Here is a 114,991-nt window from a genome sequence, read left to right as displayed (position 1 = left end):
TCCTGTCAAAACAGGAGTGTTTTGTAGAAATATACCAGGCTCTGACAACCACTTGCTCTGACACAGGCACAATTTCCCCATCTCTCTTCCAGGTCTGTTTCTAGGTGGCCTCCTGAGGATCTCACAGCATGAAGAAGCCGCATGAGGTGTGCAGAGGATCTGGGAGTTCTGACAGGGACAGCTGCATGGCAGGCAATGCAAAGCCTTCAATAACTGGTCAGGGCAACCCACTGTACTTCAGAGAGGTCCACACCACTGTGCCATCTCATCTCATGCTGTCCACTAAGCAAGGAGCCAAGTCTGAAGCAGCTCAACTGCTGTGGAGCTGGCTCTGCTCATCACATCTCTACCTGGCTATAAATACTACACTGCAGGTGGCAGTGCCACGGACACACAGCTTCTGCCAAGGGAACTGACAGATCACCCAAAGCAAGGCAGGCAGCAGGACAGCATCACCCAGCACAGCACGCTCCTGCCAGCTGCACTCAGACCCCTGTGACTGAGAAGCACTGGGGAGGATATAGGCAAGTGATTAAGGCAAATGCTGCAGAATGCTGTGCAAGCAGAGCTGGCAGAACAGAGCAGCACGGCTCGGGCCACTCCTACACAGCCAGGGCACTGCTCACTAATGAGGATATACACAGCTCTGCAGAGCCTGCCTGCAGCCAGCCGAGTGCCTCCAGCCATCTGTCACCGCCACGCTGCTGCCCAACAGAGCCTGTCCTGAAAAGCCTGCAGTGCTCTTTTCCAAGTGCTGTGGGTTGAGCAAAACCTCCAACACAACACACAAGCTGCCATCCTTTCCTTGGTACCTCTCAACCATGCAGCCAGTGGGAATGGACGGAAGGGATGTATGTTGCACAGTGGAATAATTCCGTGCACCTCAGTATCAGTGTGGGAAATCTGTAATAATCAAAAGAGAGGCAGAGAGCCCTAACCTAGGATCTGTCCTGAATGCAGTATTGCATGAAACAAGCCCTACTGCAGAAGGCAACAGCAATCAGAGATGCTGGTAGACAGATAAGATACTGCACACAGAGGGTACTGGAGAGCCTAAAGTAATACACTGGAGTCCAGTGAAGCAGCCAGCGCAGTCTATCTGAAGCAGCTGCAAACAGCAGCACTCCTACTGAGTCTGGCAGTACACACCTGAACAGCAGCTGTGCAGGAGGCAGCAGGGCTGCCTGCACGGCCAGCACCAGTCCATGCTGTTTGGTTTGGTGAGATCCCAGCCTGGGGATGCAGTTTTGGAGCTGAGCCTCCCATTACTGCAGCAAAGAGTCTTAAAGCTCAGACAACTTCAAGTAGGGCTGAGGAAACCAAAACAAAACACAGCCCTTACACTGTGAGCACGGACAGCCCAAGGAGTCTCAGATGGCCCCAATGCTCCCAGAGGATGGGTGAGGGATGAGGACCCCTCCCCAGAAGCCCCTCTCCCAGTCTCCCCAGTACATGCAGGACAGCCCTGCAGGACAGCGCTGCAGGAGCCCACACCACTGCCCAGTTTCCTCAAAGGAGTTTGGTTTGGAAATACCTGTGGTTCTGAAGCAGTGACTTCCAGTGCAAAAGGCACTAATTGCGAGCTACAAACTTTAAAGACATTGTGAAGCATAAGAGGCCGCTGCAGAAGCTCTTGGCTCTAACTCTCAGAGCCTGTCTAACTCTGCAGATGCCCCCAGGTGGAGGAGGCTCAGACTCGATGGATGTTTCACTCCAGCCTTACACAGATACAACACCAAACATTTGTGACTGAAACCACTGCAGACATCAGATTCAACTTCTCCCCGCCCAGCGCAGCAATAATTATACACGCTCTCACAAAAGTAATTTCCTCCGCTCCCCCATAGCATATGTTTGTGGTAAACTGAGAACATTCTCCAGATAAATACCAAAGAGAACTCGAAGCACAGAACTGAGCATCGGTGCTATTTGCAAAACAGAAGTGAGTGCTTACAAATTCTGCTGGCAGCTCTTTCCTAGGATTCCTTTCTAAAAGCAGAGTTTCCAAATGCCCTTGCGATAAAGCAGAAAACAGCAGCAGCAAAGTTCACTTAATTAAACAGAAAGAAGAATAGTTTTCCTCCTTAATATTTTTCTAGCTCTTGTTTCCTACTACAGAAGGTAACTCAGAAGGCAAAATGCTTTTCCTCTGCAAACATCGGAGCTGCAAAGTGACTCACCCCAAAGCTCCGTGCTGTGACCATCTGAAGTTTGCATTTATGCCCATGAATTAATATCCACTCCTGCAGCACTGAGCAATCCATCTTTCTTTGCAAAGCGACCACTTTAAACTCTGACTGTTCCCATCATAAACTCATCCTTCACAGCTGTTCACAACTGTGTTTCCCCTCACAGCATATGGCTGCTGACACCAAGGCAGCTGTGGAGACCGCACAAGGCCTGCTGCTTTAAAAACGCCTTCATTGCATTGCTTCACTTTCCCATTTTAACACCCACCAAATACCAGAACAAGTCACTCTACATGGACAAGGCACTGTGCAGCCGCAGGTGAGGTATGACCTTATTCCAGCTGCTGTGTTTTCAATTAGCAGTGGGGCAGTTTGACTCACTTGCTGTTAACATTCAACCAACCAAACAGGGGAAGCGCTGTTGGTTTGAGGCATTTCTTTACCTCCAAGAACAAGAAAACAGCAGCATTTTGGCAGCTGCTCAGCAGCACATCAGCGTCTGGGGCAACATTTGAAGACACTTCACTCAGAAATGCAACTACCGCCTTCACTTCCATAGTGTGAAGCAAAATATTCAATCCAGCTTAAAACAGAGATGGATGTAAACAGGGACCCTACACTCTCAAGACACACTCCCTTAATTTAGGCCTCTCTGTGCATCATCTGTGCATCGTTAACACTAATTGGATGTTGCGTTCTGTGCGGCTCCGCTCCCGTGGTGGGGTCGGTGTGGCTGCACGATGAGGCGCATCCCCGCACGGCGCACTGACGGCAGTTGGTGCTTCCTGCAGCGCTGCCGTGTTTGCTGACCATCAGAGCCAGACTGACGGCTGCCGCTCTGACTAACCTCGTTGTCAGGAGGTTTGCGACTATGGGCCCCTGTTTGCACCTCCTCTGCCACACAGCCAGCTGCGCTCCCCAGGTTTTGCATCATTTACACACTGGGAAGATGCCAACAGGTCTGACACTGCTAAGTTAAGAGCCCGGAGGTTCGCTAATGCAGAATTATTAATCGCACTTGTCAGTACATCTGAGTTTTAATAAAAAACAAAAGCTGACACAGCGCTCCCCTGCAGAGACAGCACTGCAAACAGCCCTGAGCAAGTCAGACCGTCACCATGAGAGCACAGCAAGGCAAACAGGAGAAAAATCCGATTTATATTCAATCATTTGTACGACCAATGTTGTTACCTGCAGCCCCAGGGGAGCAGCTCTCACCTCATCTCAGGGCTTCAGAGACGCAGCCAAACAAAACGCGGCCACTTCAGAGACAAATCCTCCCATTAATGGATACGGCACCTCCCTGCAGGTGGAAGGACTGAACAGAGGAACCGCTCCTCGGTGTGTGAAAGGCTGAATGTGAAGAGAATAAACAACCCTCTGAAAAAAAAGCAAACCCACACAGTTATACGCAATCGAAGAACACCCAGCTCCGAATAATACACATTTAAGGCTTCTTTTTAAAGCCAGGATTTAAGGATGGTAGCTGAGAGTTTGCAGTCTTTTCTGTTGACCCCACAAAGCCTCGAACCTCTCGGTGCTGCACTTAAGCGCAGGTTATCAAACAAAGAGGAACCCGACCCGATGTTGGGAACTTGAAGTATTTCCTCATCTTTTCCCTGCTGTCACCGGGGCCGCGTGGAGGTGTCGGAGCTTTCAGCAGCTCTCCCGATCTCTCGGGACAGCCGAGAAGGAGCCCCGGATCCCCGGCACCCACAGAGCAGCAGCAGCGCTGTGCAGCCCGAGCCGGCAGCGGAGCGCTCACCTGCAGGGGAAACGGCAGCGATCGGGAAAGGGAGCGCACACAGAGCTGCTCGATTCCGATACCTGCGGGTCAGCGCCGGCGTTCGGCGGGGCTTTATGCGAACACAATCGCATCGTTCTTCTCTCACACAGGCACATGTACCTACACCCCGGAACGGCTACAGGACCGTCGGGACGCACCTTGAAGGCGCAGCAGGACGCCCCGCTGTCCGCCCGCACGGCCCGGCCGGGACCCCCCGCCCCCCTCCCCGGGCGGACCGCGGCCGTCCGAGACACGCACGGGGCTCATCACGCTGGGAGCACAACTGCCCACCTACAGGACACAACAAAATAATGAAGGAAAACATCCTCTGCCCCGCAGTGACCCATTGCGGGCTGTCTCATCCCCGTGGGAGCTGCGGGCTCGTGTTCATAACCAAAGCAGCCTAAACCTTCCCACCTGTTTGCTGCAGGGCCACAACCCCCCAGCAGCACAGCGCTCACATATCACACATATTCCTCAGCTTGAATTCACCTCCACCTTAAAACATGGGCTGCTAATCAGGCTGTCATTGTTGAAGTCAAGAAACAGCTCCAACCATGGTGCTGTCGGTGCTCCTCGAGCCAAATCTGACTGCAGCACAGCCCCCCTCTGAGCCCTCTGTTCTGCATGCAGCGTCAGCACACCATCATAGGATCATCCACTTGATTTGCTGATGTCTGCTAGGATTTTATCTAAATAGGGATGAAAAGAAACAATAGATGACAATAGAGAGAGCCGAGCTTCAAAGAGGTGTGCACCTCCGCACAGCTATCGGTTCAGACTGATGGGCACCTGCGTTACTTAGTTTTACTTGGAGTTCAGATAAGCTGGAGAAAACTTTCTTCCCTTCCTTTTTTCTAAAGAGCCACTGAACGGCATCTGAAAAGCCATTGTTCTCTGCAACTTTATCCAGCACATAAGAAGAAACATTAAGTTCTAATGGTAAATCCTTGAGAAACACTGGACTGACCTGAACACAGAGAGAAAGGAGCAGATGGGAATGAAAAGAAGAAAAAAGTCACTAAGGATGTGAAGGGCTGAACTGGCCACACAGTACCAGAAATAAAGGGGCTGTGCTCAGCACTGACTGCACCTGTGCTGCATTGCTTGAGGTTTTCCTCCTGCTCCCTCCCCGTACTAACAGAACCTCCTCCCAGCTGACCTCTTTTGTTTATGGACATCATCACATCCATTGGCTGGTAAGAGGCTCCAGGAACAACCAGATATGCATGTAGTACAACCAGAACATTCACTGCTGGAATGCTCAGCTCTTAGAAAAACATAAAATAGGGAGAGAAGACAGGAAGAGGAACAATAGGAAAAGAATAACAACATCGTGGTGATTTCAAGAACAGTCTGATCCTGGTGCCCTCTTTGGTCACCCAGCCAGCACATCTCTCCCCTTGGAGGGGTACTTACAGCCCTCATTTCCCCTTTAACCACCCCCTTTTCAACAGTCAGATGTTGTTACTTGGGACTTCAGATCATAAGCAAAGCTGATGGTTTTCAAACTGGAACATCATGAGAAATTCAGGCAAATGAAAAGGTTTTCTGCCACAGCCAAACACCACGGATGGCTGCCTGCATTCTCTGCTGTGACATGGAACCCTGGGAGAACTTCTCTAAACATCTTCTCTCACCTGTGGTACGGCCTGTAATGGTCACAGCTCAAAACAAGCTGGATTGATGGACTGATTGTAGGAGTCTGAACAAGGCTGAGTGCCAGCTCCTGAGCTTCAGTTACAACAACCCTGTGCTCTGCCGCAGGCTTTGGTGACCTTAGAGGTCCTTTCCAACCTTAATTATTCTATGATCCCACAATGTGCCTGCATGGCACAACAGCTCCAAACACCTGGTTTGCTATTTAGAAACAGAACAGCCTACCTCAAACCAAAGCAGAGAGCCAAAATGCAATGGACGTACACCTGGGAAGAACTGCGTGATTCAATGCATAGCACACCTGACCCAGCTCTCTATTCAGGATAGTATTCCTCCTGAAAGCATCAGCACCATTGCTTAGATAAAAATGGGGTGAAGGCACAGGCAGAGCCCCACGTGTAAGCCAGGTGCTGCTCTGGAAGAGCAGTGCAGGAGCAGGCAGTGCCCAGAGAAACTTTTCCTAACTTACTTTAGATTCTTGCATTGCACCCTAAAATGTGATAACATGATAGAAAGTACAGCACTAATAGGAGCATGGCAAAATCTAAGGCCGCAGCAAACAAGAACAAGCCCAAACGCAACAGCTGAGAGCTTGAAAATAAAGGAAAAATATTTGGTTACCTTTGGAAGACCTCAAGCAGGGACTGACAGCAAGAGATGCTGGTCTGCACTGCCAGCCCTACAACGAGGTCTGGGAGGATCCCGGCTCCAGCCCTTCCTGTCACTCAGCTGCTCACACCTGAGCTGCCCCAGCTGCCCCTGCCTTCCACCAGGTGCTCCATCACTGCTTCAGGTCATGACTTTGGCTGGAAAAGCCCTTTGAGACCCCCAATCCCGCTGTGCCCACTGCCCACATCCTTCAGTGCCACATCCCCACAGCTCTGAGCACCTCCATGGTGGCACTGCCCACCCCTGGCCGCTCTCTGGAGCAGACATTGCTCTGATACCCAACCTGACCCTCCCCGGTGCAATGTGAGGCTGTGACCTCTCATCCCATCGCTGCTACCAGGGGCCTCTGCCGGCCCCACCTCGGCACAGCGTCCCGTCAGGGCGTTAATTCCAAGGGACGTTCTCAGGTGCGGCGCAACAGAGACCTCCGTGGTGCGGGAGATTCCACGTAACGGCCGCGCTTATGTGACCGCATGGGGCGGGTGTGGGGTCAGCTCAGCGCCGTGTCCCCATCTCACCTGCTGTTGCCGCTGTGTCCATCCGCCGGGGGCGCTGCGTGCCGCCCCTCCCGCTCCTCCCGCTCCGCTCCCCGCCCCGCCCCGCCCCGCCCGGCCGCTCGCTCCGTCCCCCCGCGCTGCGCTGCGGCACCGGCCGCGGCCGTCGGAGCGGGGCTGCCATGCGGGCGGGCGGGGCCGGGGCGCGGGGCGGCTGAGCGCTGCTCGGGGCCGATCGTCCCTGGAGCGGGAGCCGCCGGTCGGCGGGGAGCGGCGCGCGGGGAATGCCATCCGCCCGGCCCGATGTTCCACTGGGGCAAGTGGAAGAAGAGGATGGGAGCCAGCGCCTCCTCCTCCAAGAGACCCGTGTTCGACGAGCGGGAGGACGGTGAGCGCCCCGCCCGCACCTGTGGCGGCTCGTGGGGCCCGGCGGTACCGGGCGGATCCGCGGGGAGCGGCCGGGAAACTTGTGGTGCCGCGGGGCGGGTCGGGGCGGCTCCGGGGGAACGGAACCGCGGGGACGTGACGGGCGGAAAGTTGGAGCGCAGCGGGAGGGGGAGGCGGCGCGGGGTGCGGGACCGGCGGGTACCGGGGGGTGCGGGACCGGCGGGTGCGGGACGGACCGGGCAGAACCGGGCACGGGGAGCTGCCGCGGGGCGGTTGTTCGCTCTCGTTCGTCCGCTTTGCTGCTGAAGCGCGGAGCTGCGTGTCACAGTCCCGCGAGTGGCGGAGCGGTGCGGTCTGAGCCGAGTGTCAAACAACGGGCGTTGCAGGAAGCCCCGCAAAGCCCCGAGCCCCGTTAGTTCTCCGAGCCGTGCCTTAGGCCGGCCCTGCGGCTGCCCCGCACGCGGCTTCACGGGGCGCTGTGCTGCGTGCCGAGGTGCTCGGCCATGGATGTGGCAGGAGCTGTGAGCGATGCGAGTGGCGGCGTGAGGGCTGGGGGCTTTGCTCCTGAATTCAGGCAGCGCTGTGCTCTGAGCTGGGCCCACACGGAGCCGGCGTGGGGAAGCGGAGCGCTGCGGGCTGGCCACGATTCTGCTGGCACCGCTAACGGAGCTTGTGAGCAGCGCTGTGCGATGCGCCGTGACGCTGCTGCTCGGAGCTGCCCGCTTTGCTCCGTTGCTCCGTGGCGGTTTCGGCTTCACGCCGATTTGCTGCGCAGCATTGTTGCTATGGAGATCCCTTAAGACATTCCTATAAGTTCCCGAGGTAAAGGAGGCAGTTAATACTTGGGCTCCGGGTGACATCGTGCAGAACGGCTGCCAGCACTGACGATTTTAAGTAAAACAATAATAAATAGTATTAAAAATGGATAGGCTGGGACATTGCATCCCAGTGATACACATACAGCAACCCAACTGCCCTCATCCAGCAGCCAGTTCTTTTCAGTTGTGGAAGGGTTCATGCGAAGAGAAGGTGGACATTTATTTCCATTAGTAATAACACAAGGTCCAGACGTTGCCCTCAGCTAAACCTGCCGACCCAGGTTCGGGTACAGACACTCTTGGTGCTGCCTGTGGCAGGGCTGTGTGCCGGGTGCTGCACACAAGGCAGGGTGTGCTGCGTTCCATGGTCCTGCCCAGCTCGGGCCCCTTGCTGCTGCTCCGCGCTGTCCTGCTGTGTGACCGCAGCCTGCTGAGCCCAATTAATTGTGGTGCTGCAGGTCCGTGACTCGCAGGGAAAACCCCGTCTGTCGGAGTCTGTCATTTCCTTCTCCCGTCCGCTCCCTCCAGCTCTGTACACGGATTCCTGTTCTCTGCAGGACGTCTCGCTGTTTTCCGGGGGTCGAAGCAGTGCTGGGTGCAGCCCCGCTCAGCCTTCCTGCAGCTCGGCTGGGCACCGTGGCCGTGCAGCACCTGCACGGATCAGGCTGTTGCTGACAGCGCTGTTCTGTTGGTCGCTGCACGTTGTGCCCCGCGCTGCCCCGACCGCAGCTGCTGCTGTAAGCACTGCTCGGGCTGATCCGAGCCCCCGGGGAGCAGCTCCCGGCCTCCTGCTGACTCTCATGTTCCTGGTGCCGTGCAGAACTGCAGCACGTGTTTTGCTGTTTCATGTTTGCTGGTAAGATCTTTGAAGTATTTCCGAGGCTTTCAGAGCTGGGACACGAGCGGTTGGAAAGCTGACTGTGATAGGAGGGATAGGAGGGCAGCACCGTGCTTGGCGTTTGCTTCCTGAAGGCAGCAGTACGTGCACAGATGGGTTCTGACATCTTTGTATCGGCACCAGGTGCTCCCAGTGCACACACAGCGGCTGATAGAAACGTGTCTATTTTGGTGCTGCTGCTCAGGGATGTGAGGTTGTGGTGCCAGAAGTGCTGGGCAGGGCTGAGCAGAGAAAACTGGGTGTAAAAGAGGAGAAAAAAAAGGAAAAAATAAAAGGTCTAAAAAACCCAACAAACTTCACGTCGCTCGTTCCAAAGCCTCGCTGTGTTTGGGGGCTCCCAGCAGCTCAGCTCTGGATGCTCACAGCGCAGGGCTGGGCGATGCTGCTGTGTGTGTTCAGGTTTCCCCTGTTGAGGAGCAGAGCTCTGAGCTCAGGTCGCTGTGGGTCCTGTCCGGGCACTGGGGGACACTGGGCGCTGCGGGCGGTACATGGCGTTCATGTACAGGCGGTACATGGCGTTCATGTACAGGCGGTTCACCGCCGCCCCTGTCCGCCCCGTGGGTGCCCTCAGCCGTTCCGGGGCCGCCCCGTTCCGTGCCGTGGGTTCGCACATCCCCGGGATGCTGGAGGGCCGCGGCTGCTGCCGGCTCCGCTCCGTCCCCATGGAGACGGGCGGCGAGTTGCAGATCGTGGGGTAACGTGCTGGCGATGATGTCTCTGTTGTTGCCCAGCGTTGTGCTGGGGGGATGCGAGGCTCTGAGCCCACCCCGGCGCGAAGGGGCAGCGGGCGGCACCGCGGTGCTGGCGGGGTGCGGGGCCGATGGTGCCGGGGCTGCGCTGCTCCCGCTCCGGGGCCGCCCCCTCCGTGTGGCTGGAGCGTTTCGAAGGTGCGAGGTTGTGTCAGGTTGCCAAACCACGCTTTTATTTCTCCTTCTGCTTCCTGTTTTGGGATCTAATGTCCAGCTGAAAAGCAGTGGCACACATATCTACACCCTGTCTCTTGCTTGCCTGTGGGTTGGGAGCACAGATGCATTTGCTGCCTGTTATTTAAAAACAAGAAGAATAAAGGCTTTGTGTATCAAAGTGGTAACTAAGTAAGTGTCTGGGGGGGGAGGAGGAGGGAGTGAGAATTGCAAGGAGGTGTCAGAAGAGCTGTGTTTAGTATTGTCATTTGTTTCTTTGTGTTCTATTATTATAAAGGATCTTCTTGCAGATCCGTGGCTTTTTTTGGAGCGTAGTTTATCCAGAGACAGGTTCTTGTCACACATTCCTGCTGCCTGTCCTGCCCACTTTACCCGTTCTGGAACTTCTTGGCCGCTGGGCTTTCAAATGGTCAGGTGGGAACAGCCCTAAGGGCAGCTGAGGCTGCTTTTCTGAAGCCAAATAAGGAAAAATTAACAAATCTGACAGCAGTTTATGGGGTGCCGGCTTTATTGGGATGGAAAAGGCAGGTCAGAGAAAAGTAAAGAACGTAGTATCAGTTTGATCTGACATTCTTTGTCTGTTCTCTGAAGGTATCAGTCACTACAGTCTGTGACCTGAGAATAGCACTGAAGAATGTGTTTTTAGGAGCTTAAACATCTTATTTATCACATTAGAATAACAAATACAGAACCTTTCAGGCCGGAAGAGCCTCCTGAGACCCCCAGCCCACCCCTACTGTGCCCACTGCCCACATCCCAGGGGTCTGAATGGCTCCAGGGACGGGGCTCCCTGCCCTGTTATGTTACCTGTGTGATGACCTCAGTCTGTTAGTGCTTCCCCTGGTCCCTGCAGCTGAGTTTTCCAGGGGCTACAAGTGCAGTTAAGTGGAGCTGAACAGGAGCTGTTGTGCGTGGTGCCAGGTCATGCTGAGACCCCAGGCTGGCAGTTTTCAAATAGGAGAAAACACGTGGTGGGTACTTGGCATGTGGAGGTGCAGGTAGTGTCAGTCTGTGCTTGCAGTGCAGAATGTCAGCTTTGATAAGTCAAAAAACACAACCCTGGGAGTGAGAGGAGCTGATTTGTTTGTGATTTGATGCTTTGTGAGGCGATGAGCTCCTTACAACCACGTACGGCTGGTGTCGTTCTCGCATGGTGATGATCACATTCATCCAGAGGGCGAGTGCCTGCTGTGCTGCATGTGCAGCAGTGTGTAGGGACATGGAGAGGGGCTCCTTTTCAGCATCTCTTTCTTGTAGAATGGTTTTACTGCCTTGGCCCAGGTCCCCTGTAGCAGAGCACACGCTAAGTGTGGATAATAACTACCTGCTGTGTGATGTGCAGCTCATGGGGACGAAACTGGGCCTGGCAGTGCTGCCAGAAGAGTGAATCCTGAGTGATTCTGTGCCTGTGTGTGGGTACGTGTGCAGCAGTGAGCTGTAGCCAGCCTGTGCTTCAGCCCTCATCTCCCTATAGAGGGTGTGTGGCTTGTGAGCACCTTAGCGTCTCCTAACAGGAGAGGATAAATGTCAGCATCCTCTTCTCCTGTCCCACTTTAATTCCTCAGGAATTGTTTTAGGTGACAGTTATGGAAAACCAAACCTGCCTGTGATGTGTGGGATCAGACAGCTCTGAGCACTGCTAAGCAGTGAGATCTGAGTGCCGGAATGTTGATGTGCTGAGTCACCTCCCTGTGGTTCTTTGGGGGCTTTTCCCACGCCTGGACCAGTGGATGCTCAGTGGTGTTCTGACCTCAGCCTGCTGGTCCAACCGTGCTCTGAGTCCTTGTGGGCAATGGTTGGCCAGCCGCTGTAATTAAGTGGAACAGCGCTTGCTGGTGTATTCACAGCCCAAATAGCAGTTCTGGAAGCTGATCATTTGTGGTTCAAAAAACAGCCTGTTTGGCTCTGGGGGTACAGCAGAGAGTTTGTGTGCTCCAAGTAGCTCTGTGTTAACCTGCAGCTGGCTCTTCCAGTGTGAGCAGAGCACGTATTGCCCAGGGCTGGGTACAGAGTGGGGGGACTGGAGACGTGTACTGAGCACCTGGAAGCAAAGCATAGGGCTAAAGGTGTCAAAGCGTGATGCTGGTGCCTTGTACTGGGTGTCCCTGCTGCATGGATGTACAAGGGAAAAACACAGCTCTTTGCTCAGGAAAGGCTATTTCCATCTTCCTTCATATCAGGTTCAGTCCCTGCATGAGCCCCTTCTCCCCACCCCGAAGCAAATCCCACGACCAAGCAAAATACTGGCTTGTGATGTGTGTCCTGTGGGAGGATTGCATAGTGCTATCAGAAAGCATCGTGTGTATTTCAGACACTCAGAGTGGGGGGAAAGAGGGAAGAGAGGTTTAACAAAAGCAAGTGAAGAGTCTTGCACCTAGGGAGGAATAATTGCATGCACCAGTACAGGCTGGGGGATGAGCTGCTGGAGAGGAGCTGTGCAGAGAGGGACCTGGGCGTCCTGGTGGACGACAGGTTGGCCATGAGTCAGCAGTGTGCCCTTGTAGCCAAAAAGGCCAATGGCATCCTGGGGTGTATTAAAAAGAACATGTCCAGCAGGTCAAGGGAGGTGATCCTCCCTCTCTACTCTGCCCTGGTGAGGCCTCATCTGGAATATTGTGTCCAGTTTTGGGCTCCCCAGTACAAAAAAGACAGGGATCTCTTGGAAAGAGTCCAGCGGAGGGCCACAAAGATGGTGAAGGGCCTGGAGCATCTCCCCTATGAGGAGAGACTGAGGGAACTGGGTCTGTTTAGCCTTGAGAAAAAAAGGCTGAGAGGGGACTTAATCCAGGTCTATGAATGTCTGAGGTGTGGGGGGCAAAGTGGCGAGGCCAGACTCCTTTCAGCAGTGTGTGGAGACAGGACAAGGGGAAACAGCCAGAAACTGGAGCATAAGAAATTCTGCATGAATTCTGGAAGTAAAGAACTTCTTTACAGTGAGGGTGACGGAGCACTGGAACAGGCTGCCCAGGAAGGTGGAGGAGTCTCCTTCTCTGCAGATATTCAAGACCCACCTGGATTCTGAGCTGTGTGACCTGGTGCAGGGAACCTGCTTTGGCAGGGGGCTGGACTTGATGATCTCTGGAGGTCCCTTCCAACCCCTACGATTCTGTGAACAGCAGTAAATAGGAAAACATGGAATTGGTGAGAAATCATTGTGATATGTGGGAACTTGACATGAGATGTCCTAGCACTAAACTTTAACAGTACTGGTATAGATGGGTTATGCAGTATGAGAGCATGGGGGAAGTACTTACTTAGAACCACTTCAATGGTTATTTAAAGAATTGTGATGTGTTTCCGATTTTAGTACCTGAATATACTGACAAAAGTCAGAGTGAAAGGCTTGGGCTGCAGCTCTGGCTGCTGAGAGCAGGCTGTTCTCTATGGGGTAGGCCAGAACTCGGTGAGGTCAGAGCTTTGTATGTGCTGCCTGCTGAAGGAGAGGGGCTGGTTTTGTAAGCTGTGCGTGTCAGCTGGCTGCTCACTGTGCAGGAGGATGACAGGGTCAGCCGGGTTCCTTTGAAATCTCTTTCCTGCTGACTGCACAGGTAGTGCAGTGTGTGTGCACACCTCCGAGGTCTCCGGGTGTGTCATGAGCACATCTTTTCTTTGCAAATGGTTTTCACTGCTACTACTATTTTCTGTACTATTTTAATGTGGAAAAAGCACTTTCGAAGCATTGGATAGCAAGTGTGCTGCTGAGGTGTGACACTCCCTGGCAGTGCATATTGCAAACACCCACAAGCCACTGCCATGACAACTGAGCAGGAATTAAATGTGCCCAAGCATATTGATGGCTGTGCAGTTGGTCTTCGTGTGCTGCAAGTTGCTGTGGAAGCACAGTTACCTCTTGGATCGAGCTGTCAGTGGGCCCATCCTTCTGCCATGCTGTCAGCATCTCGTGTTATCCTGCACTGTCAGGAAGGTGTCCTATCTCATGTGAAAGGTCTTTTCTTTTGAACTGTGATACCAGGAGTGCTAAATGACCTTGTAAAACGTTTGTCACACGATCCATTAGAACGATAATGTGCTGCATGTTTTCCTGGAACCCCAGTTAATGGGAGCCCACAGGCAAGACTAGAAAGTAGGAAATGCAGAAAATAATATATATTAGGCTTGGGTTGTTTGCACTGTGGGAGAACGTGCTTTTTGCTCTACAGAAAGTAAGGCTAAAGCCTGGTCCCGAGTAATTTGCACTTTAAAGGCTCAGTACTGCATGTTGTAATGAAATGAATAATTCACAGGCGTTCAAACAGCCCCAGTAACTTCATGTTCCAGGCCTGGTTCTGGGTTTTCTCCAGGCTTCAGCCCCACGCCTGCCCTGCAGCACCAGCAGTCAGTAAGGTCCTGTCTGCCTTTGGCCTCGGCTGTGTTTGTGTACTGTCATACATCACTGCACCTTTAACCAGTAATGAGCACTTCCAGGGAAGACAGTGTTGGCTTGAGCTGTTGATATGAGCTGGGTTCACCAGCTGGGAAGTGGTGCCTGTTCAGAAATGAGGTCTGTGTTGTAGGAGGAGAGTAAAGCCTTTCACTACAAGAAAGACACCAAGGCTCTGGAGCATGCCCAGAGAACAGCAGAGCTGTGCAGGGTCTGGAGTACAGGGCATGTGGAGAGTGGCTGAGGGAGCTGGGGTTGTTGGGTGCGGAGAAGAGGAGGCACAGGGGACCTCACTGCTCCTTACAGCTCCTGCTGGGAGCCATGTCAGTGCTGTGCAGAGGTCTCGTAGTGACTCTGTGACAGCAGGGCAGGTCTGTGTGCATCTCAGACGCTGTGTGTGGCACAGCATACGCTCACACTGTGTGCCAGGACACTGGTGTTTGCTGTTTGTTTTGGTTTGATCAGCTTTTATCACATGTTAGATGCCAATGTGAGAGAAATTGTGAGCAGGTGTCAAGACAAGCACCGTGGTGGCAGGAGCAGAACTGAGGGATTGATTAATGCACATTGCACTGGGAACACGCATCTTTCGCCACAGCTTTCTCATACAGAGATCAGTGTGTGGAATTCTGTAACAAAAACCAGGCTTCTTCTAACTGGGACAAATTGCTTCTGTTTGTCAGAATGCCAAGTAATAGCAATGAACAATCGAATTGTTGTTTGCCCCTCCATAAAACTTAAGCAGTGATTTTAGCTTGGTGTTCCTTCTAGCCTTGGCGTAGTGTTTTTCTATGCTTGGTTCAGTGTCTCTGTTTTCCCCTTTCCCTTCAGGCTGGAGGGCAGTTCTTTCTCCTTCCAAACCACAGCAGGCCCTGATGCTGGTTGTCTTTTCCAGCTGTTTGTCAGGGCGCTGTGGGCCACATTTCATGTAGTGCTGAGGCACTGCTGATGGAGAGCACTCTGGTTCCTCCCTCTGAAGGTATTTTGGGAGCGCGTGTCTGCTGCTCATCACTGCCAGGACAAAGATAGGACTGTGTTCCTAAAATAGCACTGCGGGGCCGCGTGTGCTGCAGGCTGCACTGGTGCTTCTACTAAGGAGGAAAATCCAGAGTTTGTTTTCGAGTCACCATAATTGTGTTGACAGCACTGTCGCGTGGAATGTTATCTTAACTGGGGAATGTATAAATTAGCTGCAACTACAGTGTATATGCAGATACCACACACTGCTTGCATCACTGTGTAAATAACTAAAGAACTCATCAGCCTTTCAAAATGCACATACGTGTAATTGCCTGCCTGGTGAGGCAGCCAGGCCTGCAGTTGCTGAGTGCCCCATGTGGGGTTGAGCACTGAGCTGCCAAGGAGACCTGCGCTGGGGGTCCCATCATGTGCATGCACTGAGGACATCATTGCAGGCACTAAGTGCATCTCTGTGGAACTCGTCTGTTTTGCTGCCAAGAACTGAGCGTTAGGGAACAGCTCCAGCTCTTTTTCATGGATGTGTGTTTTCTTAGTTTTCTTATTGAAATATTCTTCATGGTGCTTGAGTGGAATGAAATGCTATAGCAGGAAGCTATATAGAAACCACTCTTAAATCTGTAGGTATGACATGTGCAGCATTATTTGAGCTACAGTGAATAAACATTAAAAAAACCAAGGAAGCTGCATTTTGGTGAGTGTGTGTCCCATGTTGGTGGTGGTGTGGGAGCCTGCAGTGCTGTCAGAAATGGCTCGGAACAGGGAGACCATTCCTGTGGGAAGGGAGATGCAGTGAAGCAGATGTGATGGAGTGCAGCAATGGGCGGTGTTTGGTGCAAGGGACTGGCAGGGGTGTGCAGCAGGAGCCCTTTGCAGCTCACAGCTCCCTGCTCCTGTGCTGCCAGTGCAGATGGGTTTGAGAGATGGAAAGAGCCAGAACGTGCTGTAAGAAATCCCCTCACACGATGCTATGGGTAGGGATTGGATCCCATGGCACAAACAGCCCCGGGGCTCTGTGTGATGATAGCACAGGGCCTTGATGATAGCACAGGGCCTTTCCCTGTGCGCATGAGATCAATCACACACCAGTCACTGCCGGCAGCCCGACCATTTGTTCACAATAGCTCTGCGTTATTTCTGCATAAAACATGAAGTTAACCAACAAGTGGGCAGCTCCGTTCTTTCTTTCTGAGAGCAGCCTTTGTTGCCTTCTGTGGGTACACACAAAAAGTATGCGAGGGCTTCAATTACCCGCAGTTACTGGATTTAATGCGGCTCACTTTTCTTGGAGAAGCAACTTTAATTATTAATATTGAAAACTTTTCTATTAATTAGTGTTCAAATTGTCCCGACGGTGGTGGTAGAGCCTTTCCAAGCGGTGCGGCAGTAGAAGTTAAGCTGTGTGTCCCGCGGGCGCTGTCCGTGGTGCTGCACCGCCGCTTCCCCCCGCGGCAGCTCTGTGCCCTGACTTCCCATTCGGTAGCAAGCGACCAAAACGTTGTTTTCTCATTTTTCTCAAGCAGATAACATCATTTCCTAACTTCCTGTGCATCCCAGCTCCACGAGAGGCCTTATAGCAGCTGTGGAGAGGTGCTGTGCAGCGTAGTGCAGCAGGGAGGAATATCTCTTCCCTCCAGTTTGTTTCTTGGAGGAATGGCGTGGTGGCTATTGCTCTCTTGGCCTGCCAACGTGTCAGTGGTAATACAACCCGACAGAGCTATAAGCACGGCTGGGGACTCTGCCTGTGTCTCAGGGCACCGATTTCCACAGGTTTAGTATTGCTATGTAAAGGAATAGTCTGTCGTTTCTAAATTTACTCTGTTAATGTCAGAGAGCGTGAAGAAAAAATAGCAAAAATAAGCTGACATTTACAGCAGGGAGTGATACAAGGAACGGGCCAGTTGCTGCTGCACTGTTCGCTCTGAGCAGTCTGTGAGTGTTTGTTCCTGTTTCTGGTTTAATTACTGAAGCACAGAATGTCATCTGCATAGCTGGCTTTTTCCACTTCAGGCTTCAGGCATGTGTGTTATGCTGACGGCTCTGATTTCAAGCAGGATCCTGACATTGTCAACACTTCTAAAGAAACAAAGAGAGGAAAGAAGGGGAGACCAAATTTGCCATCACTGTGGGGCTGGACCATTGGTGGTGCCTCTCGGTGGAGATCAGAGTTGGGCTGTGCCCTGCTGTGATGGAAGGATGGAGAGGGAGACAGGCAGGATAATCACTAAACTTAAAGTACTGCTTATGTAGACTTAATTATAGGAACAACTGGAAGTGTCTTTGTTGGGCTTGGTGCTGGAGAAGAACAGACCTGCTGTCTTGACAAGGGTTGGTCTTTAATTAAACTGTTCTTTAGTTGGAGGGTAGAGAAAACCATTAAGGAGGCACTCTGCTGAGGCTGATGGGGTGATGTTAATTATTGATGGTTAATTAAAAAGCAAGTAAGAGGAAAGTTCTTTCATGGACTTGAGTGAGGGCTTGGGGTTGCCGATCCTGTTGTTCTGTGTTTTCCCATAACAGCCACACACTGGCTCCATTCTGGGTCTTTTGTAGAAGATTCACTGCATGTGCTGTAAGGGCGGCTCCCTTAGCTCATACAGGCTGGTGCAGTGCTTATGCTGCAGAACCAGCTGTGTGTGCAGTGTGGCCGCCCTTTGCTCGTCAGCCAGCTCTGCAGCCCGCGGCCATATTTCTTTTTTTGCCACACCACTTTGCTTAAAATCCATCATCCAACACACTCTTTTTTGGTTTCCAATGCAATTTTGTGTTTGTAAATGAGCAAAATAAGCATTGCTTGTTTGTTTTGATAATTTCAGTACAATTTTCACTACAGTCCTTCCTCATATACTGCTGAATGTTATGTGGTGCGTTTGGTGTAAACAAAGATGTTCTGCTAGAGACAATGCAGTTACTGGAGTTATGCTATCAAGCAGAAGCCTGGTTGCTGAAACCCAAGTTAAAATATGGTGAACTTCCAGCTTCTTTGGTTTTGCATTCATTTTTGCAGCTTGAATGCAGGGAAACTACATAAATAATGCACAGAGCAGTCAATGAGAGCGACTCTGAACCTTTGGGAAGTGAGCTAAGAAAAAGGAAAATAAGGGAAAAAAGTAATGTTTGTCTTCATTTATTTTGAGTTAGAAACCTCAGGTATTGTAGTGCGTTAATGCTCAGTGAGCTCTCTGTTCAAAATAGCGGGTACCTTCAGTTGTTGCTCACCAGGATAACGGCCTGCTCTGCCTGATTTTCCCCTTAATCACTTTCTGCCTCTGAGGGATCTATTTTAAAGTCTGAGCCTATTGTGCCAACATGAAAGCAGCTGTAATATTGTCGTGCAGTGGTAAATTGACAATGACTTTGCATTTCATAGTTAACAAGGAATAGCTTAGAACGCACGTGTCTTTCAGTATATCGTTACAATGTGCCTCACATGTTTGACATGCTGTTAATTAATAGGGTTTTCCAAAGCTCTCAGTGACAGTTTCCATTTTGCCTCACCCAATTGCTTGATGGACCACTGACGTAGATGGGAACACATTAAGGCTGTGCGTTGACTTCTGTTTATTAATTATTTTCTGAAAAATGCTTTGGGACTCCGGGCTGATGAGGAGGCTGTTCATAGCGCAGTGAGCACAGTGGAAATGCCCCAGCTCTGTGGGGGTGCAGCCCCGTTCCCAGAGGGGCTGGTTGCTGCATGGAGCTTTGTGGCTGGGGCTGGACGTGGTTGGGGCCATCTCCATTCCCTCCGCTCATGGTGAAGGTCATGGCCTCAGTTATTCCTCCATGCAAGACATTTTGAGGAGGTGATTTGAGAGAGAAACTATTTCTAGAGATTCCTGTTGAGTCTTTAGTTAAACTGATGTCTGTTACCTAATGGCAGTTGGAGATGCCACTTCTGAAATAAGCTTCTGAACTGAAATTTACTTTGCGAACTAGTAAGATAGAGGTATCTTATTCTGCTCCAGTACAAAAGCCTGAAAGAAATAAACGCCTGTCTTTAGAGGCATTTGTTGTTGGAAGTGAAAAATATTCACCTGGGCCTTCTGCAGACATTCTGCTGTGAAGGAGCTCGCAGTCACAGTGCACACTGCAGTGTTTTGCTCTCAGTTTGATATAGAGCTAATTATCAATCTGCTTTTTGGACTAAATAATGCCATAATTTCCTGGCTTTCCTTACAATTCAGAGAATTTTCACTCTTTTCCTATCAATCTCAGCACTGGCTACTTAGAAAGGGTGCATTCCGCAGAACAGGGAGGTCGGGGGGGGGAGGGTAGGAGTGTGACCAGGTGTGTTAACAGTGACTGCTGCCCTATGGCAGCTTGGTGTGCAAAGCACATGCAGCCCTACTGCATGGCTCCTTATGGCCCATCCCTAATGCTGCAGGTTTAGGGTTCGATTAGGCAAAGAAGAAGAAAGTGGGCCCAGTTGTACTAGTTTAGAATCAAATTAGTGTTTTTGCAATTTTCCTTACGTCTTCAGGGTATTTTTATCATCTACCTCATTCTAACAGCCTTGTCTGAGTCATCTTTTCCCTAGTTTAGATTTATGTGCTCCTTTCTGTGCCTGTTCCCTGCAGGGCCTGATTCTACCGAGCACAGCCTGGTGCTGGTCTCACTGAGGCTGTCTGAGGTTGGAGTTATTAAATTACATGGTGCTGGCTCGGGCAGTTGTGAACACTGATGTGTTTTATTTAGCAGCCATCTGAATTAGTCAGGGTCCATAATGCAGCAATTCATAATTTATCATAGAGGTAACAGATTAGGTTTCAATTTAATTATTGCTTGCTTTTGTAGTTGTGAGGTTTATGTAGAGAAATACAGAGGGGAAAATCAGTCCTTCCCAAACTGCAGGCCCTTCTTTGAGCAATGAGATGGGGGAACTATTCAGGGCTGCTGCCAGGGGTGGATGGCTTTGCTCCAGAAGGGTTGGCAGGATCATGTTTGTGCTTTCTAATCAATAACAAAGCTATTAGGAGAGTCGCCCTGTCAACGTTTAAGATGTGCTGTCGTTTTCTGTGCTCCTGCTGCACTTGATTTCCTTACTTAATGAACAAAAAATTTCTGCGTGGGAACAATGGACAGCTGTACCGCTCATATTATTCCAAATGGTGAATATTATATTGATGATAGAGTGATCCAAATACGAGCCATCTGTTATTAAGATGTTCACTTCATAGAGAACATTTCCTTATCTCTCATGTAACATTCAAATGAAGAGCTGGGACTTCTTATGGCTGTTTTAATTTCTATGTAGAAAGGATGCTAACTCTGAGAAATTCCTCTGAATCGTAAATCATTCAGTACATTCAGAAAACATTCCAGTACTAATGAACTCTGGCTTAACCCCACACACATCTGAAATCTAGATGTAATCCAAAGATAAAGGCCCAGTCTTTCTCTTTGGGAGCATTAAGTATTTTGTGACTGACTGCATGGGAAGCAGCACTGGAGTCTGAAATGAAAGGGGGTTGTGGAAGATGCAGTAGGTCAAAGGTGGGATGTGTTAAAGGATCTGTGAGCTGCCAGCTGCCAGGAATAGAGTGTGCCAGAGAAAAGTGAAGTGTGAAGTGGTCTGAACTGATGCTTGGGTAGGGACCACATCTCCAGTGATGACAGTAGTAGCAGAACTTGGGGCGGGCAGGTTAATTTTTGGACGATATTCTGCAGTCCTGTGAAATTTTTTATGTTGAGAACACATGTGCTGCTTGGAACCTGTTCAAAATCTGGCTTTTCCATCTTTAGAGCTTGTCTGGGTCACCTGCAAAGAAAGTGGATTTTTTGGTGATGTAACTGATCTCCCAGTGCTGTATCCCTGCTGTGTTTCCTTTACTAGATAGCATTTTTCATCCCTTTGGTGTGGCTCCATTTGTCCCATCTGCCTGACACAGACCAGTTTGCCTTGCCCAGCCTGTCCCACTCTGTACCATGAGCTCCCAGGTGGGTGCTGGGTGCTTCCAGCTCAGGGCATTGCTCAGGGCCTGCAGCACTCCTGCTCCCTCCCTGTCTCTTGCTTTATTTGTGTTTTTCAAGGAGGCCACGTGTGTTGGGTGGTAATCACAGGCTTTCAGTGCTTTGAGAATGGAAGGGAGCCGAAGGTTTGCTTCCCAAAATAGAGGATGTCAGCAGATATTGTGTGTTTTGGGAGCACATCTTTTATGCAGGTGGAATCCGCAGGTTTGTGTCACAGCGAAGAGCTTCCTCCTCTGACCTGAGGACTGAAAAGGAGGCAACCAGAGGCAGGAGGAGCTGCTTCAGAAGTCATGGGAATGTCTTTGGTTTTTCCAAATGAAGGGAAAGAAGATCTGCAAGTGCATCTGCCAACTCAGTGTTGTTCCCTAAAATGATCATCCTTGTATTTTACAAACTAATTTATACTGGAAATAATTCCTTAAGAGGTTTTAATCACCTCAGCTTGGAGTAAATAAATAAACAAAAATTCAGCGTGCTTCAGAAATGTGTTGACACAAATATCACTTCAGCAAATTCTTCGCTCTGCTCCATGTGTGTTGCAGGGGATGCAGCAGATGGGGCTTCTGTGGGCAGCTTCTGTAGTTTATCCATTTTGGTAACGCACGCGTTACATTTTGATTCTCATCTCTGACATGGAGAGAATTGCCTCGTAACAAAAGCAGCGCTAATAATTGTGCTGTGAGCCATAGCCACGCTCCGGCCACGTTTTGTACAACTCTAACCTATTATTTAGAAAATTGCTTTTATCACTGATAATTGGGCTAAAAGGAAGGCTATTTAATACCGGCCAACACAAGTTTCTGGGACATTAAGTTCTAATGGACAGATACGGGCTGGTCTTATAAGACGAGTCTGGCATCATCTGGCTGCTTATTAACTATTAAACCTTGTTTCAGTAATTCTCTTGGCAACTATAATTGTGTTGCCATAGTTCCTTCGTTAATAGAGCAAGGCATTAATGCATTTTGAGTACTTCTCGCCCCAAAGACACACAAAAAATTACCTTACTCGTGTTTGAAAACATTAACTGGAACATACTATAAGAAAAGGAAGACTGTGTGTTCTGAGTACATCCGCTATCCCCACAGGGTCTGCTGTGCTTAACGTGCAAGACAAGGGTTTGCCCAGGTACAGAATTGATGACAGCACCCACGGTGGAGTCTGTGAGGTGAAACTTGTTGGAGTGGCCTTAGAACAGCACATGAGGAGCAGCTCCCAACCTGGTGTCAGTGAGTCGTGTGCTGGGAGTGCTCACTGTGAAGCATCTGCCCTGTTTTCATGGCAGTGAAGGGGTGCTCTTATTTCCCACTTACTTAATGAGTCTGTATCTTTCCACTGGAGAGAGAGAGCTGGGGATTAAAGATTCAAGGAGGATAGAAAGCGTGGATTTTTGGATTCAAAAGTATCAGGCGAGAAAGCTGAGCCATCCTGGACTGCAAACGACTGTGTGACAATTGGTAGGGATTTCCTACATCCATCACTGTCCATCTGAACTGACAGTGAGCTGCTCAGGGAGGTAAATCCATGGAAGACCTTTGTACAATTAACTTTTCTGGCAGCTACATTCCAGCATACGAAATGCCGTTGATAGAAATCTTCAGATTCAGCCCAGACTTATTTCCAGAGGGATCTGTGGGAGATTTATTTGGTCGTAAAAGGCTTTTGTGAGTAATTATAGGCTTAAAGAAGTTGTAGCGTTGGGTAGTGACAAGTGGTATTTATTCCATATTTCATTCAATATTGCAAATTACACACTTATTTAAAAATCAGAACTGTGCAGATAGAGCTGAGTAAAGCTGCCCAGCTGCAGTCCTGGTGAACTCAGCGAGCCCTGGGGTTGCTGGGTGCAGCTCTGCATTAAGTGCTCCTCTATGGAGGGCTCTGGTTGGCAGGGGTGAGCGCAGGGCTCTCCTGTGCTAAAAGTGGAGAAGTCACTCACAGGAATAATTTTCTTAGATGTTCAGAGAAATGCCAAGGCCGGAATCTAATGAAATTAGTGGTTTTGTTTCTTTTAGATTGTTCTTTTTTAATTACACAGGTGGATTATGAATGGTGAATGCAGGGAATGATGGAGAAGGGCGAGAGCATGCATCCTTCAGGCTGGCAGCTCACTGTGATCAGTGGTGCTGAGCTGGGAGGAGGGCTGCAAGCTTATATCTTAAAGCAGCTCAGGGGAAGGGGAAGCACTAAGAAGGGGTAAAAAGGCAAGAAAATAATGTCTCCCCCTCTCCTCCATGAGCCCCAGGTTGCTCTGGTGAGCCAAGCTGCGGTAAGAAGGGCTTTTAATGTGGGAGTGTTGGACACAGGCTGTGCTCTTGTGGCTTTGCTGCTCAGAATGTGTGTGGAGGAGCAGACGTGCTGTGTTTGTACCAGGAGCCAGGGGCTTGCCCACAGTTGCTAATTATGGTGTGAAAATACTGGCGTATTAATATAAATATCCCTTTATGTATTTAACGCTGATGGTGGCTCTTAGAATATACCTGGTGCCATTAAGCTAATTCAGGAGACATTCAGTCTTCCTGTTGCTATTTTTAGTCAAGTGGAAACAGATTTTGAGCCATTTTTTCTTTACCCCAGAAGGTAGAGGAGTCGTATTTGCCATTAGGGAATAAGGAGAGCATGTTCCCTTCATTAAGTCTAACTGGAAAGTGCTCGAGGTGTCAGCAAGGAAAGAGGAGGCTGAGAGAAGGAAAAGGCTGCAACTTCTTTTTTCTTGTTTTGGTTTGCTGTCACTTAGCAGAAACTTTTGAAACTGGGAGTTAAGAAAGATGTAAGTAATCTGTTCCTAACAGCACGTGTAGCACAGGGGCTGTGTGAGGTGCAAACAAACATGGTGCAGCCATGGGGGAATGTGCCAGAACACAGAGATGGGGGACAGGTCTGCAGGAGGTTACAGACAGGAGGGGAGGGCAGGCAGAACATCGCCTGTGTGTGGGAGAGGGCTTTAATTGCAGTAATCAGTGCTGTGCTCCCCTCTGTCTTAAGGCAGAATAATTGCAGAGATGAATCTCAGCCCTTTTATCCTAGGGAGATCTTGTTTCAGTGAACATGGGACTTATTGGGGCTCGAGTTGAGCATTTCAAGCTTACACTTAGTGCTCTGCACAGGGGATCACTCCTTCACACACACGCTGGGTGCTGCAGCATCACACACCCTGGTTTTCCTTGCTTCCCTGTGTGAGTCTCACCTTGCTGCCCCTCCCAGGGGCCAGCAGGGATCCCACATCCCACAGCAAGGGCTGACAGTGCTGGGAGTCGGTGGAAATCTGTGAGTTCACAGCATTTGTCGGTTCTAATCTCTGTAATTTGGTGGTAATGAGAGGCAGGCACTCCTTCCATGCAGCTGATGCAGCACTGAGTTCCCCAGCTGTGTGCTGACCTCTCCCGAGCTTGGCTTATTTTTTCCTTTCCTTTTTTTTCATTCTTGTGAATCGTTTTGAATGGAAACATTTGCAGCGTGTAGCTGCCTTGTAAGAGCAACATCCTTATTTAAGAAGGAATTGCTTTAAATCTGGTGCATCAGCTGATAGATAATCTGGAAGGTGAAATGCTGTGACATGTAAATGGAAAGTCCATCAAGTCCAGATGGCACAGTTTTCTCTTGTTTGTCACTGTTATGATGGCTTTTCCTTAACGTATCTCACCATTGCTTGCTGCTCCTGCACTAAGGCTCCCAGGGGAGAGCATTGAAGGGGCTGGGACTGAGGCCCCATGGTATGGCCATGTGACACCTTATCTACACATGTCCTGTACATGGCAGCACATCTGGGGGACCAGAGGTGTTCTGAACAGACAATTCAGGTTCCCACTGCTCTCTTCCATTCCAAGACAGACCCAAGACTGGGGCACTGTACATAATGGAGAGTCCAGGGGCACATAACATCAATGCACGTGGCTCAGACAATATTCACACCTTTTTTTTCCATACACAGTGTCATAGGAAGAAATAATAATTACAGAGGCACAGGTGGAACTTGTTGACACTCGTGTCTTACAGACTTCTTTGTGCTTCTAGTGGGAGGAGAGAAATGCAGACTTGGAAGAGATACACAGCAGGAGAAGGGGGGAGTGAGCAGTAAGAGGGAGGGAACGGAGGGGACAAGAGAGGGCTGATTAAGGCAGGGTCTGACTAAAGCCGTTTTTCATTCTGTATGTGGTGCTCAGGTCGTCCCATCCAGTGCTTTAGAAATACTCTGCTTACCCACATGCACACCATAGCATGTCAGTGTGCAGAACGGGAAGCTCTGTCTTCTTTGCAGACGTGTCTGCAGTTTTTGCTCTGAGTAGGACCTAGGGAGGCTGACCCAGTGATCTTTCAGTGATAGAGTGGCAGTAAGTGCAAGGGAGTTGCTTATTAGAAGGATTTGGCTTTGAAACTGTTCAGTGCTGGTGTTGAGGTGCTGGTTACAGCTCTGTGCTGGCAGAAGGCACTGGCTGTGGGCACTGGGCTTCTTGACCCAGCAAGCAGCCCCAGCCAGGGCCGTGCTGCTGGGCAGAGCAGGCACTGTGCACCCTGGGGGGCTGTGGTGCCGGGCCCATCATGGGTGCTCTGCCCCCGTGGGTTTGGGTCTTTCCTTGGGTTTGGGTTGCTGGGCCATTTGCCTTGCAGTGATGTGGAAGTGGGGACAAGGAGACATGGCTGGGAGCATGTACTGTACTGGCTTTTGAGAGCATGCATGTGTCCTGCTGGGAGCCCTGCTGGGTTCCTGCTGCTGTGGCCAAGGCATCCCACGTGCCATGGTGATGGCATCATCAGCTAGCAGAAGTTCTTGCTGTCCTTGTGTGCTCCTGGGACTGATTTCTATTTACTTGGCTGCTGTACCCTCTGCATATTCAATAGATTTTCATGGATGGAATAATTTATTTAGAATCATAGAATCACAAAATCACCAAGGTTAAAACAGATCCACAGGATCACCCAGACCAACCACTCACCACCCATAGTTCTCACCAATCCATGTCCCTCAATGCAACGTCCAAACATTCCTTGAACACCTCCAGCATTGGTGACTGCACCACCTCCCTGTGCAGCCCATTCCACTGCCTGACCACTCTTTCAGAGCAGCAATATTTCCTAATGTCCAGCCTGAACCTCCCCTGGCACAGCGTGAAACCATTCCCTCTGACCCTATCATCGATTACACGAGAGAAGAGGCCGACCCCCAGCTCACTACAACCTCCCTTCAGGTAGTTATAGAGAGCTATAAGGTCTCCCTTTAGCCTTCTCTTCTCCACGCTGAACATTCCCAGCTCCCTCAGCCGCTCCTCATTAGCCCTGTGCTCCAGACCCCTCACCAGCTTTGTAGCCCTTCTGTGAACACACTCCAGGGCCTTGATGTCTTTCTTGCAGTGAGGGGCCCAATATTTTGTTTATTGTGTTCTTAAAGTGAGGCTTTATGTTGTTTGTGTAGCTTTCAGCACAGTCCATTTCGAAGTGCATGTAAGTGAGGGTTTTTTGACCCGTTTCTGAGTTTGATCCTCTTGAAACCCGATCCAGTGGTGAATAGATTTGGAAGCCCAGGAAATGGAGCGTTTAGTTGTTATCTTGTGAAATATTTTCCTTTCTCCCAGCAAATGTTACTGGCTTGTTGTAGATTTGGAGAAGTAAGTTGTCTGCACAGGGTCTGTGCTGCACAGTGTGGCTTCCAGAACATTCTGTTCTTGCTTTAGACAACGCTGAAAATGCTCAGCTCTATGGGAGTCCTAATTATCTCCATTGGTGTTTGTGCAGCGCAGTCATTACACGTGCATTGCTGGGTGTAGCTAAGGAAGGAGGAATATCAAGTGCCACCTGGCTGCACGTCATTAACTTTAAGGCCAAGGAGCTGGTCCTGCTGTGTGCGAGGAGTTGTGCCACTTCAGCATGAGATCTCCTGACAAGAGTTAGTGTTAGATAGGTGTTACAAGTTAGTAGGAGTTAGTGTTCAGCTGCTTGCTGTCGAGCTGAACGGTTGGTTTGAATCAAATGCGACCTCGGCTTGTGTGCACTGCTGCTCTTAGCTCTGTTTTTACTGAGTAGGTACCCGTCAGCTCAGTGTGCTGCAGGCACAAAGTGATGCTGCACTTAGCACTGTGCACAGCAGCTCTGTGGTTGGCGTCCGTCACTGCAGCCAGGTGATGTCCCACAGACCTGCAGTGTGTCTGACGGGCCGCATCCTTGGACCTTGGAATTCCCAGGCTGTGTGTTGGCCTCTTCCCTCTGCTCCAGGCCTCGATCCCTGCAGGAGATGGAGCCAGGCCTGCAAGCAGCAAACCATCCAACCAGCATAGCTGTGCTCAGGCTTCATCCAGTGGCTGTGTAGAGTAAGACCCCACTGTGCCAGTTCCTGTGCACATGACACACAGTGAGTGGCATGCTTTGCACTGAGAGCATTCAGCCTGCAGCACAACAGGAGGGCCAGGGCAGCACGTGCTGGTAAGACGCATGGCCCCATGGTGCTGCATTGCTCTGCACCCACTGGGCTGCATTTCTTTGCTCTCCCAGTCATCTCAGTGCTGCAGGAGCTGTGCTGAGCCCGCCAGACTGTCGCTTCTGGGAGGGGTTTGTTGGAGATGTGAAGTCAGGGCATGTTGTGGAGTCTGCAGGCTTAGCGTGACGGAGCAGCATGAAAAATGCAGGGAGTTTAAAATTGTCCCGTCCTCATGTGGAGCAGAGCATAAAAATAGAAACGTTGGGGGGAGCACAAGGAATGTATGTTAATTCTTCTCTGCGATGAGGCTGACCTATTTCTGTGAGTAACTTTGGCTGCTAACTCTGGGTGACGAAAGCACACTGTGAGCGGTAAATAATTCAGTACCATTGAAGTGATTAACGCAGAAGGAGCTGCAGTGGGGATGGCAGTGCACGAAGCTGGGCAGCCGGTCCTGTGCATCCCTTCCATCCCACTCATTCACTGCAGGAAGGTTCCAACTGGAAATATTGCACAGCTTGTGGGGTGCTGCTCAGCTCCTGACGTGTGGGGTTGTGGGGTGCTGCAGCTCCATTTTGGATGAGGAGCCAAGCAGCAAAGGCTGGTGTCCTGCTGCACTGTAGTGGGTGATGGGAACTGCCCCTCCGTGCCTGCAAATGGTGCAGACCTGGGCTGCCTTCACTTCCATTGTGCTCTGAGCGCCTTGCTGAAGGCTTTGGAGGGCATCACTCTGGGGGGGCACCATGAGGGCCAGGCATGGCACTGCGGGGCTCAGATGTGCAGCCCCAGCTCTTACCATGTTTTCAGGAAACAATTGGAATGTACTTGAGCTGTAAGAGAGAGAAGAGGCTGCTGTATGAGTTCACTCCAGATTGAGGGGGTTTGAGTTGTATTTTAGTCCTGGTGTCTTTGGAAATGAAAGTAGGCTGAAATGAAAGTTGAGTTTGTGTGAGAAACAGTAAAGAGGTATGGGGAGGGTTAGGAGGGTAAAGCCTGGAAATGGACAGAAATGTGTTCATGAAAACTTTGAAAAGACTTTTTCTTCTTTTCCCCCGTGTCAGATTTTATCTTTTATTGACTTAAAACCTGCACAAACCTCAACAGCCTGCGGTGTCCCTTGGATTTTAGACAGGAGAGCAAGCTCTCACATCTGCATCAAATTCATGATCCCAAGGGACTGTAAGGAGATGCATTATTGATAGATATTGATAGCACTAATTGTTGCAGTAACTTCCATGGAGATGGAGATGACCACAGAGCAGTGCCTCAGGCACAGCCCCAGCTGGAGTGCGTTCTCTGAACTTACAGCTGATCCCGAAACAGAAGGGAGTTCCAGGCTGGAGAGCAGAGGTTGGGGTGGCAAACCCTGTGTGTGTGTTTGGCTCCAGTGCTGCAGCTGCCACAGGGGCTGAGGCTCATCCAGGTGGATTTACACTTCTCCATCTCTTGATTTAATTTTGGAAGTGATTCTTGAGCTTCAAACATCCACAATTTTATTACAAATGTTGTTAGCGTTCCCTTTTTCTTGCTCCTTGTGCTTCATTTTGACCCCTGGTGTGCTGCTTAGCCCAGAGCTGGGAGTGCTGCAGCTGCTTCGTTCCAGTGGCAAGGTTTCTTCCTGCACACAGTGTATTTCTTCGCTGTCTGGATTTGATTTCTGATGAGAAGGTGTCTGCATCCTCCTATGAGAACTCTTTGCCTTAACGTGGGTTGGTCACCAGCCTTGCCCCAAGAGCAAAGCCTGGTGTGAGCAGCGTGCATCGTCAGCTTTCAGTTTGAAATGGAGGTAGCAAACTGCCCCAGACTTTGTGTTAGGCCCAGTTTTCAAGACTCATTTCTTTAAGATCCCTTTTTCCTTAGAAACAAATTCATCTAAAATTGCTTGGCCTTCGTTAGGGTCACAGGTGCAGCCCAGCACTGAGCACCATCCATCCATTTGTCTTTTATAGCATATGTTGCAGAAACATTAAGTAACATAGAGCAGATGCTTATTGCTGGTGTTGTATTGCTATAAACATGCTATAAAGCCGTTCCCTTTTGATAAATCAATTTTAGTTACTTGAAACACAATTTCCTGAGCTGGAGGCTGCATCCGATCTGCCCATTAGACAAAAGGTGGAGATTGAGCTGGATTTTAGTTAGATCTGTTTTGCAATGCAACATGCATGGGGTCTGGAGGGCGGTGGGTGCCAGCAGTGGTGTGCAGGGAGCAGGGTGTGCCGGGAGACGTTTTGTTCCTTCTTTTTTCCCTCTGTGGCTGGAACAACCAAACTTGGTAATTAGAATGGAACAGCCCTGGGACTAAATGGCTGAAATAACCTTCCTGATCCTTTTGTTCTATTCTGGGAGAAATAGCAGGGAGAGATGAAGAAAAATAATTACTGGTGCTGTGGTGCGAGAAGCAGTGATTATCCTGCAGCACCGGGCTGTGCTGGCAGCGGCTGTGCAGGAAGGAGCACATCAGAGCCGCAGCAGCCAGCCCTGCTCCATCCTCCTCCCATCCCACCTTGTGATCTACACCAGGCCAGGGCGGTGCCTCTGAGTGGGACATGGCTGCAGCTCATCCCTGCAGGCCCAGCTCGCTCTGTGTCCTGCTCGTGGGGTTGTGCTGTGCATCTCAGCCTGGCACTGTGTGTGTGCAGGGAACATGTGCTGGTGGGCTCTGCTTCTGGCCAGCACCACCATGAGCTCATCCAGCCCTCTGCACCCACAGGGAGCTTGGCTGGGTGCTAAGGAGCAGTCAGGTTACCACTCAGGGTTGTTGTTGCCGCCAAGCACTTTAATTAGTCCAGCAGGATTAGCACTTGCAAAGGATATGGGATGCCACAAACGAGGTGCTGTGTTGTTCGTAGCCATCTCTAGTGCATCCTCAACTTTTTGGGGCAGAAGCAGATGAATGTAACATACTGGCACACATTTGGGAAGCATCCTGGCCAATATAAACAGTATTTTTGCATTAATTAGGAAGGGGTGGTGGCCAGTGCCAATGATTCAGTCTCCCTAAGGTGTCTTTGTAGTTGCTTTGTGTGGTATATTTGATCCCTTACAGAGTCGGAGACTCATTCTTCATTGTGCAGTGATTTATTGGTTTTACATGATTTCAGGGCTGCTTCCTAATGGTATGTTTGAATCCTCAGTTTCTAAACGCATTCATTTCTAGCTCTGGGCTTGTATTATACCTTTAATTTATCTCATTATCTACCAGCATTCCCTGAACTCCTGGGTAGTTAATGCTCCCTTGGGTTTCCTGACAGCCACAATTCACGTTTCCATTTTTCTCCCCCATGTAATCTCCTCAATAGACATGGATAGGTGAAGCAGCCCTGCATGCTGGGCACTGTGCCCGTGCCATGAGGTTTGTGCCATGCAGCCCCCATGGAGCTGACGCAGTGGGGCGGAGGGCTGCAGCTGCGAGGGGCTGGCTCTGTTCCCTGCTGCACTGCACTGCCCTCTGTGCACCAAACCCCTCTGCCTCCCCCTCTCATATAACCTCAGCCCCTACTTTTGATTTTCCTGATCTTTTCAACTCATTCAGTTTTATTCCCTGAGTAGTACGAAAAACCAAGCCCTTCCCATCCCTGTTGTTTGCCTTCCTTATGAGTCTTTATGCTCTTTCCCTGTCTGCCTGATGCCCTTGCTCTGAAGTCTGCCCAGGCCCAACATCTGCTGACCCCTCTGTGGTGGTTCTCAGGATGTTCCCACCTCCCTGCATTGCCCCTCTGCTGCCCCCTGACTGCACTGAGGGCTGCTCTTCTCTCTGCCCGTAGGAGATGGGGCTGATGTGATCTCAGGGCTGTGGGCTGAAGCTCCTGGCATGCCATGGCAGCATGCTTTGTGGTTCCTGCGGCCACGTGTTAATGTCTCTGCATCAATTACTGCGGTGTTTTCTCCCAGAGCTGGGTTGCAGTTCCATAATGGGTAGACAAACACTATGAATTATGCCAACGTATAGGAATGCATTGATAAAGTTAATTGCTCTGTTCCAGTCCTACGGATTCAGGTCTGCTGCAATCATTGCTTTGCTAGGAAGGGCACCAGGCCCTGATGTTGGGCTTGCACGCGGGGTCTGCTGAGCGTGAAGTTTTACACCGCTTTTTGTCTTGTTGCACTTCTGGGTATTTCATAAAGAAATACAGAGCAAACAGCAGCCGTCTCAAAAACATTTGCAACATGCTGCTCCTGTGCTTTTCTCCCCCAGATGTTGAGGTTTGCTTTGTACTTACTGGGATCGCTTGATAATTCCTGAAGGAAATAACGGGGCTGGAACAAAAGCCCTTCAGATCAGTGGAGCCGTGTTAAATTTATTCACAGGGACATATTTGCTGACAGGCTCAGGGGCCTGGTAAATGTTCATCTCTCCATTTATTCCTTGACTACCAACTGGAGCTTAATCTGGATCAGCCGTAGTCATGGATACGTGAAAATGACAGTTGGGGTTTTGTTTTCTAAGCAGCAATGCTCCTCTACACAGCATCCCAAACATTGTTTTGAAGAGCTGTCAAAGACTGTCCCGTTGGGCTCATACAACATGAATGCTGGTTCATAATCGCTGTACTCGGGTTTGCTCTGAGTATTTCTTGGTTCAGCTCATGGATTTGCTTGCAGGTGGGATCTGTTGCCCACGACGCTTCAGCCGCTGCATGCTGACTATCAGCGTTGGTACCACTAGCAGGTTATGGCCTGGCTGTGTGTTGCTTGCTGCAGTGCCCGTGGTTGGGGTGGTAGGGGAGCCTCATTGCAGCGCTGTGTGGCTGCAGCCTGCTCCTGCCCCAGGCCATGCTCCTGTAATGAGCAGCCCCCATTCTGCCCCTGGCTGTCCCCATGCCACTGCCCACGTTGCATGGCTACTGAGCCCTGCTGGGGCAGCTGCTCGTGTCCGAGGGGTGGCAGAGGTGGGGAGATGGCTTCCATGTGCTGGGGGCTGTGGGAAGGATGGGGCAGCCCCACTGCTCTGCGCATCCCACGCTGCTCCTGGTGGAGCTGCCGGCGGGGGGCTGTGCAGGCAGCTGGCCATCATGCTGTTTGCCATTTCATTTGGCAAAATTGTCAGAGTTCTTCTGCAGAAAATGTCCCACAGAAGTGACAATAACAATATTTTGGATATGAGCCGAGCAGAAAAGGATAATAGGAACTCCGCAGGCATGTGTAGGCTTTTGATTCATCCTCAGAGATGACAGATGTGCACTTACTGGAGATACGGGAGTGGGACTCGGAATATTTATGGTGATTTCTTTGCTCCCACTCTTCCTGTGTGATTTTTGCTCTGCTCTCTGTTCAGTGCACTCTTGCCATCTGTGTGTCATCCCTGCTGGAAGTCCCACGGCTGCTGTCTCCCTGTCCTACCCTGCAGCACTCCAGGAGGGGGGGGGGGGTGGAGTGGAGGCTCCTTCTCCAGGGCAGGGTCTCATGGGATGGTGGGTGGGATGGCAGGGCAGGGTCACCAAGCTGGGGGTGGATGCAGGGATCAGGGAATGAGGAGGCAGTTTGTGCATGAGACTGGTGCTGTGCCCACTGCATGGGCTCTTGTGGCAGTATTTCTTCCTTCGTTTGGCTGCAGGGCACTCCAGTTATAAGGCATTGGGAGCTGCCTCACTGTAGGTACAAATAGATATACAAAATATTTAAGACCAGTATTAGATTAGATCACAGCGACAGGTTAGAGGAATTGGTTTTGTTTGCAAACTGCTGACAAAGGCAGTAACTGAAGGGTTACATCCACCTTGTCCTCTCCTGCTGTGGCTCCTCGCTCAGGCTATGGAACAAGTGGCAGACCTGGTAGAGATGGGTAAGACCTGGTAGAGATAGGCAAGGTGGTGATTTTTAGCACAGTTCAACCAATGCTCTTCACTTGTCTCCCCACCTTCTTTTTCAATACAAGCTCTTTGCAGTAAAGCATTTACAAATTTAAATTCTTTTTTTCTTTATCTTGTAGTGAACTTTGACCACTTCCAGATTCTCCGGGCGATTGGGAAGGGCAGCTTTGGCAAGGTAGGCTTGGACACCCAGCTCCGATGTTCCTCCAGCATTTCGTCGGGTAATTGCTGTTGTGTACCTACAGTTACTGAAACAGTATTGCTGCCAAAATTGATTATTTTTATTGTGAGATGCTGCTGATAAGTAAACACAGGAAAAACGCCTTCAGGAAAACGCTCTGTTGCTATGAGGTATCACCTTCACTCTTGGCGTCTTGGTGAAACAGCCGTATCTTACATTGCCCTCAGTTCTGACCATTGTATGACAAGCATTTGTTGTGTTTCCTGAGGGGCTGTGTCGTTAGTGAGAGCAGGCAGAAGGAGCTGGAAGTGGTGCTGGGCTGACCCTGCAGCCTCGGGCAGCTCCCCCACTCAGCAATGAATTCTGCACAAGAGTTTTTGTTGATGCTTTTTTTTTTGTTAAATAAGATTCTTTTTGCCAAGTATGTGGGAGCAGGTGGGAGAGGATGATCAAAGAGCTGGGGAGCTGGGGAAGTCAATTAGTTTGATTTGCTGGTTTATATTCGTTTCTTGTTCTTTATTTCACCGTCTCTGTCGCTGTATTTGCTGCTTTTATCACGGCATTTTACACTGTTTATTTGCAGTGGAAGCTGAAAGCTCAGGATGCATGTGTGACACTTCCTTGTGTTGTTACTGTTTGGCAGTTATTTGGAACCTGCATTTTGCTGTGTCCCAGCTGTAGCTGTGCCCTTCTCTTTAGGTGAGACATCTGCACCCAATGGATCAGACAGGAGCCGTGGGAGCAATAACCCTGGCTGTGGTTCATGACAATTGCTGTGCTTGGTTATCGTAATCATCTCATGCAGTGGTTACATACTATGGGATTTGTGCTAGGATTGAGTTGTACTGGGGCAAGGAAATACACCTTTGAAGATGGTGCAGCCGCAGTCCTGGTGAGGTGCCATCCTCACTGCTGTGAGCAGCAGCACCGCTGTTAGCACTGCTTGCTAATGAAGATGTTTCGTCTCAGCCTCAGTTAATGGAGGTATCTATTGCATCGTTCTGCTGTGCTCGGGGCAGAATCTGCCCACACGGATCCCTGCCTGCCTTGGCTGTGAATCCCACGGGAGGAGGGCTAATGAAAATGTTATGCCAAGTGCAGTGCAAGTTGGGGAGGGGGTGGGTTTTAAACAGTCGCCCATGTTCTCACTCGTAACTCTTGAGCAAGGAAGCAAAAGCTGAAAGGGAGAGTTATGTCGGATTTCTGAGGTTAGGTGGGACAATGGAGAATGATTTAATAGGAGCTCAGGACCTTCCTTCGGGTAATGCTGTAGGGGTAAGGCAGACTGCAGGTGCTTCTGACAGCAATAGGAAATGTCAGTGTTATGACTTCTGCTCATTGCCTAAGACAAAAAAGCTGACCCAGAACCTTACTACAAAATAGCAGCTAATGCTTCTTTTGAGGTCATATGGGGAAACTCATCCTTCCAGATGTGGGTTTTCTGGAGAGAAGGGGTTGATTCTGATGTACAGCAGCTCCGTGTGTGCTGGAGAATCACTTGGACTGAGAACAAGAACAGGAGAAGAAATGTGTGAGTCTCAGGGCAGGGCCTGCCTGGCTTTGAATGGAGCGTCACGGCAGCTTTGGTTTATGTTTATGTTAAAGAAAGATGAAGTTTCCAGCATCACAGTCTTTCAGCCATCAGAACTGTATATCATTTCAAAAAGCTGAAATGATTCATCTGTCATCTTTCTGGATAATTATGTCAATAGGATAAATTTCCTTTGATACTGAGAGAAGCTTTTTACATTTACAAAGTCATTTAAAACTCACATTTAATGATGGCAAATGTGGATCTACCCATCTGAGAGCTGTTATTTGCACTCTACAACTTCCTGAAGGGAGGTTGTGATGAGGAAGGGCCTCTTCTCCCAGACAGCAAAAGGGACCCGAGGAAATGGCCACAAGTTGTATCGGATGAGGTTTAGACTGGACATAAGAAGGAGCTGTTTTCCTCAGAGTGAAGCTGTGCTGTGTCTCTCCCATAGCACAGCCCCACTTCTGGCACAGGTCGGGCTGCTGCAGTGTCACTGGGCAGTGAGCAGAGGAGCAGCATCCTGGAGGGGATTCCAGCACTGGGAGCAAGTTGTGAGCTGTGCTAATGGGAAACTCAGTGTGAGTGCTGGGCAGCATCCTGAGAGCTGCGTGAGGCGTGGAAGCCTTGGAGGCATTGGTTGCATGGTAGGTGCCTTGACATCTCCCTTTGAGAAGCTGACCTTTCCTGGGTTAAGTCTTTTCAGTTTGAGCCAGGAGGCAGAACGGCAGACTATTACTATTCTTCCCCAAGTTTTCCTTTTATCTGCGCTTCCCCACATGCTCTGAATCAGCTGCTTTTGCTTTTTCTTTTTTTTTTTCTTTCTTTTTTTCTTTGCCAAGGATTAAAGAGCTGAGGTTATGGGAAATTCATTATTTTCACTTCACTGCTGTGAGGACATAAAAGCGTATCCGTCTTTGTCTGCTCTTGAAGTCGGGGGTTGGACTGGGATCCCGCTGGGGGGAGCAGTGATGGGAGCACAAGGTCTGATGGGGGGGTCACACTGTGCATCCACAGCCCGAGGCTCAGCCCATCGTGCCCCTGCCTGCTTTCCCACTGCTTTCCCACTGCGCCTGACCTGCTCAGCACTGGAATGAAGACTCATGAAGCCAAGCAGCCTACAGACGGGGAGAAAGACATCTCATTCGTCCACTGATTCATTACATTGTGTCTCAGGGAAGTGTCCAATCTATTTTGCTGAAGCCTCTTAGTGAGGTGAGGATGACTTTTCTGGAGCAGTACTTGTGACTCCCTCTGCTCCCACACCTTCCTTTTTGCTTCCCACCCCAAGGCAATGAAGGGCAGAGCGTGCTGTGCTGCTTTCTGGGCTCTGGTAGCTGGGCAATGTACCACAGGTCACGTGCACAGCCGAGGCTGAAGTTTGTGCATGAGCTCATCTGTGTCCCTGGTGGGTGCTGGGATGCTTCCATCCTGTTCACTCCCCAGCGCTTGGTAGGAATGCTAAGTGTTGGGCTTGCAGAGTTGTTGGGGAAGGTGCCTGCTTATGCTTCTCCTGCAGTTTTGTCACTTCCTTCTGTTGTTTCCCATCGAAGTGCTGCAGCACCAGGGAGGGTTGAGCATCTTGCTGCCAGAACAAAGCCTGTCTGTGTTGAGACAAAGCAATGAGCCCTGACTTGGTATGTTGAACTCATGATAACGCCCTGGTGCCTAATAGTGTGGGTTAATCACTGATGGAACCCTCCCCTCCTTCTGGGTCTGTGTTGCCTTGTCTCGTTGCTCTTCACAGAGCTGAGAGGAGCCGCGGTATCATCAGGATGGTCCTCCTTTGAAATCTGTCTGAAACTGGCCGACAGTTCTAAGTCAGTGGGAGCAAGTATGAAAAAGCCTCATATCCTCATCTTCTCTATACGTGTTTAATTCATGAAGCCACAAGCTGCTCTAGCAGACTTGATCCCTAGCGGCATAAGCCTGCACTGTAATGCAGCTCATAGCAGAGCTCCTCTATGGGGAAGCCTGAGTCAGGGCTGTGTGCAGCAGCCGTGTCCCTGATGCCTGGAGCAGCTGCGTGGCACAGCTGGGGCAGCTCATGGGGTGTGCAGTTCCCAGCACACAGCCCTTGTGGTGGCTGCAGCAGCTCAGCTCCATCTCTGTGCATATCGGTGCTGTAATAACTAGTCCTGGTTAAATTCTGGCTCCTGCCTGGGAGTTCTCTCAGTAGTAAATTCTAATAACATCTTCTTCTCCTTCAGTTCTAAGCCCCAGTCTAAGCTGTCCGCAGGCTGCTATCTAACGTGGCCAACTTTAAATGGTCTTGTTTTAAAGTGAAAAAAACAACAGTGCCCTGCTTTGCTCATGTTAATTATAAATCTCTCATTGGCTTAAATATGGTGAGCATTTGGATCTCCTCTGTGTTCTGACAAGCCGTCATGCAGCACACCCCCACACGCCCGTTAATTGTACCAAGAGCATGGGATGCTTCAGCGTCAGATGCAGGATTTGGCAACAATTAAGTTGAAGCTAAATTGGATGTCCAGATCATCTGCGAGTCCTTAGAAGCAGCAGCTGATGGGTTTGGATGTTGTTATGCCGTTGGTTGGACAATCCAGTTACGAACCACTCCGTGTCATATGCAGTGCTTAACAGTACTGCTGCTCTTAGGAAATATTGGATGTGTTAGCATGATACAGCAAATATTCTCTTCTCTCTCTCATAGTAGCAGTCTGCACTCACCCTGAGGATTACGGGCTGTCCTTCCTTTGTCACCCTAGGCAGTGCTGTAATGCAGCAGTGGCCGTGGGGCGAGGTTTGCTCCCTGCTCCTGGTGCAGTGTTCCTCCTGGTGGGTTGGTGAGAGCTCAGAGCAGTCTGACATTCACAGCCTCCTGTGTGTGCACTGCTTAGGAGCAGACCTGTTTCTCACAGTAATGGTGCAGACATAGAGAAGAGGTGCAGTTCTGTTCTGTTTCCACAGTGGTGAGTGTGGGGTCTGCCCACAAGCCAGTAACAGTGACTGGGATTCTCCCTGTGTCAGCAGTGAAGTGTAACCTGAGAAAGCACAGGAGCTGCCCTTGTGATGACAGGCTGCAGGTAACGCTGCAGTCAGAGCTCTGCAGTGCAGGGCAGGAGGTGCAGCAGGAGGTCACAGGCTGCACCCCCAGAAGGCACTTCCCCACTGTGTGCTTTGATTCCTGTGCTTCTCCTGCCTATTTTCCAGTATTTTAAGAATCTGGCAGTGGTTTTCCTGGCTTCCACTGTGCAGGTGGGTCTGGAGATGCACTGACGGTGAATGTGTTTGGGGACCCTCAGCTTCTGAGTAACCTTCTGTGTTCCTGCAGTGCGGGGCTGGTGGCTCATTGTCCCTGTGCTGTCGGTTCCATCTCACAGCAGCAGTGATGCTGTACAAGGTCCCACTCCACTGTTACGGAGCAGAAACTGGAAAGTAAAGAAGTTTTTTTTTCCTGTGTTACCCAAAGCTGTGAAACTGGGTTGTACTGCAGAGCAGTGATGGTAGGCAGATATCCATTGGATATCCACTTCCACACAGGCATGAGATTTCTTTCTCTGGACCAATATGTAAACAGAGCTCTGGCTTTGATAACTGTATTTTTGCAGTGTTCTGTACACTTGTGTTGTTGTTGACACGTTGCAGTTCTGGTGAGGGATATTTTCTCTATGCACGTGGCGATGGGCACCGAGGGAAGGTGAATAACTCGGCATGGTTAATTAGCGGAAGTGTGAAAGCTCCACTAATTAAAAAAGCTCCACTAAGTGCCTGGTGGGAAGCTGCGGTAGATGGATGCTGTGTCTGGTCGGGTCCTGCGAGCTCTGGGTGTGGGCTGTTCCTTCCTCACAAGGCAGAGGTACTGGGGATTTTAATGCCGTAATGCAAAGCAGCTCTGAACAGATGGGGCTGTAACCTGCCCAAAAGTCTGTCCTGCCAAGTTACTGGCTCCAGACCTGCACTTGATGGAATAATTACTGCTCGGAGCAGCACGCAGTGTGCATGTGGAGCTATTTATTGTCAGGCAGCACTTGTTTGCACGTGCTCTGATTTCTGGCTACCCGTTGGGCAGACCTGACACCCAGTGTCAGAATTTGGGAGGTTTTCATCCAGCCCTGGCACGTTGGCTGCTTTTAATGAACCGAGTTGAGCTTTGCCCACCTCCTGTTGGGAATCCCTCACAGTTTGCTGGCGTTGTAGGTGCCAGCATCTGCAGCGTGGCAGCTCGAGCAGCTACATGTGATCCCATGTGCCTGCTGCTCTGCCTTGCAGCACAGAGGAGCTCTGTGAGGGGAGATGCCTCCCAGGGCAGATCTCTTGGTAAGCACTGGGTGATAAACTCAGCAGCACAATGCAGCCAGGTCCTGCCAGCTCCGCACTGAGCGCCTGGCTGCACGTTTCATTAACACCCTCCTGGAAGGTCCACGCCTGGGGCACAAGCACTGCTGGCTGCTTGGCTGGGGAGCTCAGCCCGTGTGTGCAGGGCTCTCCAGGCAGCACAGGGAGTGTTTCTGCCTTGGGATCAGGAATAGCTTTGGCGTTAATTTATGTTCAGAGATTAAATAAAGCCCTCTGTTCTTCATTGGAAGTAATTAGATTTCTGTCTGCTCCCAGGTTTTATCAAATATGTAACTAAAAAAATCATCCTGTCTACCTCTTTGACTAGCATATAAACCATCACGGATCTAATTATGGCCGTAATGAAAGGTGGTTTCAAATATAAGGCTGGACTCAAAATGCACATTGGCTGCGGGAGGATGTACTTTTCATGTTATTCAGAGCATCCTGCAGAGGTACGTGTGGGAGCCTTGATCCCCACAGGAACCTGGACCTTGGGAGGTTCAGAGGCTGTGAGCAGATAATCACCCATACCCCAAACTCAATTACAGAGACGTCTGTGTAATATCTGACTGGATGTTACTTCCTCAGCGTAACGTGAAAAGGAAGTGCCTAATCTGAGCCATCTAAAATTGCTTTTAATTGCAGGATTCATGTCATATGGATTGCATTGCCCCTCCATGAAGCCTTACTGGGAAGCTGGATGAAATCCCACGGTAGTTGCAGATGGAAAACCTCCACTCCTGACTTGCTCAATACAGGAGCTGGCCAGGAGAGCTTTTCCTGGGCTGTTTTTATGTGCTGGCTGTGTTAGTTCAGCTGTGATTTATGTCAGTGGCAATATAGGAATAAGCTTCATTTGGAAAGAAGGTAATTGTGCAAGGCCAGCTTTGAGCACTTGCCCAGCTTTCCTGGCCTCACGAGTTCCTTTCCCTGGCACACAGAGGGCTGGCCCTGCTCAGAGGTGGCGTCCATCAGTTCTGCAGCCTTGCACAAGGTAAGAACACAGGCACGTCCTTAAGGCCACAACCTGAAGCTGGTGTTGTGGAGCCGTCGCACTGAGACTCTGTTGTGCACAGTGTTGTTTTAGGTCAGACGAGGTTTTCATCTCTATCATAAGCAACCGAGTGGGGGATTTTTCATGGGAGCGTTGACATGACCTGAAAGCAGCAGCAGGCTTGCTGTGAATAAAAGTTTTATCAGCTACCGCTATAGCTTGGCTGGAGCAAGCAGCAGTACTGAATTAAAGAGCTTTTAATGATTTATGGTGTTGTGGCACACCGGTCCTTCATCCATCTGGTGATAAAGCATCACTTTCAGCAGGGAAAGAGCAACATCATAAGGCTCTGTGAAAAAGAGCTTTGGGAGGAAAATGTGGTGTTTGGAACAGAAAGGAAAACGAGCACTTGGGTGAGGATGTGAGAGCGGATGTGTCAAGCTGTGCTGGCCCTGTGCTTACAGCACGTCTCTGGGGATCGTGGGCTTTTTCCATTCATTGCAACTTCATACCCTTTAATTTCTCTTCTACCTCAGTAAACATGTTCTGATGCTGACCTTTGCCTCCGAAGAGGAGGCTGTGTTATTAACACACTTGCTGCTATTGCTGAGACATCGCTGTAATGCGGCCCCAGCTGAAGCTGTCAGAGCAGCACAGGGGCTGCCCGGTGCTGTGTTGAGCTGCACAGCTTTCCTGTTGCAGGCCAGCCTGAAAAAGTGGGGGTTCATAGACTGCATCCGAGTGCAGCAGGAGGACCTGCTTGTGCCATGTGTCCCTGTGTGAGCACTGGCTCCCACCGGGGCTGGATGTGAGTGCAGCAGCAGCAATGAGCTGTGGCTTTGACTGAGCCAACCCAGGGCACGGCCCAGAGCTGTGGGGAGCACAGCCATGGGGAGGTGGTGTCACTTGGGTTGTGTCACTGTGCAGGGGGGGCTGTGCCACAGTGTTGTCAGCATCACACAGTGCAGGGGGTTGCTGTGCAGTTTGCCTCCGGGATCACGGCTGCAGGTGTCCCATTCTTTTAAATGGGGCTTTTTGTGCTGGAGATAATGGTTGGGTAAAACACTGCCAGAGACACTATTGTCAAAACTGTTCCCGGAATGAAGTTCCAGATAAATAAGCTGCACTATGAAAGCAATGAGGGCTTTTGGTTGTTCTCAAGTCTGTTTGCATTCAGGACCAGACGGTATCATGGCAGCACCCAGCCCAGCTACGTCTCAGCCCCTCCAGCCCGAGCAGCACCTCCACAGGGTCAGTGAGGCCATGGGGCTGCTCAGCTCCCCCCAGTCCTTTCCCCTTGGATCAGTGGGTGTCACCGCTGTGTGTTTCAGCTTCCTTCTGCAGCCTGCATGACTCCGTGCTCCCCATGCTGCCCTGCCAGCTGCACCTGGTGGAACACTGCTGTCCTTCCATCATCAGGTATTCCTGCTGTCCATTTGTTAGTCTGTCCCTGTGCTCCTGTCTGTGCACCAGGAGGCTCTGCAGCCTCTGTGCCAGCAGCTCGGGGCCATGACAGCCACAGCCACAGGACCTGGAGCCCCAGGTGTACCCGGCACCAGGGCTGTATCACCTAAAAGACACCTCTAGGCTTTGTTATCTTGCCATGCCAAAAGAAAATTGAATTGGATGGTTTTATCCTTAACATTGATTAGGAGTGTGGAACAAATTAACGTTATCTTTTTAATTATAAACGTTATGCAGATGTTAATTACCAGACAAAGACTGTATTTCGATAACCATCAGAGACATAGTAATATAAAATGGATATGAAGATTGGTTTGAAATAACAGGGTAACTGATGCTGCCTACCATGCAACTGTGATGCTGTGGCCATGTCAGGTGTCTCTGGTTTCCCTTCACAATGATGTCACCCCTTGCTATTACTTTCCTGATATCGGCTGAAAGTTGACTTTCATTTTTTAAACATAATTGACAGCATTATGGTTTCTGTTATTGGTTTAAAGCTGTACCAAAGCAGCGTGGAGGAGTCAGGATCTGCAGAGGATTTGGTCTCTGACTGCCACAAGGGCAGCAAGATGTGTGATGGCCTGGGACTTTTGGGCCTATATATTGGGGTGACCGTAGTTGGAAGGTCTGTCTATTGGTGTGACCATATGATGGAAGATCATGCATTGGAATGGCTGTGCAGTGGAAGGCCCATGTACTGGAAGACCTGTGCTATGGTGCTTACTATCCGTGCCCTGGAGCAGTGTGACAGGGAGCAGCAGCATTGTGGATGTTGCTTTTTGGGGAGGCCCTGCAGCTTGCTGATATTTTCTTGGGTGGCAAAGGAACCAAATTCTAGTAGTGGTTTTGCTTGTGTTGTTTCCTATTGACTTGGTCAGGTTAGCATTATTTCTGAGAGCAGAAGCCTCAGAAGATGAGTGCTTGGAGGTGCAGCTGGGGTCAGCTGAGCCTTGTGGTAGATCACTGCCCACTGTCCAGCATGCCCACATGCAGCTGCAGCACTTCTCATCTCTGCAGAGTGGGAAATATAAGGATTTTCTTGACTTCTGAATATCTAATAGGATATTTTGTGTGTCTAAGAGCCCAGAGATAATCGCCAAGGGAAGTCAGCAGAAACTGAAGTATAAATCACTGTATTTGGATCAGGTGTAGCCACTCTGAATAAGCATTTTACAAGCCAGAGCAGTGTCCTCCTGTGGTTCACTTTCAGGTGGGATTAAGATATTTGATGTGAGCGTGTAGTGCTTGTTAGTGCCGAGCAATGACTCTAAAGACAGAATAAGCAAAATCCAGGTTTGCACCCTGAAAATTCCTGGTGTCCTTCAGCCGAGCCCAGGAATGTTTCTGTGACAGGTTTATGGAGTGTCCCATGCAAAACCATGGAAAAGGCTCTAGGGGAAAACATACTTCTCCCATCCCCAAAGCAGAAGGAAGACATCATGAACCCAGCTATGGGCATTTGCATCAGATGTGGCAGTGATGCCCTGCAGAGGGCGGCTTCACGAGTGCCTTAATTTGACATCTGCATCAGCAGAAGAAGAAATAGCCTTTGTGTAGCCGAGAACAAGCAATCTCAAGTACTTATCTGCTTCACAGACAGTGCCCAGCATGCAAAGTACTTGCTGTTGTTTGAGCCCATGGACAAACTGTGCTATTCCATTATAATTAGCTTGAGATAAGTCAGGACACGCTATTAAATGATTAGATGACTTTTCATCTGAGTGGGGATTTCAGCCCACTGGATTTGCTCAGAATCAGCAGGAAAGAAGTTACTGAGTTTCCAAAGCCTGCCTGCATAAAAGATAGCAAGTTGAACTGAAAAATGTGCAGAGCAGCAAAAATGCAGAGGATCAAGGAAAGTATCCTGAAATAACAGCAACAACAGAAGTCTTCCCACAAAAAGAAGTGCCTTATGTCCCCTGGCACCACAAGGTGCTGTAGTTCCATTCCAACTTACACCAGTAGGTGAAATGCTGTGGCAATGGAGGCTGCAGGGATGCGCTGCAGTAACAGAGCGACATGGCAGCAGTGCAGGGAGCAGCGCAGCCCTCTGGGGGGGGCAGCAGTGATGGACATTGTTGGCCTCACTGAGAAGACCCCAAGGGCTCTGGTGCCTTTACAAACATCTGTGTGTTTAGACACAACCATTGGCTGTGAGTTTTAATGGCAATGCCCACCTTAAGCTGAGGATTTCAAAGCCAAGAGTCAGTTTTCCTCTCTTTGTTTTCTATGTATCAATTGGGTCAGTGACCCTTTGCACTGTGCTGTGAACACCTGCCATAGCTCAGCTGCTCAGTGCAGACCCAGCCTGCCTGGGTTCTGATAAAGACAAACTTTGGCTCCAGTGACCATTTCTGTTGTCATCATACGTGGCCCCATAAAGTGAGGTCGAAATGGGAGATGTTAAATGCACATCTCATGTCCTGAATAGCAAATGCAAGTCCCAGCCCCTTTGTGCCTTTAATGCAATAAAAGCAAAGGCAGCTGTATACAAACCATTTGGCAGCAGCTGAGTGCTCAGTGTATCTGGGAGTCTATTAAATCTTTTATGTGCCACGTCTTGAGCAATATACTGCCAGCTGATGCCTGCCTTCTGCAGCACAGATCTGGCAGCATTATATACAGTTTTTCCTGACGGCTGTATTTAACCAATGACGATTTGCTTTGTGCAGTGAGGGACCACATTGTGCAGCACGAGGACACGATCATCTCTTCTTTTGCTTTCTTGTGTTGCTTCACTTTGTAGACCTGCTTGAAAAATGGATCCAGGTGTATTATGAAACCACTCAATCTTGTTACCCTGTAGATGTTCCCTGCTTCCACGGGGGCAGAGCAGAGAGGTAGAGATGTGTGTGGGGCTAGACCCCTGCTGCCCCCAGTAGTAGCCAGCCCAGAGCGTGCCCTTGGCACAGAGCTGTGTACATGCGTGGTTCTCTGCTTACGCAGTCATTGCAGTGGCAACTGCAAAATAACCCTCGTAATTTCATCATATTGCTAATTAGGATGTTTGTAGCAGGCTAATAACAACCATCTATTATTTTGTCATCTGCTGCTGCAATGTGTCCTTGATGATATTATATTATGTGCCATTAGCGCTTGCAAATTGTTATTAACGGGAAGTGTGGAAGAGCTCAGGTCTTTCCATGATGCTTCCACCATTCAGGGATACTGTGGGATGCTGCAGGACCTATTAGATGCTGTGGGATCTGTTGGATGCTCTGAGGTGCAGTGGGTGCTGTGGCTCCAGCAGCTGGAGGTTGCCTTTAGTTGGGTCTTGCTGTGGTGTTTAAGGCTGTAGGAGCAAACTGCCAGATCTCTTTTTTTATTGAAATCATATGCAGCGCACTGCAGCCTGGTAATGAGAGGACAGACATAATGATACCAGCTGCAGAACGTTCGTTAGTTCAGTTCAGAATAGCTACCTTGATAATTAGTGTCGTCATCAGCCAGAGACACCGGAGCAGCACTGAGGATGCTCTGGGAGTGCTGTGAGCCCCACTCTGTGCTGTGCAGGGATGTGGAGCTGGCCCAGTGCTGGGCACAGTGCTCGTTGATCTCCTCATTTTTAACCTATTTACATTCAAATAGCTTTCAGCTAAAGCAGAATGGATTGTTTGACCTTTCTGAGTACGGCTGTATCTGAAAGAGGTTAAACTCAGTCTGCTGGGAATGTACACCCAGTGTGTGAGCTTCCCAGCCTGGAGCGCTGGTCTCACATGTTGAGCAACAAATGAGGGTAGGGAACGTTTTGCTAAACCTCCTTTTGCTGTAGGTGTGTATTGTGCAGAAGAGAGACACCGAGAAGATGTACGCTATGAAGTACATGAACAAGCAGCAGTGCATCGAGAGGGACGAGGTCCGCAACGTGTTCCGGGAGCTGGAGATCCTGCAGGAGATTGAGCACGTGTTCCTGGTGAACCTCTGGTGAGTGGCTTCTGCCCTTCCCCTTCCTCCTGCCTTTCCCCTGCCCCTCCCCGTGCTGCAGGGCTGCGTTCTGCCCCAGGTGCTCTGCACACAGCCCCCATTGGGAGGGACTGCTGAGCTGATGAAGCAGGAATGAAATGCTTTCAGTGAACTCACACACAATGTCCAAATGTTACATCACCAAGCATTTAGAGCAGTCTGTCTCATGTTGGTTCTCCTTCGGATCCTCCTTGTGTCCTGCTGTGTGCTGAGGTGCTCACCAGTTGAGCTGCAGTGTTGGTGTGACCATTAGGGGTGAACACGTGTCAACTTCCAGCCTGATTTGAGGACAGTTGGTTTTTTCAATTGGGCCCTGAGCGCTTTGGAACGCGGCTGTTTTCAGTGATCTCTTTCTGAACTGAAGTGCTGTGATCTCTGCAGATTAACACACGTGTGGCCTTTGGCTGGAGAGCAGATGATGGCAGAACAGAACTGTGCAGCAGTTTGCTGCTGAGTGCTGTGGGTCCCTTTAGAGCTCAGATATTTCACTGAGTCTTGCACAATAAATTCATTTCCAAATGTAAACTGTGGTGCATTATGTCTGGAGGTTACTGCAAGATTTAGCAGCTGAGAAGAGTGGAGTTTATGCAAGGAGACACCACAGAGCTGAGGTGACAGGCTGACAAGGAGGAAGGAGGGTGGTCTCTTATTGCTGACGTGTACGTGGCCGTGGTTACTGATGCTGTGCCTGGGGCTGCTCAGTGCTGGGCAGCTTTGTGCCTTCAGAGGACAGGACAGCACTTGGTAGAGGCAGCGGCTGCAGTGGGGCCAGGGAGCCGAACTGGGTCCTGTGGGCATCATTTCCACCCTGGTGGCTGTTGAGCATTTTAACACTGGCAAATACATTTTCCAGCAGGTAATGAGATCTTTGAGCAGATGTGCTCATGCAGATTTTCCCATCTCCTACATTTGGAATAAGCACACATTGAGGATGAGCAGCGTGTGATTCAGAAGCATTACACAACCCCACACACTCTCTCCTTAGAAACGCTGTAGCCAAATATAACAATGGGACGTTATTTTGTAGTGTATCCTCACTGCTGTCACTCTCCTCCGGGATCCTCTGCAAATAGGGAGGCGTTTTACTCTACCGTAAATACCCATCTATTTCTCTGTTTTTATGGTTAAATTAGAACATGCACTTTCCAATTCATTTTCAGGACACGCAGGGATATTTTAGGTATGACTGTGTTGTGCTTTTCACAACTGAAAATTCACAGTGACTGAGACAACAGTGAGCAAAGCCCCGTGGGCTGTGTGCCAGGGAGATGCCAGTGGGACTTTGGTTCGGGATGGGTGTTGTGGGGCATCAGGCTGGATGGGGCTCTGAGCACCAGAAGGAGCTGTGGGTGTCCCTGCTCGGTGCAGGGGAGTTGGACCAGATGGTCCCTTTGAAGGTCCCTTCCAACTCAAACCATTCTGTTGTTTGCTATGGGATCTTCTGTATGGGAAGTTTGGAGCAGGGAGCAGTGTGCCTCAGGTGAACCAAGGCAGGATACCAGTGAGGCCGGGTGTTAGGGTGGGAGCTGAAACACCAGTGTTTGCTCTGTGGTTTTCTGGTGTTGGAAGGGCACCCCCAAAGCCTGTACCTTGCTGTATGAGTTACTTGCTGAGTGGTTCTATGGCATTCTGTGGGGTTTAGGTGAAGGGTGGTGCTTGGAAGGCAGCAGGAGTTAATGGGGGCAGCTGCCTCACTGTGGAAGTGCTGCTTAGGGCAGCAAAAGCACGATGGCATTGTGAATGGTGCCCACTTAATTAAAGAGATGCAAACACCGAGGCCGACATATGCTCGTAGTGGGGATGCTGGCAGGTTTTCAGAGGTGCTGTGCAGTCAAGAAGAAACATTCCTGCCCTCAGTCTGCGTGCACTGCTGACAGCCACTCCCCGCAGGTATTCCTTCCAGGACGAGGAGGACATGTTCATGGTGGTGGACCTGCTGCTTGGCGGGGACCTGCGCTACCACCTGCAGCAGAACGTGCAGTTCACAGAGGAGACGGTCAGGCTGTACCTCTGTGAGATGGCCCTGGCACTGGACTACCTGCGCAGCCAGCACATCATTCACAGGTACTGCCCTGAGGCACTGGGAGCGAGGCTATTCCATAGGCTGCACTGTGAAGCCCAGGTGGGCAGGCAGCTCTGGGGGCTGTGCGGCTGCTGTCTGTGTTTGGGGCAGGCTGTGGGTCCAGCTGGGCTGCAGGCAGGTGCTGGGCAGTGTGTGGCACACAAACCGTGCCCACGGTGCTGCAGCCTGCAGACCTTTCTCCTCTCAGGGGCCCAAAGTGCAGTGCTTGGGGCTGTGCTTGGAGCTGGGCTGATGGAGAGCTTGCCATGGTGGGCTGACACCTGGAATACTGATTTCACAGATGTGATGCCTGAATAAGTCAGACGCTCCCCCATTTTTTCCTAGCAGAAACGTGCTCGTAATCTGTCTGAAGGGACTTGTTCCATATTAGGATATTTTGGGGTTTTATCTTTCTAGTTTTTGGTGGATAAAAAGGTTGCAGTCTTTTTGTAGCAGTCACTCTGTCATCTGACTGAGATTCCAGCTGCTGTAACTCTGTGTCTGTTTGCAGAGATGTAAAACCAGACAACATTCTCCTGGATGAGCAAGGTAGGAGCTCTCTGCCTCACTTTGTTCCACCTGCTGCACGTTTCTTGCTGTCATGGATTCTGTGTGTCTTGTTATGTGGAAAAAGTGTGAGAAACACACATGCCCCAGGCTTCCTGTGAGAAGAGAACTGGGCTGAGCCAGGTGTAGTGAGCCTGGCAGCCTTCATGGGGGCTTCTATTGGTTGTACTATTGGCAGAAGCACAGCGAGGCAGCACTTAGCACCTGCAGGCCTGAGGTCCCAGTTGCTGCCTGCCCTGCTCTCTGAGAGCAAAAGCTTAAACGCACCTTTGCTCTGCATCGTGGGGTTCTGTGCAGTGAGTGATTCCTTCCTAACATCTGTCTTTGTTTAAGGTCACGCACACTTAACAGATTTTAATATTGCAACAATAATCAGGGATGGTGAAAGAGCAACTGCGCTAGCTGGAACAAAGCCATACATGGGTAAGAAGCAACAGCAGGTTGTTACGTCTGCAGTTTACCTTGAAGGAATGCTCACTGCATGCAGCCTTCTAATTCCTGTCTGTCACAAAAGCACTGAATGGATTTTGCCCATTAATGCGTGCACCCCAGTCATTCAGCAGAGCTGAGCTGGCTCAAGGGGGGAACTCCACAATGGCTGCACTGCCATCAGTGCTGCCTGTCCTTCCAGCATACCCAGCGTCCCCCCAGCTCCCTGTCCCCATGTCTCACTGTCCCCATGTCACACTGTCCCCATGTCACACTGTCCCCATGTCTCACTGTCCCCATGTCTCACTGTCCCCATATCTCACTGTCCTTGCTTTCTGCCCAGCCCCCTGTGAGACCAGCTGTGCTGCTGGCTTGTCCTGAAAGCCCCACTGGTGCCATTAACTGCGCTTATGCGTGGACTTACATGGTGTGGGTGATGTCAGCAGAAACCAGCTGACCCCATAGATAACCTGCTGTGGTTCTGTCTGTTCAGCTCCAGAGATTTTCCATTCCTTCCTGAGCGGTGGCACGGGTTACTCCTTTGAAGTGGATTGGTGGTCGCTGGGAATCATGGCTTACGAACTCCTCCGTGGCTGGGTAAGCTTTGGAGCCGGAGGCCTGTGAGCATGGCTCCGTCATGGGCCGCAGAGGGAAAAGAGAATTCCTTCTTACCCCTCTGTGCTTCCCCCAGAGACCGTACGACATCCACTCCAACAACCCGGTGGAGTCCCTGGTGCAGCTGTTCAGCACCGTCAGCGTTCAGTACTCGTCCACGTGGTCAAAGGAGATGGTTGCCCTGCTACGAAAGGTGAGGGCTCTTAGAGTCATAGAGTCCTTAGAGTTGGAAGGGACCTCTGAAGGCCGTGTAGTGCAGCTGCTCTGAAGGCCCTGTGCTGTGCTCCAGCAGCAGCTGTGGTGCATACAGGTGTGACTGGAGATGTCAGTAGTGTGAAACTGAAACTGGACTTATTATTTATGGCTTTACTCAGCATAAGCACTGGTTAATCTTCTGTTGTGGTTTATTACTTCCGTAAGTGTGGAATCACATAATGTCTTAGGTGGGAAGGGACCTTAAAAGTCATAGAACTCCAGCTCCCTGCTGCGTACAGGGATAAGATGAGTTGTTTGCTACCCAATGAAAAGGCTATTTATTGGTGTAATGATTCAGTTCTGCTTTGGGCTGAGGCTGGGTTCTTTCAACTCTGAAGAGTAATGTCCTCGGGCCATGGGGGGGGTGGGCTGGGACAGCTGGGAGCAGTGGGGTCTGCGCTGCCCCTGCAGTCTGGTTCAGGGTCTTGGTATGTGTCCGATGTTTTCATGTTCCTGTTGCAATGAGGAGCCGTCATTGCGCTGTAAGGTCGGTTTTCAAAGCCCGTCGCTGCTGGGCGGGCTCACATCGTCCCCTGCTGGCGGCTGCGGGGAGCGCCGGGGGCACAGAGGGGCGGACTTGGGGCTTTGAGTTCAGCTCCCCTGTACAGAACGGCACGCACTGCCCCCAGCTGAAGGGATGCGGCGCTGCCGGGGTTTGTTTGCAGGGCCGGGGCGCTCGGCTCCATCTCTCCTTGCTCACAGCAGCGCTGTTGTCCCGCAGCTGCTGACGGTGAACCCCGAGCACCGCTTCTCCTGCCTGGCTGACATCCAGACTTCAGCATATCTGTCCGCCGTGCCCTGGGCCGATGTCTGCCAGAAGCGCCTGGAGCCGGGATTCGTCCCCAACGTGAGTACCGCGACCTGCCCCACTCACTGCACCGCTCAGGGCTTGGGGTGCTGGCTGGGGAGGGCTGACCCGCTGTGTGTGTGTCTGCAGAAGGGCCGCCTGCACTGCGACCCCACCTTCGAGCTGGAGGAGATGATCCTGGAGTCCCGGCCCCTGCACAAGAAGAAGAAGAGGCTGGCGAAGAACAAGTCGCGGGACAACAGCAAGGACAGCTCGCAGTCTGTGAGTGCAGCTGGGCAGAGGATGGGCTGCCACCAGCCAGGGGTGCAGCATTACTGCGGTGGTGCTCCCCATGCAGATACATCGGGGTGGAAGCCTTTGCCAGATGGAGTCTTCCCGGCAGTTCCTCTCCATAAGTGCGATAGATCCCTTTCACAATAACCTGTGCTCAAGGAAGTGAAATGACAGAGACATCCTCACTGCACAGGAGAGTGTGGGGTGGGAGCCCAGCCCTGGCTGCAGGGTCTCTGCACTCCACAGTGAGACGTGCCACCAGTAAAAGCACAAAGCAACCAGTTGTTCTGTTTTCTTCATCTACTGAGGCTGCATTTTCTGGTGGCCACCGTGTGCTGTGCTCAGGTTGGGGCAGTGCAGTGCTGTAGGAAGCAGACCTGCAGATGGGGACTCTTCACACACGTGTGGTTCTTTTCTGTTCTTCAACAGGAAAATGACTATCTCCAGGAATGCCTTGAAGCCATCCAGCAAGATTTTGTCATCTTTAACAGAGAGAAGTAAGTGGGGGCTGTTTTGGGGGAAGAAAAGATATTCTTTGATGTTCTTTTCCTGGCTTTCCACAATATCGGTGCCTGAGTCCCAGGACCTGGAGCACGTTGCAGGGATTTTGCTGCTCAGGGGCTGCTGGGGTCTGACCTGCAGATGTGGCACCGCCTGGGCTCCCTCTGCCCCTGTCTGGCACCACCTCAGCTCCCCCTTGTGGACAATGTTGCCCTGGGAGGTGAGAGCAGGGAGCGCAGGCTCGTTTCCTCTGCATGTCACAAGGTGCAGGAGCAGTGCTGCATCAACGCTGCTTTGCCATGTCCACGCTCACAAAGGGGCCCTGCTGTGTTCAGAAGCAGAGCAGCAGTCGGCCCTGTGCTATGTGTTGTGGGTGGGTGCATTGCTGTGCCCACACAGCGTGGTTGAGCATCTGGGTGCACAGTGGTATGTTCTGCTGGTGCTTCCACCCATGTAAGGATGTCACCATGTGCTGGAGGTGCCAGCAGTCTGAAGCCCCTCTGCTTTACCCTCCCTGGGTCTGCCATGGGGTGCTGTGGGGGTGCTGGGGCAGCCAGGGGCTCACGCTGTGTGATGTGCTGCTCTGCCCCACGCAGGCTGAAGAAGAGCCAGGAGCAGACGAGCGAGTCCACGTCTGCCCCTGAGACCACGGCTGAGGCTGAGACGGAGGCTGAGGCCGAGACCTCCAACCTGAACATGTGCAGCTCCGTGTGCTCCTCGGCGGGCAGCGGTTAAGCTGGGGCCGCCCCGCTGCCGCCTGCCCTGTGTGCACCGAGTGCCATTGGCAGTGCCCTGCAGCACCCGGCACAGCAGCTCGTCCCGCAGCGTTGTAGCAGAACAGTTCTCACAGAGCTGAGCTCTGGATTTACACAGGCACCGGTTCCACACGCCGAGGTGCTGCCGTGGGTAAGGATCCTCGCTATGCAACTTGCGGGAGGAAGGAGACCTATTTCACTACTTGTTCTTTTTTTAATGTCAGATTGCTGACAGGTTTTAATACAAAGCGATGGCAGCGTGAGAAGTTATATCTCCAACATGGGAAGCCAGCGGGATTAATACTGGATGGGTGGCTCACACTGTGTGAGGCACTGCTGCTAGCGAGGGCTGCGTGGGGCCCAGTGCTCCCACTGTGGGTTGGGGCTGCCCCTGCTGCAGCCACAGGTGGGAGCGGGGATGGGGTGGCCCTGCAGCTCAGGGATGGCACGGACACACTGTTCTCTTCACCACTGCCACAGTGTCTTTCCTGACTTGGGGTAAATAAATGCTTTTTGTGCACTTCTGGGGCTGGGTAATGATGAAATACGTGATCAATATGTCAGGTGTATTTAAGATAGTTCCTTCATGTAGCTGCTGTGAGTGGCAGGAGCCGTGTGGCAGGTCGGGCCATTTGGGCTCTGCGTGCCCAGGTTTGGGGGATGCATTTTGTCACGGGTTCAGGTCTTTTTGGAAGCTGTTTGTGACCTTCCAGTACTGCTTGGCCACGAAAGGAGGGCAGTGTCTTCATTTACCCTTCAGTTCTCTTTATTTTCAGTGTAAAGTAGAAGTGCTGTACATAACTTACCAAAACCTGTTTTTATCTTCCCGGTAAGGCAGGAGCTCTCTGACGGCTCCGCTGTGGGGGGTTGCCTTTCTCCTGCTTTCAGAGGCCTTCACTCTGTTGGTTGCTCAATCTGCTGCCTTGTGGCTTTTGGTTACTGTTGTTAAATGTGAGCGGTGGGTTCTGCTGCAGCACGAAGCCGTTGTGATGCACAGATTGATTGCAGCGGCGTTCACCTTAAAGCGGGCGACATGTGTTGGCTGGCAGATGCTGAGGAGGTGGCTGGGTTTGCATCCTTGGTCTATATTTGTAACACAAAAATGCATAGAAGAGGTTTTTAACAGATGCAGACTCTTTTAGGACAAACACTGCTGCTTTTTTAGTCCCTGTGGATGAAATCATAGAACGGCTTAACCGTGTACAGTTATTTTATATGAAAGATGACACTAAACACTTAATTTCCACAGTTTTATGTGGAGATCAGGAAGTGGCTGTTTGTGCAGAACCACCTTCATGAAGGGGCAGCAGAGGCTGGAGGTGCACGGCTGGACCTCAGCACCGGCTGCACAGTGATGGGTGGGGGTAGCTCTGCTCACAGCCCCGTGGAGTGGCCCACCTGAGCACCACTCTATGTGCCCACACACCTGCCTCTCTGCCCAGCCCTGCCCCACTGACTGCCCCCTGTCCCCCTGTGCGTCATGCAGTGCCCGCAGCAGCCCCAGGCAATGCCCAGCAGTGCTGGGGGCACGGCACAGCCACTGCCCTGTGGTGAGATGGGGGCACACACATGGGGAGCACAGGCTGAGGAGTGTGTGTCTGCCCTGGTACCTCCTGCACCTTGTTCTCCAGGACAGCTGATGTGACAGGCTTTTGGAGCACTGCGCAGTCTGGACCCTGTGAGTACAGCATCTCTTGGTACTCGTTTCCAGCCACATGTGGATGTGTTTCACTGCTGCCCACTGCAGAGCAGGTTCTATTGCTGCCCATTTACTTATGCATAGATACAGGAGATGAAGCTGAAAGCTAAGAGTAGCTGTGAGAAGGAAGCGCAGCAATAGTGCATCAGTCCCGTGCTGGGCTGTGGGGCTGTGCTCTGCCCAGGGGCTGTGATGGCTGCGCTGCCAAAGCCCTGAGCCCTTCTGTCCATCCTCTCTGTGGAGCTGGGTCAGTGCTGCTGTGAGCAGAGCTCACGGGGCAGTGTGAGGCACTGCCCTTTCCCATGCAGAGCCTGCAGCAGTCGGTCTGGCCCTGCTTTACACCTCCACGACAGTGTTCTGTATATAACTATTTAGAGACGTGTATTTTTTGTATGACAGATTTATACAGGGAGTGCCGTTATCCGCTGTGAGACGTCTACATCACCTGTGAATTATTCTCCTTAAACTCTTACCATAAGATTCTTTTCTTCTCGCTGTTGTATTTGGGAGTTCTGCAGAATTGCCTATTTTCAAGTGTTTCCATTGAATTCCACAGACTTCGCTGGGAATTTTGTGTAGAACCAGGTCAGGTCCGGATGGGTCTTTTGTTGCCAATTGTTCATCACTGCACCTTGGTGAGAATAAGGGTATCATGAATGGGGGAATATGAGCTCGAGGCCGGATGGTGCCGAAACCCTGATGCCTTGGTAGGGAGTATTTTTACATGATCTCGGTGTAAATGGGAGAGGTAAAGTATACCTTTGTATCTTATGTTAATATACTTCTGTAATTTATTGCATAGCAATACTGCCGTGTCACGGAGCATTTCAGTTAGGACAACAAACGTGTGGTTTTGCAGACACTGCAAGAAGCCATTGCCTATGTGGAGTAATAAACGTGGATTTTTAACATTGCCAAGTTTTGGCAGTCGTTTCTGGGTTATTGCTCTGCAGGAGAACAACGCTGAGTCCAGGACAGAGCGCATGTTGGGATACGGGTCTTGCTTCCACATCGCAGACCTCCTCTGTTTAGCATCCAGACCACAGCGGTGGCATCACAGCCACAATGCACCATCACTCAGCTGGGCATTCACTGCTCTATGGGCGCTCCTCAGCAGCTCTGTGGTACAGCTATGTAATGAGCAGCTCCATGTGCCAGGTATTTCCTAACAGAGGTCCCTGCCCCTCTGAGCCCGAGGGCTCTCGTGAGGCCACTGCCCATCCTTGAGGTGCATTGCAGAACACTGTGCTGCTGCACTGTGCTGTGGTGTGAAGGCTGACCCTGAGAAACACCCAAATGCTGAAAGCTCCTTGGAAGCACAGCCTGACACCCCGGGATGCTCCATCCATCCATCCGACAGCAAAGTAATGAGATGAGCTGCAGGAATGCAGTTGTGGTGCTTAATGCAAAGGTTTAAGGGCCAGGATTGCTGCTCCTCAGTGGCTGCAAACCACACTTGTAGGGCCTTCCCGGGGTCAGACAGGTGTCCTTGTGCCTTGTAATGCCCTGCAATGCCAGGCACAGCAATGGCACTCAGCTGCTCCCCTCTGCCTGGCTGAGCCAGTGTCTGACCCAGAGCCTGCGGTGCTGTCAGAGGGAATTAGGGCTGTGCAGGCTGAGTGCTGCGGGTGGGGCTGCTCCCTGCCTGCACCAGACACACACTGGCAGACAGATGGATCTTCAGGACAAGGCTCAGACATGTCGCTCAGACAAGTGCAGGGTTCTAACCTTGTCGCCCCACTCCAAGGCCAGGGTAACCCTGTGCCAGTGCTGCCTCTGCTCCCCCAGACCACTCCTATGCCAGGGAGAGCAGAGGGGAGGGGTGGCCCCATGCCCAGGTGCCCTTAATAAAGGAGCCCAGCTGTTGAGGATTGCAGTGCTTCCCTCATTAAGAGCAGCTGTGCTGGAGCTCACGCAAGGCTGGGACACCCTGTGCTGGGGTTATGCTGCTGTTGTCCTTGCTGGCTGTGATTTCAGCATTGTGTAGCTTGGGGACGTGAGTTCAAGTGAGCGTTTTCCCTATGAATGGCTTCTGCAGTTGTCAAAAATGCTTTTATTATACAGGTAACAGCGCTGGGCAGAGATGTAGGTCAGAGCAGGTAAGCAGGAAAGGAGCACAGTCAATCTGCCCCACCAATCTGGTCCAAGCATTGAGGCTCAGGCCCACAGCTGCAGCCCACCTTGCACACAGCAGCTGCACGGCCACAGGACACAGTGCAGAGCACACATATCCAGCTCCACAGCAGCACAGATGGCCAGCTGGGGCAGGAGCACAAAGTGAGGCAGGTCGGCTGCTTCCATCACTTCAGGATTTCCAACAAGTTTATTCAGTGCAAGGAACAAAACCAACTGCGAGCCGTTGGGCAGAGGGACATGCATAGATCTGAGGCACAGAGATTCACCTCTTCTGTACACACCTTTACATGTAACAAACTGCCTCGCATGGATTTCATAGAGGAGCCTGCCATATGCCAGCAGCCTTCAGCTGGGCCCTTTATTGGCTGTAGGACTTCACTTATGATTGGTACGTTAAAAACTGTATCAAAAACATTTCTTAAAAGTGTGCCCAGAGCAGCCCGGCGTGCAGCCCCTGTGCACTGCCCACATTACAGCCCACGGGGACAGCTGCCAGCACACTGTGCCTATGGCACTGTGCATCAGTGAGCAGTCCATAGAGAAGGGTGGGCATTGGGATAGGAGGGAATGAGCACCAGCCGAACTGCTGCGGCCTTCCTGGGCACAGGGCAGCGAGCAGCACTGCTGAACACACGTTGAAATGTACCTCTAGGAGTGGGCATGCAACGCTAAGGGCTCTGAGGGTCCGGGAAAGAGATACAGACCAGGAGCTCTAGGGACTGGGGGACATACAGGCGGGTTGAGCTACCTCTGCGTGGGCTTTGTCTACTTTCTACCTAAGAGAAGGTTCATCAGGTGCCCTGGGCCCACCTCACTTCCACCCTGAGCTGGAGGGAACCAGCCGTGCCCTTCACACCAGCACCGTGGGAGCAGCATCAGGACAGGGAGGTGATGTTGGAGCGCCCGCCTGGAGGGGCCATGATCTTCTGGGCTGTGCGCCGGGCAACGTGGTCATCAGCCTGTGAGCCTGGGGAGAGCAGAGCAGAGCATCAGTGTGTGGTCATAATAACCTGCATCTCCTTGTAAATCCATTTGGATGCTGTGCTAGCGTAGTACAGCATAAATGAATGTATGGCCTTCTGGTATTTAAAAGGGGCTTCTAAAAGAGGCATGAGACTGACAGCAAGAGAAGGGGGAATGTCTTTATACAAGAAGAGGGAAGATGGGGTGGGTGTGAGGAAGCTGCACAGGGTGGCAGAGGCAGCATTAATGCTCCTTCCTGGGAGCAGAGCTGTGTGACAGCCCTGAAGCCGCACAAAGAAACACATCCATGTTGAGCCCTGCCCCACTCACAGCCCCCTCCCACACCTACCTGACAGGCTGAACCCCGACTGGTGCAGGTTGCGCACGGGCACGGCGGGCACTTTGCCGGCACAGGCTGCGATCCTGGAGGCTGCAATGGTGGGCACAGCTTTGGTGCTGAGGACGACATCATGGACGGGGCCATCATACAGCCCCCGTGGGACACCGTGCACCTCTGCCAGCTGTGGGAGGGATGTGGAGTGTGACATGAGCCTGGGCACTGTGGTCCCCATCCTGGCCCCCCTCCCTTCACATGCAGCATGTGCTGCTCCCAGCCCCACCGCACAGCCCAGGGCTCCAGGTAAGGCAATGGGCAGCACAGGGCTGCCGCAGCCTGGGGTAGAATCCCACAGGCACCCCTCACCCAGAGCAGTGCAGTGCCACGTCCTGCCAGCCCCTGTGTTCTTGGGCATATTCATCACCAGTATTCATCACAGTTCTGCTTAAGGCTGCATGGTCTCCACAGCAAAGCAGACTGATGACTGACAGCATGACCAAAGGGTCAGCACACACATGTGGTTTGCAGATGAGGAGTGTGGGGTTTCATTAAAAGCCCACGGCCTGATGGGTTCTCCACCAGCACACGGCATTTTCCACAACAAGCTCTGGTTGAACCACAGCCCAGGAGACACAGCCCAGCTGTCTGCTTGTTTGCAAAGCACCCAATGAAGCTGCCCAAGTGAATTAACTTAACAAACAAATCACCAACTGCCAGCTCTGACACTCAATTATCATCTAGCTGGGAGAGCGAGGACCTTCAGGACGTGAGCGTTTATATTTAGCCAGCTCTGTGTGTCCTTTGTGCCAAAGCAGTGGTACGGGGCATCTCCCTTCAGCACTGACACAAACACAGCCTGACTGCCGGCCATGCACAGCTTGCTGCACACACAGACTGCATGGAGGTGCGTGGGGCCACCAGGCTGTGCCACCACCGCCTGCAGAGGGGCACAGGGGCAGCGCTGCAGCAGCACAGAGCAGGGCATCGCACCGCAGCATCCCACCTGCACAGCTCTCCTTTCTGCTGCACCTGAGTGCTCAGAGCAGAGCAGTGACCACAGTGCTGTACCACAGAGGTGGTGATCACTGCAGATGAAGCCGTCCTTACCCTGTTCCTGGCCTTTATTCTTTTATAAACAAAATCAGGGAATGTCTTCCTGGGGATGAAGCGACCTGAGCCCTCGCTGACAAACAGGTTCCCGTCCTCAAGAACAACTCTGCCCTGACTGATGACCACAGCAGGAGCCCCGTGACACTCCGTGCCCTCAAATATGTTGTACTCCACGTTCTGGAAGAAACAAACCAGGATGTTTAATGCTCAGAATGAGGTCAGCACTTAATTGCTCTGCTCTGCAGTGAGAGCAACCTGTGTAAGCTCTGCATCTCAGCAGCAATGCATTGCAGCTCAACCACTGCTGCTCAGCCCACCCCCACCCCTCCCACTGTCCAGCAGTGCAGTAAATCACATGTTTTGCACTTTGCATTTCCTTTGTAGTCCTCCACCTGCTCCTCTATTCACACAGTGAATGCCCTCATCTCTTTGATCTGATGAAAAGTAACTGCTTTGCTGCTCCCTTCCTGCTGTAAAATCGGCTCAGGAAAATAAAAACGCTTCTTACCAAATTGTGAGTTTTTGCCGAGATGATTTTTGTAGCCTTGGGGTTCCACACGACCAAATCTGCATCAGAGCCCACAGCGATTCGTCCCTTCCTTGGGTACAGGTTAAAGATTTTTGCAGCATTTGTGCTGGTCACAGCCACAAACTGGTTCTCATCCATCTTTCCTGTCACCTGTGAAGAGAAGGAAGGAAGGGCTGTTCAGTGCAGGGCAGCACAGCAGTCCCACCGCAAACAAATCACCCCGGGAGCTAAGGGTGCACTGCAGGGGTTGTTTTCTGCACTGGGAAAGATAAGGTCTCTGAAAAGGGCTTCCTCTGCAGGCTCAGGTTCCCTGTACAGGTGCCTCACATCCACCAGGGATGGCTAAGAATATTTCAATACAGAAAGACAAGAAGTGAACCTAAGTAGTACTATTTATCATCATTATTAATAGCCTTAAATATCTTAATTCTCTTGAATTATCTCATGACAAATGGCATTTATCTCAAGAGCAAAGGCTCCATCAGACTGTGGCAAGGCTGTGTGCCACGTGCTGTGACCCAGGGATGCTCCTGGGGGCAGCAGCCCAGGACAGAGGCGCCGTGGCAGCGCTCCATCCCCACCCCCCTGTGAGCACCAGCCAAGAGCAGCATCTCAGCCCTTAAGGTGATCAGTGAGAGCTGTCTCCTGACTGCAAGTCACAGCACGGGGGCTGTTCCCCCACTGCAGCCTTTGAAGAGGCTTTGAAGGCACTCAGTGTCACATTTCCTCCATTGCCGAGCTCTTCTGAAGGAGCCGTCTAGACAGTGTCACACTGCAGGGCTCCTCTGAATTAATGAGCAGTCTGACAGTCAGATTTGAGCAGCGTTCACATCCACTCGCATTCAGAACTGGGAAGGAATCAGGTTATTTATTTCTGCACCTACCACACACTTCTCCCAGATGATGGCCATCCGCTCCTCGATGCCATTCGTCCCCTCAGGGATTAAGGTGAAGTTGTCCTTCCCAACGGCTTTCTGGGCAGTGTTGAATGTGCAGTGAGCACTGCCCGCCACCTGCAGGTCCCCGCTGCACCCACAGAGAGACACGGTCAGAGGATGCTGCAGACACCGCAGCTCTGAATGGGCTGCTCAGCAAACCTGCCCTTCCTGCACAGCTGCCATGCTGGGGAGGCTCAATGGGAGCCGCGTGTGACACAACAACCCCCAGGTCCTGAGCTCTGATTGAGGGATGTGGGCACTGTGTACGTGGAGGGGGCAGGCTGGGGTTGGACTTGGAGAGCTTCCCCACCCTGAATGTCCTCTGATTGTATGATAAACACTGATCTCATCAGTGCAGGCTTGCAGGCAGGCAAATGGGACCTGAGTGCCCCTGGAAGCCAAGCAAAGAGATGCACAGAGGTACTGCACTCTATTCACTCATAGAGACTAAGCACTGGAGTCTTCCAGTAGCAGCAGCCTCATGAGCACTTCTGCTATTCTCTCCTGAACTGGCTGTTATTTCTATTTATTCAATATCTTGATCTCTGTACCCTCCTTTTGAACCTCGAACCCTTTTAACATGAAGATGGTTCTAAGAAAAGCCATTCTGATGCACCTCCAAAGTACCTTTTAAAGCAAGGATACAGTCCAACACAACAAGCACATCTCAGTCCCAGAACATACTGCAGGTTACACAGTACTGTATGGACATGCACTGCACATGGCTGCAGCCAGCCCCAGAGGGTCACTGCTGCACATACAATGTATTTCTATTTTCTCATCCCTGTGCCTGTGGACACAGATGCTTGTGCTGACATGGGGATAACAACTGACCTCAGCAGCCCCCCGTGCACCATCCCCAAGCACTTACAAGTTCAGATGTCAAACCCCACGAACACCCAGTGCTGCTCCTGATAAAACCCTTCATCTGACATCAACACCAAATGGGAGCTCAGTGTGGAGCTCAGAGGATGCTGTAGCCCCAGAGCACACCCCCCCAGGCCTTATGACACCCCCAGCACTGCCCACACACCCACACCGGTTGTGAGTCCTGGTCTGCACTCACCAGGACAGCAGTGAGGAGAGGCGCTCCGGCGTGGTGGGGTCAGGGCTCAGCGGGGGTGAGGTGACGAAGGCTGCAGCCTTGGCCCAGTTCTTGCTCCAGTAGTGCGAGCCATCGGTACCCAGGCTGGCAGTGATGGGCTCCCCGTACACCACAGTGCCTGCAGAGCCGTGCTGTCAGCCCTCACCTCCATTCACAGAGCACTCACTGCTCACTGGGCCACTTCCATTTCTCGCTGGTGTTCTCAGCACAACAGCTTTTAAACTCAGACTAAAACCTCTGATTACCTCTGATGGCTGCAAAGCACTGCCAGGACATCTATTCATCCTCTGAAAAAACATGCATTTCTAGCTGCAATTTGCTCTGCAGGGCAGTCTCAGGTTGAGCATTGGGAAAAAAGAGCAGCCAGGCACCAGCACAGCTGTCCAGGGGTGGGAGATCCTCATCCCTGGAGGTGTTCAGAGCCATATGAGCACAGTGGGGTAGGTGGGATCTCAGAGGGCTTTTCCAGCATTAGTGGTTCTGTGATTCTATTGTATGTACCCAGCCAATGTCCCTCTGGCAGGGAGCAGACATGGCCATGCACTGCTGCTTTCTCAGCACACCGCTCTGTACCCGACTCCCTGCAGGAGCACAGCTGGCTCCCCCCACCACTCCCAGGTTTGAATTTAGAGTTTGTTCCAGTTCCACTTTTCATTTAGTTCATGGTAAATGATTAGGACTTGTTTTCTGTTCTTTTTTCAGCTGCATCTACTGTGATTCAGGTGTCAGAGTTTCAAGTACATCACGTGTTCTGAGCGCAGCTCAGAGCAGTGAGCTCTGGCACATGGTGGGGAGCAGCCAGCACCAAGAGTTAGCACCCTAGAGAGAGAACCGGGGTGCTAATGAGCTCTTAGCCCTGCTGCAGCTGGAGTAGCATTCCTGGATGTATGTGAACGGGCTCACTTAGCTTGCAGATATGACATAGCTTTACCTTTTCTCTTTGCTTGAGCTACCACATCCGCCGCGTTTTTGCTCATTATTTTCGTGACATACAGGGGGCAGTTGGCTTGTTTTGCTATTGTAATTGCACGGTACACGGCCTCTGCTTCAACCTGCAGACACAAAAAGCAGAGAGCATCTCCTTGCAGCCCCGAGGAGCCACGAGCTGCAGCTCTCTGGGGATGTGGGCAGCATTACCTCCTCGGGGCGGCTCAGGACGTGCCCCTCCGGCCCAGTGATCCCAATGTCCAGCAGCCTCTTCTGCTCCTAAGGGGACAAAGAATATTACTGGCTGTAATGCAGATCACTGAGAAAACACAGAACTCTTCAGCCTTCTCAAGTAATTGAGGAGTTCTATGTAACATGAACAGAGGGATAAATGCCACTGAGGGCGGGCAGCCTTCAGGGAGCCCCTCAGTTCTTATTGGGAACTACAGAGCAGATTTCTGTGACGAAATCCAGGTGAGTGTGTGGAACTGGGAGGATGCTGCTGATTTGACCAAGAGCCCCAGGTCCCCCTGCACGTTTCTGCCACAACAGGATTTCCTACCAGCCCCATCCCTCCAAAGCTTTGGTAATCAGATTGTCCTGGAGGCCAAATCCCACCACCAGGTGTGTGTGGGTGGGAGAAGGGGTGGGATGGAGGGAGAGCCGCAGCCACAGCCCCCAACCTCTTCATATCTCAGTTCATGTGCAACGAGCAACCAGAGACTGCTCTGCTGCAGCAAGGTCAGCCCATGCAGTGAGGTTTCTGTCAGAAGTGTTACACTAAATGACCTAGGTGATGCCAGCAGACAGCATGCACTGCAAAATGCCACTGATCACCTTCACAAAGCAATAGTGCCCAGAGCAGGCTGCTCGTCTGCCTCACTTGGAAATACTCCTATTGATTCTGAGGCATCAAATGAGCACTAAAAGCACTCTGGCACCTCCTGTCAGACACTACGGCCCATCTGCTAAGTCAGGGTTTTGTCTCACACCAAATTACTCCAACCAGCCTGCAGTTTAAATGAACATAAGCACAGTACCTCCTCAATGATGTCCCCGTTCTCAGCATGCACTTGGGCTATGGCCCCCAGGTCTCGAATCATGCAGAATATTTCATACATCTGCCAAGAGAGAGCAGGTACCCGATATCAGACAATGGATCCTGCTCACTGTGGGTCACGGCTTCCACTGCACAGCAGCCATCCGCATTACCTGGGCATCAGTGCACTGAAGTCTGTCCTTGTAGGCCATAAAAACCAGGAAAGAGTTCACACCTTGGGAAGAGAAAACGAGAAGTGCAGTGATTGCCAAAGCTCAGAGCCTGGGCTGAGCTCCGTGTGGGCTCAGCTGAGAGCAAACCAACACGGGCCTCTCTTATTTCTAAGCACTGTTCCTCAGTGCACTGTTTCACTGGAGAAACAGGAGCGCGGTGCTTTGCACACAGCACTGCACAACATCCCTATTGTTCCTACTGAACGTAGGACATGATTTATGGAGCACAGAGTCAAAGCCTGAGAACTGCCAGCGTGTTTTACATGGACAAAGGCAATAACTAATTCCAAACTATGATCAAATCACAAACAAACTGCATTTCATGAGGAGGTACATATGAAAAATATCTGCTTTAAGCTCCGAATGGTCCATTACTTCAGCTGCTCAGCATTTTAATGGGAGACTCACTGCAAATTTCTATGTTAAATGACCAATTAAGGCCCTGATTGCAAGGCTGCAAATTACACTGGAGTCATTTAGCTTTGCATTAGCATATCTGAAAACAAAATACAGCTTCAAACCCGGCATTAAGAATTAATGAAAGGCACAAATTCCTGACGCCTGGCCAGCACCTCCCTGGGCTGCATCCAAGGGATGCTCGGAGTGTGCAGGAATTAGAGCACAAAGGACACCTCCGGGAAAAGCCCAACGCTTCATCTCATCCCATGAGCCCAACATCAAGCACTTTTAAGTAGTTTCAGTAAGTCAGAACTCAGGCCCTTACCCTTGTCCTTCACCAGCGCCTCCAGCTCCTCCTGCAGCCCCTCGTGCCAGCGGGGGATGTCGATGTGCAGCGCGTAGTCGCAGCAGGCCTTGCTGTCAGCACGCTGCCGCCACTGCTCGTAGGCAGCCAACAGGCTCGTCCCAGCCTCGGGCAGCACATGGTCCACTGGAAGACACAGCACAGCACTGGGGTGCTGCCTGGGGACAGCTGAGTGTGGCTGGAGGAGCTCCCAGGGTCACCACAGCCACTGCCCCAAGAGACACTCCAATAGTGATTCACATGCATAGAATCATAGAACCATTTGGGTTACAAGGGGCCTCTAAAGTACACCCGGTGCCACCCCCTGCAGTGAGCAGGGGCACCCACAGCTCCATCAGTGCTTATGAGATTCAAGTTGGATATTAGGGACAACTTGATCTCCAGAGAGCAGCCAGGCGCTGGCACAGCTGCCCAGGGGTGGGCAGTGCCATCACAGAGGTGCTCAGAGCCATGGGGATGTGGCACTGAGGGGGTGGGCAGTGGGCACGGTGGGCTGGGTGGGCTCAGGGATCTCAGAGGGCTTTTCCAGACTGAATGATTCTGCAGTTCTATGAGGTGAAACAGGAACAGCTAAGTGTGTTCAATATACATGTATTAAAAAGGTTACTGAAAAGCACATCATGCATTCTACTTCACTTTGTAAAGCTTTGGTTACTACAGAAGTACGAACTCTCCTCTCTGCCATGAGGAGAATGAAGCTCTGCTGTGACAAATGCCCTGCATGGTGCCCAGCTCAGTGCTGCCCATCTTACTTATCATCGTGGTTCCTCCTGCCAGGGCCGCCCTTGTCCCCTGGTAGAAGTCATCAGCGGGGGCCATCCCCATCACAGCCATCTGCAGCCGCGTGTGCACATCGATGCCGCCCGGCACCACCAGCTGCCCGTAGGCATCCACCGTCCTCACCCCGTCGGGAACAGCCAGGTTCTCTCCAATCTGTCTGAACACAATATTCAGGTGAACTCACAGCCCTGCAGCCCCACAGAAAGGAACTTAAACAGCACTGAGATCCGCCTGGCAGCGACATCACGGAATTTCACTTACTTTATCAAACCATCCTCCACATACACGTCGGCATAAAAAGACTGGTCATCGTTGACAACCTTCCCACCCTTGATCAGAAGCTGCTCGTTCTAAGTGGAAAAAGAAACACAAATGCAGGATTTCTTCCCGCGGATGGATGCGGTTCCTGGTGAGATGTGGGGCTGCAGGCACCGCTAAGTGCGTCCCATTGACCTGCTAATTTATTGCCACAATGAGCTTTCCCAGTCTCGGTGGAGCTGGTAACGCCTCGAGGCCTTTCCTCCTTTCAAAGTAAGGCTGCGCACAGCTGTCGGATTGATGAGATCTTTAACCAGAAACATTAGAAAGCGGCGGAGCTGCAGCACAATCAGGGGGCTCCTCTCCGAGCCTCCCATACGAACCGGTATCACCGAGGCCGCAATGGGCGGTTTGTGCAGGGGCTACAAACACAGCGAGGGCTGCAAGCAGGGCAGGGCAGGGCAGGGCAGGGCAGGGCAGGGCTGCCGACCGTCCCGGCGTTGCGTGCTGCTGCGGGACGGCGGGCAAACACGTCAGGGTGCGGGGAAAGGGACGAGGAGGAGCCCAAACAACAGCACCGCCTTTCGAAGAACCCTTCATCGCATCGCTATTGTTCGTACACGTCCCATAACATCCATCACGAGGAGACTCGGTGCCGGCTGCCCCACGGGCACGGCGCAAATCCCCGCCCCCGGCCGGGATCCGGCTCCGCTCCGCGCGGTGTGTGCGGGGAACTGAGCCGTGAGCGGCGGAGAGAAACGGGAAAAGGGGAAATAAACAAACGCAAAAGGCAGCGTCGCTGCCCGGCGATTCCCCGCACTCCCGCTCGGAAGCCCCGGCAATAGGAGCAGGGAATCGATCCCCTCCTACCGCAGCGGCGGCGCCGGTTGGCGGAGCGTCCCAAACAGCGGCGACAACAGGCGGAGGATCCCGCACAACCGCCCGCAACGCTCCGGGCGCGGGATGAAGCTCGGGATGAAGCTCCGGGCATTGCGGGGCGCTGCGGGGCGCGGAGCCGCCTTTGTGCGGGAGCGCGGCTTCGTGCGCGGGTCGCGGCCGGGCGGACAAAGGCGCGGAGCCGGAGCGCCGGGTCACGGCGGGTCACGCGAGGCCGCCGCCACGAAGGAGCCCGAGCCCGGAGCCGCCACGCGAGGCCGGGGGTGGCGGGTCGGGGCCGCGCAGCCCCAGCGCGAAGGAGCATCGCGCACAGGAACCAACAGCGCCCGGCGGGGACGCGCGGCCGAGCCCGGCTGTTCCGCTCCCGCTGCGGGGCAGCACGAGGCCGCCCCCTGCGCCCCCCGTAGCCCCTCACCGTGCCGCGGGTTCCGCTCTTCTTGCCCGGGTTCGACATCTTCCGCCGCTCCGTGTGTCTGCGCCGTGCCCGGCCCTGCGCGGCCCCGCGCCTGCGCGCCCCCCGCCGCCGGCTCCCCCCACCCGCCGGGTCCACGCGCCTACTATTGCTGCTATTGCTACTATTGCTGCTATTGCTACTATTGCCGTCGAAAGCTGCTCCGGGGCCGTAGGACGGAGCTCCGTTAGAACGGGCGCGAGCGGCTCCTGGTGCCCGCAGTGCCCGGTGGCTCCGCGCCGACCGGCCCCGACACCCACGCGTGGCTCCCCCCGACGGTTCGGGACGGAGCTCCGGGCGCAGCCGCCCCACGCACTCACGCACCTGCCGGCAGCCGTCGGGCGTCCCTCCCGCGGTGGCGGCCCCCGCAGAACGTGGTGGCGGCGGTTTGGGGCTGCAGCTGCCGTCGGACGGGGTCACGGAGCCGCGGGACCGGCCGGTGCCGCCGCCGAGCGAGGGGAAATCCAACGTCTTGTTGTCGAACGCGTCCTCCACGCTGCAGAACATCCCGCCGCGCTTCTGCCGCGGCCGAGGGCTGCCCGCTCCCAGACCCGCGAAGCAGGCGGGCAGCGGCTCGTTGCTCCGCTCCGCCATCGCGGGCACCGGGCGGCACCGAGCGGGAGCGGCGCCCGCAGCCTCAGCGCCCACCAACACGGCCGCGCCCCGTCCGCTGGGAGCGTCCCCCCGCCGCGCCCGGCTCTGCTCCGCGCCGCCCCCCGCCCCGGGCGGCACTGCATAGCGATCCATAGCGATCCACAGCGATCCACAGCGATCCATAGCCATGCTAGGGATGCTGCGGGTCGGCACCGAACCCGAGCGCTGCTGGGGACCCCCCCGGGGCTCCCGTAGGGTCCGCGGTCGGACCTCGGCACGGTTCGGGGCTGCGCTGCGGGTGGGATTTTGTTCCGGGTCTCATCGACGGCTCAGCTGGAACTTCAGCTGTTTGAAATTAGGGCTCGTCACGCGAGGCTCCCACCTGCAATGGGACAAAACAACTCACCCTTTTCAAGGTTTAAAACAGCTCTTTTTATTAAAAGTTTACAATAATTTATGTATGTTACAAATGAATAGAAAGTCTCTTGATATATATATATATATATCATATGAATCACAATACAAAAATATGTGTAAAATTCTGTAATGGATGGATGCAGCCCCGCTTTGGGCCCAGCAGTCACTGCCTCAGCACCGACCCAACCTGCTGCACTCGGGATGTTGGAGGTGACACAGGAGAGCACACAGCCCAGCGGCCGGGGAACCATTTCCTCTGCTCTGCACCAATGGTCAGCGTTCCTTTTTAGCAAACATACCGTGCACCAGCACAGGATGTGCTGAGCGTGCCCACAACGTGGATTCCTGAGCCGGGGGCTGCTGGTGGCTCCGTTCAGGAGCTGCTTAAGGCACTCCGGGATGCGCTGAAAGCTACGGGTGCTGCTGGAGCACAGCACTCACTGACAGCGGCAGCCAGGTGAGCTGAGATCCGAGTGGCTCTTAGTTCAGCTGTGGTTGCATCAGTCCAGCCCAGTGCTGCAGTACCCGAATTGGGAGCGCCTGTGACTCCTTTGGCATTCCTTCAGGAGCTCCCCGTGCTGCAGGTAACACATTGCACGCTCTTTCTGAACTCCGGTAGGTGAAATAAGGCTGCCATGGCAGAGCAGCAGTGAGCAGGCAATGCACTCAGTGTGTGCCCCTCTGCCCCTTGGAGCAGGACTGAGCCCCGGGCATCCCCATGCTGAGCACAAAGGGCTTTGCTGAGCTCAGCAGCTCGTCTGTGTCTCTGTCCTTCTGTGCCTTTAGACAGAAGAAACTATTTTAAAAACATTCTTTGAGCCATATTTTTTTTCTTCCCTATGTACATAACTTTTTACACATGAATATTAACATCTACATAAGCGTAATCCCTTATTTACACATGGACCTGTCCTGTACAGCTCTCTTACTGCAGAAAACATTGTAAGGAAGTCTAACCAAGAGCTGGAGCTGCACAGCACACACACAGCTGGGCTCTGAGTTATGGGGGAAGCTCAGTTTGGAGGCAGTTCTGTGCCCCTGGCTGCCCCCCCGGCAGGGTTAAGGCATTCTGCAGGTGCCAGCAGAGCACATCCCAGGCCTTCCTGGCTTGCAGTACCTCCACGAGGGCCCGCAGTGTGATGCACAGCTCTGAGCAGGCGCTGCCATGTCACTGAGTGCGTTAAGACATCGCGTTCAGGTGGAACTCAAAAAGGACGTTTGGGATTTGGCTTCTTTGTGCATGAAATGTGGAGGTGATGGTTTGGCTCATCTGGTCACCCCAGTGTAGGAACTTGTATGGGGTGGAGCTGGGATTGGGTACGTGACTCCTGTCGGATGATTATATGCTGATATCAGAGTCCATAACCTTTGATTCATGTTTTGTCCCATTACTTCAGCACAGAGGGAACAATTTGCATTCTGGGAGTTGTGTTATCAATGGTTTCACTTCTCAGCTTTCTGAACCTGACGTGGGTTGCAGAAGAGGCGCGGGTACCTATGGGACAAACAAACACAGGGTGAAGCACAGTGAGAGGCCCCTCCTGCGCGATACTGATCCCAAACACTGCAGCAGCTCTGGGGAGCCCTGCCCTCACTGCGGGCTGTAACTGCTCCAGCAGCAGCTGTGTGAAGGAGGGCTGCAGGAGCAGCCATGCAGGGCTGAGACAAACTGCTCTGGGAACACAGAGCCAGTGTTAGCGTGGATCCCGGCAGGAGCATTCAGCACTGGCAAAGCCTTTTGTTTCTTTGGTAGCACATGGTGCTCACTGGTGAACCTGTACTACACCTGCATGTAACTGTCGTGCAACTGCGTGGTGGTGTTTAATTGCTTAATGATGTTTGATTGCTTTTTAAGAAGACAAAGCTATTAGCTTACAACTGTAATTGCACATAAACTGCATGGTTCTATTTCTAAGTAAGGAAAATATATTGGGTGGTGTATCTGCAGCTGTTGGGGTTGCACAGCCGCCCTATCGGAGCAATTATTGCAGGCTGGGGAGGCTGTGCTGGTCTGGCAGTGGTGAATGGTGCAGCCCCCACCTCCACGGCTGTCACAGCGCTGCCACCTCCTTCACATCCCCATAATGGTTCTGCTGTCAATTTGTGGCAGCCCCGGGGCTTTTCCTGCTTGTTACAAGAATGAAGCCAGCCACTGGGACAGCCCTACTTTAGCAAAAGCCACTGATGGAACAAATTTGCCTATATCTGCCTCTGCAGATCTTTGTAACAAAGCCATCACGGGTCTGAGCTCCTCAGACAGGTTCATTTCCTGGCGGAGGTTTGTCTGGGAGCTCTAATTGCCCAGTGGGGCAGACACATCGGCACACATCACCCACACTGCTGCACAGGGCAGCCCATGCACTGCCCTGCCTCCTGCCATGCACTGCCCTGCACGCTCTGTGCCCACTCACACCACGGCCTGCTCCAGCCCTGCACCTTGCTCAGCCCCCAGCCTCCTCTCCTGCCCCTCCAGGAGCTGACTGCTGCTGCTGGATCTACCTGGCAGGATGCTGGGCTGTGGGCTGGGTGCAGGCACATCTGTATCCTTAGGAAGCCAGGCTGAGAAGCAGGAGCTGGGCAACAACAGCTGAAACTTAAGCCAGGTCAAAGAGTCATTGTTCTGACTCTTCAGAATTGTCATTCTCTGCAGTATATCTCAGAAGGAAACCTTTCTGCAGCTCTGTGTATGCGCACCATGGTGCTGCTGGTGGGGACACACCAGTCCCTCACCATGACACCACTGGGCAGCTGGACTTCCTCTCCAGGCCCATCACATGAGATCACAAATGAAGGGGAAGAACTCACAGCAAGCTGTGACTGACGGCACCGTGACTTACACAAATGAAGTTTAATCTGGTTAATTTGTGTGTATATCAGAATTCTGTTCCTCAGCCAATAGTAAAGGGCTGTGCTGCGCATCTCAGCCCCATCAGAGTGAAGGGGCACAAAGCCCACACGTGCCCAGATTACTCACAGTTCATTCTTGGAACTTTAAATGAATGAAACATGAAAGATTGATAAAGATGAGTTTATTTTAGCTGGTCAGCTTCTCTTGCTTCCTCCCTAACAGAGGAGGAGGAATCCTGCCCTGTCTGGCAGATACAGCCATGACATGAGAGTAAACCAAGGTGAGAACACTATGGACCTCATGGAAATGAGATCTGCAGCCCTGAAGGTGAATGACGAAAAGGGCAAAGTTTGTTTCAAAAGAGGTGCTTCATGGACCATGCTTCTGCAGTGCACATCTCAGGTTTTGTGCCCAGTTAGGGCTGAATGGGTATCTCAATTACAGCCACTGCCTTGCTGGTTTTGGTGAACAAAACATTACATTGCTAACATTATTCCCATGTGAAATCAGTTGTAGCTGTGGAGTGTCTAACCCACGTAGCATGGCAGGACACAGGCAGCTGGAGCAGAAAGCTCCCTGTGACACTGCTCCAAACCTCAGCTCTGCGCTGAATGCTGTGGTTTGGGTGAGCAGAGCACCCCATCCTGCCCTGTAGATGGGAACCAGCCACAATGCAGCAGCTGTGGGAAGGCCTGGCAGATGTGATGTTAATATTAATCAAGGCATTTAACCCCGTATTTATGCCTGCTCACAGATCAGACTTTGACTCTGCCCACAAAAGCACAGACCCCGAGTTCAGGAGGTTTGAGGGGGAGGGACCTGCAGGAAAAGCTGTCATGGCAAGGAGAGATCAGGGACAGCTCTGCTCCTTACAGCAAACATGAGGACACTGGTAGGAATTAATTGTGTGCTCAGTACTAAACACCACAGCACAAAACAGGGCTGTACATCAGCCTCGTGCTTTGACCATTTTGATGACTTCCATCCTTTCAAGAACACACGATGAGCACATAGCTCTGCTCCTATTCAAGCACACAGCTCTGCTCCTATTCAAGCACACAGCTCTGCTCCTATTCAAGCACACAGCTCTGCTCCCATTCCCTTCTGGGTCTGGAGCTGTTGTGCTCCTGAATCTCAGTCAAACACACCCTGTGCTATTCAGAGGTGATGGGAACACCGTGCTCAGGCCCTCAGAGAGCAGAAGTGTGTCTGTTCATCTCAATGAACTGGCCGGCTGCAAATTGACCTTAACAGCAATACAAGTCAGTAGAAATACTTTTCCAGCAAGGTTAATTCTGGGCATTAAACTGTTTGTGTCCGACTTATTGCAACAGATCAGTCCCGTGTGAAGGTCTGTTGCTCTGGGGCATCTCAGATAACTCCCACAAAGCAGCCGTCCTGCTTACAAGGAAAACCTCCCCAGCTCTGCTTCACATTGTTGTCTGCTGCAATTCACTGGATGGTACTTTGCAGCCTTTTACTCCATGAATTGAAATCTCTCCATGACCAAACCTCCACTCTGTGCTGTGCTCAGGCAGCACTGATGTTATTATTCCTGCCCGAGGAGCCCCACCTCAGCTCATCACCAGACACTGCAAATACAGACTGACACTGTCATCTCTATGTATTCCTGTGTATTTCAGTCAAGTCAACCCCTGAAATATTAAAGCAGAAACACGGTGCAATGAGGCACTGCACTTCCCTGTGTGCTGGTTATTAATAGTCTGCAGGAAACCCCTTTGTTAATATTGAGCCGCATTCTGCCCTTTACTGGCACCAATTACATGGGACTGACATCACAGCAAACACAAGCAGACTTTGAGCCTTTTGCTTTACATGCTCCCATTCATCCCTATGGGGGGGCTTCCTGAAGGCTTGAGTTTCCCCTACTCGGCTCACGTTAAACAAAGGTGTTTTGAGTCGTTCTGCACAGCAAAGCCTTCCCAATTCGTATTCTAATATTCCAGTATTCTAATAACACAGCTCATTAACCTTGTGTCCATACCCTGCCAAGTAAGACTCTTACAGCCCCTTTAGAAACGAATGGAAACAGACAGGATGTGGCTGATGGGATGAAGGGAAGTTTAAGCCCCAGCAGCTCATCATCTCTCCCGTTGATTGTTTCTACAAAAATGGGCTGCTGACCTTAAAAAAAAACCATCTCATCTGATGACTGAACTGAACTAACGACCCTCCAGGCTCATAATGGAGCGCTGATCCCGGCAGCTCACTGCTGCCCCCTACCGACGGCAGCCCGCAGCGCCGCAGCCGCTCTCTGTGCTGCAGCGCCCCCTCGCGGCGCGGAGGACGGACGGGCAGGCTGAGCTGTGTGCGAGGGGGGACGAACAAAACCCCGTTCAAATACTGAAATTCGATGCCTACATTATGGACTAAAGTAAGACAGATAAATAAGTAGTTTACATAAAGACCTTGGACAAACTCAATGTTTTCTCTGCATTATTATCATGAATAGTTTGAGTCAGACTGATAGCCACGCGGTTACAAAGGAGGATATACAGCAGATGTAACCCTATAATAAATCCACTTTTAGGGCTCTGTTTCCTTACCTGCCGGAGCTCTTTGGCTTCATGTTCCTCCTGGTGCTCCCGGGGCTGGGCAGAGCTGCTCCCTGCAGCCTGTGCTGCTGGGGCTGCAGGAGCAGCAGGAGACGCCCATCATCCACCAGCAGGTCAGGATTTGCACACTTGGCTCCAGTTCCCATTTGGCAAAGTGTTGGTGGGACTCCTTTGGGGCTCTTCCTCCTCCACATGTTGCTATAGAACATTCCTTTTGCTGGCTCTGAGCCTGGCCTCAGGCCGCACGCTTTGCATATATGTGCCTCCATTCCTCATACCACCTCCAACACCGCTGGGGTCAGGGATGACGTGTTTTCAGGTTCACTCTTTTTCAAGTTGATCTTTTGAATGGACACTGTTGAGCCTTTTAGCATCATTCAGGAACGGCAAACTCTAAATTAGTGCTCCAGTTTAGTCATGGTGCTGTGCAGCGTGGCCTGCTGAAATCTCACAGCCAAGTCCAGCTTCATGTCCTGAAGGCTTCGAACAGAGCTTTGTGTTTGTCCCCTCATGCTGGGCTGCCGGGGTACTCAGCAAACCATTGGACAGAGCCCGTGCTGTGATGAAATGCCTTGGAACATTTCTCTTGTCGGGAGTTATTCATCTGGAACGCTCCCTATCATTTCCTTTCAAGACAGATTTGTAAATAGCTGTGAATCACAAATATAAATGACTGACATAGAAAACAGGACAAAGTCACTTCCACAGAGAAGCAATTCTCCACCTGCTTAGCAGGGAACTAAAATCTATTCAGTTTATCTGAATTAGTATACTGCTGCTTAGGTAAAGCTGAGCTATTTCAAGCAGCAGAGCGAAGACCTCCACTGAAAGTCTGTTCCAAGCAGCTGAGGCAGAGCTCCCTGGGAGAAGCCCAGAACTGTTAATAGAGGGAGGGGTTTTTTGGCTTTCTTCTTTGTCAGCTTAGTTCCAGCTTTTGAAAATGCACGGTCAGAGATTTTGGTGGTGCAGACCCCACCAGTGCAGGAATTCCTACACAGCCTGGTTCATCTTCAGTCTGAAAGGGTCAGAACAATTTGCTCCTCCATCTCCAGCAGCAAAATACAAGATATATTTGGATTTCTGGACATTGCAGTGTCTCTTTTTCTGCCTTGGCAACCAATGCCATCCTCCAGTTCATAACAGTAGAAGCAATTCCAGCTTCATCGGTAGGCTGAAACAAGAAAAATACATTAAAACATGGAAACTTCAAAGAGAAGTAAATCCATTCATAAATGCACAATAATTCTGTCACGTTCATGTCTGTGTATATCTGCTTGAGTTATACAACAAACTGAAAAGAATTTGTGTCATATCCCATTGACCTCCATGAGTAACAGAGACCATTCCATCCAATGCTGCTCATGGCCAAGTGGCAACATCTGCCACCTCTCCAGGCACAAAGGGGTTGGCCTTTTTTCTCCTAATTACATGAGATAAAGGGTGATCCCTGCAACACCTCGGGCACATGTTACTTCAAAGCTGCAGGGACTTCCATGCTGGGGAGGTGTGGGCAGACCCGGAGAGTACACAGACACAGCCAAGGCAGCCTGTGCAGCGCTGGGTGGGCTCTGTGCCATGTGGGAAGAGGAGGGGAACCCAGCACAACCCGAACACTTACCTTCTGCATTTGGCCTGAAGGGCTAGGACCAAAGAATGAAAGCTAGAGAGAAAAATAAAAACAAAAATAAAAACTGAAAAGGGGGAGGGAAAAGGAAAAAATGGAAGAGAAGAAAGAGAGTAAGATTTTACAGTGTGTTTAGCTGAGAATAAGCCACGGTTACAGACAGTGCAACAAATCTTTGTGTTGGGAAGCAATCCTGACTGCAGGCTGACCCCAGGGCCGGGGGCTCTGCTCAGCTCAGTTGGTCACCTGCACCCCTTGGGGCATGGAGAGCTACAGCCCAGCTGCAGCCTGGGGCAGGCGGCCAGGGAGATCAGCAGCTGAGGTCTCCTGATACTTCAGAAGTGTGCACTGCTAAGGTTGGAGCTTGAGTTTGTGCAAGAGTGCAGCTCAACAGCTACTGAGCCTGTGGTAAGGGGAGACTTAGACTGGGTGTAAGGAAGTAGTGTGTCACAATGAGGGTGCTGAGGCGCTGCATGGGCTGCCCAGAGAGATGGGGGTGGTCCCTGCAGGCAGCCCAGGTTGGGGCTCTGAGCACTGATGGAGCTGTGGGTGTTCCTGTTCAATGCAGGGAGCTGGACTAGATGGTCCTTACAGGTCCTTCCCAATTCAAATGATTCTAAAATTCTATGGTTCTACAGTTCTGTGATTCTACAAGTTCCCTCTTGGTAACTGCTCCAGGAATAAATGTTTCACATGAGGGTAATGTCAGGGCAGAATTCAAGTTATGGTTTGGCCAGAACCGGAGCTGTAGGAGGAGAAGTGGTGCCAGGCACATGGGAGCTGCCTCTGTGCGAGACTCAGGTGGGAGCTTTGGGCACAGGGAGAGAACTGTGAGAAGGTCATTTATGCACGACATCAGCTTTTATAAGATTATTTCCTTAGCAAAGATGGAATGAAGATATGGACATACACACATCATGTATCGGCTGCTCATCTGCATTCCCTTACCTTTTCCTCTAACTCTTTTATTTGTCTTTTTTGGCCTTCAATTCTTTCTTCTAGCTCTTTAATTCTCTGTTCAATTGAAAATTCAAGAAAAATACATTAACCACCCAAACACAAGCATATACAGAAGATGTATTATTTTCAGGGATTTGACTTAAATATACCTCTTCTAAAAAAAACAAATGTGTGTTTTAAGCAGAATGCCATTTCAAGGGGTGCTCTGAGGCAAACCAAACCCGGATCCAACACCAGGACCCCCCAGTTCAGCCCTGCAGGGGTGGCATAGATCTCACTGTGCCCCTGCCCCGAGTGCTGCCTGCCCACTGCAGGCACGTACCTGCTGGGCATGTTGGACCAGCTCCATGCGCTCGCGCAGGATTTGGGCATCCCTCTCGCGCAGCTCGCTCATCACCTGGCGCTTCCACTGCTCTACCGCGCTCTTCAGTTTCTCTTTCTCCTCTTCTGAAAGAAGTTCGGAGATTTTGGCTCCAGCTTCTTGCTGCAGGGCATCATAGAGCATGGCTTCTAATTCCAGAATTTGCTAATCAAAAATAATACACACGGCTGTCAGCTCAACATGGTCACGGGTCACGGGAGGGTTTTGTGGGGAACTGGTCATCCTTCCCCCATAGGACAAGGGAAGGGCTGGAGGTGGTGCGCTAAGTCCTGCACTGGGCAGCTCAGAGCTCCATCACAGGGCAGTGCACTGGGAGCCCCGTGCTGTGGGGCTGTGAGCAGTGTGGCTGCTGGGAGGGCTCAGTGTGCCACCCAAACACATGGGTGTCAGCTCCTGCTTTCCTGGAGTCGGCAGACAGCCGTGCAGAGAGAAAGAAAAGACAAAGTAGTGTGGTTGGAACCTCTGGGCTGGTTGTAAATGCCAGAGATGTCTGCTGTGATAATTCAGCTGAATTAAAAAGGAGCAATTTGCTCCATTTTGGAGGCTGGTGTTGGTGGCTGTTGCTGTTTTCTTATTATGACATAGCGGAGTCAAGGCAGAATAACACTCGTGTTTGGAAGAATAACAAGGAATTGCACTTTGGAGCTGCAGACAGGTGAGAGCAGCAGTAGTTGCTGTGTCTCTGTGGGGATGGTGGGATATACAGAAAGTTTCTCCTTCCACTTGTAGCAATAACCCCAGTTTGCTGGCTGACCATAACTGCCCTAACAAAACCCCGCTGCTGGGAACACGCTGCACCTTTGGGCCCCACCCTTTGCTTACACACCATTGTACCTCTCTGCTTAAAGTGAGTTGTGAATAAAATGGAAAGAACTGGGAAATTCATGTCTTGGGGGCAGTTGTACTCTGTGTGACAAAGCATTTCTCGGAACAAAATCCTCAGCAGCAATTAAGGGAGTGAAAACCATGCAAAAAGCGTGGCGGTTCCGGCTGCTAATCGGCTTGGCTGTGGCTGCAGGGGAGATTAGCAGCAGCTCATCTCGGGGAGCACAAAGGGAACATGGATGTGAGACAAGTTACACAAATCAAAAAGGTTTTTACAGTTGGAATTTCAGGGAGGAACAAAGTTTCTGGCTGCTCTCAGCCCACATCTGTGTGCATGAAGAAAACCACTGCGCTGCCTGAGTATATGGGGAAGTGCAGATAATCCTCAGCCAGTTCTGTGCAGACTAAGACTCACTTCATTGTGCTCCTTCCTTCTGCTTGAGTGGCAGATAAGGAGCACTAAGCTGCGTGTTTTGCCAAACCAGGCTTAAGTCATCCTCACAGGGTCGGAAAGTGCCCTGAGAGCTCTCCCAAGTGGTTGGACATCCGAGCAGATAATGGCTTTCCAAAAAAGAGGCTTCTCAGGAAGCATAACTGTCCTCAGGATTTAAGGGAAACCAAAGGAATCAGCTAAATCAGTGCATGCATTTATGCCTTTCAGACTATATATGTACTTCATTTAACCAGAGGAAGTAGATCAGCTGAGGGCTCAGGAGGTGGTTGAAATGGCATAGGATCCATTAGTGTGTGCAACGAACCTCACCTAAGAGCAGTTTCATTTCAGGTGTGCAGAATCCCATAATATCTCCAGGTATTTTGGTGGCAAAGACCATAAAGAAAAGCACTGTCATTAACTACAGCCTCTGCTAAACTTAAACGTGTGTTTAATAACTTTCCCATCCTGCAGGGGCAGCGCATACCCAAGGACCACCATCCATAAGGACATCATTATGAGATCAGGGCACAGAGGATTTGCTCAGCATGGCACCCTTGCAGTCCTTGGTCCGCTCCATGAGCAGCAGTGGCAGAAGCAGGGAGTATATCTGGAGACAGCACAGCACACACCTTACAGGGGGGAAATGGATCCTGCTGGCACTGCCCGGTCCTCACCTTGTTTGCCTGGTCCAACGACTGCTTCCTGAAGTCCAGCTCCTCGTCCAGGTAGCCCTTCTGCTTGCTGAACAGCTCCTGGTGCACAGGGAGGTGCGGTCAGTGCTGTGCCTGCCCTCCCTGCCTTCATGCAGTTCCACCCCCGTTCCCATACCTTTTCATTCTCCAGATCCAGCATCTTCTGCTGCAGCGCGGACTCGGTCACCTCAATCTGCTGGAGCCACTGTGCACACAAAGAGAGCGGGGCTGAGGCAGAGGCTGGGGGCTGCTGAGGCACATGGCCACAGGCAGCAGTCAGCCCTCATTGGAACTTTGGATTGCATCTATGCACTGCAAACATGCAGTGAGCTTCACTAACTGACAGGCAAAGGGTGAAACCTACTGTGATACCTTTGCTCCTATAAAAATTGGTGATGGCAAAAGGCATTAATTCAAAGTTTACCATTTGCCCACCAATGTTTTCCTAATTAATTAGCTTTTTAAAACAATCAATTCATGCACATGGCTTGAATTTTCTCTTTATTCTGACAGGAGCCCATTCAGGTGTAGTGCCCCATAGGGAATCCTGGCCTTTGGTGAACACCTTCTGATTCATCCCCAGCACCTCCAGCAGCTGTTCTGAGCACCAGGGCTCACCGTGGGGCTCCACAGCCGTTACCTTTTCAGCCAACGTGAGAACTGTCCTTGCTTGTATGACAACAACTTGCTCCTCGTTGGTCAGGTTCTGCACAAGATCAGAGCAGAATTACAACAAGCCCCGGCACCTGGCAAGTAACCCAGCACTGGGCCACTGCTGTGTGAGATAAATATGAAATTAAATACATTCAAGCAACAATAAACTGAGGCAAATAAAGATAGCATTGTAACACGGTGTTGCTGCAGGAACAGCTGTAATTAGCTACTGATGCTGAATGGTGGTCATGAAGGTGGGGAGTTCTAAAACTCTGGCATTAAGAAAGAAGATGCAGACACCGGATCTTGTTTTTGTCCAGCAGGGAATAAAAGCAGCTGCACTACCCAAAACCAGGCTTTGTGGGACGTGCTCTTAGAGAAGAGATGCAGCCCTTGGCCTTTGCTTGCATGCACTACAGGTGTGATTGTGGGCACAAGGCTGGAGCAGCAGGGCTGGGAGGTGACTCCTGGGCATGGGACTAACCTGCCATCCCTGCTTGCAGTCCCTCATGCACTAACAGATGAATAGGGGTTTATCTTTCTGCCTTTTCCAGGGTCAGCCTCACTCACTGGTGCTCAGGTTTAAGCACATGCTTTATTCCTCACAACCCAGAGGTTTTTGGATTTGTCATGCTTCTGCCAATACAAGCATCATTCATTGCAGCAGCAGTAAATATTGCTAATTACTTCAGTATCTTCTGATTCCCCCGCTATCTCCTGCCTGCAGGGCTGTTTGGAGGGGCAGAGGGTGGGTCCAGGCAGGGCAGTGAGAGGTGCTGTTCTGACTGCTCTGAACAGAGGCACTGCCATGTGTCTCATACACAGGGACACCCACCTGCAGCTGTAGTACCTCTGCTCCACATGTGTGTGGGTGCACATAAGATGTGTATGTGCACCATCACTTCAACCTGATACAGGTGAAACGCTTTCAAACTTCTCACTACTTGCTTGTTCTCCTATTGCTGCTGTAACTTGTTATGTATTATCCTGCTTCCATTTCAATGCTTTTGGTATTAGGCAAAACTAAAACACACAGGCGTTGAAATGGAAATGTAAAGCAAATGCACAGAATAAACCACGTGAGAAAAATAAGAAGCACGAGAACAAAACTTTCGAAGTGTTTCCTGAATAATTTATCGGCAATTTAAAAGCAACATTGTGGCATCGAAGTCCTGTGCAGCGCTTGTAAGAAGGCAATCAACAACAGCCTCAACAAGCTGGGGAGCAGGTAGCATCTAGCTCGGTGCCCGCACTGCAGACAGCTTTGGCCATTGCAAGCCAAGCAGCTTTGCTACAATCAGCAGAAGGACAATGCATACCAAAGCATGCACAATATATTAAAGGAACATACACTTACGGCGTTATCCCCTAAAATGTCCAATTTTTTCATCAGCTCTGCCACTACTATGTCCTAACGAGAGAGGAATGGAAAACCAGCAGTCAGAGCAGTGTCGGATTTGATTTAGAGAAAGGAGAAGCAGATGTGAGGATCCCTTACTGTGACACCTTCTGCCTCGCAGTAAACCTGGAGAGGGCTTTTCCCCTCCGTGAAGGGAATGTGATGGAAGTTGATAGCAGGTGATCTTCTTTCTCGCTCCTGAAAGAACAGTGATTGTCTGGTTACTGCACTGATGTTATTGTTACATGCACCAGGACTGCCTCTAGCAGCTGGGCAGAGCAGCCCTGCCATGGGCACGGGGGCCATGCTGAAAATAACTTGGGTACTTTCCTTCCTTTTAGCACTTGGTCATACAGCAACATGGCAGCGTGGGACGGGCCCAGCCATGGTGCCCCAGGCCTGGTGACACAGTGTGGGGCAGCAGCACAGCCCTGCAGTGCCAGCTCACCTCCAGCTCCAGGATCCTGAACTCCAGGAGCTCGTTCTGATCTTTGACGTCCTGCACATCGTGCTTCAGGCGAGCCTCCTCTGCTTCCATTTGCTTTATCTGTACAAGAAAGCAGTATGTGTTGGTACAACACATTGCATTCCATAAGCAATAGATGTTATTTGAATAATACCAGTAGAGGTGCTGGGCACCTTTTCCACAAGTTCTTGGTTCCTTCTGTACAGTGCTTGCTTCTCCTCAATCCACTTCATGTCCTGGGAAACACAAACGGTTGGTAGTATGGGTGAAAACTGGCCATGTTTGGCACAAGCACAGAAGCACATCCTTCATTAAATCACACATACAGTGAGGAACAATGTTGCATAGGAAACTGCAACTCTGTTATTGCCTACGATGCAACAAAGCAACTCATAAAGCATGTAATGCATGTAAACCAAACATTTTGTTAGAGAATGGCCATCCTTCCCTCACCACCCCCCCTGCCCACACTGCACCGTGGCTGTGCATGGGATGGGATGGGGGCTGGGGGGCATTACCTGCCCCTGCTCTGCCAGGGCCTTTTCCAGGTCCTCTATCTGAGCCTGGGATCGGTGTATCTCTGCTTGGAGCTGCTCACGTGTCTGTAGGAGAGGAGGGAAAAACAGCACAGAAATAAATAAGTAAATACAACTCTCCCTAAGACCCAAAATCTAACACAGATAGGGAAAATGCTTAAAGCATCAAATCCTTTTAACAAATAATTTTAAAAGCTCTATGGCAGGGTACATTTGGGGCTAAGCACGCAGCATTGGTCACTCATTGTAAAATGAAGCCTATGAGATGGCACATCTTTAAGGTTTTAGATAAGCAACATCCTGGTGAGTAGGAACTAGAATGGGAAAGGACACATGGCTTGTGACAGCAGAACACAGCAGGTGCAGCTGGCAGCCCCCTGTGCTCCTGAATGAGGCGGGGGCCCACATGGTTCTCTTAGGCTTCAGACTGCCAGCTGAAGGAAGCAGGGATCATCCTTTACCAGCTGTGTTCTCCCTTGCACTCTGTGCCCCAGCAGCTACATGACACACCATGTCCTTGTAGCACAGAGCAGACTCCTCATGACCAGAACATCCTATATCTGATAGGGAATTGCCACTTGGGGCAGTGGAGCCTCGTGGCCATGAGGCCAGGCAGAGCTGCACGGGGCACTTGGAAATGTCACTAAGGACATGGATTTTGGGGTTATAATCCATGTTATAAAGAATCACGTCATCTGAATCCAGAGGAATTGAGCCATAATGCATGCAAGATCACCCATACTGGGTTTTTATAGAAAGGGAGCTTAATTTTAAGGATTTCCCATTAAAAAAAAATAAAAATCTGGCTGAATTTCTCTTAATCTGATCAAGAGGTGAAACCAGCTGAACACATTCACTGTGGTTCCCTCAGCAAGCAGCGCAGGGTGTAGTGGGCTGGGCAGGGGGGATGAAGTGGGGATGGGGATGGGACCCCCCTTGGAGCCCCCCACTGTGTGCCTGGAGCTGGGACCCCCCAGTCCCACAGCCCAGCCAGGAGCTGGAGGGCAGCTGACACCCTGCAGTGTGAAGAGGTACAACAAGCACGGCGCACACAACAACAGCCCTTTAGTGCATGTAATATAAGCTATTTAGACCTTAACTTCTCGCTCTGCATCCAATGTTCCTCCGACCTGTTCCTGCAATAGGGCGTATGCACGCTGCAGAGCCTGGTACTCCATCGTCAGCTGCCGGAACCGCAGTTCTGTCTCTTCTTTGGCCATGCCCTGAAATGGTTCAAAACAAACCTGGTTTGTGCCAGTTGCTTATTGTGTTTATTCTGCAACAAGAGATTAATAAAATAAGATGAGCAGATAATTGCTTTCTCTAAAAGTGCTGGAGTTCCTACAAGAATGCAATAGGAATTTCCCCCTCTCTGAGAAGATAAAAACTTCCATCTGAGTCACAAACCAGAGACTGGATGACCCGGTATTACTTTACCAGGGAAACCCTTCACATTTAGAGGCAAAACCACAGCTTTCCTGCACCACCAATAGGTTTCAAGTCCGCAGACTGACCCACACCTGATATCTCAGTTATTAAACCAGGAATCTGAAGACAGAAACTGCAGAAATGGTGACATCAACAGGAAGAGCACCTTTCATCTTCATTCCCCTCCTTACCACATCCAGCACTGTGTGATTCCATGTCAGGCTGACCACAATATTTCACTCTACATGACATGAAGTGACACCGTGGGTGCATGCAGAAACTCAGAGCTATCTGCACAGGGAAAATGGCAATAAAAGAGTGAAAAATAAATAGGCTCCAAAAATAGATTCAGCCTCCCGCAGTGCAGCTCACACCTGGCAACAACTCATGTGTCTTCTAGGGTAGAAATATGAATTGTTCAGGTTCTGTTTCATAACCAAGGGATCTGATTACAACCCGTGAAACAGACAAAGTGACAGAAGAGAAACTGCAGCGACCATAGACTGAAGTGGCTGCTGTCACTGTTAGGAAGTTCTGTTTATTGCAAGGCTCTCGTTAAGCCAAGGAACAGCTATCAGGGCTGGTACACACCACGGAGTGCATTTGTAGGGAAGCAGTGTTGGAAACAATCCCTTCCCCTCATTACAAACACTCAGAGTCCCAGAAAAGCCACATCCTCAGAGCATTGCAGGGAGCCAGCTCTCCCCCAGCACTGTGCTGGCTGCAGAACCCAGGGCAGCACAGTCACCCTGCTCATGGCTGCACTTGTGCCAAGCTCTGGATGACAGAGGAGAACTGGAGTTACCAAAAACCTGAGACCCACAAACATTAACCATCACACCCAGTGTGACGTCAGCACCGGTCTGTAGTTCTGTGGTCAGAGCTGGCCAGAAATGAGCAGACCAGGAGTCACTGTGCGGTGACAGCAGGGTTCAATGCCTCAAACACACCACCCAGCTGTCTACAAATACCTCTTCCAGGTCATCATCAGGGGTGCATGGGGTCTGGTCCGTCCGATCCGTTTGATATGAGATAGAGGATCCATCAGACTCCAAGGAGGCTTCTTCATCATAGCCGAAAAATGTCTCCACCACCGGCTTCTGGGCAGAGAGAGGTGTCAGTGTGTCCCACACTCAGCTGCTGGGCCTGGTGTGGGCAGGGCTGTAGGGATTCTCTCCATACCCTGCAGCCTTTGGGGTCTGTGTGCACACAACCTGGGGGACACCACTCCCAGCCCTGCCCTCACCCCCATCCAGGCAGCCTGATGTGAACCCTGCACTTGGACCCCGCTCCCCCCCTGCCCTCACAGCCGCTGTGCCCACTGTGCCCATCACAAACCAACCTTTTATTGCTGTTTTTCTTTTACCTTAGGAATTCTTGTCATTTTTTTCCTTTGCTTCCTATACCTTAACAGCTTATCACGTTCCTGAAAGAGCCAGACACAGAGCTGTTAATTTAGTTAACCGCAGCAGTTTTCATAGTCACAGGGCAACCAAAGAGTGGAGATGGAAGTGCTGGACAGGTTTGAATCTTGCTCCAAAGTCTTCTGAGATTGCAGTTTACAACTATCAAATGTTTTTCATGGTCATGAAAATCCAAACAGCAAAACAAAAGGAGGACAGCACAGACACTGCTCTGTACCCCGCTCTGTTCTGCAGCTCCATGCAGTGAGGCTCTGTCCTGGGACAAAAACAGAGCCCAGCCCTGTGACTGCCCTGCGCCATGCCTGCATGTCATTGCCCAAACCACTCAGAATTCTGAGGCTGTTTGCAATAAGCACATCCAAAAGCTGATTAACAACAAGCCCAAGCCAAACCCGCCTGCGTTCCCCAAGGATGTGCAGCTCTCAGTGACTCTGATGAAGGGGTTGAGCCTGTACTGCTGCCAGCCAGCTTTTCTCTTTGTTGGTAATTATGACTCTTTTCATAGAGTGCTATTAATTTTTAATGCGCTGATTATTTGATTAGTATTATTCTGGATGGCACATCAGGCAAACTCTGGAGCTGAAGAGCCAGTGGATTCCTACAAGGATGCTCTCCCACACCCCACATCAGCCCTTTGCTGGAGGGTGTGCTGATGCTGGGACACCAACAATGTGCCCTTCGTGCATTATCCACAGCAACAGAGAAAATCAAACTCTTGTTTTTTGCTTGGCAACATAAGCTTTGCTGCACAGTTAGCAATGGAAAGTAAAACACCTTTTTGGTACATACTGATGGCTAAACTTAATGAAATCTTCATCACCAATAGCAAAGGGATGAGCTGTGCAGAGCCCTGTTGGGGAGCTGCTGTGGGTACGGTGAGGCAAGGCTGGGATATTAGTTTGAAAACACCACTGTGATGTGGCAGAGCTGTCCCAGAGATGGGCACCACGTGCTGTGCCATTGGGATGAGCTGGCCCTGCTGCCATTGTGCATCCCTGGGGCAGGGGAAAGCTTTCCTCTCCCAGCAGAGCTCTGCTCCACGCTGGCACAGCATTGTTGTCCAGAGAACAACTGCTAATAAGGCCTTCAGTGGTAAAGGCACTGGGACAGAGTCTGAGTTACTTTGCTGCCCAGAGAGGGAGGAAAGTGACAATAAATGTTGCCCCTTGTGTGCTTTTCATGAACTGCAACTTAAATCATGCAAAACAATGAGGGTAAGGTTAGTGTCACACGTACCATGACACTCTTCACATAGCCAGCAGTTTCCAGGGTCTAACAAAAAGAAGAATAAAATAACTTCAGTAAGAGAGCATAATAAGAATAGCCCACAGATAAAACAAACACGTTTTTCTCAGGCCCGGTGCCGCTCTGGTTGAAGGAGCTCAAGCAGTTTGCTTTGCTGCTGCAGGATCTGGCCACTGGTGTGTGTGCAGGGAGCACTGCAGTGGTTGTGCTGTGCAAGCACCACATGGTATGGAAGGATCCTGCCCAGACACCGTACACAGATCACCAGGATTTAGGTCAGTGTCTGCTGATCTCACAGACACCAGCTGTGCTCCCACTGCTGCTGTGCCTGCTTGAGCATAGCACCCCAGATGTGCCCTCCTCTGAGTTTCCCTTCCTTTATATGTGTCCTTAGTTGGCCTCGTGTCAGTGTGGCACTGTTCCATCTTACCTTGGAGAGCTCATCAATGATATTCTGCTGTTCGATGATTTGGAGTCTCAGGAGATCCACTTCTCTTTCTTCCTGGTTGTGGTCGAGGTCATTTAAGGAGCTCGGTCTCCTCATTGCTCCTGCTCTTTGCCTCTGAAAGAAACCCATGTGGCAAAAGTGGAAATGAGGCTTTGCTGAAGAGCTGCATCCAGCCTTTCCCATTCCCAGCTATTAATGCACACATCTTACAGCTGTGCTCGCAGCTGCCCCTTGGTTCTGTGGTTCTACCCACATCCCAGGCTGTTCTGCTGGAGAAGGCACTTGGGCTGGGCCACCAGCACTGCCTGCTGTGTTGTGCACTCATGTCCACCTGCAGCAGCCCGGGTTGCTGTGCTCTGGGATGACAAGGGACTGAGGTTGGCCCCGTGGTGATGACACCTGTGAGTGTCACCACCAACAGCTGCTGCTGATGGCTGCCAGCAGTGCTGGAGGTAACACTGGAGGGGAAGGGAGAGCACCGCAGGCGTGGGCTCCCTTGGGGTGATGGGTGACTCTGGCACAAGAGCCGAAGCTGAAGTGAACTGCTTTGTGTTCACATTGTAACAGCGCTCTGTGACCAAGCAGCCATCTGATCAACATCCACAGAGTGCACACAATTCATTTTCTTCAGGACTATTGTTCTTCTGGGCCAAAATAAAGCAGGTTATACAAAACAAAACAAGCTGAAGCCACAAACCACCCAGAGCATCACAGCAAACAGCTGGAAGGAGAAGGGGCTCCCAACCCCCTCACACGCTGTGATGCTGCTGCCGTGTTGCCCTGTGGGCATGTGCTGCCTGTTCCCCTGGGATGGCGCTCACTCCCACACTTACCATTGCGATGTTTTCCTGTGTTACAAATTTTAGTTTATTTTCCATTCGACGTAAGGCGTGTGACAGCTCCTCATTCTTCCTGCTCAGGCGTTTGTTTTTGTCCAGGATGGGCTTGTACTGACTTTCAGCTTCTCTGAGGCGTTTTAACTGAAAAAATTAAGAGAGAATTGACACCTCAGGAACAATTACTTTTTATCAAATAAATTAATCATTTTCTTTCACAACCATAGTAGCAGTACTTTCTCCTAATAAATAGCAGAATATACCAGGAAACTCTTGGTTTAGCCCATTGGGAAGTGGGTCCTTCCTTGCTTGTGGGGTGTGCAACAAGTATGCCATGTAGGGAATGTATTTATTGACAATAACTATAAGCAGATAGTCACAGAATCACTGGGTTGGAAGGGATCTTGAGGATCATGGATCTCCAGCCCCCCTCTGCATGCAGGGCCACCATCCTCCACATTGATACCAGACCAGGCTGCCCAGGGCCCCATCCAACCTGGCCTTCAACATCTCCAGGGCTGGACGAGGCATCCACAGCCTCTCTGGGCAGCTGTTCCAGCACCTCACCACTCTCATAGTGAAGAATTTCCCCTGACATCCAACCTCAGTCTTCCCTCCTTCACCTTCAAACCATTTCCCCTTGTGCTGCTGTTATCTACCTTTTCCAAGAGTTGACTCCCCTCCTGTTTATGGGCTCCCTTTTGGTACTGAAAGGCTGCAATGAGGTCACCCTGCAGCTTTCTCTTCTCCAGGCTGAACAAGCCCAGCTCCCTCACCCTGTCTTTGTAGTGGAGGTGGTGATTCTTGCCAATTCCTTCCTTAAAAAGCCATTGTTTTATACACAAGAATCAGTGTGATTAGTGTGCTGTGCCACCACATTGCCCATCCCTGCTGCTCACCAGCTCGTTCCTCTCCTCTGACAGCAGCGCATTGCGGTCCTCCAGCTTCCTGATGATGGCGCTCAGCTCGGCGATTTTCAGTTGGAAGCGCCGGGCATCCTTTTCATCCAACTGCTGTTCCTAAAACAAAGATCAACTGCAAATAACTGCTCCTGGGTGCACAGGGAATATCAGCGTTATTCAAAGCTCAGCCTCTTTCTTATCCCAAATCCGAATATTTCAGAACTATCAGATGGAAGATTGTAGGGTACGGCCTTAGTGGAAATGACCCCTGAGAGCTGCAGGATGGGACCGATGGAAAGGCAAGAGTGAAAATGTAACAAAGTATGCAAATGCAGAAGTATGTATATGTAAATACAAGGTGACAAATGCTAAACTTGGAAATATAAAAGAAAATATAAAAAAAAACAAAAATCAAGGCAGTGTTTCCAATGTATGCCACTGTTGAACTGAGTGTTTCAGACACGTCACCCACTCCGAGGACATTGTTATAAGAAGATGGTACCAGGAGTACTGACATACAAATGGGGAAAATCCATGCAATTACACCATTGCATAAGCTCTCTTCCATAAAACTGAAGCCCTTATTGGGTTCTGTAGGGTCACTCATAAAGCAAATGGGGTAGCACTTTATCTGAGTGAAAATGTTTAAATCAGTTCATAAATGAAGAGAAATACAGGTAGGTGTTCTCATTCAGAATCAGAGAAAAGTTACATCTGTTTACAGGTGTGACGTGCTGTTTTGTCCTCCTCTAGTACTTATTCTGATGTTTGGCAGAAGTTGAGCACAAATCAGAAGAAGCAAATTAGTGTTCTCAGTCCCAGTGGCACTTTCAGGAGGTCTATGATTCCTCATTCAACAGGTGCAGGAGAGGCTTGGGATAAAGAACAAAATAGATCGCTTTGCTCATGTGTGACTACTTACACTTCTACTGAGAAAATTAAGGTTGCTGCAAAAGAAATCTTGATGAGAATCAGCAATGGAGAACACTGGCAAATGTGAGACATACAAGGTTAGTTAACTGAAGCTTTCTGCTGTTAGCAAATTAAGGCAAAAGCAGAAAGGAGCTATTTTTACAATTAAAAACAAACAAACAAACAAAAAACATTGTGAAAAGATGACTAAGATTTAATGTTTGGGGTATTGTGTTGTAGGAAAGAGATAGGAAAGAAGAATTAACAGGTTTCTAATTGACTTTCCAGCCCAATGAAAGCAATTGCAGCGTGAGGATGGGGGAGCAGGGAGTGCGGCACTGCAGGGCTTCCTAGTGCTTGTGCACGGGTCACCTTCTCCCGCCTCCCTCTGTAAAGCAGCCTTGCACATCTGCTTGCACAGTACATTATCAGCAGTTCCAAGAGCTAGCACACATACATTACTTGGTTAGAAGAGCATTTGCATCATTTGTTGGCAAGAATTGTGTCAAACAGTCAAATTAAGGCAGGTGGTAGAAGAATGGTGCGGTAAGGAAAGGACAGAAGAGAGACAGGAAAATTTTCACCCTGGTATCAGAAACAAACAAAGGAAACCAGAAAACAAAACGACAGACAAGCAAAAGCTCTCCCATAATTCGGTTCAATTTGAAATGTTGAACACTCAGCTAATGAACGAGAGTGAGAAATTAATGCCTCTCCGTTTTGCCTGGGTTACTATGGGAAAGCTGTTGCTCACAGAGCACTCATCAAGATTCTGTCACTTGGTGCCATTTGGTCATTCTGCTCGTTCGTTTGTTTAGGTGAAACCACGTGAAAGTGCTTACGGGGCTTCCCGAATGATCTGAAGCGTCTCCTGCACCACTTGCATAAGGAAGTTCCCGCTTGGGGCTGCCCAGGTGCCGGTCAGACTCTTTGATCTGGGACAGTTGTTCATCTAAAGCCTCCTTTTGGAGCTGCAGTCTCTGGGCATGCCCGGCTTGAACCCCTAACTCTCTTTCCAGCACGAAGACTGCTCTGTCTTTAAACTTAATCTCCTCCATCTATAAGGAGAACAGAACACAATCACACACACATGCAGCAGCTTGGCTGTACGTAGCACCCTACAGCCCAACCATTGCCATAGAGCCAACCCCTGGCCATGAAGACAAACCCTCCTCTTGCAAATACAACAGCAAGGAATAATGGACAATGAACAAACCCAGCATTGCTTCAGTAACTCATGAGCATTGTGCCTGCACGTGTGGCCGACTGACAACTTCTGCAGACCATCCCAAGACAACCCGCAGTCTCAGTAGCACTTCAGAACACCCCTCATCACTTCAGTGAACAATCAAAGTAAAAGAGATTAAAGAAAAAGGTTCATAATTAACTTTCAGAGGGAGAAGTTAAAAACAGGGAGTGGATCTGGAATGCAAGAGGTTGCTAAAGCACATTCCCTAAAGCATCTGTTGGCTTCTCCAGGCACAACATGTGCACCCTGGACACGTAAGGTTTTAAACACTTCTGAAACCTGACACATTTAGTCTAAAGGGACAGTTCTGAAACGTGGTCTGCTCAAATAAGAACGTTTTTGCCATGTGAGGACTGGATCTGATAATTGGATTGCTTTGTGAGAGTTTTGTCTGTAACCTGGAAAACAATGTGAAAAGCTGGAAAAGAATGGCACAGCATATGGGCGGATCTCACCAAGGATGTTGTTCCTAAATCCCACAGAAGACACCCCCTGGGAACAAATGCAGCTTCTCTGTGTAAAATGATGCAAACAGGATCTGTTCAGCTGCATTTTAGTCTGGGTGCTCTCAGGAATTCCCATTAAGACAATGATCTGCTGTGACTCACATACGTCTATAGAGGTCCTTCTGCTAAGCATCTAAATAGTTAGAATCATAGAATCACAGAATGGTTTGGGTTGGAAGGGACCCTAAAAAACATGTAGTGCCAGCCCCTGCTGTAGGCAGGGACCCCTCCCATAGCCCAGGCTGCTCGCAGCCTCATCCAGCCTGGTCTTGAGTGCTTCCAGGGAGGGGACATCCACAGCTTCACTGGGCAAAGAGATAGAGATAAATATGGACCCATAAAGAAAAAGATAGTGCACCATCAAACGATTACTTGCTTAACATAGGTAAAATGTTGGTGGTTGTCTCTATTTTTGTGCAAACAAAGTCATGGTGCCACATGAACAACACTTCAAAAGGAAAAAAACCAGCAGAAAATGCAAAGTATTTGTAACACAGTGCTTCAGCAGTGCTTTATCTTACTGAAAAAGCTATAAGAACAAATGGTGAACAGCTGAGGAAGCATCAATGGTCACATTTCCTTTCTTAGGATGAAGTTCACATTCATGAAACACATAAAACAATTTGATGCTGCCATTTCAATATTAAAGTGAAAGGGTGTGGAAGCAGTACCAAAGGAAGGGAGCATTTCAATACAGTTATTATCCAGTAAACTTCTTCCTTGCATCACAGACATTAAGAGGAGGGTAAGATGAGCTCCTGGCAGCAGTGCCAGGCATGAGCACAGCTGATACCAGCCATGCGAACCTAATCGCATGCAAAGGTCCACGTGTACCACGTGCTCCCCAGTGCAGTTCCTAGCACAGTTTCACATTTAGGTGGCCTTAAGCATTGTGGCTCTTTTAAAATGTATTTCCACAATGATTTTAAAACCTACATGTAGGTTTCCCTGCTTGGGAAATTTTCACTTCATATATCAACAAGGGCAAATGGTCTTAAATTGAGACAGGGGAGGTTCAGGTTGGATCTGAGGAGGAAGTTTTTCACAGAGGGTGGTGACGCACTGTTCACAGGTTGCCCAAGGAGGCTGTGGATGCCCCATCCCTGCAGGCATTCAAGGCCAGGCTGGATGTGGCTCTGGGCAGCCTGGGCTGCTGGTTGGTGACCCTGCACACAGCAGGGGGTTGGAACTGGATGAGCACTTTGGTCTTTGCCACCCAGACCATTCTGTGATTCTATGGATGGTGATGGGCTGGGTCAGATCCAGCCCTGCACAGCACCCACATCCCTGAGTGGGGTGCCATATGAAGGCATCTAAGTTCATGTATCTGCTGTTTTACATTGTTTTGAAATGTACAAATTAGAATTTGAAAAGCTTACTAAAAGCAGAATTTCTTCAGAAGGGTCATTGCCATACGGACCTGTTACTGACTGCAATATGACTCTTGGCTTTTACATCAACATCTTGGGAGCATCTGAGCCAGGAGAACAGGTTTTCAGTAATAGTTTGAGGGTTTTGAGAAGTGCTTCCCTTTCATAAAGACCAGTTTTCCATGGTGCACCATATCACCTTGGAACATCACGGCCCTCCCCTGCAAGGTGCCAGCGGCTCCATTGAAACCAATGGAAAGTCAATAGAACAGGGAGTGCTTAATGTCATTCAGGAAGCACTTAGGGCCTGGTAAAACGAAGGCATGGTGTAATTTAATTAGTATGGTTAGATAATCTGATTCATTGAAGCAGGAATAAAAAAGTTTGATTTTCAAAGGCTATTTAGAAAAACATGACGTTCAATCACTCTATTCCTTATAACTAAGGACATATTTATTTTATAACTTCTACATTAGAGGCCATTAGCATGGATTTTATTGTAATGCCTTAAGTTTATTTAGGATGTACATTAGCTATCCTTTCACTGCGATGTATTAAATCAATGCATTCAGCAGTGTATGTTTAGAGAAGAATTACTTACACTGCAGGATATTTGAACAGCGCTGACAGATCAGATGGTTATAAATTATTTTAACATCCTCTTCTTAAAGAGAAAATAATATGTGAGGGGAAGAAGCAATGCGAAGTCTGACAGGGCGCGTGGCTGAGTGCAGGGTGAGCAGTGCTGCAGGGCATTCAATGGAGAGACCACGCTGCCTTGCCTTCACATGGGGCCACTGTTTTGCTGGTGCTTGTTTAGCTGGCTTTGATTTAGCTTTCTTAGTAGTCAGGTGAGGGTGGGTTAGAAGAGACACTCAGATGGAGCCACAAAGAGGGACCCTCACTGTCTACCCTGAGGGAAAGCCATGGAGGGGGGACACAGAGCGGAAAACTCCTCCTGAACACCCTGCAGAGTGGTGGGCTCATCACCTCCACACTGTAGGGCTCAGGACTGTAGGATGTGGAGAAAACAGCATTTTGGAATTGCACACAGCTTGCTATGGGATGTTTACAGGAACCAGCAATGGCAGGGAAAGGGAGGGATGGAAGTTGGTCAGTGAGGAGCAAAGGGTGGGGAAAGAGGGTGTGGGGAAGGGATGAAAGACTGCTGGAGGCCAAAAGCACGACTGCTTTTTGAGATTCCCCTGGCACAACCAAAGGCCTGTTCCTCACATCTGTGACCTGTACCAATAAGCACTGACAGAGGTATAAAGAAGCTCCATACTAAAACATCCCACAGCAGGTTTAAAAAAAGACATTTTGACATCACTATTAGCAATCAGAAAAGAGATTTGGAGTAAGCTCCAAAAGTTTAGTTGCCCATCCTCATGCATTTAACACAGCCCAACACTTTCATTTAATTGCCATCAATAACAGAAGCATTAGGAAAAACATAGATACAGACAGCAACACATACCAGCCTGCGGATTTCTCTCTCACACTCCCTCTTAATTCTGGTGATTTCCTCTTGGTGCAGGTGATACACACTCCTTATCTCTGCAGCTTTGATTTTGTCAGCTTGGATGACCATAGTCAGAGCCTCCTCCACTTGTTTCTTGGCCCCCTTAAGTTCTGAAATTTCCTGCTGCATTTTTATTTTCTCTACCTCGAAGCCCCTCTTGGCCTCCTCTTTGGCCTCTGTGAGCAGCACAGTTTTCACCTTGTCAGGAGCCCCATCGCGCACAGCGGTCAGCAGGGCCTGGAGTCTCTGGATCTCATTATCTTTAATTTTTATGACTCTGAGCAGTTCGGCCTCGTGCTGTCTCAGCAGTGCCTCCCGAACAGCTTGGAGCTCCTTCATTTTCTCTTCGTGAAGTTTGACTTTGAGCTCTGTGACCACCACCGTACTTTTGTGCTGTTCGTGCTCTTTGATTTGCCTCACCTCCTGATTCTTCTCTCTCTCCAACTTGCTGACCTGTATGGAGAAATCAAACAAGATGAGCATTTTTATGACTAAAATCATTACCAGAAATTCCAAGTTAATCTAGGACAGATACAGATCACATTATTGTGTCAGATCCTAATGTTGTGTGTATGTGCATGGGAGATAAAGCTGGCCTGGTGAGTTGGTGCTACCAATGCACAAGTAGAACTATAGAATGACCTGGGCTGAAAGGGACCACACTGATCATCCAGTTTCAACCCCCTGCTATGTGCAGGGTCGCCAACCATTTTCAGAAGAGCTTTCAGGTACCAGTTGGGTAAGCAGGCATCACTCCACTTGCTCTCTTTTCTGCTCCAAGTTGTTTATCAGATCAGTCTATGCATATATTTAAATGCTAAGATTAGGAAGTGAATATTCGGTACGTAATAATTACTTACTAACTAGGAAAAAAAAAGTCTGGTTGATTCCTTTTAGTGAAGCTGCATTTGTCTTGCTATGGTGACACAATAAGGTTTCCCTGCTAAGAATATGCCTAAGTGTGTCTCCCAAATGAGAGCACTCTACAGAACCAAACACTGCAGCTGCAAAGGAAAAACTGCAATGTTTCAGAGAACTGGGAGGAAGTAATTTGTGAGCAGAGGAAAAGGAATCCTGACAGCTCTGTAGAAAAGGCTTTTCTTTGTCAGCCTAAGTGGTGATGTCTGTATATTTTAATAATCCCTTGCAGTCTCAGAGAGTTTAATTTGCCTGATTTAGTGCCCTAGAAGCATTAGCTAACATGTAAGTGTAATGAATTTCTGCAAGAAGCACAAAACCCAAGTGAACTAAGCATTAACATCCCAACACTACATGAAGCAAATGCTCAGAAACTAGATTAACACATCTGTGATACAAGCTATGAAGAGAATTATGTTTAATACACATCTAAGAGTTAACCAGCTCCTTCAAGAGAAGTCTGAGCCCTTCATTTTTTCTGGGGTCTCCGCAGAAGCCCTCCTGCCACATCCCATAGGGCTGCATCATTGCCATGGGGCTGTGGCTCTGGTTTGAAAGCAGGGTGCCTTGTGCTGTAGCAGAGGGAACCGCTTTAGAGCAGGATGGGAAGGGGTTACCTTGCTTCACACAGGGGCTCAACCCCCTGCTGCTGCAGCCATGTGTTCCCCAAGGCACGTACAAGCTGGCTGTGTATGGGGCAGCAGGCAGAGGGCTGTGAGGAGTGGGAAGGAGCAGAGAGGGAAGGATGCACACCTTACTCTTCTCCTGCTGGAGCTCAATCTGGATGTCGGTGAGCTTGGCCCGCAGCTCCTCGTTGGCGGCCTGCAGGGCAGCCAAGGCGTCGGGCCTGGCGCGGCTGCTGCTCCTCCTCGACATGGTGCGGCCCCGCGTCTCCCTGCGGTGCTGCTCCTCTGCCGCTACATCTTCTCACCCACCTGCAGGGAGGGAAACACATGAGTGAGGGCAGGGCTGGGCTGGGCATCGCTGCTGCATCCCATCGTTCATCTCACCATTCCTCTGCACTTTGCATTCGCAGCACAGAGGATGTGGACGTGTGCTGTTGGACTCAATAATTCTGGAGGCCATTCCCAGCCTTACCAATGCTATGACATGCAAAGAGCCGTCCAGCTCCAGCCTCATGGCACCCTCATGGCACTGGCTGGGAAATCTGCTTCCAGCATGGGCAGGAAAATGTCTCACATAAAAAGAGAAGCTGGAGGAACAAGCAGGGGTTGCACAAATCACCAGAAGCTTTCAGTGCCAAAGCAAGTTTTGTTGTTTGGAAGCAAAGAGCAAAATGGATGGAGCTTCAGAACACAACTGAAGGCTAAATAACAATGATAAATCTAATGAAGAATGCTTCACTGGACAAGTGACTTGCTTAGATAAAGCCAAACAGCAGGCAGATCACACACATTCATCAGTTCCAAGATCCATTGGAAAGCATTTTTAACTCTCACCACATTCCTGGCTTGAAGTAACACTTTGTTTCTAAATTTTGGTTAATTCATACAATAAAACATACACAAAAAGCTCTCACTTCAGAAAAGTATCCCCAGGCTCCTTAATACTAACCTTATTAATGCAGATAGAAACGGTTTTGGATGATGACTTTCAGTGCATTGAGATATTCATCTTGATTAATACTCAAAACCACAATGGAGCAGCACTAGTCCTGTCCAAGTGCTAAGAAGGAGGCTTAGCATTACAGACAGCTGCAATAACAGAATAATAAGAAATAAAAATAACATAATAATGAAAGAAACGCAATTTACGTTCTAAGAGCAAACACCTGCATCCATTAGGAGAAAAGAGCAGATAGGGGCAGCCACTGCTGGTGGTATTGAACTGAGATGAGAAGGTAGAACAGGGCTGAGAGCACCCGGGGGAGGGTCCAATTTTAGCTGCCTATATGTGAATGTCAGAGAAATAACAATTTAATGACACGGCGATTTGTCAGAATAACTTAAATCCAAACCGCTACTTTTGAAGGGCAAAAGCTACAAGAACGTTTGTTTGTTTACAGAAAGCAAAGGGCAAAACTGTTAACAGAGGCACGCTAGAAGGAGCATGAGCCCAGCAGCTGCTCTGTGGGACAGCACACGGTCACAGCACAGAGCTGTCTGAAACACCCAGGGTGACAATGTGAGCTACTTTTAGCCTGGCATTCTCCTCTGTCCCATAGGAAAATCTGGGTGCTGCCCTGAGCCCATGGGTGTCCACTTCTGGCCCAGATGGGGCTGCCCACATCTGGCATCCATTCCCTCCAAAATCAGAGCAGTCCTGGAGCACTGACAGCTCAGCTGTGGTCACACAACATGTCCCATAACACACAGGAGGTGACAATGAATGGGGCACAGAGCTGATGTTTGGATCCCACAGACTCTCATCAGAGCAATGTGAGCATGGAGCTGCCATCAGAAGCTTCCAATCTGGGATGCTAAGGCTTTAATGAGATTTCCCAGAGAAAAATCAGCTGCCTCACCACTACTTAGAATAACAAGACTGATTCTGAAAGAACTACGCAGAAATTAGTTGATTACCCTTTTTCTCTTTTAATTAATCTTTAAGGCTGAAAAAAAAAGGATCTGATTCTCTTCTAATTATTCTTTAAGGCTGAAAAAAGGGAAATGATTAGTCTTGAATGTAGCCAATGAAAACATCAGAGGATCAAGGGATGCAGATAATAGGAATTTGGTCAGCTTTGGTAACGATCTGTCTGCACAGGGCACTGCTGGCACTGAGAGCTGCAGCACGATGGAGAAGCTGCTCTGTGTGCCACAAGCTCTAAAACTTGTGAGGGAGTTAGGAAAGTACACAAAAAGAATTGTGCTTCTCCCTCTTCCCAGAGGAAACACGGGTACGTGAGATGTAGGTCTGTGCAGTGCTACAGCAGGATTCATTGCTGGGTACAACAGAGTGCAGACCCCCTCACCCTGGCTGGCAGGGATGCCCTGCACATCCCTTCTGACATGGAAGAGGTGGGCCCTGGAGCAGACAGAGAAGGAGCTGCTCCCTGCCCTGTTACAGACCCGAGCCTGTGTCCTTCCCTGAGAAGTAGGAGAGAGGGAAGGAAAATCAGCCTGGGACTGAGGACAGGGCACATCAGCATTAGTAAATGCTCCCTCGTATGGTTTCTCTTCAGTTTTGCCTCATTCTATTCAGTTTGCTGAATGGTTGGTGAATGGTAGATGGACTTCAGATAACCCACATTCATGAAACTCCACTGCTTTCAGAGACACCCGTTCCAAAGACAAGAAGCACTCAGGCCCCTGAGCTTCTAAATACATGAAAAATTAAAATGCAGTATGAGCAATACATGTGATTACTAACCAGATTCATTCACATCCATCAAACTAAGGGACGTAACCTGGGCTGCTGTTCAACTGCAAGGACACTGATTCAGAGAGCGAAGCAGCAAAAACTGTGCTGGAATTTACAGCAGAGACGTTGTGTGAGACAGAGCAGAAGCATCACAAACACATTACAAAAACCCAATCAATTCTTGCTACTTTTCCTTGAAAGCAGCTGCAGGGAGAGCAAAGACACTCAGGCACCGAATATGGACCTGCCCACTTGTGGATGTCCCAAATTGATATACACAGTGTAACAGATCAAAGGGAAAGCCCCAAAGCAATGTTACTATGGTCGAGACCTGCTGCTACACACAGCAGACCCCGGCCATATTTGCCGTCCTCAAGATCAGAAAGGGATTTACACAGCTGGGAATGGGACAGCTCAGGAAAAGCAGAGCTGCTTTTCCTGGGGATATAATGGCAACTGGACTGAGTAAGGCAGCTTTCTAGTGACAGCCCTGAGCTTCTCTGCCTGCTGGGGAACAAGCAGCATTGTTGGAAAGTATGAAAGTAGTTATTTGTGTTTCAGAAAGTCGTGGTCTTGTAATGCTGAGACAGCGGTGCCTGCTGGTGCGCGCTGCGTGCACAGCAGCCATCTGCAGGCTGCTGGGACAGAGCCAGGCCTGGGGGAATATTGCTTCCAAATGCTGGAGAAAAAGAACCCATAAAAATATTTCCAAGGTAACAGCATCATCCTTACAATGATAACATCACAGAATCACAGAATGGCCTGGGTTGCACAGGCCCACAGTGCTCATCCAGCCCCAACCCCCTGCTGTGTGCAGGGTCACCAACCAGCAGCCCAGGCTGCCCAGAGCCACATCCATCCTGGTCTTGAATGCCTGCAGGGATGGGGCATCCACAGCCTCCTTGGGCAACCTGTGAACAGTGCGTCACCACTTGCAGTTGTAAAACTTCCTCCTGATATCCAACCTAAACCTCCACTGTCTCAGTTTAAAAGCAGCAAAGAGAGGGTTTGTCTTGCTGCAGAAGGAATGCAGAGCAGCCATTCCCTGCTGGCTCTGCTCTGACAGCCAGCAGGTGAGCAGTGCTCCAAGGGGCAGAGCTGGGGTGTGCACAGCTGGGACAGCAGCCAGCATTGCAGGACACGGTCCTTGTGGTCCTGGGAATGAATGGGCAGAAAGCACTTCCTGAGACAGAGGCACATCAGCTGGGTAGATTTCCCTTTTTTTCCCAGCAAGTTCTGTAGCAGGGCATCTGTAAGACATGTCAATAGTAAGGCCTTCATATTTTTGATGTTAGCAGAATATAGTATGCGTATGATTCCTGGCATGTTTGATATTGAGAATAACATTAATAATGCATCATATGCTGCCTCCAGCAGGGCTCATCGTTCTCTTGCCTACTGACTTGCAATCCAGACATCAAGGCTGATAGAAAAATATATTTTCTAGATAGCTGTTTCTGAAATCAAGGTTTCACCACAAAATAAATGAGTAAATTGCAACTCTGAGTATCACAGAGTCACAGAACCACTGGGTTGGATGGGACCTCAAGGATCACGAAGCTCCAACCCCCCACCACAGGCAGGGCCACCAACCTCCACATTTAATACCAGCCCAGGGCCCCATCCAACCTGGCCTTGAACACCTCCAGGGATGGACGGGGCATCCACAACCTCTCTGGGCAGCTGTTCCAGCACCTCACCACTCTCATAGTAAAGAACTTCCCCCTGACATCCAACCTCAATCTTCCCCCCTTCAAATTAAAGCCATATTTGTACCAATATTTTAACACAACATACTTTTGCACTCTGCCTATAGACTCTCTTTAATAAAAAGGCTCCTTTGTCCTTTTAATCTCTTTCCAGCACGGAGCTGCCCACACACCTGACAGAGGATGCCATCTATCAGCTCACACAGCCCAGCACTGTAACCCAGGCTCTCACATCCTGGGCTCCACAACAGAAACGTTCAAGGATGTTACCATTAATTTTTCCTAATTTTCATGAAGACTTCAATTTTAACCCCAATTTATCAGATTAATTCAGCAATTTTGTCTCCCCAAACCTATGTTTTCAGTGCAAACACAAACACAAAACCCACTGCAATGAGTTCCTGCAGCTGGATGTGCAGCCCAGGTGTTGCTCAGGATTAGATCAATGCCAGCTACAGCTTTAACAGGCACATGTCAAATCCTGACTGACCACAGCTCATCCTCAAAGGTTAATCCCTCAGCCACTGTTAGCTTTGACTCATTGATGGGTGGGCCAAGGTTACAAAATCCACAGCAAAATCCCGAACCCTGTTAGCTACACATACATAGCTTACATTCATGCACACGTGCTCTGCTTCACATCCATACTGACATTTCATTTTAAATGTTATGGCTGTTTGTGGGGTTTCTTTTCATGTGTTTGTGTTTTTTAAGTGCAAAACACAGCTGGGTGTCACATCTGTGAGTGCAAATGTTTTACAGTAAATACAGAAGACATTAATAGAATGGAAGGGCCAGGAGGCAGAATTATTCCCAAACCCCAACACGCAGAACTTACCATTATAACACAAGTTTGATATTACCCGACCAGGACATCTTTTGTGCTCTTTTATCTCCTATGGCTGCATTACTGAAGAAATGAACAACAAATAGAGGCAGTAGCTCATAGATAGGAAGTTAATTTTTCATTTTTCCCTGGACACTCTGCAGTCCTTTGGATACACCAACCCATCGGCCATGTTACAATAGCAATACAACTGCACCCCTATCTGAATGCCCAGCTAAACTAGAGCAGCTCGCAGTAATTTCACTGATTTGCCTGGGATTATTAGTGAGGGAGGCCTTTCAGACTTAATTCTCTCAGCTTAATGCTGTGTCATTGCATTATCTAAATCAGAGTCTGCACTACTCCATCCACTTTCCCAAGGAATTCATTCCTGTCTCATGAACCACAAGCGACTGCATCACAGATGGCATCGCATGATCCAAAAGCACTCCATGGCAAAGCTTTAAGCATGTCATTAATATCGCCAAACAACTCTTTAACGGTACCTCTCCAACCCTCTTCTGTGCGAACACACAACACAGCTGGACTGCAGAGCATCAGAAAAAGATTTCAGTCCTTGGAGCTATTCAGTTTGTGAATGAGATAGTAAATAGTGGGCTCTACTGTGGCAACAAACAGCACCGCACTGTAGATTTCATAAACATGACCAGTTTCCAGAGTGACTCATCCTCAGCCAACGTGGCGCTGGGGATCAGATGGCGTGGATGGCTGCTGGTGGCAGGTGGGACCTTTCCTCAGCCGCACTGTGGTTTTCCAAGTAAAAAATGGATTTTCAGTTGGAGTATTTGTTTCATTTGTAAGCAGATATGTGCCCAGCTCTATGCTAATAGAAACACATTTAACAAGGACTTGGTGGGAAGTTGACTACAAGCTGTTAGATGCCCGTAAGCTCTAATGCTGCCTGTTCATCCCCCAAGTACATTCTTTGAGTATCGGATTATTTCAAATCTGTTTTTTTTTTCAGTTTAAATTACCACGTCTTGGCAATTGCTGAGCTCCCCTCCCCAGTCTCAGCCCACCTCTGTCCCCTTATTTAACAGGGAGCACGTCGCTTGGTCCATAAACTGGTTAAGAAAGAAAGGAAATTGGACTGAGGCAAGAGTGCTGCTGGCGGTGTGTCCTGGGGGTGTTGGTGAGGGATGTGGAGTACACGTTGTAGGCCCCACTGTATGGGGGCATCTGCTGGGAGGGGGGGTCCCAGGGTGGGCCAAGGGTCCCAGCGCCCATGGAATTAGATCTGGATCTGCTGGTGGGGGCTGGGGGTGAAGATGGTCCCTGGGAAAGACCGAGAGATCTTTGGACGAGCTCTGGTAAAAGCAAGATCTTCTGTACTGCAGTCACTGGAGGACAAAGGGCTGCCCTTCACACCATGCAGGCTACTAGCAGGAACACTGCTGGGGAGGATGGAACCGAGGGTGATACCCAGTTCAGCAAGAAACTGCTTGAATGTCACATTGCTGTGACTCCTGATCCAGCACTGGGCATCACACCATGGGGCTGCTTAGCACTGGGAGTGGGCAGCACTCAGCTGATGTCAGCACAGGGACTGGCAAAACAGTAACAAATGCAGCCATATTGATATGCATTGTTACCCAATTAGCTGGGATAATTGTAGGTACACAGGTTTCTGTCACATTACAACATCATAGCATATGGCAGGGAATATTTTCCAGCAACAGCTTTGATTTCTGTGCTCTGGGCTATTCACATCCTGAATCTCACTGATGATCTCACATGATCCCAAATGAACCGCAATTAAGAACTGCTGTAATCTTAAATAGCTGGGGACAGATCTAAGTGAAAACCAGAAATCCTTTGGTTCTTCAAAACTGAAGGGGAACTGAATCTACCACGGGTGTCCCTGGGGGCAGCAGTCACTGCCTGCACCCATCTGCTGCAGCACCTGCCCTGGGCTGCGTGATCTGCACAACACTCACCAAGTGGGCTGTGCTCCTCAGTGCTGCTGGGTGCTGTGGGCAAGTGAGCAGCCAGAACTCAGTGCTCCTTAACATGGTGTGTTTTAATATCACAGAGCAACTGCTAGGAGGACACAGAGGAATATTCAGCAAGCAGAAAATGATTAATGAAACAAAGAACAGTAAAAGGAGCTTGTGGGGAGGATGGGGCAGCAGGGTGAGCACAGTGCTTTGACAAGCCTTTCTGTATCTGCTTCTGGCACCTGAAGGCCCCTTCAGAGCAACTGCTTTTTGCCAAACAAACCTCCTATCCAAGGAGCAGAATGCTGACTGCTGACCCTCTCCATACACCCAGCACACCCACAGGTACTCAGCCTGCAGGGCTGGGCTCTGTGCTCACCTGTGCTCCCAGGCTAAGCCACAAACATGCTGTGATCCATGTGAGTTAATCACATGGAGAGGTAGACAGGTTGTTATCTGTCTGACATTTCCAGCTATAAGGAAACAAAACGAATGCTTTAAATTAAATTTGAAGAAATGAATGAGATTTGAACAACAGCAACAAAGCCAGAAAAACCCTGAGTCATTCCAGGCCTCAGAAGCTTTCCAAGCTTAAAGGCTGCCACTCACTCCCCCTTCCCACTGCTGGAGCTCATTTACCCACCCCAAGGACCTGTCCCACATCAGTGCCATGGCCTTTGTTATCCTGCATGACACTAAGTGCCAAAACACTCCACCAAAAGGAAACCTGCAGCACCACAAGGGCTCTTCTGGCCCCTAAACACCAGGAACAAAGTCACTCATTCCCAAATGGTATCTCCTGGCAGCAGCTCCACTCAATGTCCCTCTCAAATACTTGTTCAGGCTGGAGATATTGCTGACCTTGCTTTTCACTGTGAAAAATGCAGTATCATAAAGTGGTGGAACCCTCTCATAGACGTTTGTGCCTACAGACGGGGCACAGCTACAGAAGTGCTCTTTCCTAATTATCTATTCAGAGCTGCAATAGCAGAATCCCAGCATGGCTGGGTTGGAAGGGACTCAGACCCCCCCCCAAGTAAACACCCTGCCATGGGCTGAGTGCCCCCCAGTTCTGGCTGCCCATGGCCCAGCCATGGCCTGGAACATCTCCAGGGATGGGGTACCCACGGCTCTGGGCAGCAGTACCAGGGCTTCACCATGCTGAGTAGTATTTCAGTTCAGCATTTTCCAGTCTGACAGCCCTCTGCACTCCCTCCTTCAGAGAATATCGCTTCTCACAAGGCTTATGCTACATCCCTCCTAGCAAGGAAGATGCTCCCTCCTGGCTCCTGACCTCCCAGCTGACCCTTGCTCTTGGCAGCGGGCAGCAGCCTGTGCTCAATGAAATCATGCAAGTAAACGTGTAAAGCATGAGAGTGTAAATCTGAGTCTCAGTTTCACAGTGTGTACTTAAACGCTGGATGCTAAACAATTAACTGCTTAAGAAGATTTGGTAAGACAAAGCTAGGGAACCCATCATGTGTAGGGCATGGAATCAGAGACTGGGGAACAGCCACTGGGATGGAGAGTCCCAGCAGAGGGCTGGGAGGTGGGCTGGAAGAATGTGGGACCCTGCTGGCAACCTGTGGAGTGAAGGAAAGGCTATAACAGCCTGCTGATAACAGAGGATTATCTGGGTCAATCAAGATGAAAGAGGGATATAAAGCAAGAAAAAGGAAGAAAAAATGAAAACAATAACCACAGAAAAATAGGTAACTAAGCAACACAAAATTCAAGATGAAAAGTACAAGATAATCTATATTTAAAACACAACTTGGTGTACCCAGCAAACAGAGGTTTAGAAGGAAAGATCAAGTCTTCATTGAGGACATCTGTTGTGTAGCAGCCAGGTAAACAAGGTACTAGGTTGTAATAGCAAAAGATGGGAAATAAGATGGAAAGCACTGCAGTGTTGCAGGAAGGTGCTCGTTATCACTCATCTAAAACAAAAGGAACAGCCAGGAAATAAATAACCAGGATCCGTGATTTGTGCGAGAGGCATTAAGCCGGCAGTTATAAATTATTGATGTTATGACAGTGAGAACAATAGTTCTGAGTTTTTCCACAATAACTCAAGAACAAGAAACTACCCAACGCTATTAAGGGACACTGGCAGGAGACAGTTATGGGTTTGCAGAGGAAACTGGTCCCAGTGCACAGAAGGCACCTGCAGCAGCACAAGGAGCACCACGGTGAGTGCCCTGTTCTGCTCCAGCTGTTACAGTCTCCATCAGCAGATACTAGTAGGAACACAGGAAATATCAATATAATTATGCAGCCTTCGTATTGCACTGCTCACTGCTGTGACTGTGTTCTGTTTTCTTTTGCAGCTGTTTTTAAGGGGCTCGCAGCACAGTTGCTGCAGCTTTGATTCCCTTGCAGCAATGAGCAGCAGATGAGGCCCAGCCCTGTGTCTCATGATGAGCTGCCCCAGCGCTCAGCTCTGGGTATGCAGCCCCTCTTGCACGCGCTTTAAAGCATTCTCCCCACAGAACCCAGGGTTCTCCAGAAAATGGTGGAACCCAGAGCTCACCACAAGGCTCCACCTGCATCTTCACTTCTTCCAACAAGACCATCGTTCTGATTCCTGCTTCTTGCAGCTTCCCTGAGCACTGACCGCACAACATGCAGGGGAGCACCCAGCCCTGCTGCATGGAGCTGCTGAGCCCCACAGCCCAGCTACAGCACAACCAGAAGGAAGGAGATGAGCCCCATTTCTGGTAATATCCCACTCCAATCCCAGCTCACATCAAACGAGCATCACAGAGCGAATCTATGTCAAGATTTAAGTTTTCCAAGTGGAAAAACATTGTCACTTTTGTGTCACATCAGCATGGGAACAACCCAGGGCTGTGAGCAGCCTCTCTGGGCCAGGCACCAACTCCAAGTCTGTGGCTGGAGCCACACACACATCATCACTCAGTGCCCTCAGTAAACCCTATGTCAGAGCAGCAGGCCAGGCCAGCTGCATGGTTTGGGCTGTGGAGCTCCCATGGCCACAGGCAGAACATGAACAGAACACAATTGCCCTGCTCTGGGAGCCCACTTTGCTGTGATGGAGAGGACGTGGCACAGAGCCAGGCTCAGCACTGCCCCAAATCATGCCAGTTAGGAAAGCATGCAGGACCCAGATGACCATAAAGAATACATCAAGCCCATGGCCTCAGCTCTCCAGCCATGGGAAGCTTTACGGGTTATCATTCAGCCTCCACCACCTTCAGTGAATCTACAGAAACTCTTACGGCTCCCAGTACGACTATGTTGTCCCCAGCCCCACACAGTGTCCGAGTGCTCCTAGGCTGGGACTGGATCTCCCTGATACAACACTCCAAACATTAGGGCTGAGACAGCAACGTATCCCGGTCCTTTGATGTAACAAGAGGTTCCCCCCCACCCTTTTGGCTCACTTTGTCCATCTCTATATTGAAATAGGAACGTACAGGAGTGAAGGAGTGGGATCGGCTCCCTGCCTGGGAGAGAAGCAGGAGCCCAAGTGCTCAGGGATGGTGGAGAATAGATGGGGTGGGAGGGCAGCGTTGGGGGCAGGGCAGCGCTGCTCCTCGGGACAGCAATTCTTGCTCACTGTATAAAATCTATGTAAAAGTACATGGAAAACACACACTTACCCACGGTATCTTAAGTTTAGTATTTACTTCAGATGGGTTTGTTCATAAAATACAAATCTGCAACCTAGGAGGGACTGCCAATTAAATTTCCATGTCTATATCCGAGATTATTTTTCCATCTCAATAATCTATAACTTAGCAAAACAAACAGCCACTTTCTAAAGCCAAAAGCTGGGTTTTAATGGTGGTCAGGGAATGCTGCTGTGCAGCTCTGCTGCCAGGGGCACGATTGGCTCCCAGCACCACCAGCCCCCACCTCCCATCCCCCCATGCACACTCACAGCCTGGATTTCACCCCATTTCTGTGGATAAAAGAAGATGGAAGAGCTTCAGAAAGCAAACAGCCTTTAGCTGTGCATCTGAACCGCTGGAACACACCACAAAAGCGAGTCTAAATAAAGCTGTTGCTTCAGCCAGCAGGGGAGCAACGCACCCGGCAACCCCAAACTCAGTGGGATTGCACTGCGGGGGCACAAGGGGGGCTGTGCTGGGGGCACAGGGCTGCTCCTGCCATGGGGCCATGGGGGCTGCCACCAGGGCTGGCACCGCGTGTGCATTAGAAGAGCCACGCAGCTGAGAGAGAAACGCGACAGAAGCCTTGTGCAGACAGAACCACACCTGCAATGCACTCGAAGGATGTGGCTCAAATGGGATCAGCTGATAAACGCGCTCAGGAGGGATCCCGAGCGGCGCTGTCTCACCTGCGCTGCCTCCGGCGCCGAGGGGCTGTGACTCAGCACAGGGAACAGCTTTGGGTTTTTCAGATGGAACTTACCAACCCGTGCCAGCGATACGGGGAGGATCCGCTTCCTGCATCCGCCTCCCTGCCGGCCTCTCCGGAGGTATTTTCACTAAACCCTCCCCATCTGGTTATGTTATGATGACGAGAGTCGGTTTATTTGGGGAAAATCAATTGCAAGCCTGCATGGGAATCAGGTGGGGAGAGACTGAAAAAAATCCTCAACCTCTATCTCTGCTGAGTGTAAGAGGAGATGCAGCATCTTATTATTAGCCCAGGAGCTGCGCGACTGTGAGCAGCATCCTCCACCCTGAGCGTCCCTGAGGCAGCAGCCCCTACACACAGCAAACAGCTCACATGGGGCAGGAGGGCTGGGGGTCCAGACACAGATTAAAGGAGCCGGTGCCCGGCGTGCTGCAGGAACAGCTCTCTGCAGGTCAGGGGACAACCTGTGGCTGCCACTTCAGGAGATGTCGCCTCCAGCAGGAGAGGAACAAAACAGCTTGGCCTGTTCCAGTGCAAAATCCAGCCTCTCAGTCTAACAACAGCTCGTTGTTAGGCAACATACAGCAAGATGTCTTGCCTGGGTACAATGAGCTGCCCCCTGAGGGGCCACAGCTGCAGGCCAGCTCCTGTGCTCCTTCCCCTGCTAGCACAGCTGAATCACAGCCACACTGCACATCTGGATGGGTTCAGTCCTGCCCTCCAGGTTACAAAGCTTCTGACAGCTCCTGAGATACCAGGCACTCCAGCTGCAGCAGAGTGGTACAGAATCGATGACTGCACAGGTCTCTGCAGCCATTATGTTCACAGAAACACATCATGGCTGGGCTGGAAGGGCCCCTATAGCCCCCCAGCCCCACCCCTGCTGAGGGCTGGGTGCTCCCCCAGCTCAGGCTGCCCAGGTCCCATCCATGGCCTGGGGCACCTCCAAGGATGGAGCACCCACAGCCCTGCACAGCACTGCCAGGGCCTCACCACCCTCAGCAAAGAATTTCCACTTCACATCTAATCTAAATCTCCGCTCTTCTGGTTTAAAGCTCTTCCCCTGTGTATCAGACCATGTACAAAGTCACTCTCCCACCTGCTTACAAGCTCCCTTCAAGTACTGGAGGGCAGCAACGAGCTCTCCCCGGAGCCCTCTCTTCTCCAGGCTGAACACCCCCAGCTCCCTCATCCTCTGTTTGTTTAATGGTTTGTTCAAACCACTGAAATATTGAATATCATCACCTCTATCTGGGCAGCTGTTTATCACTGAGAGCTCTGAACGTAGCACTGCTCCAACAGCATCCCCAGCACCTGCTGGCAGCTGCAGCATGTCCCAGTGCTCCTGGTGGCAGTGCTGCTGGGTATGGGCACCACACGGACACAGATATACTGGCCCCACTGGCTGAAATGGGAGAATAGCTGAGTCTGTGCAAACAGGAGGGAAACACTGTGACTGCGCAGCCACTGCCATGTCATGCAGCAGGGGTGGGGTGGGAGGGATGAGGAGAGGCTGCACTGCCTCCATTTCTCCCACACTGATTTTGTGCCTGGCCTGGCTCCTGGCTGTGGTGCTTTATTATACACTCCAGGTGGAAATGAAGCACCTTGGTGAGAGCTAAACAGACATTTCCTTTGATCAAAGTTTGCCTCACCTCCCTCCCTTTCTGCTTCTCATTATAGCACACTTTAAGGAGGAAAAAACATTCTGGTTTGATGCACATTGCTTGGCAAATTTTGAGCACGTGTTTAATGAGAAGTCGCTGATCCCCAGTTGCCTCTTTTAAATGGCATCCAAAGTTCTGCAGGTTCTCAGCCCCTGCTCTCTAAGCTGTCAGTGGGAAGCGGCCTGTTGTGTGTTAGCATTCTGTGCTCCTATCTGTAAGGAAACAGCCCCATTTACATCAGTGCAAACGTCGGGGTCCTTTGGGCAAAAAAGTAATTATTGCTGTTACTGAGATAGAACATTTTATATGTATGGTGCTGATCTCAGTGGTCAAATAAATACATAAACTGTAAATAATAATAATAATTCCTAGAGGGGTGTGCTGAGATATCCTGAGTTACCAGTGAGAGCTGTGAGGATGGCTGGGCTGTGCAGCAGACAGATGCGTGTGCCCCAGGATGTGCCTGGAGCTGAAAGTGCAGCACAGGAACTGCAACAACTGTGCTCCAAATGATGAAAAGCAGAGCAGGAATCATTTCCAGTGTGCTTAAATCACAGCCCAGCGTTACCAAACCCGTTCCTATAGACAACAATGTACAAAGAAATGATAAAAGATACCAAGGAAAACACAAAGATGAGGCACTGAGCCCAGGGGCTGGCTGGGGGCAGCAGCAATGCAGCTCATGGTTTCCAGGGTAGGTTTTATCAGCAGCTGAATGATCTGGTCTCATTAGGGGCTGACATTTAGTAGTGCCTTCAAACTCTGATCCATAGTTATGCCTGTTGTTTTAACAAACCCCTGCATTTCTCTCTCTCTGCCTTTCTGTCTTTTGTTCATGATCTGGAGATCTCCATGTGCGTCTGTTTCTGTGCAGACTCCCCTTCCCAGGAGGTACATCTGCTCCTGAGCCAACTAATGCTACCTGATATCACTGTTTGTGGATTGACATAGAAATAGAAGGAAAAAGATTCATGTCTGTATGATACCATCAGTGTCAAATGCAGCTGTTGAGTGACTCATTTGTAAGTGTCAGCAATGACATTTCTTACCAGAAGCACCTATTTTCCTTCTTCTTAACTTTCCATTCACGCTGTGGGGCATCACTGGATCAACCCAAATAGGACCAGAGATGCTGCCCAGCAGCCAGGTACTGCACTAAACCAGCCCTTCCCTCATGGGACAGCCCCAACATATGCCAACTTCTCCTCTTTTTTCCATCCTTTCCATCTATGATACTTCCCATTTGCTTCTCCTCTATGCTTTAGTTCAGTTTGTAATAACCAGATCTCATTAGGCCAGGCCCCCCACCAAACAAAGAGATCTGCAGCACTGCCCTGTTTATAAGAGCTGCCCAGACCAACCCAGGCAGGATGTGCTGAGCATCAGGTCAGCAGCTCTACACCTGCTGTGTAACTGACAGCTAATGAGGGGGCACCTGTGGGCAATCAGCCACTGTGCTGACTGCTGCTGAGCCAGGATGCAGCCTGAGGATGGTGGGGCACAATGAGATCCCTGCAGTGAGTCAGCAGGCTGCACAGCTCCGTTGCCATGGCCTTGTCCCCACCAGTGGTCTGAATGGTGGGAGCAGCGACTGCGGGCATGGCTGAATCCAAACAGCACCAGGTCCTTTTCTTATGCACCCTCTGACTTTACCTTGGATGCAATAAATGAGAAACAAACTTCCCATCCAACACAAAAGCATTTCCCAGGAACTAGTGAGGCTGTCTGGCCTTACCCAGCATGCAAGGAGTTTCAATAGCAGTAAATGATAACAATGCACTGTGAGCAACCATTTCATTTTGCTACCAACATAAGCAGTAAGTAATGATAGAAGCACCAGTGAGCACCCCATGATCACCATGGGGATCTGCTGCTATGGACCAAACACTCACTGCTTTCTGGAACTGATTTGAAGTCCAGATACCATGGCATGCTGTCACTGCAGACCTACACAGAGACAAAGGCTGGGACTGAAAATCCCTGCCTGCCCCAACACACAAACGTGGTGCTGCTGAGGATGCGTGGAGAGTCTTTTTTCCTGTATATAAGAAAATGTGAAGCTTTGCCTTTAAGGCAGAGAACAAATCTGTGCTCTGGGTGGTTCTATTCCATTTCCAGTCTGCCTTCACATTTCTCAAGAGCTCGCTTTGCTGATATTTGTTTTCAGATGGAGTAAGAAAATATCACATACGAAAATGAGCCCTGAATCTATAAAAAGCCAACGTTGTGGAAGCAGCCGTGCCAGATTTAGAAGGAGTGGAGAGAAGACATCTTATGAGCCATAAGAATAAAGAACTGGGTCAGTTCAGTGCTCCAGTTTATGTGAGCTCACATATAACAACATGTCAGCCATTAATAGGCAGGATTTATTCCTTACGACAGAACTGGATGAGAGGTTTTCTCTATTTGTACCATATCTGACTTGTGTTGGTGTTGCAGGAGCACCAGGATCAGTAGTGCTCTGTGTGCCCATTAGTTCCTGTGACACAGAAATAGATATTCCTATTTTATCACCTTAAATAAGAGAAAAGAAATGGAATGTTTCATGTTACCCAGTTTTCTCCATTTCAAGAAGTCAGACCCTTTTTGTCTCTCTGTCACCTGTCTACCATCCTCCCTGAGTCTGTGGTCTCCATGACATGTAGAGACCAATCCTTTATAACACAGGAAATGTTACATTCACAGTTCCCGTGCAATCTTCCATCAGCTTCTGATGGAGTTACCTTGTGATCTGACCGCATTAAACTCACTTTGCCCTGACTGAGTGCCATAAAGCCCATTTAGAAAGTGTTGTTCTGTCATGGTGCCATAAGCTTCCAGAAGTACACAAACAGAAGAAGGAAAAAAAACAGATGATTTTCCACATTAGCATCTCAAAAAGCCTTTCTAAAGGGAAAAATAACAATTAGGGAGTAATCGCACTGTCATCAGGCTGTTTGGCCATATTTTAACTGGATGATTTTAAGTGTTCTGCACGTGGTACTGAAGACGCAGCATCCATGACTTGGACCGTGTGTCAGTCCTATGGTGCTGCTGCCATGCATGGTAGTGAACATTAGATGTGATGTTAAGAAGCAATTCTTTACTGTGAGACACTGGCACAGGTTGCCCAGTGAGGCTGTGGATGCCCCCTCCATGGAAGCATTCGAGGCCAGGCTGGATGGGGCTGTGAGCACCCTGGGCTATGGGAGGTGTCCCTGCCTACAGCAGGGGCTGGAACTACACGATCTTAAGGGTCCCTTCCAACTCAAACCATTCTATAATTCTATGTAACTCATGCCTGCTGCTCGGGGTTAGGTAGAGATTGATGCATGACCTTAAATACCAGTATTGCTATAAACAGCAAAATACACTAATATGCATTAAGGAGAGGTGAAACTAATTGTATCTATAAGTATAATTTGCAAGTTATAAGGATAACGTTAACAACAAGAGTAAAACACAGAATCTCTGCCCTCCCTGTGTCTGCCCCCTGCTCTTCTCCCAGGTGATTTGCTCCCTGTGAGCACAGAGCTCTGGCACACGTTGAACACCCTGGGCCCAGAATCCTTCAGATGAAGCACTTTTGTACGCTTATGTCTATATTCTGTATGCAGACTGCATTGCACTTTCAAACGCCCTGTTAATAAGGGAGATAACATCAGCTCTAGCAGCAATAATAAAATAAATGCACAGATTCTCTACCTAAAAGCGTCCTACCCAAACATCCATGTGTGTCTTCAGACACTTGGCACATCCTGAGTCTCCTGGAGTCAGTAAGATCTCTGACACTGACTCGGCAGCACCAGGATCAGGCTCTTTGCATGCAATGTCTTTTTAATTGGGTGCCACCGATACAGGATTTGTTTCAGATTTACATCCCAGTAAGATACAGCGTGAGCCACCTGGGGTTGGTTAATGCTGCCCTTTACTGACAGTACGTGCCAGGGGACACATCGCTCTGCAGCTCAGGATGTGCACGACAAAACCGAGCAGTCCTGCAAAGAGCATCACAGAACCAGAACACCCCGACTTGGATCATCGAATCCAGCTCCCAGAAAAGCACTTTTGTTATCAGAACCCCAGGTCTGAATCAGTTCCATCTGTACCAGAAGTGCTGAAACAGAGGAGCCTGGGTTACCACAGGCTGGTGGCCTGAGCAGCACCTTGTGCTGCAGCCCTCTGCACAGCTGAGCTCTCTGCAATCAGCACCCGGCTCCTTGCAGGCAGCCAGCTTTGGTTGTTGCTGTGCAATCAGCAGGAGCAAAGCACAGTATGGGTTTGGGTAGCACAGGAATGCCCAGGGCTCAGCCTGGCAGCTTGGGGCCAAGGCATGGCTGCACCACGGTAAGATGGAGCTGAGCCCTGGGGCCAAAGGAGAAAGCAGGAGATGAGGCACTGTGCTTACAAGGATAGAAAATGCACCTTCTGTGTCTTAAACTGAACACTTTTCACTGGAGCATGAAGATATATGAGGTTCCCAATCACACTTGACCTTGCCAAGGTCAACTGACCACCTGGTAGAGCTGCCTGCAGAGCAGTGCGTATGTATATATATGTATATATATGTATATATGGTGCCCACTGGGCTTACAGCAAACCAATGTGTGTGCCTGGAGCTGAGCTGTGCCCAGCCTGGGAGTGATGCTGATGGGATGATGGGCCTCCTCCCTCCCCAGGGTCACCTTTGCCAACAGTCCCTGACCTGAGCTCCTGCAATAGTGAGTAGTGGGCTGCTGTGGAGCTGAAGGAGTTTTATCAAAAGAATGCTAAGGACATCATTCTCCCTTAGACTATTTTCTACTGAACTATATTGCATTCCTCAGATCTTTGTGATTCAGGTCTATCTGACTTCTGTCAGAGACAAAGGAAAGCAGGGGATTACCTTCCCAGGTCAGGACCCTGCAGCATTTGTGTGGTGTTCTACCACTGATAACAGCCAGCACTTAATGCTCCAGGGACAAGAAAGCTCCCCTTTTCCTCAGCATGAAGATCAATGCTACTGGCTTGGTCTGGAGAAATAGATAGGATTAAAGGAATGATTTAATTTGGAAGCCTGAAGCACAGCCTAAAATCCAGCTGCTTTCCCACCACCTGTGTAGGTGCTGCTGTCTGCTGTCAGAGCCCACAGCTGAGGAGTGGGGTGGAGCCTCCTGTGCCCCAATCCAGGAGCTCCATCAATCAATCTACATAAGGATTCAGAACCTGCTTTGCTTTATTGCTCCATTTAAACTGTTGTTATGCACGAAGGGCTGTGCACGATAAGGCAACAGAAGAAATGTTCTAAAAATAAAGCACTGTAAAGAAGATCATTATTTAAAGGCCTTCACTTATTATAGAATGCCTTAGATTGGAAGGGACATTAAAGGTCATCAAGCTCCAACCCAATGCCATGGCCTGGCTGCTCCCTACCAGCTCAGGCTGCCCCATCCAGCCTGGCCTTGGGCACCCCCAGGGCTGGGGCATCCAGAGCTTCTCTGGGTGGTTCCAGAACCTCAGCACCCTCTGAGTAAAGAATTTCTTCCTAACATCCAACCAAATCTCCCCTCTTTATTTTAAAGCCGTTCTCCCCTCTCCCATCTCTATTAGACCACACAAAAGATGAGATACATGAGAGATACAGTTGGAAAAACAGTGAAACAAAGTCGGATTCTTTGGGTCAATTGACTGCAGCTAAAACTTTGTAAAGGTTTGTAAAGTAGGAGGTGTCAACAGCCACCACTTTCAGGAGACATAAGAGGAAATGCTCCATAGGCACCTGGATCCCCAATACATCCCAGAGCAGAGGTTTCCAGCAGCCCCCTCAAAACCAGCTGCTGGCTTTTCCATCAGGCCCTCATGGCAGGTGCAGCTTCCCCCAGTCCAGGCACTCCTGTACCCGCAGCCATTGAATTTACCTTTGGGTCTAATCCCCGCTACCAAAGGTTCCATTCCTGAGCACCCCTTAGTGCCATATTCGTGCTGACCAGGAACAGTGGAGGTAAAAGAGGCACTGGGTTAAAACCACGGCAGGCCTGGCAGCAGGGAACCTCCTGCCTACACACTGCTGTGCTGCAGTGCATGCGTCCTCTGGAGCTGCCACCATCTGAGAATCAGCACGCAAAGCTGCTCTGACTGCAATGCATTTGGTCCATAATTATTGCTTGTTTTAGTAAAGGCAGCACTGAGCTACCTGAGAGGGCCAGGAATTGCAGTGAGACGATGATGCCGACAGCAGCAGGGGAGCAGGCAGCTGGGCAGAAATAAGCAGCCCGCAAGGTTTGCAGTGTGCGCAGTACGGTGCAGGGAACAGGATGCATCCAAATCAACAGTTCAACGATCCCACCAGCCACTTTCCCTCACGACATCCATCCATCACAGCCTTCATTACCCTGAAGCACCAACGCTGCCGGCCCCAGCGCTGTCCCTGCAGTCCCAGGCCGGGCACTCAGTGTCTCCATCACACACCGCGGTTCGGCCAGGGCGGACAAACCCCGCAGCCGGGAGGTGCAGCCCCGGAGCTGGACGCAGGGGGTTTGTCTGCCACCCGAACCCGCAGCTGCTGCAGAGCGGAGCAGCATTAACCACAGCAACCAGAAAGTGGTCGGGAAGGGAGGGGAATAAACGGCACCGAGTGGAAAAACAGGGCGTTTGAAAATGGATTATACGAGGCCCGTCCGTAGCACACGATCAGACATATATAAAACCCATCTCGCACACACTTACACGCACGGACACGTACAGGAACTGACCTTGCAGGCACGCTCCATCACGGTGCACGCTGCCCGCCCGCTCTACCTGAGCACGCTGCCATTCCTCCGCGTTAGAACCTGGGGGCTGTTCCTAGCGGGCAGATTTAAAGGGATTCTTCCCCATCAAACTGCGGAAGGCGAAACCCAATAATCCATCCCCGCCGCATAAGAGTAGATTTTCCATCTGCGTCCTCTTGAAAGGCGGAATCAGATGAGAACCCGTTCATCAGTGCGGCCGGGGGAGCATTTGGAGGGCAGGGAAGGAAAGAAGCAGCAGCACCATCACCGGGCGCCCAGAGCCGCGCAATGTGCGCGCAGCGGAGCGGGGGCGGCGCGGGGCGGAGCGGAGCGAAACGGGGGGGAACGGAGCGCGGCGCCGCCCGCAGCCATTGCGGTGCTGCTGCGCATCGCAGCTCCCGGAGCCGGGAATGGCGTTTGGAGCTGAATCACGGAGCTCCAGGATCGCATCCCGAACAGGACGGGTGCAGAATGAGCTCCAGTCCCAGCACGGGGGGAAATGACGAGAAGATCCGCAGGGTGCGAGGGACTGGGAGCAGCCGGCAAACCGGGCTGGGGGTGTGCGGGAACCCACCCGGAGCAAAGCGGGAGCTGCAGAACCGTAGAAAAAATATCGTTCCAGCTGTTAAGGCATAACGGCCGCGTGGTGCCACCCCCTGCAATGCACAGGGACACCCGCAGCTCCATCAGCGCTCAGAGCCCAGCCCCTGCCCTGGGCTGCCCGCAGGGACCACCCCCACCTCCCTGTAACACACTTCTTCCTTATGCCCAGTCTGAACCTCCCCTCCTTTAGTTTAGACCCATCCCCCCTTGTCCTATCACTGTCCAACCTTGTAAACTGCCATTCCCTCTCCTGTTTGTACGATCCCTTGAAGTACTGGAAAGCCACACTGAGGTCTCCCCACAGCCTTCTCCAAGCACACGTCTCCAAGCATATTGTTACACCCATAGCTCTGCCTTTATTTTTCCATTAAGAGCACCAAAAGCAGGGCAGACTCCGGCCCATGGTTTGCAG

At 50.4% G+C, this 114,991-nt stretch overlaps 3 protein-coding genes across 22 annotated transcripts; 1 reads left to right on the top strand and 2 right to left on the bottom strand.

Moving 5' to 3' along the window:
• The first annotated feature begins 6,986 nt into the window (after positions 1-6,986).
• STK32C (serine/threonine kinase 32C) lies at positions 6,987-54,697 on the top strand. Of its 2 annotated transcripts, XM_015867622.2 has the most exons (12): positions 7,019-7,185; positions 33,494-33,549; positions 45,625-45,776; positions 47,706-47,879; positions 48,389-48,426; positions 48,778-48,867; positions 49,367-49,470; positions 49,565-49,681; positions 50,465-50,590; positions 50,681-50,812; positions 51,254-51,321; positions 51,922-54,697. In XM_015867622.2, exons 1-12 carry the CDS (start codon positions 7,101-7,103, stop codon positions 52,058-52,060), a joined length of 1,281 nt encoding a protein of 426 aa, XP_015723108.1. In that variant the 5' UTR covers positions 7,019-7,100; the 3' UTR covers positions 52,061-54,697. The 2 variants fall into 2 exon arrangements, with proteins under 2 accessions (XP_015723109.1, XP_015723108.1); XM_015867623.2 differs by lacking the exon at positions 33,494-33,549 and having other exon boundaries at positions 6,987-7,185.
• A 1,115-nt stretch (positions 54,698-55,812) lies between these two features.
• DPYSL4 (dihydropyrimidinase like 4) lies at positions 55,813-67,084 on the bottom strand. 2 transcript variants are annotated; one of them, XM_015867608.2, is made up of 14 exons: positions 66,570-67,084; positions 64,901-64,989; positions 64,612-64,796; positions 63,821-63,985; positions 63,037-63,098; positions 62,865-62,945; positions 62,035-62,103; positions 61,829-61,949; positions 60,859-61,015; positions 59,739-59,880; positions 58,834-59,004; positions 58,323-58,502; positions 57,228-57,399; positions 55,813-56,882 (listed from the first exon to the last, which is right to left on the bottom strand). In XM_015867608.2, exons 1-14 carry the CDS (start codon positions 67,026-67,028, stop codon positions 56,791-56,793), a joined length of 2,145 nt encoding a protein of 714 aa, XP_015723094.1. In that variant the 5' UTR covers positions 67,029-67,084; the 3' UTR covers positions 55,813-56,790. The 2 variants fall into 2 exon arrangements, with proteins under 2 accessions (XP_015723094.1, XP_015723095.1); XM_015867609.2 differs by lacking the exon at positions 66,570-67,084 and adding an exon at positions 66,210-66,318.
• A 1,644-nt stretch (positions 67,085-68,728) lies between these two features.
• Positions 68,729-114,290, bottom strand: JAKMIP3 (Janus kinase and microtubule interacting protein 3). 18 transcript variants are annotated; one of them, XM_015867600.2, is made up of 25 exons: positions 113,959-114,290; positions 94,990-95,129; positions 94,168-94,349; positions 92,452-92,949; positions 88,692-88,907; positions 86,935-87,054; positions 86,033-86,179; positions 85,182-85,313; positions 84,743-84,778; positions 83,449-83,508; positions 83,054-83,182; positions 81,749-81,877; positions 80,637-80,720; positions 80,292-80,354; positions 80,101-80,199; positions 79,752-79,850; positions 79,605-79,664; positions 78,240-78,305; positions 77,736-77,804; positions 77,582-77,659; positions 75,587-75,748; positions 75,253-75,318; positions 74,299-74,340; positions 72,672-73,851; positions 68,729-68,751 (listed from the first exon to the last, which is right to left on the bottom strand). In XM_015867600.2, the coding sequence occupies exons 3-24, from the start codon at positions 94,288-94,290 to the stop codon at positions 73,705-73,707; spliced, it is 2,625 nt and encodes an 874-aa protein (XP_015723086.1). In that variant the 5' UTR covers positions 94,291-94,349; positions 94,990-95,129; positions 113,959-114,290; the 3' UTR covers positions 68,729-68,751; positions 72,672-73,704. The 18 variants fall into 18 exon arrangements, with proteins under 18 accessions (XP_015723086.1, XP_015723081.1, XP_015723084.1 ...); XM_015867595.2 differs by having other exon boundaries at positions 75,587-75,790; positions 113,959-114,289; XM_015867598.2 differs by having other exon boundaries at positions 75,587-75,790; positions 79,611-79,664; positions 113,959-114,289.
• Positions 114,291-114,991: the final 701 nt, after the last annotated feature.

This window comes from Coturnix japonica, chromosome 6 (assembly GCF_001577835.2).
Source record: "Coturnix japonica isolate 7356 chromosome 6, Coturnix japonica 2.1, whole genome shotgun sequence".
Lineage (NCBI taxonomy): Eukaryota > Metazoa > Chordata > Aves > Galliformes > Phasianidae > Coturnix > Coturnix japonica.
The sequence above is the reverse complement of the archived record's forward strand: the minus strand, read 5'-3'. Positions and strand labels throughout refer to the sequence as shown.

Bases quoted from the DNA above. Each gene is read 5' to 3' on its own strand.
- JAKMIP3 (XM_015867595.2), bottom strand. From the start codon at position 94,290: ATGTCGAGGAGGAGCAGCAGCCGCGCCAGGCCCGACGCCTTGGCTGCC. The intron at 92,950-94,167 runs GTGTGCATCCTT...TTCTCCATACAG, and splicing joins TCCAGCAGGAGAAGAGTAAG to GTCAGCAAGTTGGAGAGAGA. The intron at 77,805-78,239 runs GTAACGGCTGTG...TTGTGTGCACAG, and splicing joins TTCTCACGTTGGCTGAAAAG to TGGCTCCAGCAGATTGAGGT.
- STK32C (XM_015867622.2), top strand. From the start codon at position 7,101: ATGTTCCACTGGGGCAAGTGGAAGAAGAGGATGGGAGCCAGCGCCTCC. The intron at 7,186-33,493 runs GTGAGCGCCCCG...TTTATCTTGTAG, and splicing joins GTTCGACGAGCGGGAGGACG to TGAACTTTGACCACTTCCAG. The intron at 48,868-49,366 runs GTAAGAAGCAAC...CTGTCTGTTCAG, and splicing joins TGGAACAAAGCCATACATGG to CTCCAGAGATTTTCCATTCC.
- DPYSL4 (XM_015867608.2), bottom strand. From the start codon at position 67,028: ATGGCTATGGATCGCTGTGGATCGCTGTGGATCGCTATGGATCGCTAT. The intron at 59,881-60,858 runs GTGAGTGCAGAC...CTGTGGGTGCAG, and splicing joins CTCTCCTCACTGCTGTCCTG to CGGGGACCTGCAGGTGGCGG. The intron at 58,503-58,833 runs GTAAGAAGCGTT...TGTTTCTTCCAG, and splicing joins CGGCAAAAACTCACAATTTG to AACGTGGAGTACAACATATT.